Source organism: Capricornis sumatraensis, chromosome 19 (assembly GCF_032405125.1).
Source record: "Capricornis sumatraensis isolate serow.1 chromosome 19, serow.2, whole genome shotgun sequence".
NCBI classification, from domain to species: Eukaryota; Metazoa; Chordata; class Mammalia; order Artiodactyla; family Bovidae; genus Capricornis; species Capricornis sumatraensis.
The window spans coordinates 28,042,127-28,184,875 of record NC_091087.1 but is presented as its reverse complement, the minus strand read 5'-3'; the positions used below and the strand labels follow the sequence as shown (position 1 = coordinate 28,184,875).

Here is a 142,749-nt window from a genome sequence, read left to right as displayed (position 1 = left end):
AGTCCTGGAAATCACACCCGTGCTCCAGCCGACCCTGTGGTCCAGGATGGCCCTAGCAGCTGGCCTGGCAAAGGCTTCCGGATGATTTAGACTTTGGTTCCCTTCTAAGCTGAGAGCCCCTGCAGACACCCCACGGCATCAATCCCCAGCAGCTGCAGTGAACCTTTCAGAAAGGACAGCAGAGTCTAGCACGGTTCTGCACAGCCAACCCAGGCCTCCCATCTCACCCAGAGCTAAGGCGCAGGCCCCAAGGTCTACAAGTCCAGTGGGACTTCCCTGGCCCCCTCTCCCGTGCCTTCCCCTCCTCTCTCCAGTTTTTCCTCTCCACTAACTGCTCCTCCCCCACGGATCCCTGTCTCGCTCCTTCAGAGCTCTGCTCAAATGTCCTTTATCACAGAGACGTCCCTACTTCACGCAGAAAACCTGCCTCCCCACCAAACCTCTCTGTCCTCTGTCCCTGCTTTGTTTTTCCTCATAATACTTTTCACCACCTCTCAAACTTTGTTTTCCTTATTACCTGTAAGCCTTCACACACTAGATCATGAGCTCCACGAAAGTAAGACTTTTGTTTATTTTCTTCCGTGTTATTGTCCCAGTACCTATAGTGCCTGGCACAGGGCAGAGACCCAAATATTGATTCTAGGAATTAATACCTTAGAAACACCAATCTCAAAACATGATTTGAACCAAAAGATCATCAAGGAGCTGATTATGCTGAAATCACTTCTCCACTCCTCTCATCTTGGCCGAAGGCTTTTTAAAAACAGGCTAAAAGCCTAATGAAACAGAGACCATTTAGAAATATGGGTTTTCAGCCAATTAACCCAATCCAAATGGGTCTGTGAGTCAATGACAACTTGTTCTGAGGAACAGATGAAGCTATGGAGACAGAAAATACAGTTGAAAGAAGTTAATCAGACGGATGGACTTCAGATACTGCCCTGGTATCCGTGCAGGTTCAGAAGAAAACCTGAGGGCACTCCCAGCCCTCCTCCCACAGGGAAGTCTCCAGCAGACCAGACAGGAGAGGCAGGCTCCCATCCAGGGTGAGTGGGCAACATGCAGGCCCGGTGCAGGACACGACCGCCTGCTCCCCACAGAATGAGCCATCAAACGAACATACCTGAGGGGGACCCATCTCTTTCCCTGTGCCCACTTATCCCCACCTGCTTCCAAAACTCATTTGAAACCACGAACAATAAGCTCTACCAGGCTGGGAGCACAGAAGCTTTTGTCAAGGCCTCCCAGCAGCTGGGGAGAATCCCGCCGTTACTAGGTCTCGCTGAGTTCCTCGGTGCTGCTTCCTGCCTCCATCCTAGTCCTTGCTAACCTCTCTCCTCGCCACCTCTGGTCTCTCCCCACAGTCGTCCTATGTGTCTCTTTAAGACCAATCTTCCCCCAAACACCATTTTTAGTCATCCACTCTGCTCAAAAATCTACAATAGTTTCCTGTGGCCCATCACATCAGCTGTAACCCCAATGCCAGGCTTTTGAGAACCTCTGTAATCTAACCTACGCATTGACCAAGTCTCCTGACTGCATTTCAACAGCTGCTTCTTCACCTGCCTCAAAGCACCAAATCACTGCCTTCACCTTCAACAGCACCGGTTAAGAGACCAGATTGCAGAGACTGGAACAGACCACGTCTCCAACTTCCTTTCCTGCCAAAAGCATCCTCACTCTCCACACCACTCACACCCATTCCCCTACCCCAGCTTCTATTATGTTGTTTGTTTGTTATTTGGATATTTTTGGCCTTGCTACGCAGCTTGCGGGATCTTAATTCCCCAACCAGATACTGAACCTTGGCCCTCAGCAGTGAAAGCAGAGCTCTAACCACTGGCCCACCAGGGAATCTCCCCCTTCCTCCCAGCCTCTAGTCCCACTGCCCTTTCCCACTTGACTTCCACAACACACACACGCTACACACACGCATCTATGCTCCTTCATTCAATCCATAACACTGGTTGAGCACCCACTACATGCCAGGCCTTATTCTAGCCACTGTGGACACCACAGAACAAAGTCCCTGCCCACGCAATGATGACATTCCACTAGAAACAAGCAAATTCACATGTCAGGTAGTCATACAGCCTTTCTCAACAGGAGTTCAACCGAAGTCAGAAATTGGAATGACAACATTCTCAATTCTGAAGCAAGTGAGAGAGCAAGCCATGTGAATACAGCGCAGAGGTTTGAAAGAGCAAGTAGAAAGCCCTGAAGCGGCCAAGTGTTTGGTGCACGCAAAGAACCTGAACCAGAGCAGAGGCTGTGACAAGAGATGGAGATGGGAAGCAGGTACCGGAGGGCCACTGCGGGGACTGACGTTCACTTTCAGATGGAAGGCTGGGGGGACATGGGGGAGGGGAGCAACCTGCCCTGAACCGCCCCAGTGAAAGCCTTTTTCATGGCAAAAAGATCATGCCCCCCTGCCATCTATCATCAGGGATAAAATTATGAGGGACTTGTTTTCTTGAATGTTTCAAAATCTTCTAAACTGAGTATGCATGCATGCTAACTCGCTCAGTCATGTTTGAGTCTTTGCAACCCTTTGGACAGTAGCTTGCCAGGCTCCCCTGTCCATGGGATTCTCTAGGCAAGACTACTAGAATGGGAAGGAGAAGAGGGCATCAGAGGATGAGATGGATAGACGGCATCACCAATGCAATGAACATGAACTTGGGCATACTCCGGGAGACGGTGAGGGACAGGGAGGCCTGACTTGCTACAGTCCATGGGGTTGCAAACAGTCAGACACGACTGGGTGACTGAACAACAAACAACACACACACACATATCCATTCTTTTTCAGATTCTTTTCCCATATCGGCCATTACAGAATATTGCATAGAGTCTCCTCTGCTATACAGTAGGTCCCTGGGTGTGTGCGCAGTCATATCCAACTCTTTTCAACCCTATGGACTGTAGCCTGCCAGGCTCCTCTGTCCATGGGGTTTCCCAGGCGAAAATACTGGAGAGGGTTGCCATTTCCTTCTTCAGGGGATCTTCTGACCCAAGGATCAAACCCGAATGTCTTGCACTGGCAGGCAAATTCTTTACCAGCAAGCAACCGAGGAAACCCTATTTTATATATAGTAATGTGTACACATCAATCCCAATTTCCCAATTTATCCCTCCCCCGTAACCCTCTGGTAACCATACCATGTTTTTTAAATGAAGGAAAAACTATGCAGCTGCTTGCTGCATAGTCACTCAAGTCATGCCCGACTCTTTGCGACCCCATGGACTGTAGCCTGCCAGGCTCCTCTGTCCATGAGACTTCCCAGGCAAGAATACTGGTCGCCATTTTCTTCTCCAGGGGATCATCTCAACCCAGGGATGGAACTGGTGTCTCCTGTGTCTCCTGCATTTCCTGCACTGCAGGCCGATCCTTAACCTGCTGAGCCATCCATCAGCAAAGTCCTTTAAGACTGGGCCCAAATTCCACCTCCACCTCAAAGTCCCCTGAACCAGTGCGAGGCCGTGCTACACCCTACACCCAGGGCAGCAGGACCACTACGGTGCCCCAGCATTAGCAGCACATGCCCACAGCAACTGATGTTCATGGAAGTTTCTTGTGCTGCCCCCACGCCTCTCCTGTCGCCGGAACATGTCCCTTTGGACACTCTTGCCCCCAAGTGCCTGCCTGGGTCCCAGTCTCTCTCCCCATTGACTTAATCAACTCCTGGTAAATAAAGCTACTGTTTAGTGATGAACTGCCAAGAGACTGCCCTCTCTCACAGGGTGTAAATATTTTAAAAGGGGACTCTAAGGTGAAACGCAAACGTCTTCAGACTCAGGGGAATGGTGGAATGACAGGCACCAGGGCTCACTGGGGGTGTGGGTAGGTGGCTGCCTTCTAAGGGTATAGGTGCTTAGAAAAGCAATGTCAAAGGGAGACAAGTGGGGTAATGAAAAATGAGATTACATCACTGCCACCACCTCCCTCCTCCCAAACAGCCATTGAATCCATTTTGGGTACCAGGGAATGTTCCCCAGAGGTAACCCCAGCCATCTCAGAGGGATGACTGGTGTGAAAGTAACCGTCATCCTCAGAAACAAAATCCCTAAGACACGTCTGGCCTGGAAGCAAATTGTTCTCTAATTGTTTTCGGTGGGGAAACTCCTTGAGGGCGAAGTTCATCTCACATGATACTTTTATGCTCCACAGAGCATCCAGCTCTATCTAGGCTGGGCCCAGGGTGGGCCTTACAAAAGCAACTGTAGATAACTGATCAATGTTGGCCCAGAGGCAAAAAGGCTCCAAAGGATTTTAAATACAAGCAAGCATTCTAACCAAGGACAACAGTAGTATTAATCATACACCTAATATTTTTAAGGGCCTGAAGATTCATACCTTTAATGAAGTCTCAGGCAGTGAAGCAGTTTTTACAACCTCAGCCAGTTCAGTTCAGGTCTGGAGAGTCTGTCTAACAAGGCAAAAGCAGAGAGTAGCCCCTGTCCACATAGACCCGAGCCTCAGCTGGGCCAAGCCCCAGAAGAATCTGAACAGCTGCTCATTACCCACCCTGGACTCCTTTCTCCTCTAAAAAATTCATTCTACTAGTTAGCTCCTCCCAGACGGGTGCAGCCCTGGCTCCCTGAATTAAGGGACCATGCCCATCAGCGGTCCTAGCCTAATCCACTACTGAGGAGAACGTGTCTTTACTACACATCTAACAAAGGCAGCGGCCAAGGAGGGGTGGCCTGGTTCACCACTGTACCTCTTCTAGAAGAACACAGTTCTCAGCAGTTAAGAGCTTTTGCTTTAGGGCATTCAATGTCTGTCTCTAAAATTAAAAACAGATTTAGCGGTTGTTTTCTTTTTGTAAAGATGACATACAAGCTCATAGAAAACTCAAATGATAGGCAAAAATATAAAGAAAAGGGTAAAAACCACTCCAATCCCACCACTCGGCGGTAAAATCTTAGAGTAAGCTCTGCTCTGCAGAGAAGTGAACCCATTCTGAGGTAAACCTAGGGTGTTGCTCTTGCCTTCCTGGATAAGCCTGTGGATTTCATTTTTGCAGAAGACCATTAATGCGTCTCCAATATTTCTGGAGCTCATGAATGGACATAACAAAGTCATACAGACCATCCCCCCTGTCCCACATACATAGTGACTCGAGGCCAGGGGCTCATCTTTCAGCGGACATACCCCTTTTTTCACTCAGCATGGCAGCAGTCTTTCTACAGTCAATCACATAAATAGATCATGTATGCAGAGCTCCAGCACATCTCCTGGAGCATGTCAATGACGGGAAAGGGGACAGACACCATACCTCTTGATACAGCACCTTCAGAATCTGAAATGGAGAATCTGGGTAAATGTGACTCTACCCAGAGTCACCCAGCCAACAGAGGACAGCTGTTCTCTAAGCGCTGATGCATTTGAGGAATGACTCTGAGGTGACACCAAACTCAGAGGTGCTCATTAACTTTTCTTTCAGTCATAAAAAGGATCAGATGTGTCATTTCAACACACACATAAACACTTCCCACTGTCAGATAAAAACGAATGGTTGGCTGAAGTAGCACTTTTATCCCTAAAAACATTCCTCAGAATTAAAAAAAAAACTAATGGACATCCCCTCCTCCACTTCTAAAGCCTGAAGCGGGAGAACACGGGACCAGATGCCCACAGACAGAGACACACAGACTGCACGCACACTGGACCAGATGCCCACAGACGGAGACACACACAGACTGCGGGCACACTGGACCAGGTGCCCACAGACGGAGACACACACAGACTGCGGGCACACTGGACCAGATGCCCACAGAGACACACACAGACTGCGGGCACACTGGACCAGGTGCCCACAGACGGAGACACACACAGACGGCGGGCACACTGGACCAGATGCCCACAGACGGAGACACACACAGACGGCGGGCACACTGGACCAGATGCCCACAGATGGAGACACACACAGACTGTGGGTACAGGACCAGATGCCCACAGACAGAGACACACACAGACTGCGGGCACACTGGACCAGATGCCCACAGACGGAGACACACACAGACTGCGGGCACACTGGACCAGATGCCCACAGACAGACACACACAGACTGCGGGCACACTGGACCAGATGCCCACAGACGGAGACACACACAGACGGCGGGCACACTGGACCAGATGCCCACAGACAGACACACACAGACTGCGGGCACACTGGACCAGATGCCCACAGACGGAGACACACACAGACGGCGGGCACACTGGACCAGATGCCCACAGACGGAGACACACACAGACTGTGGGTACAGGACCAGATGCCCACAGACAGAGACACACACAGACGGCGGGCACACTGGACCAGATGCCCACAGACGGAGACACACACAGACTGTGGGCACACTGGACCAGATGCCCACACACAGACACACACAGACTGCGGGCACACTGGACCAGATGCCCACAGACGGAGACACACACAGACGGCGGGCACACTGGACCAGATGCCCACAGACGGAGACACACACAGACGGCGGGCACACTGGACCAGATGCCCACAGACGGAGACACACACAGACTGCACGCACACTGGACCAGATGCCCACACACAGACACACACAGACTGCGGGCACACTGGACCAGATGCCCACACACAGACACACACAGACTGCGGGCACACTGGACCAGATGCCCACACACAGACACACACAGACTGCGGGCACACTGGACCAGATGCCCACAGATAGAGACACACACACAGACTGCGGGCACACTGGACCAGATGCCCACAGAGACACACACAGACTGCGGGCATACACCACTACTCCACCTCACAAACACTGACACTTGAAACACTCTCCTATTTGTGATGCTCCTATTTTTGTAGGAAAAGAAAAAAGTTAAAACCAACTTGCACAGAAAGATAGAGCAGGGGAAAAGACCTAATAAAAACACTAAATATTAAAATGCTAACATAGATCTAGGTTATAGTGTTTATCATTTTTATTTCATCTGTATACCTATCTGTATTGCCTAAATTTTCTACATGAATAATGTCCTTTAGAGTTTTAGAAGAAAAATAATTAATCCATAATCTAGGTTGGTCTATTTGGACTTTGTTTTCCACTGTAGAAAAATACAGATTCAGAGCTCTAGGGGGTCCACCAGTCTTTCCAGTTTTACAGAAGCAGAAGTGTTAAGACGAAGTTCATACCGCATGAAGATTCCCATACAACAGGAAAGCTCATCATGAACATGCTGAGCAGAGGGCAAGAATTAGTACCTTCTTTTCTGTCCCCCATGTGCAGGCAAGATGAAAATCCTAAACCAAACTTTCCTTCAGGTACAACCCCAACCCACCCCCACCTCACCCCTGTCAAGAGTTCACAAACCTCTGCTCTCGTAGCAACTTCCAAGTACCTGTCCACAACCAACCCTTGGCCACAAAATTACCCATACCACTTGGTATCTGCATACTTTCCCCAGTAACCCAATCCTAGGGAGCCCCTTTTGCAATACTTTATTTCTTAAAAAGTTACTCCTTCTTTTCCTTAAGTTTCACAAACACAGGATCCCATTCAAATGATACAGAGTTATTCATTCTATCAATTAATAAACATTGTTAACTACACTGTATGGAGCTTTAGGGCAAGGTTACATTAACAAAAAAGGGTTAGTATCCATGGAGCCTGAGAAAAACAAGCGGAAATTGAGGAGCAAGAGTTTGTTAGTGCATCTGAGCCCTGCCCAGAAGTTGGGGCTGGGGGTGGGGAGGGCCATGACCAGCAGACAGAAACACCTGTCACTCTGCAGTCTCAGTTCTCAAGGCTGGTTAATACCCTGATTTTCTGCACCAGTCTCTTCCAAGTTCAGTTAGTCAGTCTCCCTGGATTTCAATCAGCTCCACGTGGCCCACAAAACTGAATTTCAAGGCTTCCCTGGTGGCTCAGTAGTGAAGAACCCAGCTGCCAATGCAGGAGACCACAGGTTTGATCCCTGGTCCCGGGAGAGCCCACACGCTGTGGATGTGGTGTAACTAAAGTCCATGTGCCACAACTATTGAGCCTGTGCTCTAGAGGCCAGGAGCCACAGCTACTGAGCGCGTGTGCTGCAGTTACTGAAGCCCGCACCCCGAGAGCCCAGGCTCAGCAACCAGAGAAGCCCGCACACCACAACTAGAGAGTTAGCCCCCACTCGCCATGAGAGAAGCCCGAGCAGCAACACAGACGCAGCACAGCCAGTAACTAAATAAAAATTATATTTTAAAAAACCCACCTGAGTTTCAGGTTTCTGAAACTTCAGATACTGAAGCCCTGAGAGCCCACAAATAAAGTCACCTCCCAGGATGACAACTGTATCGGCTCTCTATCAGCAGCACCCATCATGGTATGGATCTGATGTATCCAATAGTCTCTGATAGGTCCCTGTGCCTTACGGAATTAAATCCAAACCTGACCTGCCTTTCACAAGCCCAGCTTGGCTTACCAGCCTCGTCCCTGGACAAACCAAGCCTCTCACAGCTCTGTGCTTTCACGTATGACTCCCTCTACATAGAATGTCCTTTGCCCAGTCTTACATGGTGGTAACACTGTTCTTCCTCCAAATCCCAGTTCAGAAGTCACCTTGGCCCCAAAGCCTTCCCTACTTCCCCAGGCATTTAGTTCTTAAGGGTCTTAACTGTAGCTCTCTAAATACAGGGGGTTTTGAAAATTTGTTAAGTACATTGTAGCTCATTTTAATTATCTGACCTCCCCTAGATACACTGAGCTTGAGGGAAGGAACTCACATAGTATCCATAAGCCCCAGTGCAATGTCAAGACTGAAACAAGAGATCAGTGTTGAAGGACTGAGCACATGGAACACCGGCATTAAGTTATTTAAAGGAAAACAGAGTCTCACAATGTTCAAGAACTGAATTGTCCCTACAGTTAATCTCATCCAAAATGACAACAGGGCTGGGAGGCAGTGTGGATGTTTTAAATTTTTAACTAATAAAAGCAACTAACATGTTGTACTAAAAGTTAATTTAATCAGCACAACAACCCTAGGAGGTAGGTACTTTTATCTGCATTGAAGCTGAGAAAAGCTTGAGGCTTTTCCAGATAGGAAACTGAGGCACCAGAAGGGTTAAATAACTCAAAATCGTTCAGTTAGTAAGTGGCAGAAGCAAGACACAAATTCAGTAGTCTGGCTCCAGAGCCAGAGAGCTCCGGAATCAGGAAGATCTGGGTTTGAATACAGATTATGTTACAAATGTAGCTTTGGATAAGTCATCTAACTCCTCTGAGCTTGTATACCTAAAGGGGGCAGGACAACTCCTCTTAGAGTGCAGAGAAGATTAAGTTAAATATGATAATGTTTGTAAAAGTCTCTAAAATTAAAAAAAAAAAGTCTCTAAAATTGATTTTCCCACCTAACAGGCACTCCATAAATGTTAATTCATTTCTCTTTCCCTTCCTAAAAGCTAGGCAAAATAGTCTCTCTGACAGAAAAGATCCTCCTCCCCCAGACTGCTTGAGGCTTTTCCAAGCAGATCAAGTGGCAAGGCCACTCGACACGTAAAGCCTTGCCTTACCTTACCTGCTTATCTGTCCATACCAGAGTCCTTTTAAAATGTAAATATCATCATGTCACTCACTTAAAACTCTTCAAAAGCTCCTAATCACACTGGGGGTAAATCCAAACTCTGGAGGGAAAAGCATTCTGTCCCGGAGGCCCCCAGTGAACTGACACACCTCTCTATAAACTTATCTCCTCTCCAGCCACACAGGCCTCTTTCACTTCCTCCAACTTACCAAGCTCCGTGCTGCTCCACACATGGTTAACTCTCAACCCTCCTTCAGGTCTCAGCCTAAATGTCACTTCCTCAAGGGACGCCTTCCCTGAGCCCCCAACCCAAATCAAGGCCCATTATCTCTCAGCACGGTCTTCACCTTTCTCCCCTGTACTCATGGCAGTTTGAAATGATTAGTTCACCACTTCCTTCAACATTTTATTCAGAAGACAACTTCTCAGGAGCCCTTTCCAGACCACTCAAATATAAATTCAGTCTCTACCCAATAACCTGTTTCCTTTTTCTCATTAGCACTTATTAACAGCATATATTTTTATTTTATATTTTATTGTCTGCGCAACGCCCCCCCCATTAAAGCTCCACAAAGGCAGTTATTTTTGTTTTCTTCACAGCATCTAAAACAATGCCTAGCACATATTTGTTGACAAATACCTGTTGCTGAGTGATGTTTCAAGATTATTTGTTTATTATTGAGTCTATGAACTCAAGGCAAAACATGTCTTTCTGGTTTACTCCTATACTCCCAGCACCTAGTGCAGTGGCTGGCCCGTAATAAGTGCTCAGTAAACTTTTACTGAATAAATCGAAGCCATGGCCAGTGGAACAACTGGAAAGCGGTCAAAATCTGTGTGCTAGCACCTTACTTCCTCTTCTCTTTCACTGCATGCTGTACTTGGGGTGAGGCAACAGACCCCTGAAAACCCACCACGCACCTTCCAGGCCAGACATCTGTCTGTCCACGTTCTGTAACCTCAGCCACACTGTACACACCAACAGATGCACCCAACAGACCCTGCAGAACACAGAGCTGAAGGCAAGTGGGCCAGCCCTGAACCAAATACAACCTTTCCCCACTCCCCTCAAGTTCCATTCTCTGACTGCCAGTCCCGTCCTAGGCTAGTCCTGGGTGCCAGCCATGCTGGTCTGGGTGGGCCCTCGGATTTATTCCAGTCCAGGATTTTTAATGCCACCTCTGGCCTACTCAAAAAAGAAAAGTTCAAAATCCCTGAGCAGCTCCAATAATCCTAGGGTTCTCGGAAGCAGGCATAACCTAAGGTCGTCCGGACCCCCTCCCCCTCACAAGCGCTGATCCAAGGCCAGGAGGCCATCTGTCCAGCAGACGCTCCCCGTCCGCCCTCGGGTCACATTGAGCCTCTTCCCCCCCAGGTTGGCAGGAAGAGTCCCTGCAGAGAGACAATCGCCACCCTGACCAACAGGCCTGGTCACCGTCCCTGGGCCCCCCAACTCTGGAGCAGGCATACCCGTCTGCTCCCGAAGATACCTCCCCAAGGGACAAGAACTTGGGCGGAGGTGGGGGCAGGGACCGAGGGGCGCCAAAAAAGGACGATCCCCCAAGTGTCTGCCCCGTGACGGCGCCAGCTCCTCGGGCGGCCGGGATGGTCCGGCTGACAGGGCGCCCCAGCCGGGCAAAGTGGCACCGTTATCCGTGCCTGGGCGGGGGGCCGCGGGCCGACGCCAAGGACGGCCGCCCGTCTCGCGCGGGGAGGACAGACAGCAAGCGTGCCCGCCCGGCGAGGTGGCGGCGGGTCCGGACGGCGGAAGGGGCAGGCGGCCCGTCCGCCGGGGGCGGGGTGGGGTGGCGGCCGGGGCCCGCCAGGCGGCGGTCGGGGGAAGTAGCTGCCGCCTCAGGCGGCGAGCAGGGTCCGCCCGGCTGCAGGGCCGGGCCGCGGCGCGGGCGCGGGCTCGGCCCCGGCTCCGCTCTGCCCCGGCTCGGGCTGGGGCGGCCCCGGCGGCGGCCCCGGCCCACAAGCCCCGCCCGGCCCGGCCCGCGGGGGGCGCTTACCTGGCGGCGGCGGCGGCTGCAGGCCCCGGGCTCGGCCGCGCGCGTCCCCAGCGCCGGCTGTGGGAGCCACAACATGGCGACGGCGGTGGCGGGCGGGGCTGCGGCTCCGGGGGCGGAGCGGGGGCGGGAGCCTGCCTGGCGGCGGGACCTGGCTGGGGCCGCGGGCGGGGAGGGGGAGGGTGGCCGGCCGGGCGGAAGGCGACTTGGACCTGGGCACCCGCCCAGGGCGGTGCGGCTGAGGGGTAGCCCCGGCCTGGGGCCTGGCCTCTCGCCTCTCGCCTCCCGCCCCGGGCGGGCTGCTCGGCACCGACCCGACGGCGGCGACGGCAGGGGCGGCGGGCGGGGCGGGGCGGGGACGGCGTCGGGCAGGGCCGGACCCTCTGCCTCGCCTGCCCCAGCCGAGCACCCGGCGCGGTTCCGGTCCAGCGGCCGCCCCCCGCGACCTGGGTCTCTTGGTCCCCTGACGCGCCTGCCGGGCGGGGGGCCTGAGGTCGGGGCCGAGGTCCCCCACTAGAGGGTCACGATCTGCCTACGCGGTGCCTCGCCCCTGCGGACGGGAGCGCCTCTGGAGCCGGGACGGCGTCCTCTTCCTTCAAAATCCGGCTGGTAGTGGGGCCTAGGAGACTGTTAGCTGAAAGGGAGCAGAGGCGGCGTGGGCCTGCGCTTAGTAGGTGCGCCCTAAATGCTCGGTCATCGCTGCATCTGGGGACTTGCACGCCGGCCTGGAGGTGCAGGGGCGCTGTGACCTGACCGCGAGACCCGCGGCGAACGGAGTTGGCGGCCTGGCGACGGCTGCCTCCCAGGGGTAGACTGAGAAATCCTCCGAGTTACTGGGGAAGCTCTGACTGTGCGAGGTGAGAACTCGGAACAGGCGGGCAGAGGGCCAGGAAGGACCTTCCAAGAACCCGGAGGACCCGGGAACGGGCGGCGTTAAAGGTGGCAGCCAGATGGGAAGGGGAAAGCACGGAGTCGGTGTCTGGCACTGAGCACCCACTGCTAATGGAGAAATGCACTCAGAAGAACCGGGAAAGAGACGCCAATTTGCTCGAGGGGCGGAACTAACTCAGCCAAGGCCTGCTCTGGGCCAGGCTCTTCACTGAGCTGAGCACTGGGTAGGCAGTTTGCGGTGGTGGAGCAATGAAGGCAGTAAAGGGTGCTGAATCCAAAAATTTGGCAGGGGGAGGGAGGGGAGGGAGGGGGAGGGCTGGGGGAAGGGACTGGGCCTATGGCTCCACGGGTAGTAACTGTGGTTAACACTGGAAATTTCCTAATCTTGTGTTCTCCCCACACGCAAGTGTATGAAAGGTAAATACTTGAGATGATTGGTAGGTTAAATAACTTGATTGTGGTAATCATTTCCGTGTACACATATGTATATAAATCATCATATTGCATACTTTGAATATGTGTATTTATTTGTTAACTATACCTCAATAAAGCTGGAGAAAAAAATTTTTAAGGTAAAGGAGAGGTGATTTTTTTTTCTCCTTTTTTTCAATTTGAGGAAGAACTCTCAAAGGAGCTGAGAGGGGAGACTAAAAGATAAAAGATAGGATAATTAATAGTGGGTGATCTCAGAAAAGAAAAAGGAAATAGGGCTGGGGAAGAGGGAGGAAGAAATCCGAGAAGAGGCACATCTCTTCCTACTAGATTTAGACGCTACACAAAGACATAAATATTTTGAGGTGAGGAGGCATGCATGCTCAGCCCTGCATGTTTCCCTAGGTCAGCTGCCTGGATGACCCCCTGAGTCAACCATAATCCTTCGGGGGTCACTGCCCTTTAAAGTTCAAGTGCAATTGGTGCAAACCTCTATTACACTTAGAGTGGGAAACACAGCTTATGTGTCAATATTTCCAAAGATTCATGGGGGGACTTCAATTTCTCCAAATTATCACTGGCCCCAGTTTCCTGTTTCCCAAAACATAATCCACTGTGCTTTTTAAGAAAATTTGTCTCTATATCCTGCATTATTGTTGTTGCTCAGTTGCTAAGTCATGTCCAACTCTTCTGCAACCCCATGGACTGTAACCCACATGCTCCTCTGTCCATGGGATTTTCCAGGCAAGAATACTAGAGTGGGTTGCCGTTTCCTTCTCCAGGAGATCTTCTGGAACCAGGGATCAAACCTGTGTCTCCTGCATTGTCAAGTGGATTCTTTACAACTGAGCAACCAAGGAAACCTCTATACCCTGGATACCATTCCATTTATATTCCCCCAAAATACAGCACCATGAAAACAAGTAAAATGCCCAGTGTTCCATGATTGTTAAATCATAGTTCATTTGTAATAACCATTAAAATCATGTTGAATGCAATATTGTAAATCAACTATACTCCAATGCAAAAAAAATTTTTTTTTTAATCTGGTTGAACAGACTTCCCCTGCTGCCCAGTGGTTAAAACACTACCTTCCAGTGGGGTTCCATTCCTGATCCCACATGCCTTGTGTTACAGCCAGAAAAAGAAAGCGTGTTGAAGAAAAAGATTAATGTCATGGCATATACACATAATTAAAAAGCACATCATAAAATGATATGATACCAGCTTGTAATATATAAATATACATAAATGTGTATCATATGTAGATTTTTTAATGGGAGTTTTATTTTCTTCTGTGACTTCTGTATTTTCTTTTTACACTAGTACATCAATATTTACCTGAAATCAGGAAAAATTATATTTTCAAGTGCATTTTTATAAAAAGGTATTTCTTACAGATATTTATGGAATTAAAAAGAAAGGTATTAGGAATCAGGAAAGAAAGTTGGAAATGATCTTTGAAGGATAGATGGGACTTTGGCAACAAAGTGGGGCTAGTTGAGGAGGCTGACCTATGCAGAAGGAACAGTACAATCAGTGATACAAAATAAGAAACGTCAGAAAACACCAAGAGGTCAGTTTGCTTGGAGCACAGATTCACTTGGGAGAAATATAGGTGAGTCAGTCTGGAAAGGTAGGGCTTTGATCCTGCATACCAAGCTGAACCCTCTGTGATTTGATGGCTGGAAGAAGAACCCTGAGGCTTGAACTGTGCAGGTGATAAATTTTAAAGTAAATGTTCCCGTATCCTCTTCCTTAATGAGATTCTAGATCTTAGCCCTTCTTCCAGGTCAGCTGCTAAGTCATGTCTGACTCTTTGCCCCATTGCCGGCAGCATGCCAGGCTCCTGTGTCCTCTGCTGTCGCCCAGAGTTTGCTCAAATCCATGTCCATTGAGTCAATGGAGCTATCTTAAACTTCTCATCCTGTCCCACCCCCTTCTCCTTTTGGTTTAAATCTTTCCCAGCATCAGGGTCTTTTCCACTGAAAAGCCCTTCTACCCTAATGCTATTTAGGTATCTGATTGACTCAGAATGAAGAGGTAGGGACAACAATTTTTGCATTCCAGCTGTTCACAGAGTGAGAACTTGCTTCTCTGAGTGAGGCCCTTGCTTCTCTGGTTATTCATTACTGCAATTTATTCACAAGGCAGCAGTTTCAGAGAACAAATTAGCAAAGAGTAAAAATGAAAGAAATGTGCACTTTAAAACCAATGCTTAGGAAAACTTTACAGGAAAAATTGAGCCTGCGCTCAGTCATGTCCAGCTCTGCAACCCCATGAACTGTAGCCCACCAGGTGCTGTCCACGGGATTTCCAGGAAAAAAATTTTTTTACAGCTTTCTATGATTGGCTCTTTTTTTTTTAATTTTTATTTTTACTTTATTTTACTTTACAATACTGTACTGGTTTTGCCATACACTGACATGAATCCACCACGGGTGTACATCCGATCCCAAACATGAAGATTGGCTCTTTTTTTAAGATTCCATATAAAAGTGAAATCACACAGTGTTTGTGTTTCTCTGATTTATTTCACCTAATGTAATGTCTTCAAGATCCATCCATGTTTTCAAAAATGGTGTGATTTTCTTCTTTTTTATGGCTAAATAATATCCTTTGCACTCTTTTTTGACTCTAGCCCTCCATAAGAAATGTATTCTATATCTCAACCCAGAATATATATGCCCATGCACACAGACACACACACACACCTCTGAAACAAAACATTTCATGAAATATTACCATTATTTTATGCAATTTCTGATATTTTCAATTTTATATTTTTATATCTTTTTAAATACTGATCATTAATCTTCAGACCCATTATAGGGCTCCAAAATGCCTTTAAGGATATTAAGAAAAGGCTAGACTATTATTCCCTGCTATGTTTGCAGTTTTCACTTAAATATCCATACAGGCGGTGACCTTAAGTTTGCCATGTTTACCCGTCCAGAAATCAGCAGGACAGGCAACACTCTCACAGGATGTGGTGGGGGAGGGGCTAGAAGGATTGGCAGGAGCCATGTTTGGGTTTCTTTTCCCTTCTCAGTAAATATTTCCTGATACCAGTATTTCTCAGAAACCATAAATGCTTTCTCATTGTCTAGCTTCAGATACAGACTGAACTTTAAACAAGACTAGGCTACTGACAGCGGATTACTGGAGACAACTGTTTATTTGAATGAACACAATCACAAACTAAAATAAAAGGGAAAATGATAATCTCGGTTGTGACAAAACGTAGAAGCCATCTTACCCAACACTGTTGGAATGCTACAGGGACAGGAAATATCAGCCCTGAGAAGACTGGAACCCGAGAAAAGATGAAAATATTAACTTTATTACCGGTAAAGTTGAGCTGAAAAACGTCCTGGTCAATGACCTGGTTAATGACTAAAAGCTTTTTACTATCCTTTGAATTAAAATAGTCTCCCCCAAATTCCAACCTCCACTTTGCAGAGGCCTATCAGCTTTAGCCACGTATAATTAGGAAAGATTGCTCTCAAGTCCTTGTGTGTGCGCGTGTGCGCCTGCGCTCAGTCATGTCCAACTCTGCAACCCCATGAACTGTAGCCCACCAGGTGCTGTCCATGGGATTTCCCAGGCAAGAATACTGGAGCAGGTTGCCATTTCCTACTCCAGGGGATCTTCCCAACCCATCTCTAAGGGCAGGTAGATCCAAATTCACCAGTTAGGTAGATCACTCCTAGAATAACCAGCACAAATTCTCCCCTATCTGACCTCCTATGGGGAAAAATTTTTTTAAAGGAATAGGGTATACGTATTTGTCCCTGCCCAAACAAATCAATCTGGCCCAATAGTTGGTCAGTTAATAGGAAAAGTATATTAAATGACAAATACAAACCTTAACATTTCATTTTCACTTCAAACCTGTAAGAACACCCACTTGCCAATCTTTCAGTGTAAGGGCAAAGCTTTTTTTTTATTTGAGCAACAGTGGCAGTTAGAATTCTTAAGTTGTCTTTCTTACGTATTTCATAACTATGATGTATTTTCTATGCTTTCCAATTTGGTTTTTTTTTAAGTTGACTGAGAGGGACTTCCCTGGCAGTCCAGTGGTGAGGACTCCATGCTACCACTGCAGGGAGCATGGGTTCATTCCCTGATCCGGAATGCTGTTTAGCACAGCTGAAATAAAATCGAATAAAAAATAAAATTGACTGAGGATTTAAAATTTCCTCCAAAGCAATATAAATAGAGGCTCCTTCTTTAAAAAAAAAAAAATCCTTTACATTTCTGCCTCCCACGTATGGTTTGCCAGTAATTTTCATGTGGTCTTTAGCTAATATTTCCAAAGCATTCAACTGACATTTCATAGAAACAGCTCCTTCTCTTTCAGGCTTATGTCTTATCAGTTTATGTAATTTTAATTAAATCAGTTATACGCTGGCAAGTAGCTGTCATAAGCAGTTTTGGGACCAACCACAACAGACTCTTGTTAGGTATCTAACAAAACTGGTAGGAAGATGTATATATATATATACATATATACATATATTCCAGATGTAGACTCACTAGTCCAAAGCATTCAGCAGGCATGGAAAGTAGTCAATATATTTATTTGGAGGGAATGGAAAGTGTTGATTCCAGCTAGTTCATTAAATCTACTGAATGCTCATTTTACTAGTATAGCCAACTCTGGGTGCGTATGTCTTAACTGTCTCCTTCCATCATGTATACATTTTATAAATGCTTATTGATATTCAGGACAGTGCCAGGCACTATACTGGGCCCTGAAGAAGCACAGCTCACTGAAGAAGAAACTGGTATATAAACAGGATGAAAAGGCAGGGTAGAGACAGAAGAATATTAAGGGGCAAATCCCTTTACCTTCTCTCTCAGTCCCCTCAAAATCACTGTCCCTGCATTCCCATTTAGCTAAAAAAGAGCTTTAACTATCTTAGGATTGGTATGGCTATTACAGAAATCCACATAGTAATACACCTACTACACTAGTATATATATATAGGGCTTCCTCACTGGCTCAGATGTAAAGAATCTTCCTGAAATGCAGGAGACATTTTCGATCCCTGGGTCGGGAAGATCCCCTGGAGAAGGGCATGGCAACCCACTCCAGTGTTCTTGCCTGGAGCATCCCATGGAGAGAGGAGCCTGGCGGGTTACAACAGTCCAGGGGGTCCCAAAGAGTCAGACCTGACTGAAATGACTTAGCATCCATGCATGTATACACACACCTTATGTATTTTCCATTGCTAATGAGATGAATGCAATTGGCCTGTTCAGAGAAAGCTGTAGCAATGAGAATTTGTATAATCCTCTTAAAAAACAATTTGACAGTACTTCTGAAGAGTCTTAATAGAGATGTGACTCTCTTTTGACTCATCAGCACCACTCCTAGAAACTTTTCCTTAAGAAAAAGTCCTCCCTCTTTTTCACTAAGATGGCACTGAAGGCAAAGAAGGAAATCCTTGCCCCTCCCAAAGCCAAAGCCAAGACCAAGAAAGCAGTGTTGAAAGGCATCCACGACCACAAAAAAAAACAAACAAACAAACAGATGTCACCCACCTTGCCACAGCCTAAAACACTGCAGCTCAGGGGGCAGTGCAGACAGATATCCGCGGAGGAGTGCCCCTAGGGAAAACAAGCTTGACCACTGTGCCATTATCAAGTTCCCCTCACCACCAAGTTAGCCATGAAGAAGATAGAAGACAACACATTTGTGTTTATTGTGGATGTCAAGCATCACATTGAACAGGCTGTGAAGAAGCGCTACGACATTGATGTAGCCAAGGTCAACACCTTGATCAGGTCTGATGAAGAGAAGGTGTATGTTTGCCTGGCTCCTTACTGTGATACTTTGGATGTTGCCAACAGTTTGGGATCATCTAAACTGAGTCCTGGAGAAGGCAGTGGCACTCCACTCCAGTACTCTTGCTTGGAAAATCCCATGGATGGAGGAGCCTGGAAGGCTGCAGTCCATGGGGTCACTGAGGGTTGCACATGACTGAGCGACTTCACTTTCACTTTTCACTTTCATGCATTGGAGAAGGAAATAGCAACCCACTCCAGTGTTCTTGCCTGGAGAATCCCAGGGACGGCGGAGCCTGGTGGGCTGCCGTCTATGGGGTCGCACAGAGTCGGACATGACTGAAGTGACTTAGCACCAAACTGAGTCCAGCTGGCTAATTCTAAATATAAAAGTTTTCACTAAAAGAAAGAATCCTCCCCAGGGACTTCCCTGGCAGTCTGGAGGGTAAGACTTTGCCTTCCAGTGCAGGGGGTATGGGTTCAATCCCTTGTCAGGGAGTTAAGATCCCACATTATCTGCCTGGCGGCCAAAAAAACAAAACATAAAACAAACAATATTGTAACAAATTCAATAAAGACTTTAAAAGCGGTCCACCTTAAAAAAAAAAAAAGAATCCTCTCCAAAGTGAACAGCCACGTGCATAATATTTACTGTAACCTTATTTGTGATAGTGAAAGTTTGAAACATATGAATGATTAAGTAACTTATGGCTAGAAACATTGTATAACTTGACACTGAGTAAGCACCCAGTGGGGTAACAGAAAAATATTAAGTGAAAAACAGATAACAGTTTGTTCAACTACACTGAGAACCACCAACTAGATACTTTAAAAGTGTGAATTTTTGGAAATTCCCCAGTGGTTCAGTGGTTAAGACTCTGGGCTTTCACTGCTGGAGCCCTTGTTCAATCTCTGGTTGGATCCTGGTGCAGCCAAGAAAGTATAAAAATAATGAAAGGGTAAACTTTGTGAATCATATTCATTTCTTTTAAAAAGATATAACTCTCTAGTTTTACTTTTGTATCAGCCAAGATCAGCAGGAAACAGATGGCCTGCTCAGTGAGGGAAACTGAAGACAGTTAATGAAGGTACAATGTACAAAGATGTGGGCAGGGTTGAGGGAAACCAACCAAGGATAATGAAGTACCCCAGGCCAGTTATCTGCCAAGAAGCCATTATCAACCATAGGCCTGAACAGGCAAAGAGATGGAACCAGTGCCCAGTGAGAGCCACAGCTGAGAGGGAGGGCCAATGGGAACTTCTAGGAACACGGTTCTTTCTCTCTGTCTGTCTCTCTTTCACTTCCTGTGGTACCTCCCACTGGCTGAACCCAAGAGGAAGTCTAAGGGCAAAGGAGCCCAGATGACACTGTCCTTCAAGGTCAGCCTCTGGAGAAGGACGGAGAGGGGTGGATCTGGATGCAGCTTATCTAGCAGATAGGTGATCATATAACAAGGTGAGGACTGGTTAAACATATGGCCAAGGACCTTAAGGGAAACCTGGAAAATCAGGGATTGTAGAGGTAGTTAGAGAACAGTAGGATGGATAGAGGGGGCAGGAAAAATTGTTACCTCAGGCTGAGACAAGGATGAGAGCCAGAGGCAGGAACAGTTTATTGTTTGGTCAAATACTGAGCTAGAGCCTGAGCTCTGGCCTCTTATTAATAGAAGTGTGTGCATGCTCAGTAGCTTCAGTGGTGTCCAGCTCTTTGTGACCCCATGGACCATAGCCCACCATGCTCCTCTGTCCATGGGATTCTCCAGGCAAGAATACTGGAGTGGATTGCCATGCCCTCCTCCAGGGGCTCTTCCCAACCACATAGGAGATACAGAACTAGATCAGAGTGGCACATCAGAAATTCTCCACCTGTTGCTATTACCTTGTGTTTCTCCCTCCCAGTGAAACTTCATACCTTCAACAAATAATTGTTTAGTACTTAGTATGTGCCAGGAACTGTTAGGCCCTGAGGATTGAGAATAAACAAAATTAACTTAGCATCCTTGCTCTCCTGGAGTTTACATCCTGGTGGCAGGGAGAAAGACAACAGATAAATAAATATAAGTCAGGGGTGATAAGTGCCATAAAAAAAAAAAAAATGCAGGAGAGCAGGGAAATAAAATCCTGTCCATTTTACCTCTTTAAAAAAGCCCATGTGTGCACGTGTGCCAAGTTGATTCAGTCCTGTCTGCCTGTTTGCGACACTATGGACCACAGCATCAGGCTCTTCTGTCCATGGGATTCTCCAGTCAAGAATACTGGAGTGGGTTGCCATGCCCTCCTCCAGGGGATCTTCTGAGCCCAAGGATCGAACCCAGGTCTTCCGCATTGCAGGCAGATTCTTTATCTTCCGAACCACCAAGGAAGCCCCTCCACACACAGACACACAAAACAAGTCCGTACATGCCCGCAAGCTCCAGGGCTCCCCAGTGAATCAGGACTTCGATCTGCACTACAATGAGACTATCCTAATTGACCTTCCAGCCTCCGGCAAACTCCATCCATTTCTGCACTCTGCTGTGAGGATCTTTCTGATCTTATCAGTGTGCTCTGCTGAGTCATTCAGTTGTGTCTGATCTTTGCAACCCCATGGACTGTAGCCCATCAGGCTCCTCTGTCCATAGGTTTTTTTCAGGCAAGAATACGGGAGCCGGTTGCCATTTCCTTCTCCAAAGAACCTGCTCGACCCAGAGATCGAACCCTCTTCTCCTGCGTTGGCAGGCAGATTTTTTTTACCACTGAGTCACCTGAGAAGCCCCGTTCTTGTCAGTTCAGTTCAGTTCAGTTCATTTCAGTCGCTCAGTCGTGTCCAACTCTTTGCGACCCCGTGCATTGCAGCAAGCCAGGCTTCCCTATCCATCACCAACTCCTGGAGTTCACTCAGACTCACGTCCATCGAGTCAGTGATGCCATCCAGCCATCTCATCCTCGGTCGACCCCTTCTCCTCCTGCCCCCAATCCCTCCCAGCATCAGAGTCTTCCGATGAGTCAACTCTTCGCATGAGGTGGCCAAAGTACTAGAGTTTCAGCTTTAGCATCATTCCTTCCAAAGAAATCCCAGGGTGATCTCCTTCAGAATGGACTTGCCTAAAAAAAAGTACCCGTCAATGCTCTTATTTGCTTATCATGTTTTATAATGCCTAACCTCCTTCTACACTTGATCTTAGCCAAAGGCCGAGAACCTCCTTCCAATGGACCTTATCTTCTGGTTCTATCACTTGCATATACCTCTCTCGTTCTCCTTTTCCCTGATTGTCTGTAGTCTATCGACCAAGCTGTACTTCTCTCTTTTCTGTACCATTGTCTCTGCTGCTCTTTCCATTTGGAACATTCACCCAAACTCCCTGCCTCCTCCCAAGGTTGGTAATCTTCTCCTACTTATTCTTCTAAGCCCATTAATTCCCACTTTTTGGTCAAGCTTCCCTGACCTTCCCTGGTGTGAGGGAGTGACTTCTAGTTCCCACCTTTGTGTTCTGAGTACATTAGGCACCTCATCCCATATAATCCTAGTTCTTGGATCTCAAGTGTACATGGTGAGGTTAAATATGATCCATGGGTCAGGGACCCTATATTCTTTTGTTCATGTGTGACTATCTTTTGTTACTTATCCTACTTAAAAACTACAATTGACAACTTACATATACCCTCCCCCCGAATCCAGTACTTAACCTTTCTTTTTCTTTCAGTTTTATTGAGATATAACTGATAGGCAGCACTGTGTAAATTTAGGTATAGAGTTGTCTCTCAGGTTGTTGGAAGAGAATGATTGTTATGACCAACGTGTTCTCTTGAGAAAACTCTGTTAGCTTTTGCCCTGCTTCATTTTGTACTTGAAGGCCAAACTTACCTGTTATTCCAGGTATCTCTTGACTTCCTACTTTTGTATTGCCTCCCCTATGATGAAAGAGTATGTTTTTCTGGTGTTAGTTCTAGAAGGTCTTGTAGGTCTTCACAGAACTGTTCAGCTTCAACTTCTTCAGCATCAGTGGTTGGGTTATAGACTTCGATTATTGTGATGTGGAATGTTTTACCCTGGAAACAAACTGAGATCATTTTGTCATTTTTGAGATTGCACCGAAGTACTGCATTTTGGACTCTTGTTGACTATGAGGGCTACTCCATTTCTCTAAGGTATTCTTGCCCACAGTAGTAGATATAATGGTCATCTGAATTAAATTTGCTCATTCCCATCCATTTTAGTTCACTGATTCCTAAAATGTTGATGTTAACTCTTGCCATCTCCTGCTTGACACACCCAATTTAGCTTGATTCACGGACCTAACATTTCAGGTTCCTATGTAATATTGTTCTTCACAGCATTTGACTTTATTTTCACCACCAGCTGCTGCTGCTGCTGCTGCTAAGTCACTTCAGTCATGTCCGACTCTGTGCGACCCCAGAGACGGCAGCCCACCAGACTCCCCCATCCCTGGGATTCTCCAGGCAAGAACATTGGAGTGGGTTGCCATTTCCTTCTCCAATGCATGAAAGTGAAAAGTGAAAGTGAAGTCACTCAGTCGTGTCCGACTCTTAGCGACCCCATGGACTGCAGTCTTCCAGGCTCCTCCGTCCATGGGATTTTCCAGGCAAGAGTACTGGAATAGGGTGCCATTGCCTTCTCCGTTCACCACCAGACACATCCACAATTGAACATCATTTCTGCTTTGACCCAGCCTTTCATTCTTTCTGTAGCTATTTGTCTGCTCTTCCCAAGTAGCATATTGAACATCTACTGACCTGGAGGTCTCCTCTTCCAGTGTCATATCTTTTTGCTTTCTCATACTGTTCATGGGATTCTTAAGGCAAAAATACTAGAGTGGTTTGCCAGTCCCTTCTCCAGTGAACCACATTTTGTCAGAACTCTCCACCATAACCCATTCATCCTGGGTGGCCCTTCATAGCATGCCTTATAGCTTCATTGAGTTACACAAGGCTATGATCCATGTGATCATTTTGGTTAGCTTTCTGTGATTGTGGTTTTCATTTTGGAGTCTGCAGATTTATAGTTCTTGCTTCTTCTGTCTGCCCTCTGATGGATGAGGATAATAGGCTTGAGCAAGCTTCCTGATGGGAGGGACTGACTGTGGGGAAAACTGGGTCTTGCTCTGGTGGGCAGAACCATGCTCAGTAAATCTTTAAACCAATTTTCTGCTGATGGGTGGGAATGTGCTCCCTCCTTGTTAGTTGTTTGGCCTGAAGCAACCCAGTCCTGTTGTCTACAGCCTCTGTGGCAGGGCTAATGGTGACCTCGGAAAGAACTTATGCCAACGCACACCTCCCAGGACTGCTGCTGCCAGCGCCCCATCCCCGTCAGCAGGTCAGTGCCAAACCACCCCTCTGCAGGAGACCCTCAAACACTCACAGGCAGGTCTGGCTCAGTCCCTGTGGGGGTCACTGCTCCTTTACCCTGGGTTCTGGTACGCACAGGTTTTGTTTGTGCCCTCCAAGAGTCTGTTTTCCCCAGTCCTCTGGAAATTTCTGTAATCAAATCCCTATAAGTTTCTGTAAATTTAGGTGGACAGCATAAGGATTTGAATTCCATACATTATGAAATGATAACCACAATAGGATTTGTAAACACCCATCATCTCTTATATATAACTTATAAAAGAAAAAGGAAAAAAAATTGTTTTCCTTGTGCTGAAAATTCTTAAGATTTCTCCCTTAACTTTCATATATAACATACCTCAGTATGTTTTATGTTAAATTCTATGACTCATGTTATACATTGCATCCCTGCTACTGGATGTTGAAAGCTGGTAACTTTTGACCACCTTCATCCCATTCCCCCTCCCCATCCCGCTCCAAGTACCACTTCCTCTGGCAAACACAAATCTAATCTCTTTTGTTTGGAGTTTTTTTGCTTGTTTTGGGGGAGGCTTTTTGAAATATAATTGACCTACAACATTATGTTAGTTTCCTGGTGTCTGGTATGGTGATTTGATATTTCCATACATTATAGAATGATCTCTACCCCATTGCTTAATCTTGTATTTATCATATTCTTGTTCTTAAAAATAATTAATATAAAAAATAAATATTTCATTATATATATGTGTGTATATACATCAATGCTTGCACATGTGCTAAGTCACTTCAGTCATGTCCAACTCTTTTGAGACCCCCATGGACCATAGCCTGCCAGGCTCCTCTGTTCATAGGATTCTCCAGGCAAGAGTACTGGAGTGGGTTGCCATGCCCTCCTCTAGGGGATATTTCCAACCCAGGGATCAAACCCAACTGTCTTATTTCTCCTGCATTGGCAGGTGGGTTCTTTACCACAAGTGTCACCTGAGAAGTCCTGCATATATCTATCTATACATTTATTTATAGATACATACTGTACCACACAACTTTCAGGACTTTAGTTCCCTGAGCAGGGACTGAACCCATACCTTCAGCAGTGAAAGCTGTGGAGGCCTAACTACTGGACCACTATAGAATTCCCAAAAAATTATCTTTAAAAATTATCTCAGCTTTATAAAAATTTAAAGTCTTGCTTTTTAAGGGAACCCTCCTCTACTGTGTTGGTGGGAATGTAAATTGTCCTTTTCTCATTAATTTTCAGGATTTCTTTACGTGTTCTTTTAGTAATCTTTTGCATTTTTTCCTTTTGTTGGAATTCAAGCAAACAGAAGAAAATTTTTTTTTAATTTTCAAAAATTTGTATAAAAGACCCTGATGCCAGGAAAGGTTGAAGACAAAAGGGGAAGGGGATGGCAGAGGATAGTATCACCAACTCAATGGACATGAATCTGAGTAAACTCCAGGAGATAGTGAAGGACAGGGGAGCCTGGTGTGCCCCAATGCATGGAAACACAAAGGGTCAGACATGACTTAGCAACTGAACAACAACAAAAATGTATTTACATACAGACATAAGTATATACTTTTGTGTGTGAACATGTGCACATATTTCTAAAATATGTATTATTAATTATAGTTGCTTATTAAAATGATATAATTCCTTACTTAATATCCTGGGATTTCTTTTTTTTTAATTCAACTATAGTTGATTAACAACATTGTGTTAGTTTCAGGTATACAACTTCAGAGTCATTCCATTGTAGGTTATTATAAGATATTGAATATAGTTCCCTGTGCTATATGGTAAATCCTTCTTATTTATCTATTGTATATATAGCAGCGTGTCCTGGGACTTCTTTTTCACTCTTCTTGTTTTATTGCTAAGATCCATCCCAGCTCTGTTGCATGTAGCTGAGTTTATTGTGGCTGCTGTAGACTATTTCGATGTGTGAATATGCTAATATTGCTTTGTTGCTGGCAGCAAACACTCTTGGTGCTCTGTGTTCTTCCCTTTGGCCCACATCTGGTTTTAGCTAAATATGTGGTAGCCAGTTTCATGGGACCTCCCATTTACCGACAATGCCCACCACGAGTGCTAGGCCTGGGGCCTCTCCAATTTCTGCTCTACCGCCTTCTCCAAAGCCCTAAGAGCCTTCTCAGTCCTCTCCCAGGCAGAGACTGAAAGTAAAGAGCCTTAGCCCTCAACTAATGGGGGATGTGAGCCAAGGGATAAACGCCCAGGCTCCTTTCCTTCAGATGGACAATTCTGGGAGGCATTTTGCATATTTCTCAGCGGTCTCTATGGAATCACACTCCTCACATTGGCTTTTCCTGTTGCTTTACCTCAACTCTCCCCCTCTTTTTCACTCCTCTGCCAGATATCACTTCCCAAATAAATAACCTGCACCCAAGTCCTCATCCCAGTCTCTGCTTTGGGAGACCTCCAACTAACACAGCCACTTTACTGATAAGGAGCATTCAGATTGTTGCAAGTTTTTGCTATTGCCAATGTGCTACTAAGAATATTCATATAAAACCCACTGACGCACAAATGCAAGAATCTCTGTTGCGTATTTACTTACTTGGCTGTGTTGGGTCTTAGCTGGGGCATGCAGGATCTTCACTGAGTCACGTGGGAGCTTTCCTTTTGGTGCATGGACTCTCTAGTTGTGGTACGCAGGCTCAGTAGTTGTGGTGAGGGCTTAGATGCTCCACGGCACATGGAATCTTAGCTCCCTAGCCAGGAATCGAACCCACATCACCTCCATTGAGGCAGATTCTTAACCACTGGACCACAAGGGAAGTCCCACAGATTTATACAGGAGTAGAATTGTTGGGTCAAAAGCTAAGTGAACTTTCAGCTTTACAAGAAAATCCCAAACTGCTAATCAAAGTGGTTTTTACCAATTTACAGTTTCAACAACATTGTATAGGTGATCTTATTGTTCCAAATCCTCTTCAACACTTGGTTTTGTCAGATGTCTTAATTTTCATCTCTCAGATAGATATCAAATAGAATCTCACTGTGGTCTCAATTTGTACTTCTTGCTGATTAATAAGGTTGAACATGTATTTGTATATTCATATATTCATATTTTTTGGACCATAAATGTTTCCTCTTCTGAGAAATTCTTTTCAAATATTTTGCCCCTTTTTCTATTTGGTTGACTGTTCTTTCTTCATTAATTTTACTAATTCTTTTGCAGTTATGGTTATTCTCCTTTGAAACTTAGATGCTCAAAACAAAATTAACTATAATCTTCACTGAATATTACTTTTCTTGCTTACAAAATTAATGCATGCTTATTTTTAAAGAAACATATCATACAGATATATTTAACTTAGAAATTCTTCCTTACTATCAGCTCCACCCCACCTCCAAGAAGGAATAATTCCCATGACTATTTGGGGGAATTTTGTTGTCACGTCTCTCACCCAGATTAGATTGATAATTTCTTAAGGGTAAAGCTGTGTTTCTTTTTAAATTATTCTTTATTTTTATTATTTTAAAATTTTGGCTATGCTAGGTCTTCACTGTGGCCAGTGGTCATCTCTTGTTGCCCCGCGGAATGCAGGACCTTAGTTCCCTGACCAGGGACCAAACCCATGTTCCCTGCAGTAGAAGGCAGATTTTTAACCACTGGCCTGCCAGGAAAGTCCAAGGACTGTGTTGTATTCATCTTTATAGCCTCTTTCCAGGCATAGTGCCTGCTTTAGACCAGGAACACAATACATTACTGTTGAATGAATTGCTGAAAGCTGGGTTAGAACAGAAATTTTGAAGTTACAAGAGGACTTCAGTTTGGAACAGAGGATTTGTGTAAAAGTGGGAGATAGCATTCTGCTAAAATGTGTTGGGGTTTGATTACCCAAAGGCTTGGCCGTTGGGCCAGAGTGTTTGATTATCTTTGAGGCAGCCACCCGGGAAGGCATTCAAGAATTTTCAGGTGGAGGGAGGTTATTTGTTCTTTTTTTTTTTTTTTTTAAACCAGCAACAGAGAATCTAACACTGACAATCCAGTCATCTAATGACGATATACAGGATATAAGAGGGAAGAGGTTGGAGAAAATGAAACTGAAGACAAAAATGAATGAATTGGGCTTCCCTGGTGGCTCAGTGGTAAACAATCCACTTGCCAGTGCAGGAGACATGGGTTCAACCCCTGATCTGGAAAGACCCCACATGCCTCGGAACAACTAAACCCATGTGCCGCAACTACTGGACCTGTGCTCTGGAGCCCGGGAGCCGCAACTATGGAAGCCCACAAGCCCTAGAGCCCACGCTCCCAAGAGAAGCCACTGCAGTGAGAAGACCATGCACCACAGCTAGAGAGTAGCCCCGCTGTCCTAGAGAAGAGCCTGTGCAGGAGCAAAGACCTGGCACGGCCCCCAAATAAAGAGATCAATAAAATTATTTTTTAAAAAGGAAAAATGAATGAATCAAGAGGTTATTAACTTCTGGGGGAACCTAGATGCTCAAGTAAAACATGAGAACTGTGTCTCTTTCAGAAAAATAGACACAAACCCAAACCCATTTAATTTTTAAGTACCCTTTGTGGGTTGGTTATTCTAAGAGTGAGAGAGTAAGAACTTGAACCATGGGTACAGGGTGTGTTCATTCATTTAGATGTGTTTATCCATCTCCTGCTGCATGCAAGGCACCAGGCTGAGTACTGAGAACAGACACTGTCCAGTTTGTTAGCATGGCCGTCAAGAGCATAGACTCTGAGCCCAACGGTCTGACTGCAAACCCCTGCCAGATGTTTGGAACCTTGGCTAATTTACTGAAGTCATCCACACCTTACAGGTGTTTTATAGAGGCAGGGCTGCCACCAGCCTCGTGATTAAGATGGGAATCCCACAGCTGTATAAAGCACTTAGAATTCGTGGCATGCAGGAAGTCTTTAGCAGAGCCCTAGGGCCCAAACCAGAATGGAGAGCAAGAAGAGGAAGCAGAGAAAGAGCACGGGCTTGATTTCAAGAACTTTGGTTAAAATAAAGGAGGAGAGAGAAGGTTAGAGGGGGAAGTGAGGGCAAGGAAGATTTTTCTTTCTTTCTTTCTTTCTTTCTTTCTTTCTATGAAAGTGATCCTAAATGCTGACAGAGAGGATGTAATGGAGTGGGAGAGGCTGAGGGCATATAACTGATGATCTTGATCTTTCCCCCTAAGGGTACCCAGATGGCAGGAGGGGTAAATGAGGAGGGCCCTGCTTTCGATAGGAAGCCGCTTCCGCTTGTGAGCTGGGGCAGTGTGGTGCGGCTGCAGGTGCTGGCTTTGAAGTAACCACAGGCAAGTGAGAAGGAATGTCACCCATGGGGGAGAGGCAAGGGGCGGTGGTAACTGGTGGGAGGTCTGAGGAGAGAGAAAAAAACTGTGACACAACATTTAAAGATGGGATGGTCAGAAACTGGAGGAAAGAGACAAGACTGCCAGGTGCTGGGAAATGCGTCAGGATCCTGACCTGTCTGGGTGGGTAACTTCTTGTGGTGCTGGGAACCACAGGAGGAGGGAAGCACCCAAAGAAGCCGTGGTGGCGGCGGCGGCTAGTCGCTCAGTCATGTCCAACTCTTCGCAACCCCATGGACAATAGCCAACGGGATTCTCCAGGCAAGAATACTGGAGTGGGTGGCTATTCCTTTCTCCAGAGGCTCTTCCTGACCCAGGGATCGAACCCCAGTCTCCTCTTTTGCAGGTGGATTCTTTACCATCTGAGCCACAAAGAAGCAGTGGTAAGCGCCAACCAAGTGTCACGGTGGTGAAGTTGGGCAGAACGGGGGCGGATGGGGGATTTGCCAATTGACTGGTCATGACTGAAGCAGCGTCTTGAGGGTCACTACAGCGTCAGAGCAGAGAGGAGAGGGACTTCACTGTGAACCACACTTCACTGTGGTTCAGTGCTTAAGACTTTGCTTTCCAGTGCAGAGGGTGTGGGTTGAATCCCTGGTCGGGGAACTAACATCCCACATGTCTTGTGGCCAAAAAATCAAAACATAAAACAGAAGCAGTGTTGTAACACACTTAATAAAGACTTAAAAAATAGAACTATATTTGTAAGAAAAAAAAAAAGAAAGAAAAGAAAGAAAGGAAAGAATTATAATGCAGTAAAACACACGCAAGCCGAGAACTCTGACTGTGAAATGAAAGGGCAAAGTAAGACATTAACCAGTCTAAGTCTTAATAAGAAGGTAACTAACTCAGTGAAGTGTATTTTTCTTTCTAAAGGCTGGGAAAGCTATTTATATATAATTATTTAATTAATTTATTTATGATTTACTGGCCACAGCACTTGGCTTATGAGAATCTTAGTTCCCCGACAAGGGATTGAACTCTGGTCCCCTGCAGTGGGAGTGTGGGGTCCTAACCACTGGACCACCAGGGAAGTCTCTAATTATTATTATTTCTTAATAAGGCAAAGGCAACAGTCATACATGCTGGCAGGATTGGGCTCCCCAAGGTCAGCTGGGTGATGATAAAGGATGATGTGAAAATGTTAGTTGCTCAGTCATGTCCAATTCTTTGCAACTCCAAGGACTGAAGCCCACTAGGCTCTTCTATCCATGGGATTCTCCATGCAAGAATACTGGAGTGGGTTGCCATCTCCTTCTCTCGACCTGGATCAAACCTTGGTCTCCGCATTGCAGGCAGATTCTTGATCGTTTGAGCCACCAAGCATAATGTGGTCAAAAACAACTCCTCTGAGCCAGGTGTTTTCCATTAGACTATGTTATCCCCAATTTATCGAGGAGGAAACTGAGGCTTAGAGGAGTGAAATCACTTGCTGCAAATCACTGCTAATAAGAGGCAGAGTCAGGGTCACATGGCTCTAAAGCACCAATGCTAGGGACTTCCCTCGTGGTCCAGTGGCTAAGACTCCACACTCCCAATGCAGGGGGCCCGAGTTCAATCCCTGGTCAAGGAACTAGATCCCATATGCTGTAACCACCAAAAAAAAAAAAAAAAAAAAGAACAGAGAGATCCCACAGGCTGCAACAAAAATCCCACTTGCCACAGTGAAGACATGATGCAGCCAAATAAGCATATTTAAAAAAATAATAATAAACCACCAACGCTTGTCTACCCCTATACCACAGACAGGGCTTCCCTGGTAGCTCAGCTGGTAAAGAATCTGCCTGCAATGCGGGAGACCTGGGTTCTGTCCCTGGGTTGGGTAGATTCCCCGGAGGAAGGCAACCTACTCCAGTATTCTTGCCTGGAGAATCCATGGACAGAAGAGCCTGGGAGGCTACAGTTCATGGGGTCAAAAAGAGTCAGACACAATTGAGCAACTAAGCACAGCACAGCATAGTACAGACAAGCAGAAAAGTTGGCACTCCTGGGGAGGAGGAGGGTTTGTGTTTCTTCAGAATAACTCTCCTTCCAACTCACATATGTAAGCCTATGGACTTTTAAAGTTGGCATGACTGAATTTGCAGGAACATGGATGGACCTAGAGAGTGTCATAGGGAATGGAGTAAGTCATACCGAGAAGAAGAAATATCCTGTGACATCCCTTACATGTGGAAATAAAAAGAAATGATAAAAATGAACTTACAAAACAGAAAAAGACACAGACTTAGAAAATGAACTTATGGTTGCTGGGGGAAGGCACAGTTAGGGAGCTGGGGATCGACGTATACACACTGCTATATTTAAAACGAATAACCAGAAGTTCCTATTGTATAGCTCAGGGAACTCTGCTCAGTGTTATGCGGCAGCCTGAATGGGAGAGGACTTTGGGGGAGAACGGATACATGTATATGTGTGGCTGAGTCCCTTCACTGTTCGCCTGAAACTATCACAACATTGTTAATTGGCCATACCCCAATATAAAATAAAAAGTTTGAAGGACAAAAAATAAAGAAATAAAGTTGGCATGATTGAGATAGTCTCACTTTACATAGAAGAAAATTTAGGTCAGAGAACTGAGCTGACTGCTCTGTACTAAGAGAATTTCTTGGCGTGGTCAAAAAAGTTACACTGAAGACTTGGGACAATTGCGCGGCCAGTTGATCCACTGAGCCCTCTACCCAAATGGTTGCTTCATGGAAGAATTAACCTTGTCTTAATTTAACGGAGTAGAGGGGAAAACGGTTTGCACATATTGACAAGTTGTTTCTGACAATGATCAACGTGAGGCATTTTATGGTGTATTTTCTCATCTATCGGTGTTTTCTGAGAGATGACTTCAAAATATCTACCTAAAGAAAGAATAGATCTCAGTACTTCCCCGGTGGTCCAGTGGCTAAGACTCTCCCTTCCAATGCAGGGGGTGAGGGTTTCATTCCTGGTCTGGGAACTAGATCTCAAATGCCACAACTAAACAAAAACAAAAAAACAGTGATCTTGCATGACACAACTGAAAGATCCTGGGTGCCACAACTATTGTATAGCACAATACAGGAGAGCCATATAAATAAACAAAAAGAAAAAGAAAAAACAGATTTCTTTTTTTTTTGCCAAACTCCCACATGCAACAAAAACAAAGTGAACTAAAACCAAGCCTCACGCCAGAGGTAACTATGTAGTTGCAAGGTCAGGTCACAGGCTCCAGCCAGGGTGAGGGCTTTGGTGAGCAAACTGGGCACAAGGCCCCAAGGTCAGGACACAGGGCACAGAACCTGTTGCCACACCAAAGTTGCAGCCCCAGAGGTCACACCAAAGACAGTAGAGAGAAAATGTCAGGGTTCAAGGGCATTTCATAGACCAGGAAAGGACTGGAAAAGCAGATCTGAGCAAAAAAGAGGTAGCCACCTGACCTAGCTTGAGAATTGACCTCTCTGTGCACACAAATGCAATTTTAAATTATCTGGTAGCCATCTTGAGTCTTCCTGGATGGCTCAGCTGATAAAGAATCCGCCTGCAATGCAGGAGATACAGGAGATGCGGGTTCGATCCCTCGGTCTGGAAGATCCCCTTGAGAAGAGCATGGCAACCCACTCCAGTACCCTTGCCTGAAAAATCCATTGGACAAAGGAGCCTGGTGGACTACAGTCCAAAGGGTTTCAAAAAGTTGGGCATGACTGAGCCATCTTAAAAAGTGAAAAGAAATAAGTGAAATTAAAATTAATGCATTTTATTTAATTCAGTATATTAAACGTGTTATCATTTCAACTTACAACCAAGAGAACCCATAGCTTACATTTCTTTTTTTTTCATCCTGAGTCTTCCACATCTAGCACGTATTTTCTACTTGTAGTATATCTCAGTTTAGACTGACCCCATTTCAAGTGCTGCGTGGACCTTGTATCATTAGCTCTGGCTTAGAGAAAATCATACTCAGCATTATGACACTGAAGTATTTTCTCTATATATTTTCCTTTCCTTTTTTTTTTTTTTCTTTATTTCCTTGAAAACATGTTAAATTAGGTAGGGCTGAATTATGAAGGAAGTGGGTGAAAATTCATATTCTGAGACTCTCCAGTTTGAAATTTTAAATGTTTTAGGTACAGCTCTCCTGGTGGCTTCCCTGGTAGCTCAGTCAGTAAAGAATCCGCCTGCAATGAGGGAGACCTGGGTTCCATCCTTGAGTTGGAAAGATCCCCTGGAGAAGGGAACGGCTACCCACTCCAGTATTCTGGCCTAGAGAATTCCATGGACGGGGAGCCTAGCATGCTACAGTCCATGGGGTTGCCAAGAGTCGGATACGACAGAGTGACTTACACACATACAGCTCTCCGAGTCGATTTTCTTTCTATCCCTGAGAGATGGCTTTAGTGTTTGTTTGTTGTTTGCTTAGCCCCAAGGTGCACAGAATCCCTTGGGAAGCTAACAAGGCAGGGAATGCATGCAGGCACCAACTGCCAGATGTTCATTCCTTCTGTTCACTTGTTCGTTTCTTTTTGCTCTTAACAACAGTTACTAAACATCAACTGTGTGTGGGTCGGTTGTGCCGAGGGCTACTTTCACAGGCATATCCCCTAGCTTGTGAAATCTACAATTGTGCAGAAAAGCCAGGCAAACAATTAAAATATTAATAAAATGTAGTAAATGTTGTGACAGGGGAAATATGAAGGTCTGAGTGGCTGCTTTCCTCTCTCTGTCAATGGCTCGGTCGTGTCTGTCCATGAGATTCTGCAGGCATGAATGCTGGAGTGGGTTGTCATTTCTGACTCCAAGGAATCTTTAGTTAGTAGAATAATTTGAGCCATCTTGGAGAGATAAGAGAAAGCCTTTGAGGTGGAGGAGGGGATAAAGATTGCCTAAAGAACAGCTAGGAAAAGGGAGAAGAGAGGGCTGGAAAATGCTCGAGGCAGAAAGAGCAGAGGTAGGGAAGGCCTGACATCCTTTTGTGGAACTGAAAGAAGCTGGGCACAACTGGGGCCTCCAGGGTGAGAGGTAAGGCTGGTATGGTGCATTTTTCTCTGGGCAGTCTAGTTAGCAGCTGGAAGGAGTTGGAAGGCAGGATGTTGACAAATCTGGAATAGGGCAGGCCCAGCCCAGGAAGTACTCTACCCCAAAAGTATTCCTCCACCCGTTCAGTTCAACTTTCCTAGTTACAGACTCACGTGGGTTAACAATCTCTTCTTTAAAAAAGCAAGAATTTCTCCCGCAGTGACTATTCTTTTTCCGGATTATATCAAGCCTTGAAACCGTACATTTGATTCAGATAATTGGGCATGATTGAAGTTCAATGTACCAAAGGACAGATAAAAGGACATATAAAATACGGCAGTGGAACTAATGAAGGCATGTTAATTCTGCCCCGGGGAGGTCTAAGCAGGCTTCACAGAGCAGATGACACTTAAACAAGGTCTGGAAGAAGCAGGAGCTTTTCAGGCCTCCATGTGGAAGTACATCCTAACAATGATAATTATTTATTATCAAACCAGTCAATCCTAAAGGAAATCAACCCTGAATATTTATTGGAAGGACTGATTCTGAAGCTGACTTTAGTTCAGTTCAGTTCAGTTCAGTCACTCAGTTGTGTCCGACTCTTTGCGACCCCACAGACTGTAGCACGCCAGGCCTCCCTGTCCATCATCGGCTCCTGGAGCTTACTCAGACTCATGTCCATCGAGTCAGTGATGCCATCCAACCATCTCATCCTCTGTCGTCCCCTTCTCCTCCCACCTTCAATCTTTCCCAGAATCAGGGTCTTTTCTAACGAGTCAGTTCTTTGCATTAGGTGGCCAAAGTATTCGAGTTTCAGCTTCAGCATCAGTCCTGCCAATGAAGAGCAGACTCATTGGAAAAGACCCTGATGCTGGGAAAGAGTGAGAGCAGGAGAAGAAGGGGGCAACAGAGGATGAGATGGTTGGATGGCATCATCAACTCAATGGACATGGGGTTGAGCAAACTCCAGGAGATAGCGAAGAACAGGGAAGCCTGGCATGTTGCAGTCCATGGGGTCAAAAAAAGGTGGATATGACTGAGTGACAGAACAACAATTTATTTATTTGGCTGCACCGGGTCTTTGTTGCTGCACATGGGCCTTTTCTAGTTTTGACGAACAGGCTTCTCATTGCAGAGACTTTTTCCTGTTGCAGAGAGTGCAGGCTCAGTAGATGTGGCACACAGGCACCTGGGGAAATCCACTCAGGCCAGAGATGGAACTGGTGTCCCCTGCATTGCAAGGCACACTACCAACTACTGAGCCACCAGGGAAACCCCAATAAATATCATTTACTAAGTGTCAGGTAGTATTCTGGGGCTTCCCTGGTGGCTCAGATGGTAAAGAATCTGTCTGCAATTCGCGAGACCTGAGTTTGATCCCTGGGTTGGGAAGATCCCCTGGAGAGGGGCATGGCAACACATTCCAGTATTCTTGCCTGGACAGAGGAGCCTGGTGGGCTACAGTCCATCAGGTCGCAAAGAGTCAGATACTTTGAGAGACCAACACTTTCACTGTTCTGGTGATTTACATTCTTAGCTCACTTGACCTTGTGTTTGGGTTGTGCTGGGTCTTTGTTGTTGTGCTTGGACTCTCTCTGCTTGTGTCGAGCAGTCTTTTCACTGCAGCGGCTTCCCCTGTTGCGGAGCACGGGCTCTAGGTGCGTGGGCTCAATCATTACAACCTCATAGCCTTAGTTGCCCCGATGCATGTGAAATCTTTATCTTCATTAAAAAAAAAACCCTTGATACCACAATCCCTGTTTACAGATAAGGAAACTGAGGCACAAAGAAGTTAAAATAACTTGCCTATAGTCACGTAGTTTGTAAAAGGTACAGCAGTTTGGTCCAGAACTCACTTCATTAACCGCTCTATGACATCCTGGGGCAGCAAGTGCTCTCATAAGCCTGGATTGTAGGGTGAAGGATTGGCAAGGAATCAGAGATCAGGGAGGCAGTGGCCAAAGCATACTGAGTTTCAACACTCACAGTAGCCTTTAGGTTAATGTTTTTTAATGCTTGAGTGCATGTAGGAATGGTTGCTAATGATCATTTCTTTGCATGTGGTTACATTAAGCGAACACTATATTCAAATCTAAATTTACACAAACCACATTTCCAGTGGTGATTCACTGCCTCAACAGATTCCCACAGGATCCCTAAGCTACCAAGAGGAGCTAACCCCTGTCATTAGCTACAACATGCAAAAGCTCTAGAGATAATTCATCAGTGACAGAGTGGGTGGAAGCCCCAGTTAGGGGGAGGGGCTATGGTTGGCTGCGCACCCCCCCCCCCGCCCCCACTCTCCTCGCTTCACACACAGGACCTCCACGTTCACAACATGGCAGGACTTCCTTGGTGGTCCAGTGGCTGAGACTCCATGCTGCCAATGCAGGGGGCCTGGCTTTGATCCCTGGTCAGGGAACTGGATCCCACATGCTGCAACTAAGAGTTCACATGTTGCAACTAAAGACTGAAGGTCCTGCATGCCACAACTAAGACCGGTTGCAGCCAAATGAATAAATATTTTAAATGTGTGTGTATATGTATATGTATATGTATATGTATATGTATATATATGTGTGCTAAGTTACTTCAGTCATGTCTGACTCTGTGACTCTATGAACTGCAGCCCACCAAGCTCCTCTGTCTGTGGGATTTCTCAGGCAAGATACTGGGGTGGGTTGCCATGCCCTCCTCCAGGGGATCTTCCCAACTCAGGGATCGAACCCAAATCTCTTATGTCTACTTCGTTGGCACACGGGTTCTTTACCACTAGCACCACCTGGGAAGCACATTTATATATATATGATAAAAAATTAAAACAAAACAAACAACAAAAAACCCATGGCTTTCTCCTAAGAATTAAAAAGCAAACAGCAAGGCCCCTTTCTCCTTTTAGTCAAAGCACAATGGCCAAACAGGAAATTGATGCCCCCCACCCCCCACCACTTGCACACACATACCAATCCGGAAAGCCAAGCTTCCTTCTCCCAGCTGCCCCTGCAGCTGTCCAGGACTTTTTAAAGAGAGCTCTCTGAAACTCACCCAGGGAGACTTGAGTGACCTTAGTAATACTCTCTACACAGAAGACACCTTTGATTTGGGGGAGTGATACTTCTTCCTGATGCCTCATGTTATACAGAGCCACTTCATTACTATGTTTTTAAATAGTTACAATTACTTTATTATTATTAATTGTTTATTTCTTTGGCTGCACTGGGTCTTAAATGCAGCATGTGGGATTTAGCTCCCTGACCAGGGATCAAACCCCGGGGCTCCTGCATTGGAAGTGGAGAGTCTTAGCCACTGGACCACAAGGGGAGTCCCAGCAGACACTTTGAAACCATAGTTTCTGATGTCTGTAGCCACTGAGTTGGTGGGCAGAAAGTCCCATTTCTTTAGCCCCTGACCCGATCTTGGGGAGGTGGGGTGGATGGGTCCCCCCTCAGCAAACCCAGATAGATCCTTTTGGGAGGTGGCACTGGGGAAGAGCTAGACATCCAGTGTGACCTGGGCACTAGCCTACCCAATATGCCCAGGGCCACTTCCTTTCCTGTCAGGGTCACAGGGAGACCTTCTCCTTCTACCCACCACTTCCTTCATTGGGGGATGGTCAAGGAAAGGAAAACTGGGTGAGATCATAGCTTTATTTTTTTCCTTGAATAGAGTTTTCCAAAATGGCGTCACCTTTGCTTCTGCTGGTAAACACCCTTGATTTGTACAGAAGTGACTTACTGAGGTTCAGTTATATAATGACAGGCTTTCTTAGGCCTGAGCATTTGGGTATCAGCTGAATCCACTTCCTGTTTTTACTAATTATTAGCATTTATTGCCCACTTACCATTTGTCATCCATTGTGCAAACAGCATTATCAACATGTACGATCTTGTGTAATCTTTGAATGATGAAATGATTTTTATTCCCCATTTTACATGCCAGAAAAGTGAGAATAAAAATAGCTAACTAACTGGCCCAAGATCACACAGCCAGTGAGTGGATTAATTTGTGATTCAAAGTCGAGTGGATCTTGGACTTTCCTGGTGGTCCAGTGGCTAAGACTCTGTGCTCCCAATGCAGGGGGCCTGGGTTGGATCTCTGGTCAGGGAACTAAACATCACTTGCCAAAACTAAGAGTTCGAATGATCCTGCATGCCTCAACTAAGATCCAGTACAGCCAAATAAACAAACAAAACCCCCCAAAACCAAGCAAACAAAAAGTTAAATGGGCCTGACTTATACTCTATAAGATGTTTCCTTCAGGCAGGCCAGCAGGATATATGTAAAGAAAAATACCAGACGTGCCATTGTGATTAATGGGGTCCAGAAGACTTATGTGTTGGAAAGATTGGCAGTCTGGTGAGCAGAGAAAATAGCAAGTCAGAGACCCGCATTTGGAAAAGTTCATTCCTGAGGCTTTACATCTTTATGCAGTGTGGTATCACCTGTCCTAAATATCTGAATTATTTTCATGAGGTCCCAACACTGCAGGGAAGCCTCGTTAAGCCTTTCCAGATCCACCCAGTTTATATTAATCTCTCCAGGTCCTCTTCCTTCCTAACGGATTCTTTTCATCCCAATTATTTCTTACTGAGCCTCCCTTTTATTCAAAATTGTAAACTCCCAAGGAATGAAAACTGGGAGTTAGCCATCTCCCCACACCTAACCCCGTTTCTAACCTGTGCTGGACATTATGCTTCCTTTATTACAATACAAAGCTGACCTAGCTGTGGTCCAGCTTCCCTCAAGAATTTCCTTTGACTAAGGCCGTGCCTGAAAGAGTCTTTCTTCTATGAGTTTCAATAGCATGTATAGGCTAGCAGTTATATCTAGCTTGTTTCCTTTCATAATAGATACCTTTTTCTTTTTCTTCTTCTGCTGCAAATGATACTGAAAACCCTTCAAGAATGAGGGCTATATTTTCTGGGTTTTTTTTTGCCATGCCATGTGACATGTGGGATCTAGCTCCCTGATCAGGGATGGAATCTGTGCCCCATGAAATGGAAGTCCAAGAGTATTTGGCATTTTTTTTTAGCTTTTTTGTTTAATTTTATTATTTTAACTTTTTATTTTGTATTGGGATGTAGCTGATTAACAAACAATGTTGTGATAGTTTCAGGTACACAGTGAAGGGATTCAGCCATACATATACAAAAGCATGGAGTCTTAACCACTGCACCACCAGGGAAGTTCCCTATATCTTCTGCTTTTTATTTCAATAAACCCACTTTCAGCCTTGAGCACACACTGTGAATCTGAGTGAGGGTAATCCTATCCTTAAAGTCATCCTTGATCCGTCTGTCTCTGGAAGGACTGGGCCTCCATTCATTCATTTGACAACCTTTCTTATGTATTTGTTTCATCTAAGAAGTTGGGAGTAAAAACATAAGTTTTAGAGCTCTTGCCCCCAGGAAACTCAGAGTCTGGTGAGAGCAACAGATACACAATGTGCAACTACACAATATACAAATGATGCTACTGCTAAGTCACTTCAGTTGTGTCCGACTCTGTGTGACCCCATAGATGGCAGCCCACCAGGCTCCCCTGTCCCTGGGATTCTCCAGGCAAGAACACTGGAGTGGGTTGCCATTTCCTTCTCCAACGCATGAAAGTGAAAAGTGAAAGGGAAGTCGCTCAGTCGTGTCTGACTCTTCGCGACCCCATGGACCGCAGCCCACCAGGCTCCTCCGTCCATAGCATTTTCCAGGCAAGAGCACTGGAGTGGGGTGCCATCGCCTTCTCCGACACAAATGATGGTAGGAATGCAAATAGAAGTGCAGTGAAGTCTTCCCAGAGAAGGTGGTGAATGAGTTGAATCTGAAAGGCAAGGAGGAATAAAAAGTGCTGGGGTGGGCTTCCCTGGTGGTCTAGTGGTTAAAGAATCTGCTTGCCTAATGCAGGGGACACAGGTTTGATCCCTGTTCTGGGAAGATCCCACATGTCCCCAGAGCTACTAAATCCATGCGCCACAACCACTGAACCCCCGGTCTAGAGCCCATGCTCCTCAACAAGAGAAGGCACCGCAATGAGAAGCCCTCTTATGGCAACTAGAGAGTAACCGCAAATCAATGCAACTAGAGAAGACCCAGCACAGCCAAAAAAAAAAAAGCTTCAAAAAAAAGTGCTGGGGTGAGATGGAGGAGGCCTCTCTTTTTAGGCAGAGGAGGCAACTTATGTAAAAGTGAGAGCATGTGGCATTCAGGGAACTAAGGTCTCAAATGCAAGGGGAGGGAGAGGGAGGCAGGGGCCAGATCACAAAGCGTCTTTTGTAGCATGCTAAGGAATTTGACATATCCTGTGAGTCAGGAGGATCTACTGAAAGATTTTATGTAAGAAAGTAACATCACCAAGTTAATGGCTTGGATAAATCACTCTGGCTGCTGTGCGGAGGGTAGATTGGAGTAAGGCAAGACCTGGAGCAAGACTGCAGGTCAGAAGACAGATTAGGGCTTCACTGCAATAATCATCAGGATAAGTGAAAGTACCATGAACCAAGGCAGTGACAGTGGGAATGAACAGTGGTCAAAGAGAGAGATTAAGAATGTAGGGGACTTCTCTGGTGGTCCAGGGGCTAAGACTCCAAGCTCCCATTGCAGGGGGCTCTGGTTCTAACCTCAGTCAGGGAACTAGATCTCACATGCCACAACTAAGACCCAGCGCAGCCAAATAAATGAATTTCAGTGCAAAACCCAGGAAAATCAGGATAAGTTGGTTATCCTAGTCTAGATTCATTCTTTTCTCTCTTGGATCATTCACTCTGATAGTTAGCTGCCATGTTGCAAGCTGCCCTAAAGAGAGGTCCACATGGCAAGAAACTGAAGACCTACGGGAAACAGCCAAGTAGGAACTGAGGGTTCAATCCAACGGCCCAGGAATAACCAAGACCTACCAACAATTACCTGAGTGAGCATGGAGCAGGCCCTCCCTCAGCTAAGCCTTCAGATGAGACAGCAGCCCCTCTGGATAGTTTGACTGTAACTTTCGGAGGGACTTTGAACCTAAACCACTAGTAGGTGAGGGTGGTCCCAAATTTCTGACCCACAAAACAGAGATAATATTTCTTGTTTTAAGTTGCTAGGTTTGGGGGTAATTTGTTATACACAAATAGATAACTAATTCATCAGATCAATGAAAATGAGGGGAAAAGGGTGTGATAGGTTTCCAGGACCTACCATAGTAGGATAACTTTCTCTAGCAGCCCTAGGCAACTCCAGACAATGTGTTTGTCTGCTTTATATGCCATGGATATTATGCAATGTCCAACAGTATCTGTTTCTCTCAACAATATCTTTTGATAAAGGAATTTTGCCAAAATCTTATTTAGTTTTCTTACTGAGCTATTAATCATTAACACTGTGACTGACTTTAAAAGCTTTTTGGCAAAAATGTGACCTGTCACTGTTTTGGCTATAAAAAGCACAGCTTCAAAGCATAGCTTTATAGTTTTGATCTTTAGCGAGAGATTTTATCAAAGTTATATTAGACAGTATTATTTTGTGGGTTTTTCTTCCTCTAGAAAAAATTTTTTTGGTTATCAGATTGGCCATTAAAAAAAAGGGACTAAAATCTCATAGACTTAGTTGACACTGTTTTGACCAAATCCCATAAGCTATGGAATGAAACACATGTGATGCACTGGGAACCAGGGGCAAATAGACAACCAGTTTATCTAATTTATTTTTTAAGCATTTTCATTAGAGTATAAAAAAAATGTAAAAATTAGAGTATAGTTAATTTACAATATTATGTTTGTTTTAGGTGTACAGCAAAGTGAACCCATTATACATATACAACATACCTATATCTACTCTTTTTTAGATTCTTTTCCCATATAAGTCATTAGAATATTAAGCAGAGTTCCCTGTGCTCTACAGTAGGTCCTTATTAGTCATCTGTTTTATATATAGTGGTGTGTACATGGCAATCCACATCTCCCAATTTATCCCTCCTGCTTTCTTTTCCCTGTTTGTTTTCTACTGCCAGTTTAATAAAACATACTTCTTAGAGGCTTATCATATGTCTATTAGCACCATTCTTTTTCAGCTGCTCATCATAATTCATTACACTTTTGGGTTACCCAGTTCCAGTGCAGTCAGATTCACCCAGTATATATATTTGCACTGGATTCCTGGGCAATATTTCATTTACAACTTTTTTTCTGAGTTTGAACATATTCAGCATCCTGATTTAATTAACTTTCAACTAACTGACTTGAATTAATGATCCATTTTTGTTAGTTGAAAATAAAATGTAATACAGTGAAATTTCAAATTTAACACATAAATTAAACACTTATCATGAAACAATACATTAGAGTAACTGCATCCTACCAACTGAACATAAGCTGAGACAAACTATAACCTAAAGAGTGAAATGACTATTGAGATGTAACATGATTTCTCAGAAAACCATAATTAGTCTGACATTTAAAGTTTATGAAGTAGGGTACTTCCCCAGTGGTCCAGTGGCCAAGATTCCATGCTCCCCATGCAGGGGGCCCAGGTGTGACCCTGGTCAGGGAATTAGATCCCACATGCTATGGGACAAATAATCCCCTATATTACAACTACTGAGCCCTGGTACCCTCGAGCCCATGCTCCAAAACTAGAGTAGCCCCTGCTGGCTGCAACTACACAAAGCCTGTGCCCAGCGACGAAGACACAGTGTAACCAAAAATACATTAAGTAAATAAATTTTTTTAAAAAATCTATGGAGAAAGTTAGGTACTGTTAAGAAGGCTGGGGAGAGATGAATGGACAAGAAAAGGTCCTTGCCTTCACGGAGCTTATGTCTATTTTCCTCCACAGGCCTTCCTAATTTTGAGAAATCAGGGATTCATATTTTGACTCAATAAGTGTGGTTTATCTTTGCACAATAGTTGGAGATACCCAACACACACACATATTTTAAATTCATCAAATATTTGTTGGGTGCCCAATGTTTGTCAGGTTGTGCATTCGCCACTGGAAATTTAACAATGAACAAGAAGTCAATGGTTCTTTTTTCTTTTTTGTAACAGCTTTATTGTGATATAATTCACATATAATACAGCTCACCAATTTGAATTATACAATTCAGTGAGGAGCTACTCCACATTCAAGGTCAGGAGGGGTGGCTGTGAGGAGATACCCCTCGTCCAAGGTAAGGGACAGTGGCTGCGCTTTGCTGGAGCAGCCGTGAAGAGATACCCCATGTCCAAGGTAAGAGAAACCCAAGTAAGACGGTAGATGTTGCAAGAGAGCATCAGAGGGCAGAGACTGAAACCATACTCACAGAAAACTAGCCAATCTGACCACATGGACCACAGCCTTGTCTAACTCAGTGAAACGAAGCCATGGTGTGTGGGGCCCCCCAAGACAGGCGGGTCACGGTGGAGAGGTCTGACAGAATGTGGTCCACTGGAGAAGGGAATGGCAAACCACTTCAGTATTCTTGCCTTGAGAACCCCATGAACAGTATGAAAAGGCAAAATGATAGGATACTAAAAGAGGAACTCCCCGGATCAGTAGGCACCCAATATGCTACTGGAGATCAGTGGAGAAATAACTCCAGAAAGAATGAAGGGATGGAGCCAAAGCAAAAACAATACCCAGTTGTGGATGTGACTGGTGATAGAAGCAAGGTCTGATGCTGTAAAGAGCAATACTGCATAGGAAGCTGGAATGTCACGTCCATGAACCAGGGCAAATTGGAAGTGGTCAAACAGGAGATGGCAAGAGTGAACGTTGACATTCTAGGAATCAGTGAACTAAAATAGACTGGAATGGGTGAATTTAACTCAGATGACCATTATATCTACTACTGTGGGCAGGAATCCCTTAGAAGAAACGGAGTAGCCATCATGGTCAACAAAAAAGTCTGAAATGCAGTACTTGGATGCTATCTCAAAAACAACAAAAATGATCTCTGTTCGTTTCCAAGGCAAACCATTCAATATCAGGGTAATCCATGCCTATGTCCCAACCAGTAACTTCTTCAGCTAAAGAAGCTGAAGTTGAATGGTTCTATGAAGACCTACAAGATCTTTTAGAACTAACACAAAAAAGCTGTCCTTTTCATTATAGGGAACTGGAATGCAAAAGTAGGAAGTCAAGAAACACCTGGAGTAAGAGGCAAATTTGGCCTTGGAGCACAGAATGAAGCAGGGCAAAGGCTAATAGAGTTTTGCCAAGAGAACGCACTGGTCATAGCAAACACCCTCTTCCAACAACACAAGAGAAGACTCTACACGTGGACATTACCAGATGGTCAACACCGAAATCAGACTGATTATATTCTTTGCAGCCAAAGATGGAAAAGCACTATATGGTCAGCAAAAACGAGACAGGGAGCTGACTGTGGCTCAGATCACGAACTCCTTATTGCCAAATTCAGACTTAAATTGAAGAAGGTAGGGAAAACCACTAGACCATTCAGGTATGACCTAAATCAAATCCCTTAATGATTATACAGTGGAAGTGAGAAATAGATTTAAGGGACTAGATCTGATAGACAGAGTGCCTGATGAACTATGGATGGAGGTTTGTGACACTGTACAGGAGACAGGAATCAAGACCATCCCCATGGAAAACAAATGCAAAAAAAAAAAAAAAATGGCTGTCTGAGGAGGCCTTAGCTGTGAAAAGAAGAGAAGCGAAAAGCAAAGGAGAAAAGGAAAGATATAAGCATCTGAATGCAGAGTTCCAAAGAATAGCAAGGAGAGATAAGAAAGCCTTCTTCAGCAATCAATGCAAAGAAATAGAGGAAAACAACAGAATGGGAAAGAATAGAGATCTCTTCAAGAAAATTAGAGATACCAAGGGAACATTTCATGTAACAATGGGCTCGATAAAGGACAGAAATGGTATGAACCTAACAGGAGCAGAAGATATTAAGAGGTGGCAAGAATACACAGAAGAACTGTGCAAAAAAGATCTTCACGACCCAGATAATCATGATGATGTGATCACTAATCTAGAGCCAGACATCCTGGAATGTGAAGTCAAGTGGGCCTTAGAAAGCATCACTACGAACAAAGCTAGTGGAGGTGATGGAATTCCAGTTGAGCTATTTCAAATCCTGAAAGATGATGCTGTGGAAGTGCTGCACTCAATATGCCAGCAAATTTGGAAAACTCAGCAGTGGCCACAGGACTGGAACAGGTCAGTTTTCATTCCAATCCCAAAGAAAGGTAATGCCAAACAATGATTAAACTACCGCACAATTGCACTCATCTCACATGCTAGTAATGTTTAAAATTCTCCAAGCCAGGCTTCAGCAGTATGTGAACCATGAACTTCCTGATGTTCAAGCAGGTTTTAGAAAAGGCAGAAGAACCAGAGATCAAATTGCCAACATCCACTGGATCATTGAAAAAGCAAGAGAGTTCCAGAAAAACATCTATTCTGCTTTACTGACTATGCCAAAGCCTTTGACTGTGGTGATCACAACAAACTGTGGAAAATTCTGAAAGAGGTGCGAATACCAGACCACCTGACCTGCCTCTTGAGAAACCTATAGGCAGGTTAGGAAGCAACGGTTAGAACTGGACATGGAACAACAGACTGGTTCCAAATAGGAAAAGGAGTACGGCAAGGCTGTATATTGTCACCCTGCTTACTTAACTTATATGAAGAGTACATCATGAGAAACGCTGGACTGGAAGAAGCACAAGCTGGAATCAAGATTGCCAGGAGAAATATCAATAACCTCACATATGCAGATGACACCACCCTTATGGCAGAAAGTGAAGAGGAACTAAAAAGCCTCTTGATGAAAGTGAAAGTGGAGAGTGGAAAAGTTGGCTTAAAGCTCAACATTCAGAAAACGAAGTTCATGGCATCTGGTCCCATCACTTCATGGGAAATAGATGGGGAAACAGTGGAAACAGTGTCAGACTTTATTTTGGGGGTGGCTCCACAATCACTGTAGATGGTGACTGCAGCCATGAAATGAAAAAACGCTTATTCCTTGGAAGGAAAGTTATGACCAACCTAGATAGCATATTCAAAAGCAGAGACATTACTTTGCCGACTAAGGTCCATCTAGTCAAGGCTATGGTTTTTCCAGTAGTCATGTATGGATGTGAGAGTTGGACTGTGAAGAAAGCTGAGCGCCGAAGAGTTGATGCTTTTGAACTGTGGTGTTGGAGAAGACTCTTGAGAGCCCCTTGGACTGTAAGGAGATCCAACCAGTCTATTCCTAAGCAGATTAGTCCTGGGTGTTCATTGGACAGTCTGATGCTAAAACTGAAACTCCAATACTTTGGCCACCTCATGCAAAGAGTTGACTCATTGGAAAAGACTCTGATGCTGGGAGGGATTGGGGGCAGGAGAAGGGGACGACAGAGGGTGAGATGGCTGGATGGCATCACCGACTGGATGGACACGAGTTTGAGTGAACTTCGGGAGTTGGTGATGGACAGGGAGGCCTGGCTGCTGTGATTCATGGGGTTGCAAAGAGTCGGACACGACTGAGCAACTGAACTGAACTGAACTGGAGAGTTGTATAAGTATCTCCACAATCAATTTTAGAACATTTTCAACACCACGCCCTAAAAAGAAACCCCATACCCACTAGCATCACCTCCCACTTTACCTAACCCTCCCAGCCCTCTGCAGCCACTGCTTTCTGTCTCTATGGATTTGGCTATTCTTGACATTTTACATAAAATTCATGGTCTTTTGTGATTGGCTTCTTTCATTAAGAAGCAATGTTTTAAGAATCTAATTTTTTAAGGGTTCATCTGTGTCACAATATTTCTTTATGTTTCTAAATAATATTCAATGGTATGGATATACCACATTTTGTTCATTCCTTCATCAGTTGATGAATCCCTCCGTAATCCATCAGGTACTGGTCTGACTCTTTGGGACCCCGTAGACTGTAGCCCGCCAGGGTCCTCTGTCCATGGGATTCTCTACGCAACACTGGAGTGGGTAGCCATTCCTTTCTCCAGGGGATCTTCCTAACCCAGGCATCAAACCCAGGTCTCCTGCATTGCAGGGAGATTCTTTACCATCTGAGCCACCAAGGAAGCCCCAGGGTTTGGCAGTTTTCTCCTCTTGTCTCCCTTTGACCTCTGGGTTTGGTAGTTTTCTAATGCTATCAGATTTTCTCTACAACTAACAGCTTCTTAAACTCCGGAAAGCTTCAGGCAGTGCTCTGAAAGTCACAGCCTCCGCCCTAACCCAACAGCACTTATGGAAATACCTCAGTCGTCAGTTTCCCGGAGCTCAGGACAAGTCCAGCGCCACACCCAGACTCGCGGCCCGGGCTTGAACTGAGGCGGGCCACTCAGGGACTGTTTCTGCCCGCAGAGACACGGTTCCCTATTGGCCAGCCGTGCGCTAGGTCCCGCCTTCCGGAGGTTGCAGGGCGGTCTCCTGTCTACTAACCCTGAGCGGCCGCCTCAGTGTGGGGCCACGAGGATGAGCGCGGGAAGTGGGCTTCAGTCGCTCTCAGCAGATGAGCTCCAGGAGGTACGAGAGTCTCCTTCAGCGAGGTCAGGCTAGGAGGCTGGACTAGTATGGTCGGGAGTCCCTTTGTCCCCTCATCGCGCCTAGGGGGCGGGGCCGCGCCGGTTCCACCCCGGAAGCGGAAGTGCGGGGACCGCGGGGTCCTGTCCAGTGTGCGCCTGGCTCGTACGTAAGCCGTTCCTCCCACCGGTCACATCGTGCCCTCTCTTCTTCCCGTGTCCCCTCGCCGGCCCCGCCATGCTGTCTCTAGATTTTTTGGACGATGTGCGGCGGATGAACAAGCGGCAGGTGAGGTTGGCCGCCCACCGTCCCCCTTGTACCTTCCACTGTTGCCCCGCGGACCTCTGGGCCCCTGTGAGAGGGCCTGAGCGGGTCTGACGCCTGGACTCTTCCATCTCTTTGTGGATTCTGTGTCCAGAGATAGCTTTATCCACTCGCTGTTTTAGCCCTTAACTGAGACCGGGCCTTCTCCGGGCGGAGCGGGAAGCCTGATAGTCATGTTCCATTGCCCATAATGAGGCAGGGAAGCAAGTGCAAACCGTAGGGCTCTTTGTAAGTGGGAGTTGGGGTTGCTTATTGTGTTAGACTGGGTAAGGCGGCAAACTTCAATCGCAGTGACTTCCGTTGGATTCTGGCAACTGGGTTTAGCAGTGCACTGCTTCTCTGGCTTCTGGGATGCTCGGGGAGACGATTATAGGCCCCACAAAAGCCATTCTATTTTGAGCCCGTTCGTTGTACAGCTGGGCCCCAGCGGTCTATACTGACTTCCTGGAACCACCTTCGAGTTCAGAGTTGAAACAGTTACTCTGCTTGCCCTCGAGTCCACTTTAGCAAGGTGTACCTCAGAAGATCAGTGGCACAGGGATCTTGAATCTTACATTTCCTGATTTTTGTCCTTAAACCTTACTCCGTTCTGAACTTAGAGATCATATTCCGGATAGTACTGTTGCAGTTATTTGTTGTTGCTGTTGTTTAGTCGTTTCTGTCATGTCCGACTCTTGCAACCCCATGGACAGTAGCCCGCCAGTCACCTCTGTCCATGGAGTTTCCTAGGCAAGAATACTGGAGTGGGTTGCCATTTCCTTCTCCAGGGTATCTTCCTGGATCAGAGATGGAACCCGTGTCTCCTGCATTGGCAGGCAGATTCTTTACCAGTGAGACACCTGGGAAGCCCTGTAATTATTTAGTCATTGGAAAAAGTTGCTTCTTTTTGTCTTCGGGGTCAGTAGTGTCTGAAGAGCCTAGTTTTGCTTGCCTCGGACCTTTTTACAGTATTTTGCTGTTAAGAAGGATCCTGATGTCACTATTAAAGGTATTTCTCTTGGGTGTCTATTTTGCAGTTTATAATTACCATTTAGGGAAGAAAATATGCACCCTCCCCTTACTCCCCTTCATACTCAGCTAGCTCAGTGTTACCTCCTCTCAGACGTGTTTCCTGCTTCCTCCAGTCATAATTGATCTTTCCTTTTCAAATTGCACGACGTTTATGTCTTTATAACATTTAAAATTTTCACTTGTGTTTTTTCATCCATATCTGAATTTCTAGGTGCCACAGACATTTCTCTGGAGAAATTCTTATTTGGGGCCTCTATTGTTCCCTGTGCTAGGTTCAGTGAGAAAAATGCAAAGATAAATAAGACAGACCCTGACCTTCAAGGAGCATCAATATGTAGAAAATGACTTAAGGCAGAACAGTAACTATTTTGAGCTCTTGCTATATGTGGAGTGCATTAGATACCTGTGAGGTAGGTCATTTTATGCCGATTATACAGGTGAAGAAAATGAGCAGCCTACCAGAGATTGTTAGGAGGAGATGGGAAGGATTGGATTGCATGGGGATGGGGTGAAGAAAAGTTAGAAATGAGGTTTTACCTGCACATAGTATCTGAGCAAAAAATTGATGGTGATTATAGGTACTGAGGGGTTTCCCTGGTGGCTCAGCAGTAAAGAATCTGCCTGCAATGCAGGAGACTAGGGTTCAGTCCCTGGGTTGGGAAGATCCCCTGGAGGAGGGCATGCCTACCCACTCCAGTATTCTCGCTTGGAAAATCCCATGGGCAGAGAAGCCTGATGAGCTACACAGAAGCCTGATGAGCTACACAGTCCATAGGGTTGCAAAGAGCTGAACTCCACTCAAGTGACTGAGTATGCATGCATGCATACGTACCGAGAGCTTACTAGATGAAAAGAGGGAAACTAGAAGTTTCATCAAATGTTTGATTAATTTGAGTTGTAATTATTTTTTAATAGAGGAATACTTTAATATAGTAAACTCCATCCATTTAAAGTGTATCAGTTGAGGGAATCCCCCGACAGTCCAGTGTTAGGACTCGGCATTATCAATGCTGATGGCCCAGGATCCATCCCTGGTCTGGAACTAAGATTTTAGACACTGCCTGGCAAGGCCAAAAAAAAAAAAGTATCAGTTGATAAGTTTCTACAGTTACATACATACATTACAGTCAAGATACAGAACATTTCTATCACCCACGAGATCCTTTGTAGTTCATCTCTCTAACACTTGGAAACCACTGATTTGCTTTTTGTCAGTATCAGTGTGTTTTATAGAAGTGGAACCAGAGTATGTATTCTTTTGAGCTTTGAGTTTTAATTGATTTTTAACTTGTGTGTGCCAAATCGCTTCAGTCATGTCCAACTCTCTTCATCTCTGTGAACTGTAGCCCTCCAGGCCCCGCTGTTTGTTTACTGTATGTAATTTTTTTTTCTGTCTGCTTCACAATTTTCAGAATTAAAGTGTTTCACTACCTTCATGGCATCCAATAAGCTGTTGCCAGATTCTCTCCTGTCCTCAAACTTCAGTAGATCCTATCATAAGTTAAAGCCCCAGGCCCCTTAGAATGGCATCTGCAATAAGTCCTAGTCGTTTTACAGTATGCTCTTTCTCTCTCTCTCTCGTAAACTGGGGTTTAATTTTCCTGCCCATTTCATTTCACTGTGTGTATGAACATGGTTCTGTTCATACTTTGTGTACTTAACTGTCTTGAGAACTCCCCTTGTATTATTTCTGAGTCTGTATACTGCCCTAGACTATTCAGTTAGTTCAGTCACTCAGTCATGTCCGACTCTTTGCAACCCCATGAATCGCAGCATGCCAGGCCTCCCTGTCCATCACCAACTCCTAGAGTCTACCCAAACCCATGTCCATCGAGTCGGTAATGCCATCCAGCCATCTCATCCTCTGTCGTCCCCTTCTCCTCCTGCCCCAAATCCTTCCAGCAGTAGGGTCTTTTCCAATGAGTCAACTCTTCGCATGAGGTGGCCGAAGTGTTGGAGTTTCAGCTTCAATATCAGTCCTTCCAGTGAACACTCGGGACTGATCTCCTTTAGAATGGACTGGTTGGATCTTCTTGCAGTCCAGGAACTCTCAAGAGTCTTCTCCAGCACCACAGTTCAAAAGCATCAATTCTTCGGTGCTCAGCTTTCTTTATAGTCCAACTCTCACATCCATACATGATCACTGGAAAAACCATAGCCTTGACTAGACGGACCTTTGTTGGCAAAATAATGTCTTTGCTTTTAAATATGCTATCCAGGTTGGTCATAACTTTGCTTCCAAGGAGTAAGGATCACCTAGAATATTAGGTGATCTCTAGAGCCCTTTTAACTGTTATATACTATTTTATTTGTCTTCTCCCCTTTACATTGTGGCTCTTTTACTGTAATATCAGAGCACAGCTTTTCTCAGGCTTTCCTTAATCCACAAAGCCCTGATTTGTAGTTTGCCCATTTCTGTGGTGTAAATACTTCCAACATGGCCAATTTCATGCTACGGACATGACATCACTGAATGTTGAATTAGGAAGAAACGTAGTAGGATGCAAGTATAATTTCCACTTTACAAATATAATTTAAAAAATAATCACAAGAACGTAGATAATAGTAAAATGTAATAAAGTAATTAGAAACTGATGAATTTAGATTATTTGTTAACTTTGTTTTTAAAGTAATTATACTAATTTTTATAACACTGTGTTTAACAGTTAGCTTGCAAGATTCCACAGAATTTAGCAAGTTGGTTCCATCACTCCTTTGGTTGTAGGTTAATTTCTTGATGCCCATTGAGATAGCCTTTGTGCACAGAAAAGCCTGTTTAGAATTCTTGTATTAAAAAAAAACCCTCAATTTATAACGGCTAGAATTTAAAAACTAAATCTTTTAGAGTCGGTTTTCAAATCTTAGCCCATTGAAAGTCTAGCAACTTTTTTTTTTTGGCACACCACAAGGCCCGTGGGATCTTAGTTTCCCAACCAGGTATTGAACCTGGGCACTTGGCAGTGAAATCACAGGGCCCTGACCACTGGGGACCCAGGGACTAGGTCTAGCAAATTTTAAGAATCACTTTTAAGGGCCTTTGAATATTTAGGCTAATTTGTAAACAGACATCTTAAAAACATTAAATTTGATTTATAAATTTAAAGAATTTCCTTTTTAAGAAGGTCGACTATTCAACAAACATCAGTGCATACTTACGTAATTTTTATAAACATGAAGCTTAAGTTCTCTCACATGTTTCAGCATTTGAATATAATATATAAATAGTAAGCTTTCTGATTAAAAAATAAATCTATAACAATTGTACATTTTGAATTAAAATTGCAAACTTGACCTACTTTAATAGGTCAGATTCTCTTTAAATGTTACAAAAACTTAAGATTCCAAATAGGGTATTAACACTACATAATTTCCTTTAAGCATTTCTGTTCTTAATTGTAAATTTTCCTGGAGTGAAAAGATGATTATTTGCTAAATAAGTATGTTATGCCAAATAATTGTTATATTACTTTTATCTGTAATTATCTATTTGCTGAGAATTTTTTGTTTTTGCTTTTTGCTGAAAATTCTTAGTGACCAGAAGACTTCGGCCAGCCTGATTGGATCCGTGTTTGAGCCCTGATGGACTAGTCTGACTGTCACAGAATTTCCTCTTAGTGTCTCCTTAGGTCTTTTCCTTTACTTGATTGAACTTGGCATTTCTTTGGATTTTAATTATCTGTATGTTTTCCTACCAAAATCTGAAGACTTTAAGACTTGGCACAATCCTTTCTTTTGTTGTCTTTCTTTTTTAAAAAATAATATTTTGGCCGTGCCCGTGAAGCATGTGGGATCTTTGACCAGGAGTTGAACCCCTGCCCCCTGTAGTGGGAGGGCAGAGTCTTAACCACAGGACCACAAGGGAAGTCCCTCTTTCTATATCTATCTTTTAGGATCACTTAACTCTTAATGGCTACTGTAGTGATTTCTGATTGAATTCCAGATATTTTTGGTAACTTTTTCTTTTTAATAAATTGGCCCTCTAGTGAAGCACACAGAAGCCTAGATTTTTCTTAGACTTGGACCTAATATGAGCAAGTGTACTGCAAATAGGACGTATATACAACCCCGAGGACAGATCCATTAACTTTTTTGATTATTGAAAGCTAATCTGGTCTTGTTTAGGATCGGGAAAATCTTTATCACTAGCAGAGTGTTAAATACAGAGAGTTGTCAACTGGTAAAAGATGCTCAACCACTAAAATGGATAAAAGAGGACTCTTAAGGGGTTCAAAAATAGTGTGTGCAGAAACCAGTAATTATGCCTTTTAGGATAAGGGAGTCAACAAAGAACTAGCAGAATACCTCCCTCCAAGACTTCTTTGGAGAGGGTGTGGCTGCCACAGGGACATGCAGTGACATTTGCCGGAGCAGTGAGCTGGAACTGGTCCATAGAAGCGGCCTACTGAGAGGCTGAGAAATTTGCCAGTGCGTGTGGGCAGGAGCCAGTCTGTGATGGTCTCTGAGGTGAGCACTTGCAGACCTCCTGTACTCAGATCTACTGGCTACCTGGTGAAATACAAACACTCCATGGGAAGAGAAGCCCTTCCCACTCTCTGTCGTCTTGCAGAGGCCCTGCAGTGCCTTTGTTAAGAAAAATGTACATCCTTGAGGCTGTGGGAAAAGGTGCCCTTGTTTACAGGGCTCAGCCTAGTAACACAGAAGGATGGATTTGGCACGGAAAGACAATAAATTTATAATGCCTACTCTTCCACTGTTCTTTCAGGCCAGCCACTTAAGATGATGGAGGACACATAAGACCAGTGAAATTCATGACTGTGTGCCCATGTGACTGTTGTGCTTTAATTACCTGTAAAATAAGTTTCTGGATCAGAAGCAGTGTTGTATGGAATATCACGATGAGTCATAAGGCATTCTGTAAGGTCATGGGTGGTGGTTTTGATGGAAATACTGAAGACAAGGAAGACAGACCTGTGGCTGTGGTGGTTTAATTGCTAAGTTGTGTCCAACTCTTTGTGACCCCATGAACTGTAGCCCATGAAGCTCTTCTGTCCATGGGGTTTCCCAAGCAAGAATACTGGAGTGGGTTGCCATTTCCTTCCTCAGGGGATCTTCCTGACCTGGAGATCAAACCCAGGTCTCCTGCAATGCAGGGAGATTCTTTACTGCTGAGCCACTAGGGAAGCCCTCTGTATCCAGTCTATCCTAGAAAGAAAAAAGTACTGCCCCTTCTATGATGGAAGTGATCCAGTATCAGGAATGGTGGCATTATTGGTCTTTTGCAGTTGGCAGTCTAGGCACTCATCATTGGCTAGAACCAAATTGGTCTTGGTGAGTGGAAGTCCACATTGCTAACCTTCATCTTGGCTGCTATAGCCACTTGACCATGAGTCCATTGGTTAAGGGACATGGGTGGCTAGGGAAAGAGGCTGACTGACACTGTGATATACTGCATTACAAGTTAAATTATGGTTTGAATCTAGAGAATCAATCACTTCAGTAAGAAGAAAGGAGAGGACAGCAAGAGCCAAGCCAGATTGTGGAAGGCCCTCTGTACTTAGGGGTTCGGAATTTATCCTATAGGTGATAAGAGAAGATTTTGAGAGGTGGTAAGAGAAGATTTTGAGCAGACAGCTCAGTAATTTTATTTTCACTTTATGAACAATAATTATATATTGATGGATGAATTAGAAAGATGTACTAGAGATAGAACTGTTGGATTGCTTCAGTAGTCTGGATAAGTGGAGATGAGATGTGAAGTAAGGCAGTAGTCATAGAAATCAAGTCAGTGGGTTGGATGTGAGAGATGTTGGGAAGGTAAAATTTAGAGGACTTACATGGATGGTGGGACTAACCACTAAGCTAGAGTATATGGAGGGAGGTAGAGGAAAAGGCGGAGAAGGCAATGGCACCCCACTCCAGTACTCTTGCCTGGAAAGTCCCATGGACGGAGGAGCCTGGTGGGCTGCAGTCCATGGGGTCGCTTGGAGTCGGGCACGACTGAGCCACTTTACTTTCACTTTTCACTTTCCTGCATTGGAGAAGGAAATGGCAACCCACTCCAGTGTTCTTGCCTGGAGAATCCCAGGGACAGGGGAGCCTGGTAGGCTGCCGTCTCTGGGGTCGCACAGAGTCGGACATGACTGAAGCAACTTAGCAGCAGCAGCAGAGGAAAAGCTCTGTACGTGTTGAATTTAAAGTGTCTATGTAACACCTAGGTGATTTTCAGTAAATAACTGGATATACTTACCAATCGGATAGAATTGGTCTGGTCTGGAGAAGAGATTTGGGTGATATATGCTGATATGTGATGATTGAATCTATGAATAGACAAGACTGCAGAGTGGGAAGAGAAGAGGGCAAAGGTTGGACTCCTAGAACACTTGTATTTAATGGGATGTCAGAGAAGAGGTCAGGTTCTGAGGTTGGGGACACAGAAACCAAGGGATCAGGGAGTGAGAAAAAGTTAATCAAGTGCCAAGTGTCCCAGAAAAACAAGGTAGTTAAAATAAGATCATGGACTCCCTCCTCCTGGTTTTTAATGAATAGTTTAAATAGTTAATGTATTTACATTGTTCTCCCCCACCCCCACAAAAAGTGAAAGTCACTTTTTCCTATAGTCTTGCCAGCATTGTGTTTTCAGACTTTTAGATTTTTTTTCATTCTAATAAATGAAAAGTGGTATATCAGGACAGCTTACTTGCATTTTGCTCATTATGAGTTGGTTGAGCATATTTTCATGTGATTTTGGAGTTTATATTTCATTTTCCGTGAGCTAGCAGTTCATAACACTTGCCTATTTTCCTTTTGGATCATTGTTATTGATTCCTAGGATCTCTTTATAGGATGATCAGTCTTTCGTTTTATATATACATCATAAATATTTTCTCCCAGTTTGTCATTTGTCTTTTGATTTAGCTTATAGTATAATTTGCCATGCATAGTTTGGTGATTTGCTCTTTATATTGTTTTTTTTTTTTTTGAAATAAAACATTTTTAATCTGAAAGTACAGTATCTTGAAAAGCACAGTAGGACAGGACAACAGGGGCTGGCATCAAGTGAACAGGCAAGAGTTACTGACTAGAGAGGAGGGGGAGGTGGGAGATGGTAGAGCTGAAGGGGCATCAGCAACAGGAGACAGGGCAAGCTGCGATTTCATACCTGCAGTTAATGGTACAGGTTCTGGTTCCTTGCTGGATTCAATTCTGTCTACCTTCTTGAAAGAACAATCCAGTAATGTCTGAGTGGTGGCTCTTTTTTTCTCATCATAGACGCCACAGTAGCACTGGATTACATTCTGAATGGCTGCTGCAGCCTTCATGTTCCATCCTACATTCGGGTCCTGTGCCTCAAAATCTAACAGTGCCTCATCAAACAGAGCTAACTTACGTGATTAGGGGAAAACACATGCTTACGTCTTCGAACGTTCACAACTTGAAGGTTCATATATAGAGATTTACAGTAGAATGAACTGAGTGAAGTCGCTCAGTCATGTCCAGCTCTTTGGGACCCCAGGGACTGTAGCCTACCAGGCTCCTCTGTCCATGGGATTTTCCAGGCAATAGTACTGGAGTGGATTGCCATTTCCTTCTCCATCTTTATATTGTTTTGGGTAGTCAGATTTACCATTTTTTCTTCATGGCTCCTGGATTTCAGGTCAATTTTAAAAATTTCCCTTACTCCAGGGCTTTTGTACTTTTTTTTTTTTTGGTGTGGACCATTTTTAAAATCTTTATTGAATTTTTTGCAGTATTGCTGTTTTATTTTTTGGCCACAAGACATACAGGATCTTAGCTCCCCGAACAGGGATCGAACCCGTACCCACTGTGTTGGAAGGTGGTTAACCACTGTGTTAACCCCTTGTATTAACTACTGGACCTTCAGGGAAGTCCTGGCCTTTCCTACTTTGCTTTCTTCTGTTACTTTTGTAAATATGTGCCTTAGAAAAAAAAACAACACTTTATTGGCATATAATGTATAAAATTCACCCATTTTAAGTGTATAGTTCATGGGTTTTAGTAAATTTATAGGGTTGTGCACCTATCACCACAATCCATTTTTAGGATATTTTCATCATCCCAAAAGATCCTTTGTGTCCTTTTAGTCGATGCCTGTTTCCACTCCCAGCCCCAGATATCCACTAATCTACTTTGAATCTCTATGATTTACCTTTACTAGATATTTTATTATTTTATTTAATTTTTTATGAACAATTGGCTTTTAGTAAATCAAAGCAGACATTTTATATAATGGAATCCTGTAAAATTCAACAAAATCCTTTTGTAGCTGGTTGTTTTCATGTCACATAATTTTGTAAAATTGTGGTGAAATACACTTAACAAAATTTTCTGTCCTAACCATTTTTTACTTTATTTATTTTTTTAAATTGAAATGTAGTCGATTAACAATGTTGTATTCGTTGCAGGTGTATAGCAAAAAGATTCAGTTACACGTATATATATATCTTCTTTTTCAGAGTCAAATTGGTTTGTTTTTCTTTACTATTTTTCTGTTTTCTATTTCACTTATTTATACTCCTAATTTTAGTATTTCTTTGCTGTGAGTTACTTTGGATTTCATTTGAGTTTTCCTAGTGTTTTAAGTTGGAAGCTTAATTTGGGAAATCTACAAATATTTGAAAATTAAACAGTGTATTTCTAAATAACTCATGGGTCAAAGGAGAATCACAGGGAAATTACAAAATATTTTGAACTGAATATAAACCAAAACACAACTTATAATTTGAGACCTTTCTGTTTTTCTTAACATAGGATTTACTGCTATAAAATTCCCTCTACATACAATCAGTGCATCCCACAGATTTTGAAATGTTGTATTTTTATTCTCTTTTGATTTCTTCTACCATGGGTGATTTTAGAAGTATCTTATTTGATTTCTAAACATTTGGGGCAGTTTTTCAGGTATCTTTCTGTTACTGATTTCTACTTTTATGCCATTGTGATTGGAGAATATTCTTTGCATAATTCAAATTCCTTTCTATTTATTGAGACTTGTTTTGTGGTCTTGAATGTGGTCTGTCTTTCTGAACGGTCTGTGTGTATTTAAAAGGAATGCGTATCTGCTCTTGTTGGACAGAAGGTTCTGTAAATATCAGTTAGGTCAAATTGGTTGGTAGTGTTGTTCAAATCTTTTCTATGCTTATTGATTTTTTTTATCTTCTTGCTGTATCAGTTATTGAGAGGGGATATTGACATTTTGGACTATAACTGTGAGTTTGTCTATTTCTTTTCCATTATGTTTTATCACAAGATATTGAATATAGTTCCCTGTGCTATACATTAGGACCTGGTTGTTTATCCATTCTGAATGTAATGGTTTGCATCTACCAAACCCCAACTTCCGGTCCATCCCTCCCTCTCCCTCTGCCTCTTGGGGGAGAGTGTGTTCTTTATGTCTGAGTCAGTTTGTGTTTTAAATAGGCTCATTTGTGGCACATTTTAGATTCCACATATAAGTGGTATCATTTGATATTTGTCTTTCTCTTTCTGACTTACTTCACTTGGTATGATAATCTCTAGCTGCATCTTGAAATAGTTTTTTATTACTATGACTTTAGTTTCACTAAACTTTTCTTTTGTGATGTCTAATCTGCTGTTATTCCATTTTGTGTGGTTATCAGGCAAGATTGGGCACATGCAAGGTGGTATGCCCATAGCCAGCCTGTGTGGTTTTAATTTCAGACATTTTCTATTTCATCTCTAGAGGTTTGAGTTGGGTCTTGGATATAGTTTCCATCATCCAGGTTTCTAATGTGCTCAGTCTTTCCCCTACCATCTTCTTTGTTTTTAATTCTGGCTGAGCCACACAGCTTGTGGGATCTTAGTTCCCCAACCAGGGATTGAACCTGGGCTGCAGCAATGAAAGTGCTGAGTCCTAACCATTGGACCACCAGGGAATTCCCGATTCAAGAACTTTTTAAAACGGCTTTGTTAGGCAAGTCCACAGCAGCCTTTAGTCCAAGGTTAATTTTTCACCACAACTAAACAGTAACTTTTGAGTATGCTATCCAAAGCCCACGTGTTATGAACATTTCTACTCTGGCCAGTGGAAACAAATTATTCCTGCCCCATATGAACTTTCAGAATTGTTCCATTGCTCCTTTTAGATGGTTCTTTAGATGAGTCACTTCCCTCAGATGCATGTGCTAATCCTTGCTGCTCATCACTCAGCTGAAGACTTGAGAAGAGAGGCTGCATAGATCTTTGTATAGTTCTCATTTCTGCAATGCCTCACAGTCAAAGCTGCCTTCCTCTCCCCAGACTCCCAGTTCCTTGTCATCAAGTCAGGAGCCTTGTAGGCTCTGGCTACATTTCCATTTTGCCCCGTGGCCTGGAAACCATCCAGTCTGCAAGTTGGGGCAATTATAGGGCTCATCTTGTTTCTCCTTTCATAGTCCTATGCTACCTGGACACAGTCACATGTCCAGTGTCTGAAAATCTTTGTTCATAAATTTTATCTAGTGTTTTAATTATTTTACGCAGCAAGGTAAATTTGATCCCTTTTTCTCCAGCTTGGCCTGAATAACATGTTTGTTTGTTTGTTTTTTAACTTTTTAATTTTGTATTGGGGTATAGGTGATTAACAAACAATGTCGTGATAGTTTCAAGTGGATGGCAAAGGGACTCAGCCATAAATATGCATGTATCCATTCTCCCCTAAGCTCCCCTCCTATCCAGGCTGCCCCATAACATTAAGTAGAGTAAATAGCACATTTTTGAGATTTATCTACGTTGTGTATTTCAATAATTTATTCATTTCTATTCCTGAGTAGTTTTCCGTCATTTGGAAATAATGTTGTAATTTTATTTATTCACCTGTCGATGGACATTTGGGTTTGTTTTTTTTTTTTCCAATTTGAGCTATTATGAATGAAACTACTATACAAGTGTTGATGTGGATATGTTTACATTTGTCAGGTTTTAAAGAAATTTAATGGATTTTTTTAAAATGAAAGTCGTCTTTGTCGTTTAGACAAATCAGGAATTTTTGTTATTGTTGTTATCATTTAAGACCCTCACTGGGACTATCAGTAACTTTGCATATTGGACCGTAAGAAGTGTCCATTCTGCATACGCTTCAGTTTTTCAGTGCCATAAGTTTTACTTGTAGCTGCTCTCAGTGTATCTGCTTCTAACACCTAGTTTCTAACTGCTACTTCTATGAATTAGAAACCAGGGGAATTGTGATTATGAATTAATAAGTCTCTTAAGTTTGAGGTCTTAGAGTAAGTGGCCTCTAAAGCCAGCTGCTCTTCTCTGGCTCTCAGACGGGTTTTTGCTTCCATGGCCATGCTTGTCTCCCCTTGAGAGTACTAGAAGTCTGACTCCTATGAAAATACTCTATCTGTTGAACCTCAAGTATCTCTTCTGAGAACAGGAAATATAATGCTGTGTAACTAATAAGTGCAAGTGTCTAACTTCCAGATTTGTTGCTGTTTAGTCACTAAGTCGTTTCTGGGTCTTTTGCAACCCCATGGACTGTACCCCCTAGGCTCCTTTGTCCATGAGATTTCCCAGGCAAGAATACTAGAGGGGGTTGCGATTCCTTTCTCTAAGGGGTCTTCCTGACTCAGGACTTGAACCTGCATATCCTGCATTGACAGGTGGATTCTTTACCACTGAGCCACCAGGGAAGCCCCAGCTTCCATATTAGAACTTGTTAAATGATAAAATTTAAACTTACTATCAGCTTTATTTTGCTGAATTTTCTGTTGTAGGTTTTTCTCAAATTCTTGTTATTTATTACTTACTGTGTATTTTAAATTATGTAGATTATTCTAGTCATAGAACTTTTGGGGGAAGTCTCTACACACTACTTCCTAAAACTGCAAAAGAAAAATAGCATACATAAATCCTTATGCCATAGCTACCAAGAGATGTTACATAGAGCTTTGACTGGTTTTTAATAACATTCTTTACCTTTGAACACTGAAGAACGTAATGTTCCAGCCATTTCTTAGAAAAAATAATGGGGCTATTCAGTTCTGTGATTGTTACCCTGCATATGTCACATGCCCTGTTAATAATAGCCTGCTGTGGCCAAATGGTATGAGAGGATTAGGTAGCTGCCATCTTACTTCTGTCAGTTCCCAAAATACTGCTTTCTCTACATTCATTCTGTACATTCATTAGCATTCAGATACAGTGGGAAGAAAGCAGGGGCTTTCGAGTAAAGATTTTTGTCATGGAAAAGGGGCGAAGAGAGTGAAAAATACGGTACTTTCAAACTTTTGCTCAGGTAGGATATTTGTTTTCGCAGATGGTGTGCTTCTGTCTAGGCTTTGACAGTCACACACTGACTCAGAGGTGTACAAGCAGGCATCTTTTAAGGACCATTTATAGTTGTACATAGTGAGAGACTCAGCCTCTTTCTCTACTGTTGAGGTTGCTCTCGATGATTGGATACATGTCACAACAATGATTGTGTAGTGAAAATAGGATTACATGTCTGAGGAAAAAGAGAAGAGTAATTATAGTGACCTCCTTGCAGGGACAGAGAAAATCAAGATTTTTTAAATCTTTCATTTTTCTTTTAAAGAACAGCTACTTTAGGGACTTCTGTCATAGCCTAGTGGTTAAGAATCTGCCCTCAGTGGCAGGGGGCACAGGGTCCATCCCTGGGTGGGGAACTAAGATCCCACACGCTACAGGGTGCAGCCAAAAAAAAAAAAAAAACCCAACCAGTTATCTTATTAGCTATCCCACACCTGTTCTGACAATGCTGCATCTGTGCCCTTCTGAAAACAGAAAGCTTTTCCTCAGCAAAACAGATTTGAACTGACTGACATGTAGCTATTTTTAGCTTTATTTATTTCAGTATGTTTTTTATGTTTTGCTGCAGAAATATTAATAGGCTTGATTATAGGATATTGCCTGCTCGGAGTGTTATGTACTATATGGTATGTTCGGGTATTACCTTTTCAAAATCTGGCCAATTCTGAATTATGAAGCCTTTCTGACCCCCAAGGGTTTTAAATAAGGAATCATGAAACTATGTTTTGTAGTTTTTATAGAATCCCACAGCCCTTCCTTCAGTGACTCTGGATTGGGGCCCTTAATCTTTTGCCCTAACCAGTAGTGTATATAGGTGACTTTCTTAGCATGGGAGGTTTGGAAAATAGAGCTTCTAGCTGAATTCCTAACTACCGATCCACAAGCTGACCACAGTCACTTCTTAAAAGCTAGTTTGTCTATCCTTAGCCTCTTTGACTCTACTTCCTTAAATCTGTCTTTGGAATAAAAAGACTATTTTTTGTCTTTTCAAAAAATAATGTAAAACAAGAGGTTTGGCTTTGACAAAGTCATTTCCTCTCTCTGAGACTAAGTTTCCTCCCCTATAAAATGAGGGTTCAGGTTAAATGTCATTGAATAGCCTGTAATTATCAAGGGCTATGTATTGCAGAAAAGTAAGTCCTAGAGGAGTTTCGAAGCACAGGTACATTGCTGTTGGCTGGTATGTGCTGTGAATGTGATGGAATTTAAGCTGAATGGTTGTGAAGCCCAAATGAACTAATTTATGTGAAAAGTTCTGAAAATGATGTTGTCATATGAATGTAATGTGTTTTAGCAAACAAAGCAGAGCAGGATTCTTTGGGTGGGTTGAGGGGCTATACTGGGATGTGCTGATGGGGAAATTATTACACAGTTTGAAAGGCAGTCTCTGGGACTTCCCTGGGGTTCAGTGGCTAAGTCTCTGCGCTCCCAGTATAGGGGACCTGGGTTCAATCCCTGGTCAAGGAACTAGGGATCGCACATGCCACAACTAAGACCCAGTGCAGCCAAAAAAATAAATAAAAATTTAAAAGAAGTCTCTGAACTTCAGGTGCCCTAATAGTACTACTTGAAACTTTAAGACTGATACTACTCTCAGTTGCTTTCCTCGGTCGGGCTAACTGTGGATCTGATGTCTTCTCTTGTTCTTACAGCTCTATTATCAAGTCCTAAATTTTGGAATGATTGTCTCCTCAGCACTAATGATCTGGAAGGGGTTAATGGTCATAACTGGAAGCGAAAGTCCGATTGTAGTGGTGCTCAGGTAACAAATTTTTCTTTTCAAGGCATGGGGTTGCATGGCATAACTTGGGAGAGAAACTGAGATGTTGAATAACAGATATATCAGTCCTTTAGACATTACTGTTTCCCAGAAGAGGGCCTGGAAGAAAATTTGTTTTTCTTTCTCAGTTGTGAGAAATTCTCAACTTTGTCAGGAGCTTTCCATTCAGATCCCAAAGGGCTCATGACTTTTCCATGAAATGTTTACCATATGAGCTTTATTTTTGGCACATTTGTTAAGAAAATGTTTCAGTATAGTTTATTTTCCCGAAATCCTTCTGTCTTCTTATGTTTTTTTACTTTAGTCTATCAGGGCTGATGGTGGTTTAGTCGCTCAGTCGTGTCCGACTCTTTGTGACCCCATGGACTGTAGCCTGCCAGGCTCCTCTGTCCACGGGATTTTCCAGGCAAGAATACTGGAGTGAGTTGCCATTTTCTTCTCCAATCAAGGCTGATACTTAGTTGTTAATTTACAAGATCATATATCATCTTCATAAATTAAGACTTCTTCTGCAGCATGTTCTCAGTGTCAGTACAGAAGCCTCACTAATTATTTCCATGTTTCATGCTGACCTTTAAATATCACTTCTAAATAGACTTCAGGAATTTTGAATATATTAATGCCATCTCTTAAAGTGACAAATAGTACTGATTTTTCCTTCCCTATCCTTGTACTCATATGCTTAATAATTTTAAAAACTTAATTTAGTAACTCATTTTTGGAGAATTAACACTTGGTTATTTAATTGAATCATTATAATTTAGTCTTATTTGAATCTTAATTATGTATACTGTCTCAGGTATTTTCTGGGGATAATAGAGTATAAATATAAAATGGATTGAATCATTAACATTACCTAGAGTCTAGATAATAGTACATTAGTCTTAACAAGAAGAATTTGACTCTGTCTTACTAGGCTATACTTCCAGCAGTAAATGGTTAGAAGCACTGGGTCTCCAGTGTCTTCCTCCTCCCTTACTAATACTCATATGCACACCCTCGGTCTGTCTTTATTACTAATCAAATGCAGTTGTGATTTTAAAGATCCAGTGAAATGTCTGGATTTTATTATCTGGGAAAGAACTTAATGTATTGTTCTAGGAGTATGGAGACTTGGGTCTTTAGCTCTTTCATTGTCTTTCGTACAACCTTGGGCAAGTCTCTTACAGACTGAATCATAGCTTTCTCATCTATAAAATGAAGGCTAGACTGAGATGTTCCAGGTCTAAAATTGTGTGGCCCTAAGTTCCTGGACAGTTTTGAATTCAGTGAGTGTTTAAACACTAATGGAAGGAGAAGCTCCACTAATTGTCACTGTGGGGAAAAGCTGTAGAGGGAAGGCCCAGGGAGGCTTCTTTTGGAGATTCTTCTGGGATTATTTCAGACTGAGTATCATTCAGTGGAGTTGCTTAAGGACAGTCTAATTACCTTTAAACTGGAATGATGGAGTGAATAGGGGATTGTACTAAACACCTGCTCCACACTTGGGTGGTCCTGAAAATATCAGCTGGGATTTTAAAGGGATGTTTGGATAAGTTTTTGGTAGCTAGGTTATTCATATATTAAGCTTTTCTGATTGTCAACATGGAATAAAAAAAAATAAAAAGAGACCAGGTCAAGAGAGCATCTGGTCAAGACTGGTGGGAGTAGTCATTAGAGAATAGGTAACTTACGTGGTTTTATGAAACTTCAAGGAATATAATTTTTACCTAGATCCAAGTGTACCTCCAAGGACTCAGGCCATCTGAAAATCCACTTTTAGGACTTCAGTGAAACTATTGGGAATAAAGACAGATACTTATTATTTATTTTATTTACTGAAGTTTCAGGGAACATTCAAAACTGATTTTTTTCCCCCTTTGTGACACTGAAGTCAGTTTTATTTTTATTTATACATAATTATGTTTATGCTGCATGGCCTTCAAGATCTTAGTTCCCTGACGGAGGACTGAGCCTAGGCCCCTACCGTGGGAGAGTCCTGACCATGGACCTCCAGGAAATTCCCCAGTTTAATTTATATAAATTATATATGACCTCTTACAAAGTTGATTGATGATGTATTATATTTAAATGTATAGTTTGATCAGATAATAAATAGTAAGTCTACTAATTATTTAATTTTTTAAAAGTTTCTTTAATAATCCTTTTCACCACATGCTTTTTATCTGTTTTGAATTGCCATCTATATCTGGATTCTTAAACCTTTTTTTTTCCTCATCCAACTTTATCCCCTGAATCTCCACTCTTGTTTTCATCCTACGCTAACATCTCTACCTAGATGTTGACCAGGCACTTGAAGCTCCACCAATAAAAGTGAAATTCATCTTCTTTTCCCCCAAACCTGTTCTTCTTCCTCCTAGTTCTGTGACTGTCACGACCCACCGTCTGCTCAGTTGCCAGTGTTGAAAACCCAGGAGTCATTCTTGTTCCCCCTTCTGTTGTAATCCAATTGACCATCACATTTGTTGCTTTCCCTCCCTCTATTCTGCCCTTTTAGAGCTGTCCTCCCTGCTGTTGTTCTGTTTCAGGCCCTCATCATTTCCTGCTTGGGCTATTATAATGACCTTTAAAAAAAATGCTTTTATAATAAAAATTTAAAAACACTTAATATATTTTCATTATATGAAATTTTGAAAACAAAAAATCTAGATGAAACTAAGTCACCTATAGTTCTGGGATATAATCACTATTAACATTTTAGTCTCTTTTTCAAAATGTATATTATTTCTTACATAATTGAGGTAACTCTACATGCATTCTTTTTTCAGTCTTTTCCCCTTATCATTTTCCAGTGTGCATGTTTTAATAACACTTAATAATTGCCTAGTATTCAGTTGTAGATAATACCCTAGACAAGAGGTCTCCCAATTTAGCTTCTCATCTTTTGCATCTATTCATGAATCCGATAAATATTTGAATGTCTTCTGTAAACTCTGTAGCTTCTGAAGTGATTTTTTTTTTAAGTGCAAATGTGATCATGATAACTCCCTGCTTAAAGTTCTAGAGTATCTCAGAGGCAATTTAGCACAGTGAGAGTAGACTCCCTTGGTTTAATTCCCTCTTTTATAATTTCTTTTTTTTACTAATAACTCTAGGCCAGTCTAAGCCTCAGTCTCCTTATCTATAAAGTTAGGATAATTATAGTACCTACATCGTAGTTTGAAATAAAGAAACACCACTTAGAATTAGCACTTTGCATATAAGTGCTCGATAAAGCTGAGTCATTGAACCAGACAACTCAACTTTTATCTGTTTTATTTGTATAATTTTCAAGCAAGATTTTATTTGAACCAAGGATGTCACTGATTTTTTTTAAAAAATCAACCAAAATAAAAACTTGAAAATTTCATGTCTAGAATACCTTTTATAATGTTTTCACCAAACACGTGTTTCATCTTTTGTCTGAATACTTTCCTAGAAAGGGAATTGATTGCCCCATGAGGAAGCTTAACAGAAGTTTTAAGAATAAACATTGTGCTGAAAAATCCATATTTCTAGTGAGCCCCCAAATTTGCTCGTGTTTGAATCACCTGGGATCTTTACAGAATATCGGTTTGATGCCTACTTCTCATCCTCAGACATTCTGATTTAAGTGGTTTGAGACATGACCTGGGCATGGGGATTATTGAGTTTCTCAGATGATTCTTATGTACAACAGAGTTTGGGAGCCACTGCTATACTCCCTTATATATACAGAGGACCAGAGTCTTCAAACAGAAGTGTTTGAACCTTGTCATTGGTCTTGTGTTGAATTTTATTCCTTGTCTATCCATTTTTTCCTTATTAAACTTATTGAAAATTAAAGTTTGAGTTTCTGAAATACTGATGCACTATTTCATTATAGAAAGAAAAGTTTCATCAAGTAGTGCAAATATCTTAGGACCGTTGAAGGACTTGGTATAAGGTAGAACAGGTGAAAGGTAAGAAGACACTCTAGAAGTTTGTAACCACTAAGTACCATGAAATTGAATTTCTTTGCTCGTTTTTGAAATTCTTAGGCAAAAATCTCTGCTTTTGTCCTTGGTTTTCTTTCTTGTTTCTTTTTTTAAAATAAATCAGTTGATAGCACAAGCCTTATCTCTGTAGCTGACTGTCCTTGACTTGATGAGCTGTTTTTCCTTCTTGTTGGATTGAAACCATAAGGTCATCTTGCTCTGTATCTTTATAAATGGCAGAAGAAGATGATCTGGTTCTCATTTGAATATTTGAATATCTTTAGTGTTTTCAGATGGAGAATAAGGGCAGGGATTATAAAGTTCATTCTTTTATATTCTGTTTTGAAATTTTAAAAGGTTAAGGAATTAGTAACATTGCCCTTTTCAAAATTTAAGCTCTTTTGAATAGTAATGGTTGAAATGAAACTAGTTAACTAAAGGAAACCTTTAGTATAACTAATTAGTATAAAGAAACCTTTTTTGGGGGACAGTACACATGTATGTTGATACATTTGTTAAGGTATTAAGTATATTACAAAGGTGATAACTTTTGTTGAATATCTAACTTTGAAAATAAATTTAATCTCAGACACTCTTTTGTTGTTATATTCTGTTTTCCCTCCCAGTGGCAGCATGGAACCTGCATTTCATAGAGGAGATCTTCTCTTTCTAACAAATCGAGTTGAAGATCCCATACGAGTGGGAGAAATTGTTGTTTTTAGGATAGAAGGAAGAGAGATTCCTATAGTTCACCGAGTCTTGAAGATTCATGAAAAGTATGTGCAAACTATATCTTCTCTATTTTAAAATATGTTTATGTTTTAGCTTTTGCAGTATTTCATTTTGATAGCCCAAAGATTTAAGAAAGGGTGGGGAACTCCTAGGTCCTTCTTCCAGTCCATTTTTATGAGCTTCTTTTGGTGACATTTGGAAAACTAAATACTTATTAACTCATCTGTTTCCCTGAGGGCTTTTCTGAAGATTTTTCTTGGATCTCTTCTACTTCCCAGCCAGATCAGTGACCCTGTATATCATCCCAGAAAAAACAACACATAAAGATTGATCCCAAACAAGGATCTTTTTATATAATGGATGAGGTAGCCCTAATCTTTCAAAAGTAAACCTCTAAGGCAATCTCACAGACATTTTAAGAATAAATTTGTCAACTTTTTCAAAATTCCAAAGAAAACTTTTGAAATCTGAAATTATTTATTCTTGTAAATGTAGACTTGGATTTTAGAATTGAAAAGAACATGCGTAAGATCTTTGGAATTCACGGGAGGTGGAGGAGGGGTGTAACAATGAACAAAAGCTGTCGTGTCTCAGGTCTCAGTTTCCCTGTCTGTGACAGAAAGAAGTTCAAGAAGGTGAGCTCTGGGTTCTTAGCCTGTGCTCTCTGTGCAACGGCATATTCTCTCCCGTCCCTTCCAAATCTATACACTCCTGGTTAGAAGGGAAGGCAGGGAGAAGTGGAGGAGAAGGCAGTGTCCTGGGGAACACATTAGAGGGAGGCAAGGCAGTGGGAGGGATGTAGGTTCCTGAGTATGAGGAAGCCCTAAGTAAATCCTGCCTCATTCTTAAACCCTCTCAAGTAGTTGATATTCTCCACTTATAATAGAGGGAACCGTCGTCCCCTGTTGCTTTTTGAAGATCATTGTAAACATTTTAGCTTAGAAGAGTTCTTTCTTCATTGATGAAATAAAGATCTGACCGTTCTTCTTTTTCTATACCTCAGTATATTGAGAGATTATAATTTTTTTTTAATTTTTATTTTACTTTTCAATACTGTATTGGTTTTGCCATACATTGACATGAATCCACCACGGGTGTACATGAGTTCCCAAACATGAACCCCCCTCCCACCTCCCACCCCATATCATCTCTCTGGATCATCCCCATGCACCAGCCCCAAGCATCCTGCATCCTGCATCAAATATAGACTGGCGATTCGTTTCTTACATGATAGTATACATGTTTCAATGCCATTCTCCCAAATCATCCCACCCTCTCCCTCTCCCTCAGAGTCCAAAAGTCCACTCTACACATCTGTGTCTTTTGCTGTCTCGCATACAGGGTTATCATTACCATCTTTCTAAAGAGAGATTATAATATTTTGAAAATATTTTTATTTATTTGGATACCCTGGGCCTTAGTTGCAGCACATGGGATCTAGTTCCCTAACCAGGGATGGAATCCAGACCCCCTGCATTGGGAACACGGAATCTTAGCCCCTGGACCACCAGGGAAGTCCCAAGATTATAATTTTTAAATGGCATTCTATTGGTGACTAGGAAGGAATTACTTAGTTTTTTTTTTGTTTAAGAATCATGAAGCTTTATTCAGTACAGGTAGTGTTTTCCAAATTCTCAGAGTATTTGTGTTTTTTGTTCTCAGCACTGCCTTTTGTGAACAGATCAGGACCAACTTTCCCCCAGATTTATCAGAGAAAATCAGACCCTGCTTTGGGTGGAGCAGAAGTTGTACCTTTTTATATGTGATCCTTTGAAATGGAGTTTTTTATTTTAAAAAAGTTATCTTGGGTGGGAGGTTCAAGAGGGAGGGGGCATACGTATACCTATGGCTGATTCATGTTGATATATGGCAGAAACCAACACAAGGTTATAAAGCAGTTATCCTCCAATTAAACAGAAATAAATTTTTTTAAAAAAGAACTAAGGGCATAAAGCATGTGGAAACCCTTCTTGATTAAGCAACTGAAGACAAAATCCTGAGGAAACAAAGAGCTTAGAAATGCAAAAGTCATACGAAGATTAGGGATTATCATGGAATCTATAAAGGCTGCATTAAACATTGTGGAAACATTTCAGAATTAAAGTTGAGAATTAAAAAAAAACACACCAGAGATGTGCATGCAGGTAAGGTTGTACGTACTGTCATTTCAACTCAATTCAGTCGCTCAGTCCTGTCTGACTCTTTGTGACTCAATGGACTGCAGTACGCCAGGCTTCCCTGTCTATCACCAACTCCTGGAGTTTGCTCAAACTCATGTCCATCGAGTCAGTGATGCCATCCAAACACTTCTGTTGACCCCTTCTCCTGCCTTCAATCTTTCCCAGCATCAGGGCCTTTTCTAATGAGTCAGTTCTTTGCATCAGGTGGCCAAAGTATTGGAGTTTCAGCTTCAACATCAGTCCTTCCAATGAATATTCAGGACTGATTTCCTTTAGGATTGGCTGGTTGGATCTTCTTGCAGTCCAGGGGACTCTCAAGAGTCTTCTTCAACACTATAGTTCAAAAGCATCATTCTTCGGCATTCAGGTTTCTTTGTAGTCCAACTCACATCCATACATGACTACTAGGAAAGCCATCGCTTTGACTAGTCAGACCTTTGTTGGCAAAGTAATGTCTCTGCGTTTTAATATGCTGTGTAGGTTGGTCATAGCTTTTCTTCCAAGGAGGAAGCGTCTCTTAATTTCATGGCTGCAGTCACCATCTGCAGTGATTTCGAAGCCCCCCAAAATAAAGTCTCTCATTGTTTCTACTGTTTCCCATCTGTTTGCCATGAAGTGATGGGATGGGATGCCATGATCTTAGTTTTCTGAATGTTGAGTTTTAAGCCAACTTTTTCAGTCTCCTCTTTCATTTTCATTAAGAGGCTCTTTAGTTCTTCTTCACTTTCTGCCATAAGGGTGGTATCATCAGTGTACCTGAGGTTATTGCTATTTCTCCTAGCAATCTTGATTTCCAGCTTGTGCCTCATCTAGCCTGGCATTTCTCATGATGTACTCTGCATATAAGTTAAATAAGCAGGGTGACAATATACAGTCTTAACATACTTCTTTCCCAATTTGGAACCAGTCTGTTGTTCCATGTCCAGTTCTAACTGTTGCTTCTTGAGCTGCATACAGATTTCTCAGAAGGCAGGTCAGGTGGTCTGGTATTCCCATCTCTTTCAGAATTTTCCACAATTTGTGACCCACACAGTCAAAGGCTTTGGTGTTGTCAATAAAGCAGAAGTAGATGTTTTTCTGAACTCTTGCTTTTTCGATGATCCAATAGATGTTGGCAATTTGATCTTTGCTTCCTCTGCCTTTTTTAAATCCATCTTGAACATCTGGAAATTCATGGTTCACGTATTGTTGAAGCCTGGCTTGGAGAATTTTGAGCATTACTTTGCTAGCGTATGAGATGAGTGCAATTGTGCGGTAGTTTGAACATTCTTTGGCCTTGCCTTTTTTGGGGATTGGAATGAAAGCTGTGGCAATATGTACTGTGGCAAACAGCAAAAAACATCTTCCTTAAATCCTTCTCTTTCCCTCAGCTGTTTCTTGTCTTCTATTTTCTTCCAAAATGGATGCATTAGGAAAGAGGAGTGAATGAAGTTGGTTTTTTAATTTAAAAGGTGAAAGTGAAGTCGCTCAGTGGTGTCTGACTTTTTGCAACCTCGTGGACTGTAGCACCAGGCTTCTCCGTCCATGGGATTCTCCAGGCAGGAATACTGGAGTGGGTTACCATTTCCTTCTCCAGGGGATCTTCCCCACCCAGGAATCTTCTCGACCTGGGTCTCCCGCATTGGAGGCAGATGCTTTAACCTCTGAGCCAGCAGGGAAGCCTGGTGAAAGGTAGCTATTAAATGTTATCAGTTGACTGAATTCTCTTGGATAGCTCTTTTATTAGCCTGTGAGCAATTCTTAATACATTTTCCCTACTTATAAACTCTTTATCTTATTTTATAGCCTACTCTAATATGTATTTAGTAAGTTCAGCCTGTAGGTAGTACTATAATTTGATGATATTGAATACTGGCACATGATAAAGAGTTTAGAAGAATTTGCCATGGGGGTGACTTAGTCCTTACTTTGTATTTTCATGATGGTCTCGTGCAACTCACTATCCCCTCCCCCACACACACACCTGTTTTCTTTTACCCTCCAGGATTTTTCAAACATTCTTTCACTTACTGAGTTGTCAGATACAGGTTATTTTTCTCTGTATATATTTGCATTTTTTCTAATTGGAATCTCATTTTTAATGATACTGTTTGCACTTGAATGTTTTTAGTGTCTGCAACACCTCCAATTTAGTTCAATCTGCTGATGGTTTAGTGTCTAGTGAGCCAGTTTCTCCTTTAGAATCTAAGTAGGTATTAGTCTGTAGGAGCTGAAGCTATTTTTCTTCTTTCTAGTCAAACTGTTAACTCAGACTCATTTGAGTTAGTTTTAAGATAGCCTTTGTTAACTGTAAATTTCAATTAATTTTAAGATTACTAGAAGCCACATGGTTCTTTAGTATCATTATTATTATTTAATTTATTTCATTTGTGTGTATATGTGCTTAGTTGCTCAGTCATGTCCGACTCTTTGCGACACCATGGACTGCAGCCTGCCAAGCTCCTCTGTCCTTGGGGATCCTCCAGGCAAGGATACTAGAGTGGATCGCCATGCCCTTCTCCAGGGGATCTTCCCAACCAAGGAATCGAACCCAAGTCTCCCGCATTGCAGGCGGATTCTTTACCATCTGAGCCACCAGGGAAGCCTGGTTCTTTAGTAATATTAAACTAATAATTGTCTAAAAAGTAAGGTGATGTTTATATAGACCCTGGCTTGTAAAAGTAGTATATATTTGTTGGAGAAAAAAACTTAAAACCCCATAGATAGCTGCTGTTCACACCTTGGTCTATCATTTTAGACCTTGCTTAGTATTTTTCAATTTTTCTTTTAATATGAGGATTTCTAACATTCGCAAAAGTAGACAAAACAGTATAATGAACTTCCATGTACCAATCACCTGGTTCCAATAAGCTACAGTTAGCAGCAGTTCAGGCAGTTCTGTTGCTCAGTCATGTCCGACTCTTCGCGACCCCATGGACTGCAGCACACCAGGCCTCCCTGTCCATCACCAACTCCCGGAGCCTACTCAAACTCATGTGCATCGTGTCAGTGATGCCATCCAAACATCTCATCCTCTGTCATCCCCTTCTCCTGCCTTCAATCTTTCCCAGCATCAGGGTCTTTTCCAGTGAGTTGGTTCTCTGCATCAGGTGGCCAAAGTATTGGAGTTTCAGCCTCAGCATCAGTCCTTCCAATGAATAGTCAAGACTGATTTCCTTTAGGATGGACTGGTTGGATCTTCTTGCAGTCGAGGGGACTCTCAGGAGTCTTCTCCAACACTACAGTTCAAAAGCATCAATTCTTCAGTGCTCAGCTTTCTTTATAGTCCAACTCTCACATCCATACATGACTACTGGAAAAACCGTAGCCTTGACTAGATGGACCTTTGTCGGCAAAGTAATGTCTCTGCTTTTTAATATGGTGTGTAGGTTGGTCATAGCTTTTCTTCCAAGGAGCAAGTGTCTTTTAATTTCATGGCTGCAGTCACCATCTGCAGTGGATTTTGGAGCCCAAAGAAATAAAGTCTCTCACTGTTTCCGCTGTTTTCCCATCTATTTGCCATGAAGTATGGGATGGGATGCCATGACCTTAGTTTTCTGATTGTTGAGTTTTAAGCCAACTTTTCACTCTCCTCTTTTACTTCCATCAAGAGGCTCCTTAGTTCTTCTTCGCTTTCTGCCATAAGGGTGGTGTCATCTGCTTATCTGAGGTTATTGATATGTCTCCCGGCAAGCTTGATTCCAGATAGTTAACATGCTTACACCTAAAAAAATGAATAAATGTTTCTTTGTATTATTAAGTTTCCAGTCTTTGTTCATATTTCCAATTGTGTCTTAACTGTTTTCAGCAGTTTCTTTGAAACCAGATTTAAAGGACGTCCTCAGTTGCATTTGGTTAATATAGCTTTATGTCTTTTATTTAATCTGTAAATTCCTTCTCCAACTTTCTTTGTTTCTTGCGATTTATTAGTTAAAGAAACTGGGTCATTCTGCATTTTCCCATTGTCTTCATTTTGCAGATTATATCCTGTAGGATAGTTTAATGTTTTCCTTTGCTGTTGGTATTTCCAGAAAGTTGGTGGTTTGTGTTTATTTTATTATAAAAATAAAAATATAAAAAATTATTCTGTACATGCTATTTTGTAATATTTTTTCACAATAAAATTTGTATGCTCTAATGTCATTAAATTTGTTCTTCTATATCATTATCCTTAATGCTTGTATGGATTTCAACTCCTGTTAGCGTTTTAGCTTGTTTTCAGTTTTTTCCTGTTATAAACAACACAGCTGTGAACATCTTTTGGCTAAATAATTATTTTGATATTGGGAATGAAGATAAAATACCACAGTTCCATAGGAATTTTCAGTTATCATGAGCAAATTTTGTACTTTCAAATGGCATGAAGGTATTTGATGGCTTGGGTTTCCCTTACTCTTTTAAGGCAAAATGGACATATCAAGTTTTTAACCAAAGGAGATAATAATGCGGTTGATGATCGAGGCCTCTATAAACAAGGACAACATTGGTTAGAGAAAAAAGATGTCGTGGGAAGAGCAAGGGGGTAAGTAGAGAGGGGAGATTTATGACACATTGGCTATCTCATTTGTATTGGCTGATCATACACAATTGAATATAATGGTTTGGTCCTGTTTTGGTCAAATCATCTTGTGTCTTTTGAAAACGTACGCTTCTTAAAACACATTTGTAACTTCTACTGCTCCAGAGGGGAGAATGTGGACTGCTGAAAAAGAACAGAATATTAGTGGTGAGGATGAATTAGAGTGACAGTTTTAAAAATTCATTTGTTTAATTCATTTATGAAATGTTTTTGTGCACCTCCCATGTACTCTGATGTCTATTCTGTGCTAGGCTCTAGGGATCCAGAGTGATATTAATCCTCCTTCTTAAAACTCGCGTTGTGTCAGTATTTACTGAGTCAGCAACTCAGAGTGCTCACCTAGATTTATTTCATCATGATAATGTATTCCACACTGTTTTATTTCTGGTTGTGAAATTACTGGGGTCAAATGAAATTTTAAAGGTTTATTAAGCCTGTTTATTTCAGATTTTATCAGGAGAACAGATGAGTGGAGGACAGGAATTGTAAGTTATTGGTATGAGGAAGTATGGGATTATTGCTACCTTCATGTTATTAATAGTATTAACAATAACTCACATTTACTAGGGCTTACTATGTGCCAGAGACTCATCCTAAGTGCTTTCTTGACACGAATTACCTCATTTTAACCTCAGAACAACCCTAATATTTCCATTCTACAGATGAGGAAACAGACATGTGAGGTTGCTTATCTAAGATCACACTGATACTAAAAGTGGCTGGCTGGCTCCAGAACCCACTGTTTTAACCATCGCCCCCAGATTACTGGTATGACTCTTGAGATGGGCCGCACTTGTCCTCACTATTTAGATGCCGGGGGTGCTCTGCTCCACTGTCAGGACATCTACTTCTTCTAACCTAGAACAGATGCGGTGGATTCAGTGGTCCCATGAGCCAACAGTGGAACTGATGAACCGTGTTCCCGTAGAGAAATAATTTCAAGTTGTTAAGTAGAAGTAACAGTGTAAGAGATGTTCCGTTTGGGGCTAAAGACAATGGGTCAGAAAGAGCACCGATATGTTTTGTCTTCAGCAGAGCTGGATTTTGTGTACGCCTCAAGTTCAAGGGAACTTGATTTCCTAGGATGGAGCCAAACATACTTTTGTGATTCAAATTAGATACATCAGGGCTTCGGAGAAGGCGTAGTCCCCATTTCTTTCTGTTCCCAAGGTGCTGGTTATATCAACTTCTTTGAGTCTTTTTGCTTTTCCTTTAATTGCAAATGTACAGATTCTTATAGAAACACAAGGAAATAACAGACATCAAAAAGCAAAGTCCCTTTTCTCCTTTTCACCCCCTCCATAAATATTTAATTTTTTGGTTCATGTTCTTTTAATCTTTATGTATAAAGATGCAAATCTTAATATGTAAGTGTGTATACAGACATAAACACAGTTTATGTATGGGGAAAGAATGGTCACGCTGCTTTTAACCTCTTTTTTATCCCCCAGTATTGCTAGTGTCTACAGATCAAAAGACTTATTTCCATATCATCATTTTCATATCATCAAAGTCATATGCTACTCCACCGTGTGGAAAGACCATGTTTTTATTTAGCCAACCTCCTATTTGTCAAATGCCTTCAGTTGTTTTCTGTGTTAAAATTGTGAGCAATGTTAACGAGGAATATTCCTCTTACGTGTCTCAGTGGCTCTGCCCTTGCTTTTTTCACAGTACATTTTTAGAAGTGGAGTAACCTGGTGAAACATGAGTGTATATTAAGGCTCTGGCTGTTTATCCTCCTACTGGTATGACAGAGTGTCCCTTATCTAGATCTTGAGTCTCAGGTGTTCATGCTGCTCTGTCTGCTCACTCTCACTTTTTTCACTTTGGGATGAAAAAAATGAATCATCCCATGAAAAGGTGGAGAAACCAGGCTTTCTTTTTCTCAAGTAGCTTGTCATTCTGAAGAATTTTTCTTTTTTTAATCCCTAACTGTATACCGTGTCATATCTAAAATCCCGATATTGAAAGTTACAGACCTTTTTCTTGCTTTTAATTAAAAAAATGTTACAGTCTGGAACTCTCTGAATTAAGTAACCTTCCATGAAGGGTAAGCACCTGGCACGTGAGTAGCAGGAGCACAGCCTCAAGTGTACAAATTCACTTTCTGTTGATCCTGTCACCACTTAACCCTGACACATAATGGGGCACATTGCCTCCTTTTGTGGAAATTGTGTTTATAAAACGCTAAACTACATTTCAGAGTCAGACCGTACCCAACCTTGGAACTTTTTTTTTTTTCTCAAACAGCTGCACACTGAAGCCTAAGGCACTAAATAAAAACAAGTTTAGAACATTTTTTATTGAGCTATAAATCACATATATTGGGATATAAAATTTATCATTTTAAAGTGTACAGTACAGTGGGTCTTATTATATTCAGAAAGTTGTAAAACCATCACCACTATTTAATTCCAGAACATTTCCACACCCCAAAAAGAAAACTAGGTATTCATTTGCAGTCACTCCTTGTCCCCTTTTCCTCGCAGCCCCTGGCAGCCACTCATTTACTTTCTGTCTCTATGGAGTGCCTGTTCTGGACATGCTGTATAAACAGGATCTTACAATATATGTTTGTTTGTTTTTAAATATGTGGTCTTTTATGTCTGGCTTCTTTTACCTAGCGTAACGTTTTCAAGGTTCATTCATGTTGTAGCATGTAATAAAACAATTTTAGAAAGTGAAACTAATACTGAACCTACTAAGAATAGGGGTGATTCTTTCTAACTTCAGGTAATTGGAAAACACAAGAGAGGCTGTTAGTTTCAGAAGGGTAGAAAGCAACAGAAAAGGAGAAAGCCCAGCAGAAGATCAGGAAATAGAAAAATACTGACAATGATAAAGAGAATAAAAATAAAGGAAGGAACAGAGTAAGTGAGCTCTCTGTTGACCGAAATCAGGTTTATAGAGGAGGCTTTCAAAATGTACTTTTTACTTAACTTGAAACAGATCATTCCGGGATGGAAACAGTGATCCTTCTTAAGTCAGCTACTAGGGTCCAGACTTCCCAGGCATAGACCTCTCTTGACATTTGACAGATTATTTTCACCCAAAACATCAGCACATGGTTCTTCTTTTTCCTTCTGAGGCTCCTTTCATAGCAGCACCTTTGATACCGAGAACTCCCGGGACTGTGTATTTACCCATACTCTGCCTTCTAGATGTTAACTTGCCACACTGGCTGGTGTTGAAGTTGGCTTTGTGAGTGGCATTTTTTTTTTAACTTATTTTAAACGTTCGCTTATTATCAACTCTGCTTCAGCAGAGTTTATCTGAGTTCAGTAGGAAAAAAGTGCAAATGATTTGAATTTAAGATGACTGATGATAGCAGCTCTTGTCTGTCCATGGAGGGACGAAATTTTCATTTGACTTTGGACTGCCTGTCATATTCTGGCAACCTTATATTTTGCTTCTGTTACTTTTAAAGATCAGGTTGCTTCTATTTCACTTATGATAAGCAAGGTAAAACCACCTTTAGGGGAAAAAAATATTTCCACCGATAACCTATAAGCAGACTGTGTAATCACTGGTTCTTTGAGCATAGATTTCATTGTATGGAGGTGACAGTGAAAGTCTCTACCCATGAGAATGGCTGCTGATTGCTCATCAGGCCAGAATTAGCAGTCTGATAATTGTTTTCATGGACTGGAAACTCTTCCTTATATGAAATGTTATAAATGAGACAAAAGAAATAGAGTTGTTGCATTAAAAAGAAAAAATGTGTATTAAAAATATAGAAAACCTTTATCTACCCTCCTAGAGCTTTAGCAAGTCAATTCTGTAGTGACTGTTCAGTTCTTAGAGGTGCCAGGGGTCAAAACTAAAGCATGGGCCCTAAAGAAGAAGTTATTGTCACTACACACCTGTTCCATGCATCTCACTGGCTAAAGCTGTGCTTCTTGTTCTTAAATGTGCAGAACTGTCATTTGGGCCTAACCTTCTGGACTCAGTACACTGACTCAGTAAACCTGGGAAGACAGAGCGTCATAACAAGCTGTCCAAGTGATTCTCACACAGAAGTGTAGGTTTTAAGAAGCATCAGCTTACAGGAATGGGCGTTTGGGGAGGAGGAGAGATGTGTCTGGATAGTGCTGCCAGGAGGGAGAAGGGTAGGATGGGGTGGGGACAGGAAACAGAAAGTAAGAGGAGCTCTCATAAGGAAGCAAAATGCAGCCCAGACAAAGCTGCTGTTTCCCAAGACTGCCTGAGCCTTTGATGGTGGAGGTGTCACATAGGAGGTCATCTCTGTTTGTGCACCTTTGGTGTGTGCAGCAGTTGTGAGTGCCCTGAATGAAAATACCTGAGATACTTTGAAGGAGGCAAAGATCAGCCTCCCTTCTCTAGGACAAGCTCTGGGACGGTATCCCCAGTCCACTCTGGAATCCAACAGGAGCAGAGGAAGAAAAAGAAGTTGTACATTTCTAACAGCTGTTTCCTCCCACATCTTTCTCGCCCCTAAATTTTTATGTTGAAGAGTCTTTTGTTTTGAGGGGAGAATTAAAGTCCTGGGAGGAGATGAGATTCCCCAGGGAAAGAGAAAAGACGAGGCCAGGACATCCCAACCTTCAGTCTGGCAGTCTTTGCTGGAAGCCTGCTGTGTACAGTGTATATCATGTTTGGCCTTGAAGATACAGTGGGGAGCAGATTAGCACTGTTTTTGCCCCTGGAGAGCTTAGCATCTAGTAGGGAAGACAGATAACTGCCCAGCTAGTTAGGCAACTAATTCTGTGATTAAACTCATAATGAAGATTTCTGAGAAAATATATGAGGTGCTATGAGATTATTTAATACGCGGTTTTTACCTAGTTTGAGGGCATAAACTTTAGGGATGACAGGAAAGCAAGAACTAGTGAAAAATTAAAAAACAGGTGTTGCAGCCGAGGGAGGTGGCGGTGGAGGAGGAGACTGGTGTGTTAACGGAAGCCAAGGAGAAAGGTTTCATGGGCAGGATTCTGGTCATCAAAAGTCAAACGCTGCAGAGACGAAAAGGAAGACAGGTGCTGAGATGGGTCTTCTGCAGACAGTGAAAGTGAAAGTTGCTCAGTCATGTCCTACTCTTTGCAACCCCATGGACTGTACAGTCCATGGAATTCTCCAGGCCAAAATACCGGAGTGAGTAGTCGTATTCTTTCCCTTCTCCAGGGGATCTTCCCAACCCAGGGATCAAACCCAGGTCTCCCGCATTGCAGGCAGATTCTTTACCAACTGAGCTACCGGGGTTTAGACTATTCCAAAAGAAGTTTCAGGATTAAGAGAGCCCAGGCCAGATTACACATGGTTATAAAAGGAGAGAGTGGTGAAATCTTAAGTACTATAATAGAGCTGTTACACTCACTTTGGGGACACTTACCATGAAGTACCTTGTAAAGTTCTGGCTGTGTTTGCCTGGTCTCCCCAGCTAGACTGACAGCTTTCCCAAGGTTATAACAACAAGCCCAGCCTCTGACACTGAATAAGCACGTGGCATTAGGGTCACCAGCTAGAGGTCAGAAACCTCAGATCTGGTACTGGTTCTACCATGTACCCCGGGCATGGGGTACTGTTTCCTCATCTATAAAATGGTGATATTGCTAACTTCCCTATCACATGGGCTGTTGAAAGAGTCTAATAGAACAGTGTATACATACAAGTGGACTTTGTCAGCTGAAAGTCAGTATTCAGTGGAAGATAGAACTGAGAATGTTCCATAAATGATAATAGCTACTTAGAAAGTTCTGTGATGCTCAATCTCTTGTGTGTTTGTTTGTTTAGATTTGTTCCTTATATTGGGATTGTGACGATCCTCATGAATGACTATCCTAAATTTAAGGTAAGATCTGATACTTTGCGTTTCATGAGTTTTGGAAACTATTAAATGGATTACAGTTAAAAGATGAAAGGCCAGTTGGATGATTTAGTGACTTACCATGGTCCCAAACTCCAGTTAGTGAACTGAGGCTTTGTGAGCTTCCCCAAGCTTCTCTGACTTGTGCTTCTGTGTTTGTTTTCTAGTACGCTGTGCTCTTTTTGCTGGGTTTATTTGTGCTGGTCCATCGTGAGTAAGAAGTCTGCCTTGCTGTCCTGGAAGATGCTGTACTCTCTGTTCCTGAATGTTGGGAGTAGCTGCCGATCTGCGGTTGGTGGAGTGGAGAGCACATCGGCGCTTCCTGGCTGCGCTGGTTTGCATTCGTTTATGTTTCCATGCGAGTGCGTGTGGGCGGGTGTGCGCACCACCGCGTGCACTCGAGGGGACTTTCCGTCACAGATTTTCACATGTTGTCACTGTCACACTTCGCATTTTTGTACATCAGTGAATTTTTTATATTAAAAGGTTGAGCCAAAGCCCCCAGTGTTTGTATTTTGAAGCCAAGCTTCACTTCTAAAGTGCCTACAGAATTCTGTAAATGAAAATACAGCTCTGCCCGAGTTTGAAACTGCCATCCGTCCTTCTAATGGGAATGGCATATACTGAGGTGGTCGTAGTCTTTAACTTTTCAAAATTTTAAATAAAAGACTTTGCATATCGAAACCCCTTATCCCTGACTTGTGTTTGTCGGGAAAGCATTTGAAATTTGCTTTCCTGTGCTGGTTCTTAGCGCCCCTTGGGGAGGTAAAGGCTTTGTTGGGAACAGTTTTTCAGCCAAGAAGTTTGTCCTGATGCTGACAATTGGTTTTTGTCTGCTTGTTTTTGTTTTTGTGAAGCCGAAGTAGGATCTCTTAGTCATAAAATTGACTCTTCACGAAGGTGTGGCTCAGATGTGTATTAGCCCAGCTGGTTGCTGAGAGGTTCAGTGACTCTCACTTTCCTGTAGACTTATAACCTTTTCTGTACTTGAGACGTTCTCAGCCCTTTCTACAGGGTGGCAGTGAGTTTTAGCATCTGGGGGAGGCATGAGGAAGGTGCTGGAGGGCAAGCGTGCTACTTGTTTTCTTTAGACTCTTAATTTGCCTGAATCTGTTCTCCTAAGTGCCTGGCTTTGCTTTTCTCTAATGCAGACTTAACAGAAGGCAAGGTTTAAAGTGAAAAAGGCAAAACCCAGCTGTATTTTTTTTTTTTAATACTGAGACAGTAAAGGAAATAGGGAGTATGTGGTAACTGATGTGTTTTAAGCACAAAAGATTTAATCCTTTCTGTTCTCTCTGTATTAGTGTGAAATCTCAATACTTTGCAAAATAGTAGGCTAAATGAATGGTTTTTGTGATTTGTTCAACTGAGGTGGAAATCAGCCCATGCTTTAATTCTAATGGAATGAGAACAGGGAGATTAATCTTCTGTCATCCTAAATCAGCCATCCTAAATCCATTCTCTAGGCTTTAGCCTTCAAACTTTGCATACAGACTCTTAAAGATAGCAACAGAGTATGAAACTTGGCAAATTACTGCTAACAGAGCTTCTTTGAACCTGTCTTTGAGGATTACATAGTATTTCTATTTTCTCATGAGCCAAGGAGAGTGCTGAAATGTCCCCCCACCTCCACGTGTGGTAGAAAATTGCTGCTTACTCCATTCTTCCTAAAGATGGTGGGGTTAACTGGTGAGCCAGTAGTAACTGGCTGTTTTTGTACCAGCCTTTCTGAGACTTCTCTGGGGAGAAGTGATGTGTTCTGCTGGCAAAGGTTGGGATCTCAAAGTTCTTTGTGATCCTAGCTCGCCAGAGTGTAAACATGCGTGTACTTGTATCCTCTGTGATCCAGGTTCCTCCTCCTTTTACACTTACTGGGAGGGAAGTGTTTATATTTTCCTCACTTGCTTATTTTCATACCCAGTCTTATAAAATTACTGTTTCTCCTCTTTTACTGGATGCCATAGTTTGAAGCAACAGCTAAATTTCTCTGAAAAGCAATCAGATCATTTGAAAATACTGAACTCACTCTAGTAGCCAAAAATTAAAAAAACAAAACAAAACACATTATTTGTGGAACGAGGGACCGTGTTCCCAGGTTTTATATTTTAGTGGTAAAACATAAGACTTAAAACTGGGAGATTTTATTAGTAAATATAATGTGGTTTTTTGGTCACACCACAAGGAATGTGGGATCCTAGTTCCTTGAACAGGGATCACACCCATGCCCCACGCATTGAAAGTGTAGTCTTAACCACTGGTCCGCCAGGGAAATCTCAGTAGATGTATTTTTAAAAGCTCTTTGGAGATGTAAGAACTGCCAGAGGTGCTTGATTCATTATTTTCAGGGAAGTATAAGCTCTTTGAGATTTTACAGGGCTAGTGGGAAGGTAGGTGGATTTAACCATTGTGAGTGAAGAGAGTCGAAGAGGAGCTGAGAAAGCCCCAGCTGGGAGCGTGATGCTGGGCTTGTCTGCTGGCCGCGCTCACCCACTCTCAGCAGTATCCACGCGCGGGCTCCAGGCGCCTGGCCAGAGCTCCAGTCCTGTTTCTCTCTGCTCCCACAGACTCTTCCAGCCGATTGTCCTGTCTAAACCGAAGCTAATGGCAGTTCGTGCAAGCTTCCCCTTCACATTTCAACCTTTCTTCAAAGGCATATGTGCCTGGATTCATCATTTTCTCATCATATTTCATCATCTAAAAGCCGACATTTACCCGAGCCATCCATTCTCACTGCCATGCCTTGACTCCAGAAACATAACTCATGACTGTTGCTTGCGTGACTTTATGTCCAGTTTTCCTATAACGTGCTGGTCTGTGCCCGTTTTAGATAATTTCCACCTGTGAGTTCATTTTCGTACCCCTTTTACCTTTAGGAAGCGTCTCTTTTTAGACCGCAGATTTTGTGTTTACTCTCGTATTCCCTGCGTGTGAAGTTCAGACTTTGAATTGTGCTGACATGAAGCAACCTTGTGCTGTCCCGCCGTGTTTTCACTTATTTCATACTCTCATTTCTGCTTATCCGAGTCTCACTTTTTTCACAGCGTAATTATCCTTCTCTGTCATTCAGTGTTTTGCAGCCTTATACTATTTGTGTATCCTGGTGGCTGTGGACTCAAGTTCCCCTGTCAGATTGTAAGTTCCTCCAGTGCCAGAGCCCCGTTTTACAGACACTGCGCTCTGTCTTCCCAATAGCATCCGGCAGCATATACTAAGTGTTCCGTATAATCACGCACTGGAACCAAAAGCAGTAACTAAGGGTAGCATCACTGTTGCGCTGTTATTCTGGATCGGAGCATATGAATCATGAAAGTGACTTGTATTTGCCTGATATTTAGTGAGTACATTGTCTTGGTCTTGCCAAATTTAAATCTAAAAACTTTATCTCCCAACGGTTCTATTAAAAACGGCATGTTCCCTTTCTAGAATATTTTATGTTAATCCTGTTTTCTTCCTTTTGTTTGCGTGTTCTTGGTCTCTTCCTGTGTTCTCTTTCTCAGTGGGAGAAATATTGGTTTTTGTCAGTTTTCTTAGGGAGTCACAGGCTTCTCAAAGCACCTAGGCTTGGAATAAAGGCTCTGTTATCCCTGAATGTATTTCTTGGTCATTTGCATAAGGATGTTACCAAATGCTAATAACCCCTCAGGTGTGGGAGCTCCCCCTGGTTCTGAAGGTACCTTTCTTACGACATTTTTCACTCTGTTGAGCTTCAGAAATTGTAGCTGGCTGAATGGATTGTCCACCTTCCTCAGGATGCTCCTCAGGTTGTTGTTCAGTTGCTCAGTTGTGTCCTACTCTTTACAACCCCATGGACTGCAGCACGCCAGGCTTCCCTGTCCTTCACAATCTCCCAGAGTTTGCTCAGACTCAAGTCCATTGAGTCAGTGATGCCATCCAACCATCTCATTATCTCTTATCCCCTTCTCCTCCTGCCTTCAATCTTTCCCAGCATCAGAATCTTTTCCAGTGAGTTGGCCCTTCACATCAATTGGCCAGAGTATTGGAGCTTCAGCTTCAGTATCAGTCCTTCCAGTGAATATTCAAGACTGATTTCCTTTAGGATTGACTGGTTTGATCTCCTTGCAGTCCAAGGGACTCTCAGGAGTCTTCTCCAGCACCACAGTTAGAAAGCATCAATTCTTCAGCGCTTAGCCTTCTTTATGGTCCAGCTCTCATATCCATACATGACTGCTGGAAAAACCATAGCTTTGACTATACAGACCTTTGTCAGCTCCTCAGGCTGTTCCCTGGCCAGGCATGTCTCTGTCTCTATTCTCCCTTATTATAACCTCAAGTAATACCAGAGAAGTTTCAGAAATAAAGCAACAAATTTAACCCTTCACTCGTAATTATGGTGAATCTGGATATAGAAAGAATTCTGTGTAACCAAAAAGTGTTAGGAACTAGAATATGCTGAGGTTATCAGAAACAGCAAGGATATTGCCTTCTAGGTCCTGTAGCATCCCAGGCCCGCAGGGTTTTTCTGACCTCAGCTCTTAGCAGACCCCAGGTTCTCATAGCCTTGACATTGGTCTTACTGTATAGACATCCAGTCTTTGTTTATGCTGGGTTGCCCTGCCTGGAGTGCCTGCTCACTTCTCTACTTACTAAAAGCTTTCTCATTCAGGAGACATTTATTGAGCCAGCTTTGCGGCCAGGCTCTGGGGAGACAAAGATGAGTGAGGCAAGGTCCCTCCTCTGCCAGGAACTCAGTGCCTTAATTGGGGCAATGTGTAAACAGATCTTCCCACATAGGATCGTAAGTGCAACCTTAAGAGATGCACAGGCTGCTCACAGAGGTGTGTCTCTAGTTCGCCAAGCTCTCGGGTACACAGTGCTTCCTTCTCGGTGCTGTCTCCTCAGTACTTTGTGCGCTGTCCTCAGAGTGGTTTGTCCTGTGTATGTCCAGCTCTCCAGCTAGCTCCTTGAAGGCATGAAAACAACGCCAGCCTGTAATTCATTCTTGGATATCCCCTAGTCCCTGTCACAGTGTTTTTCACATTTTAGGTTTATTTATACCCTCTTGTGTTCCAGAAAGGATCTGGAGCAAAGTGGCTCATAAAGATACTTCCAGTACTGTGTGATATGATATAAAACAGTTGAAGAATTTGGGATTGAAATAAGCATGAGAGGAGAAAAGGATAAAATGGGAGGTGAGGTTAGTACCTACAAGACATGTCAGAAGAGCCTGTTGTCTGCTGGAGGAGATCCATCGCTTTGGTTCTCAGCTTCTTAGCGGCTAATGTGAAGAGGGAAAGAATCATTTCTATGGTTCATGGAATGGATATAAAGTGGGAATTTTTTTTAAAACTTGTAATGACACTCAGAGATCTAGAAACTTCTTTTCTGAGACCTCACTGCAAGGACACTGTGTAGCATTATGCAGTAATCTCAATATTAATTAGCCTAATAATTTTCATAGAGCTGTTCCTGAGAATGTTCAGATACAGTTTGGCCCCTTCTGCAGAAAGCCACCTCGCAAAAAATCAGCTACCCATCTAATCAGCCAGAATCTTCCTTCAGTTAGTTTTCCTGTAAAGCAGTTTTCCTTAATCTTTAAAAACTCATGGTCTTTTTTTTTTTTGATCACATCATGTGGCATGCAGGATCTTCCTGATCAGGGATTGAACCCGTACCCCCTGCACTGGAAGGAAGTGCAGAGTTTTAAACACTAGACCGCCAGGGAAGTCTATAAACTCATGGTCTTTTTTAAGAAAACAAAAATTTCATACCTCTTCTCCATTCTGATAAACCTTTTTTCGGGTCTGTTATATCCAGCCTCTTAATCCTTACCAGTCAAGAACATGTTATCTTGCTTCTTAAGTTTCTATTATAAAAACAGTAGTTACTCATCTCTCATATACAGTTACATTCAATGCAACTTTCAAATTATAGATCCTTGTTCTGTTAATTTTAGGAGTTTCTGGAATGCCACCTACTCTCCATCAAGAATCATTTCTGTAAAACCCTTATTTTAACTGGCCAGTTTATTTAGGTTGCTAAGCTGGTTCTAACCCAGGTCTTCTGCACTGCAGGCAGATTCTTTACCAGTTGAGCCAAATTTGGAACCCTTTCAAGCTGGTTTCCAGCTTTAATTCAAGGAATCTAGTTAAAATAATTTGCACTCGGGACTTTGGGTAGGCAAGTAAGGAAATTTGCTCGCATGATGCTTTGATGAGAGTTGTCAACTTGACAACTTATTTGAGCAAGAAGAGAGAATGCCATGTAGAACATGTTTCTTGGAATTGGTCAAAAGTTGAGGTAGGTACACTAGCATTTGTTTATCAAACAAGTCACGATGTGATAGGCATTTTGCGGACTGTTGTGTCAATACCATGGCCTCACCCGCTACCCAGGGAGACTTTTTCCCCTGTAATGGGCTTCAGATGTAAGGCAGGCTTTGCTTTTCCTAGGATCCAGCTACTAATAGTGCGTACTCCAAATTCTCCAGTGCTCGGCCAAGTGCTCTTGAATTTATAGCAGATTTTTTTTTTTCTCCTTTAGTCCTCAAAATAAACTCCATTTTACAAAAGAGAGAGACTGGAGGTGAAGAGATTTGCCCAGGATCTCCAGACCTGTGGGTAGCAGAGCCAGAACTTGAATTCTGATTATGTTAACCAGGCCACAATGTCATAACCCAGTTATTCTACCTTTATAAGCTCTTATGAGATTCATTTATCTGGAATAAACCCCACAATCACAAAGCCCTTGGGTGTTCTTTCATAGAAGCCCTAGGTTGTTCTTCCATGGATTTCCTCAGTAAATCTCCTAGAAATAGTGAGATTCTCAGGTAAACTACCAAGTATTCAAACCTCTTTGGAGTTAAAAGAGTATTTATTTCCATTACTGAAATGCCCTCTGAAGTACCTATTACACCCAAATCATCTTATGAACGTGGGGCCTGGGGCTTCTCACTTGGTTAGGGTTGTTGTAACTTTCCTGAGCATCTGTGCTATTTAGCTGAGCAGCAGCTGCTTAGGTTTCTCAGCCATTCTTGGCATCCTCATCACTTTCTCATTAGAGATATCTTTTCTATTTTGTTTTTGAATATTGTCTTAAAAAATTTTTGTATTTTGGCAATTTCAGTTCCTGAAATAGTTCCTTAATAATGGTTAAAATTTGATATTCTAGCTAGTTCCTATGTGTTTTCCTCTGACTTTGTGAAATTGTATCAAATATCCCTGACACCTTTTCTTCCTCTCTTAAAGATTATGCATTTCTCCTGATTCTACAGCCCCTTAGCCATTCTGAACCTAAAGAGCAGGACCTGAGATGTCCCAAGATGTTTCTCTTTCTCTCCACAACCTACGCATATGGGATCTGTGCTCAGAGATTTGCCAGGAGAATGATTTTACACCATCTTATTCGGAGCATCTCTGTTTGTCACCCTTCCTTTTTCTCTAGGCTCATTTATGTCTCATTTAAATTTCTGCTTTTTATTTTCTCTTTTGTCCTCTACCTTTCATGTGTTTGAAGTCCACACTCAGGTTTTCTCTGTTTGTTTAGCTTCTTTGCACCTAACTTGTGTTTACTTGAGTTAACTCATCTATAAAATGGACATAGTACTAGCCTTTACTGCGTCAAAGTAGTGTTGGTGATCAAAGGAGTGTGCATGTAAGTGCTTTGGAAAACAATAACAAAAAAAGATTTGGCTGTGAAAAGATGTTATTTGTAATTGATTCTAATTTAATGAAACGTAGCAATCAATAATATATATGTTCTTTAAGCAATCTTTATTAAAAGCATGATGCAGTTTAAATATTTGGTTGGTGTTGGTTATCAGAGGATTTGCCATATGTCTTTCACCCCTTACTCACCTTTTGGGTGTCCTTTGAATCTTCTCTGCATTGTCTGAAATCTCAGAGGGTCAGCGTGAGCTCTGAAGAGCTTCCCCTGGCAGTTCCATGAGTCACTGTCCATGTGATTCAGTCTGTCTTCCCCCAGGGAGAGGGGACTTAGGAACAGGCAGTGTGCAGTTGAGGTCCTCACTTTAAACTCAGCCCACCACTACTGCCCGAGGGATCTGACGTGGAAGCGCTGTCTTGGGCAAGTCCCCTCTCTGCTGTGCCTAACTGCGCATTCCTGGGACAGTGGTTTATAGCTGGCTGTGGAGCTGCTGCCCTGCTTCTTTCTCCAGGGTCCTTGGAGGCCCCTCTTCCTGTGCTCACCTGACAGATGAAATAATCCCCAGGGGCATCTGGGATCATTCTCGCAGGTGTGGTTGGAGCTGTGAACACAGGCTGTGTCAGAGGAGGTTTGTCTAACTATAAGTGAACCTGTCAGAGCAGAACCCAGGTGCCAGGGTCACCTGCAGAAGAGAGGTGAAACTCTCAGTCAGTCAGTGCCCGCTTCCTCGCCCCCTTGAGAAATCCACACCAACCTGCTCTTTAACAGGATGGCACAGCGGGCGTGGGCATGGCTCAGAGAAGGCAGCATCAGTTCCTGATGACTCTGGGGGCCTGAAGGAGTGCTCTGAACAGACCTGAAGTCTGATTCCAGCGTGACATCTGGGCAAGTTTCCAGTCCGAGCCTGCTTGCAGCTATAACATGAGGAGAGAGAAGCCTGCCAAATAAGATTCCTTCAAGCCTCTGAGTGAGGCAGCACTCAGTGCCGCCTCCTAACTTCTGTGACCGAGGACTAGAGAAGACAGGAGGGGTGTGTGATGCAAGTGGGGCGGGGCGGGGGGGGGGAGTGAAAAGGGATGATTATAACGGGAAGGTGATACGAGCTATATCTGTACACTATGGCTGAAGCAGTGACAAGAATACGGAGAGGTGTAAATGCCAGGGTGGGAGATGAGAAGCAGGGAGAGTGGGAAGAAAGCCTGGGCCTGAAACGGAGTGTCCTTGTCCTGCCTGTCATGCGTTCTGGGAGCTCAGCATGACAATCAGCTTCTTGTACACACTTTCCCTTCCAAGATGGTGATCCACAGAGCCTTGCTGAGCTAGATATGGCAAGAGTAATAATAGCAGGTACCGTTATTGAGCCAGTCTGGGGAGTAGGTTCTCTCACAGCCACACTGTGCAGTGTTTCTGAGAAGAGTCCAGAGCCCAGGGGTTGGTTGGTAACCTGCGCCTCCGTCATTAACTGCTTTTGTACTCTGTCTCTCCAAGGAGATGGTCAGCTATGGTGGAAGCAGATTGTTGTCTTTTGTCTCCCCTCCTGTCCTTAGCATGGTGCTCTGAATGTTGGTGTTTGGTAAACATTTAAGCAAAAATAAATGTATTATTCTGGAGCACAGCCTCTTCTGTTCATTAAGTGTTGCCACTGACCTAAATGTTCTTTCCAAGACAAGCATGGACGGCTCCTTGAGAGTGCTGACTTTGAGAGTCCTGTAGGACTGCTGCCTCCTGCCACAAAATAATTGGGCTAAAAAGATGTAAAATTATTAAAAATAGGGCAGTGGGGTTATTCCCACTTGACAGTTGAAGGTGAGGGTCAAAGAGATCACACAGCTTGTATATGGACTCCGGGTCCAGTGCTCCTTTCACTCCCCTGACTCAAAGATCTGCCTCCTGGCCGACTGAGAGGCCAGGCTCTCACCATTTGAGGTGGGTTGAGGAGGGCTCCCCTTCCATCCTTCTGCGCTGCCATCCGGAGCATGTGCTGTGATTTCTGCTTGACCTGGTGAGTGCTGGCCGGGAGCGAGGGCATAAAGATAGCTGGGTGAGCAGGTCAGATGCTCCAAGAGGGAGGGGCCGACTGGCAAGCTCCTCTGGTGCCCGGCACTTTGCTGGGCACAGTTAACGCCTATGTTACCCGGGAAGGGGGCATCCTCGCCCCCTTTTTCTACCCTGAAGCCGTCCTTCGGCCGACAGCTGTTGGGAGTGGCGAGGAGGGCCAGGGGAGCCGGCTTTTCCCCCATCCTCAGCTTGAAGTTGGTGGGCTTGGGCCGGGACACCCCGAGGAAGCCATGCCCACGTCGGGGCAGGAGGGCGGGCGTGGGAGGGGTCGAGGGGGTCCCCGGCCCTGGCCCCAGCCGACTTTGGAGTCCGAGAGGGCGGGGCCGGGGCGGCAGCGAGCGCGCTGGGGGCGGGCTCCTCGGGGCGGGCTCCGCCCCCAGCGGCGCGGGTTTAAAAGGAGGGAAGGCACGCGCCGGGGACTGGAGTCGGCGCCAAGTGCACCTGAACCGAGGCGTCGCCCGTGCCCAGCCATGACCCTGCGGGCGGGGGGTGCTCGGCTGCTCGGCGGCCTCCTGCTCTTTGCTCTGCTCGCGGCCGGCGCCGCCCCGCTCGGCTGGGATCTCCCGGAGCCCCGCAGCCGGGCCAGCAAGATCCGAGTGCACCCGCGGGGCAACCTCTGGGCCACCGGTGAGTCTTCCGGGTTCTGGCGAGCGCTCCCCGCCCCTCCCACCTTCCTTCTCTGGCCTCTCCTCTACAGGGACACTAGTGTCCAGGCTAGTGGGGACCCTGGAACTCATCTAGTAAGATGGGGGAACTGGAGACCCAGACCCAGTGACTTGGTTTAAATCTTTCACTCAGCCGGTTTAAAGCAGAGCTGAGGCTGGACCCTAGAGCTACCTGCCAGCCTGTTCCTCTTCCCTTAGACAAGACTGCACTGAATCTTCCGACCTCTAGTGTGTCTTCTCTCTGCACCTCTACCTTACAGACACCTCCTGTCCTCACTTCTTTCTCTGCTGTTTCCCCTCTCTCTCCTAAGCAGACAGCACAACTGGCAGAGTTTCTTCCTGGCCCTTGGGGCCTCCCACCGCCCCTTCCAGCTGTGCCATCCCCTCCACCCACCTCTACCTGCTCCGGAAAAGCTGAGGTGCAGGTTTTGCCACCACTGGGGGTTCTTTGTGGTTTCTGGTGACCAGGAGGAGAGAGACTCTGTGTATATCTTCCTGCAAGGAGAACTGAGAAGCGGGAGAGATGGGGACTTGCCCACTGGGATAGCATCCTTGCTCCCTGACTTCCCTGTGCCTTGGCACTTCCTTTCTAGGTCACTTCATGGGCAAGAAGAGCTTGGAGCCCCCCAGCCCATCCCTACTGGGGACAGCTCCCCACACCTCCCTGAGGGACCAGACACCACAGCTGAGTCATCATCTGCTCAGGGTCCTCCTGCAAAAGCAAGCTCTGGGCATGAGCCTCAGTGTCCCAGCACCTCACACCCAGGTGAGCCAGGAGAACTCAGCCAGGGCTCCCCCTGGATCCCGCATTGGGCATAGGGTGTGAGTGCCCAGCCAGGGCAGGAGAGGCCCAGGAAAGCCAGGGATTCTAGGCTGTCCCTGTGATCCAGAGCTAAGTGGGAGGATTCCAAAAAAAGGGAGCTGACCTTCTCAGCAAACCCGAAGGGACAAAAAAAGTAGGGGAAGACGTTCCTCCTCACCCACTGCCCAGTCTAAAGGCGCAGCCTGGACTTATCCAGCTTCTTCCAGCAGGACCTTCCCACCCCACCCTCACCCTCTGGTCTATGCAGACTTGCCCCTCCCGTGCTGTCCACCTTTGCTGTGCCCTGTATGTGCTTATTGGGACCCTGGTGCCCACAGAAAGGATGAAGAGAGTGAGTCAGCAGCCAGGGCCAAGTCTGGACCTCGTTCACTTTGACCAGTGCTCTTCCCAGTTTCTTATCTGCCTCAGTGACCACTGGTAGGGTTTCTCAGCCCCAGCCCTCCTGCTCTTCTGGGCGGGACAGTCCTACATTGTGGGGGCTGTTCTGTGCATTGTAGGAAGCTTAGCAGCCTCCCTCTCTGCTCACAGTTATGACAACCAACAATGCTCCCAGACACTGCCCGAGGTCCCCTCTGGAGGGGTCATGGGAGGGAGCCAAAATTACCCTTGGTTGTAAACCACTGACCTATGGGGTTTGGGCTAGGGGGGCTTCCAGGTGGCGCTGGTGGTAAAGAACCTGCCTGCCAGTGCCAGAGATGGAAGAGATGTAGGTTCGAAGGTCCCAGAGGAGGGCATGGCAACCCACTCCAGTGTTCTTGCCTGGAGAATCCCATGGACAGAGGAGCCTGGCGGGGTCCATGGGGTCCCAGAGAGTCAGATACAACCGACGTGATTGAGCACACACAGAGGGTTCAAGGCCCCAGAGCTGGAGCCAAGCCAGCCTTTGTCTCCAGCCTGGCGGAGGGGCAGCTCATCCATTCTCTGCTCCTGGCACCTCCCCATCCCACAGACCTTCCCTGGTACTTTGTTGCTCTGTGAAGAAGGTATAATAAGGTATAGTAGAATGTGGACTCTGGTGACAGCATGCTGGGCTCATAATCCAGCTACTTGGTAGCTGTGGGACCTTAGAAATGTCATGTAGCCTCTCTAAGCCTCATCTTCCTCAACCCTAAAATGGGAATAATAGTGTCCCACTTCCCTTAAATGAGACCATTTATGTCACATGCTGAGCGTGACGCCTAATGCATAGAAAACATTTAGTAAACAGAAGCTGTTACCAGTCTGTCAGCTCCCTGGCTGTGCCGGTGGCTGGCTTAACCGTGTGTCTCCCACTGTGCCTAGCATATACTGTGTACATTTTGAAAGAAGGGAGGGACATTCCCTAAAGAAAGTTCATCCCCAGTCCCAGTCAACCTTGACCCTCCTGATGCACAGAACCACCAGCCTGGTACTCCTCTGACAGTCCAGTGGTTGAGACTCTGCTTCCCCTGCATGGGACACGAGTTTGATCCCTGGCTGGGAAGCTAAGACCTCACATGCTGCACGGCCCCTAAAGACCTCAGGTGTAAGGGCTACGTACTGAGGCTGGCTGGGTCTGAAGGAAGATGATGGCCCCTCTGGGTCCACTGATCTTGAAGGCCTGAAACATGAAGACCAACTCGAGAATCTCAGAGGCAGCAGTACCTAGAGCCCTGGGGGGTGGGACTTCAGAAGTGAGGTCTATGGTGGAGCTGGAGGTTGGGGAGTCAGAACACTGTCTGGCCCAGGGTCAGGCCTGGTGCTCTGACTTTATTTCTAGGATCTCCATTGACTGTCATGACCACTCTGTGAGGTTGAGGAAACCACTGCCCTGACCCCTCCCAGGCCCTTCAGGGAGAAAGGTACTGGGTGGGGTGGGGAGGCTGCCCCTGCCGACCTCTGTGGGCGCCCTGCACTTAGGAATGGCAGGATGCCCCTATCATTTGTCCCACCCCCGCCCAGGGCCAATTCCTCTGTGTGTTCCCCTTCAGCACAGGAGGCTGCTGGTGCAAACGCTGCAGAAGTGATGCTATTAATCAGGAAGACACGACGACATGGCTGAGATTGTGCCTACCCAGGGAAGGTGCTGTATGGGACCCATCTGGATGTAAATCATGGGCTCACATCTCTGTCACTCATTACCGTGATTTCCGGTTGGGCTGTCAGGAATATTGCCGGTGCAGATGCAGATGCTGTCCCTGCCGTATTTCTTGCTTCCCTGTTGAAGTTGTGAATAAAACCCTGCTCTTTACGTAGACTGTCTGGTCCTCTCCTTCTACCTGTGCTGGAGGGGATGGGAGGGAAAGGAGACTGGAAGACCCAGTGTTCACTGAGATGGGGCTGGCCCCAAAGAGCCCAGAACACTCCGCGGCACCAGCCTGGAATTGATTCTGGGCTTCTGCTCATCCACTCATTCGCAAGCAGGTACTCACTCAGTGCCTGCTGGGATGCCAGGTCCTCTTCCAGCCGCTTTTCTACTCTCGCCGCTGCCACCTACTGGCAGAGGCAAGTCTCTCCTGTTTCCCACCTGTAAAAGGGAACTGCGTACACTACACGGGAGGGCTTTGCTTACCTGATTTTATCTACTCGCCATGGTTTGAGGGGAGTGCCCAGCGCTAACAAAGGAGAGAGCTGAGCTGGGATCCAGACCCCAGTGTCCCCTTACTCTCTTCTCTGGCCTTGTGGGACTGACTGTTAGCAAATAAACCTACAGGACACTCTGTTATAGTCGAATTTCAGATAAACAATGAATAATATTTTCGTATAAAAAGATATCCTAAATATTGCGTGGACATAACTTTTTTTTTTTTTTTTGGCTGCGCTATGGCACGCGGGATCTTAGATCCCAGACCAGGGATCAAACCCTTGCCCCTGCATTGGAAGCACGAAGTCAACCACTGCACTGCCAAGAAGTCCTTGCATGGACATACTTAAGTGAAAAAACTACTCGCTGTTTTACATACTATTCGAATTTAACAGGGAGGATTTTATCTGGCCTTTTCCTCTGATCTGCAAATACACGTTCATAAAACCAGCGTGTATTTGATCCCTCAGGCCCCGTCTGGAATTGACATCCTGGGAATCCCTGACTTGACGTCATTTTTCCAGGAGAGTTTATCCGGAGAACCTCAGACCGAGCCTGGCAAAGGGACAGCAGGTCTGCGCCTGCGCTAGGGCATCTCTGGGCCCCGCCCCCATGTCAAAGCAGGCCGCGCCCACTCCTCGCGAGAAGGCCGCTCCTGCCCAGGAAGAGTCAGAGACGGAAATAGAATACCGGAAGCGACTGTTGCCATGGAGCCCGCGGAAGACTGGCTGGTGGAGTCCTTGCGCTTGTAAATCGTGTGGGCTTGGGACGTGGAATCTGGGCCAGGGAACTGGCCTGGGGGCCGACGGGCGCGGGGTGGAGCATGCGGGGAATCCCGGTGTGGGGCGGGACCTATACGGAGGGCTCCGTCTGGGCCTTGGCTCCCGCTTCTGGGAAATGGCACTTTTCTGTGTGTGCAAGTTGTGTGAAGTACTGGTAGGAGCCGTGCTTGTGGGGGATAATAATAGCATAGTTTTTGTTTTATAGTGTTAGTTGCTCAGTTGTGTCCAACTCTGTACGACCCCATGGACTGTAGCCGGCCAGCCTCCTCTGTCCATGGGCTTAGCCAGGCAAGAATACTGGAGTGGGTTGCCATTTCCTTCTCCAGGGCATCTTCCCAACCCAGGGATCCAACCCAGGTCTCCTGCATTGTAGTCAGATTCTTTACCACCTGAGCCACCCGGGAAGCAAGTGACCATTTATTTTGCACCAGCCTCTGAGTTAAACCTTAAACAAAGATTGTCTCGATTCCGCACACCAACCTTGTGAAGTCAGGGTACTCTGGGAGTTCCATTTTACACATGAGAACGAGGCTCAGGGAAATTGTGACTGGCCTGGTTCCAGTCACACAGAGGGTAAAATATGTAACAAGATTTGATCCCAGTTCTGCTTGATTCCAAAACTTGGGCCCCCAACCACCGAACCATGCTAACATCTCATCTTGAGCAGTCGTAAAAGGGCCATGCATCAGTGTGTGACATCGTGTCTCTGTCATCCAGGTACCAAGATTTCCATGCATTCGACCTCTCGGGAGCCACTCGAGTGCTTGAATGGATTGGTGACAAAGGTGAGATGCCCTTCGTGACCCTGAAGGAGATGGAATCCCACTCCTGAAGCTGGGACTCAAGGAGCTCAGCCTAGAAGGACCCAACCATTTCTGAGAGCTTAAGGACCTCTTGGTCACTTACAGCAATTTCTTGTTCTGTCAGCATTATATTTCTGTCTAGCTCTCGTCCAGTCCCCCAGTGGCATACCAGTGGCAAAGGGGTTTATTTTTGCTTTGGGAGATATGGCAGAGTGTCTAGACCCAGCCACGGTTCACAATCTTTCTCGCAGTTTGTCCCAGCATATTCTGCTTCTTTTTCCAGGAATCTTGGTTGCTGGCTATGAAAGCCTGAAAAAAAATGAGATTCTTCATCTCATACTGCCTCTCAGACTTTCTGTAAAAGAAAACCAGGTAACTTGAAATATATGTGCTGAATGTATGTGTCTGCTTCTACTCATTTATTAAACCTTTATGGAGCTCCTCTTGTCTACTAAATATTTTCCCGGGTACTAGAGAGAGAGAAACTGTAAGCACTGGGCCTGCCCTATAGTCTAATAAAGACAGACAGATATGCAGAGAGGTAAGTGCTACAGAAAGTCCTGTGATTTACAGAGGGCTCCTAGAGCAAGAAGTCAATTATACTTCATCAAAAATAGATTTAGGGGGAATTCCCTGGTGGTCCAGTTACAACTCTGTGCTTCCACTTCAGGGGGCCTGGGTTCAAACCCTTGTAGGGGTAACGAAGATCCTGTAGGTGTGAAAAAAAAGAAACAGATTTAGGGAGGTATTAGAGTATGGAGGGTGGTTAAAACCTTAGAATGATTAAGATCAGCTCAGATGAATGTGTAGTGTGTAAAGAGTAAGAAGAGATGATGGCTAAAGACAGAACCTCAGGGAGCACATTTGAAGAATGGGAATAGAAAGCTGAACCCACAAGGAATACTGAGAATGAATAGTGTTCAGAGTAGAAGGCATCTCAGAAACGGCCAGCAATCCAGAAGCCAGGAGAAAAGAATGTGTGATGAAAAAAGCTGATGGTTGCCTAATGTCACTATGAAATCATTCAGACTCATGGGCTAGATCAGTTCAGCCTTTGCTGCCCTCGAGTAGATTTCTTCCTGGTGCTCTCGTTCTCCCTCGTCTCCACCCCTCAGGAGCCAGGACCACACCAAAATCAAGCCTTGATAAGAGACCTGATTTACCTCTCACCTCACCCCTGGCTTTTCCTCTTTTCTCTCTCTTTTTTTAAAAAATATTTGTTTATTTGGCCACGTTGGGTCTTAGCTGTGGCACTTGGGATCTTTGTTGCGTTATGTGGAAATCGTGTGGCATGTGGGATCTTAGTTCCCCGACCAGGGATCAAACCCACATCCCCTGCATTTCAAGTCAGATTCTTAACCACTGGACCACCAGGCAAGTCCCTCCTCTTTTCTCTTGTGGCTGCCTCCTTTTCCCCTCCTCTGGTTCCTCACATGGAGAGCATGGACTTTGGTTAGACAGACTTGGGTTCAAATGTGTAACATAACCCTTGTGTGACCTTAGAAAAGTTGCTTAAGCTCCCTGTACCCTAGCTCTGTCATTTTAGAATAGGGATAATTATAGTGTCCACGTCACAGGGTAGTTCTAAGAATTCAACGTGATAAAGCACTAAATAAGGTGGCTGGCACAGTGAATACTGGATGATTGACTGGTTGTATTTTTACTGCTGGAGGAACCCACCTAACTTCTGGTGGGAGGTGCCAGGAGGAACGGGGCTATGTTTGTCCACTGATACATTCCAGTTATTTCTCTGATACGCTGTTAAACCTCTGTGACTCCCCTAAGCAGGCTTGGAATATAATGCTTTCGGCATGGAGAAAGGTTAGAAGAAAGGCTTCGGATGTGCAGGAAAGAAAGCCATCTCTGTAGGCAGCTGAGACCAACATTTATTATACAAGTAACAGTGCCCAGAGGCCCTGCTCAAGAAGCATCATTACCACCTGAGCGGCTTCCAGGGTTTCCTGCCAGGCTGGGATATGGCTCCTCACCTGGAGCTCCTCTGAAACACTCCTTTGGAGAGCAGCCCTCTCTGATTGGCCACCTATTTGTATTTTAGGGCTTATTCCCTGAAAGAGATTTCAAGGTACAGCATGGAGGATTTTCAGACAGGTCTGTCTTTGATCTGAAGCACGTGCCAGACACCAGGTAAGGTCAGCTCTGTCTGTGACCTAGATCTTCCATTCCAGATGGAGTGGCTGCAAATGGCAGGGTGATCCTGCCTCTTTATCACCACCCCTCCCCCTCTGCCCTCTGCACAGGGGCACATGGACAGGCTGTGGGCACACACAGATCTGGAATACAGAGACACCAGCGCTCAGTGGTGTCTTGGTCCCTACAAACCCTCTGACTACTGTAACCCACAGATCAGTGGTGTTGCTCCAGGGCATAAAGCAGAAGGGATGCTGTTAGTTTCTCAGAGAGCCGATGGTGGGTGGTTGGGGCTAACAGCTTGGTTGGCAGAGGCCGAAAGCCCGTGGGTGAGGGTTCTGTGTTCAGGCTCCCTGCTGGGTCCTCTTGGACACATCATGCCAAGTGGCAGCCAGGGCTCAGTCCCACGGCTGTCCCTGGAGGGGATCAAGTCTGCCCTTCATCTGTTAAATGAGGGTGACTGGTCTTGATGACCCTCCTTGCTGTAAGCTCTCCCAGTCTGGGGAGTGTGGGATCCCACGCTGAGTGCACTGGAGAGGAAGAGGCTGGGGGTATGTGGGTGAGCTCCCCACTGTCTGTACTGAGGTTCCCTGTCCATCCTAAATAGGTTGCTGGTGACCAGTGGCCCTCCCGGGTGTTACCTGCAGGTGTGGCAGCTCGCAGAGGACAGTGGTGAGTGACTGAATAGGTGGGGGATGAGGTTGTAGGAAAGCCTGTTTCTCCCACACCGTCAGTCCCTAATCTGAGCCGGTTAAGAGGTAGACTCAGAGCCGACTGGGAATTAAATGGAGAATCTATAGACACTTCCCTGGTGATCTCAGACTCCATGCTTCCACCACAGGGGACACAGGTTCGATCCCTGGTCAAGGAGCTAAGATCCCGTGTGCCTTGTGGCACCCAAAATTTATTTTTAAATGCAGTATCTACTTTAACAGAGCAGAGATGAGTTAGCAGCCAGAGCAGTGCACACAAGCCGCTCATGGAGCTTCCTGTAGCTTGATTCAGGAATGGAGCTCACCAGCCCAGTCAGAGGCAGGGCGCCTGGTGAGCGCAGGCCTCTCCTGTGGGCAGGGGCAGCACGAGGGCAGCAGGGAGGTTGCCTCTCTCTCCAGCCATGCCGCTCTCAGGGAAGGGAGACAGTGAGCAAGAGGCTGGGCTGACCTACAGGAGACGGAGAGGCGCGGGAAGCATTTGTACTGTTCCTCTGGGAGTGGAGGGGGCTCCCTTGGTGCATCCCTTCCAGCAGCGGGTTTGCGGTTCCCATCAGGCAGGCACCAGCCCCTTCCATCCCTCCTTGGGTGGAAGCATTGTAGGCCAGCATGGACTCGGGCCCAGAGGCACAGGCAGCCTCCCTGGGAACTGCCCCTTGGCTCGTGTGGTCTCTGCCTGTGGTTCCCACACTGCCTCTCTTGGGTGCTTCCCAGAAGCTGGCTGTTTGCTCCTCCCCCAGCTCCACTGCTGCAGGAAGGCAGTTCTGGTCGTCATTTGGGTTTTGAGGTCTCTGACCCTGTGGGCTTTCCTTTGTCATTTCTTCCTTGTCAGTTGTCTGATGCTGTAGCTTCCAGGTGTCTGAATATACTTATTTATAATTATGATTATTTTTTCATAATGTTATTGGAATTCCCCCATTTTAAGTATACAATTCAGTGAATTTTTTTTTTTTTTAGTAAATTTAACAAGTTGTGCAACTACCGCTATAAGTCAGTTTTAGAGCATTTTTATGTCCTCAGTAAGATCTGTCATGCCAATTACTAGTAATCCCCTTGCCCACACCCTGCTGTCTGTCTCTGTGACAGATTTGCCTTTTCTGGATGTTTCGTATCAGTGGACTCACAGCACGTGGTCTCTCGTGGCTGGCTTCTTTCACGGAGCATGATCATAGTACTTTTGTGGTCTACCATGTCGTACAGTGTCGTAACATGTATCAGCAGCCTGTTCCTTTTTAAGGCTGAACAGTGTTCCTTCGTATGGATGTACCACGTTTGTCTATCCGTTCACCAGTTGCTGGGTCTGATTTCTGGCTATTAGGAATAACGCTGCTGAGATCATTCATGTACAGGTGTGTGGACCACGTTTTCCTATGTCTTGGATAGATATTAGGAGTGAAATTGCTGGGTCATGTGGTGAATTTATGTTGGGTTTTTTAGGGAACTCCCAAACTCTTCCAGAATGGCTTCATCATTTACATTCCCACTAGCAGTGTATGAGGGTTCCTGTTGCTCCATGGTCTGCACCAACATTTGCTATTATTTGCCTTTTTTTATTAAAGCCATCGTAATGGATGTGAAATTATATATCACGTGGCTTTGTCTGCAGTTTCTTGATAACTAGTAGTGTTGAGCGTCTTTTTAATGTGCTTACTAGCCATTCATGTATCTTCTATGGTAAAATACCTATTCAAATCTTCATGAGAGTGTTTTGTTATCCACTCCCCTCCAGCAGGCTGAGATAATATGCTGTCACAGGCCCTTTGATATTCTAATTCCACTGTACATTTTAATAGATACTTGTTCAAATTAATCAGGATCTGTAAGATGTAACAGTAATATTAATAAGTATATATTATATTCTAGTCACTGTACTGATTACTTTCCATGTGTGAACTCATTAAATTCTCATGAGTCTGAGCCACGTCACAAAGATGGTAACAGAACCAAGACTTAACTCTAGTCTGATTTCAGAGTCTGCTTATAATCATGCCTGGTGGTAACTACTAATTGTTGTTTAGTGGCGCAGTCGTGTCTGACCCTTTGTGACCCAACAGACTGGAGCCCAGCAGGCTCCTCTGTCCATGGGATTCTCCAGGCAAGAATACTGCAGGGGGCTGCCATTTCCTTCTCCAGGGGATCTCTCTGACCCAGGGATCAAACCCATGTTTCCCACATTAGCAGGCGGATTCTTTACCACTGAGCCACCAGGGAAACCTGCCCATTTTTTTTGGTTGGCTATTTTGTCTTTTTTGAGTTGTGAATGTTCTTTGTACATTCTGGCTACAAGTTGTTTATCAGATGTATGTTTTGCTAATATTTTCTCCTTGTCTTTCATTTTCTTAATAGGGTCCCCTGAAGCATAAAATTTTAAATTTTAATGAGGTCCATTTTATTATTTCTCTTAAGAATGGTGCTTTTGCTGTCATAACTATCTTACCCATAGATTTCCCCCATGTTTTTTTCCCCCAAGCGTTTTATTGCTTTAGCTCCAACACTTAAATCTCTTAAGAGTTAACTGGTGTGTGGTGTGACTGAAGAGTCTAAGCTCATCTCTCTGCCTGTGAACGTCAGGTTTTCCCAGCACCATGGGTCAAGAAGCCTGACCTTTCTCCACTGATCTGCTTTGGTGCGTTTGTTGAAAATCAGTCGACCGTGAATGTAAGGATTTATTTCTGGACCCTCCATTCTGTTCCCGTGATCACTGTGTCTGTCCTTACACCAGTGACTGATAGTTGTTTTTTATGTTTCTCTGAAACTAGGCAGTGTGGGGCAGCAGTGGTTTAAAACTGGGGTGGGGGGCACCTTTGGAGCTGCCTCCTGTCCTGACACTGCCTGGGGTACCAGGTGCCGCAGAGAACCTGCAGCCCCAGGCCCCAGGGAGCTCGGCCCAAGGAGACGTGCCCTGACACTCTCATATGCCAGTTGGAAATCAGATAATTATCTTCCCCTGGATATTAGTGCAGAATATTCCATAATCTGGGCAAGTCTGGCCAGCTGTTTTTGTAGATACCTAAAAGTATATTTTCCAAGGTCCAGGTTTTGACCCACAGCTTTGGTGTCTCAGAAACCTGATTTTGTGAGCACACCCAGAGCAAATCTAATCTGTTGGTACTGCTGGATGTAGTGACCAGACTTGGAGAAACACTGTATAAACCAGAATGCCCTTTTATTAGTTTATAATGAAAAAGTAAGTATCCCCAAAGATGAAGTATTCCAGATCCTTAGTCTTTTCCTATAGAAGACCTAACCTAATCTCAGGCTGTGTGGTAAACACAAGCATAGCAAGAATTAGCACTCCCCCCATCCATGGGATTCTCCAGGCAAGAATACTGGAGTGGGTTGCCATTTCCTTCTCCAGGGGATCTTCCTGACCCATGGATCAAACCCAGGCCTCCCGCATTGCAGGCAGACGCGTTACCGTCTGAGCCACCAGGGAAGCCACCAGGGAAGCCACCAGGAAAAAGAGTTCTCCAAGTTCTCTCCCTATACAGAGCATAGACCTCGTGAAGGCACAGCTCCCCAGGCCTAGGTGCTGACCAGGGCCCTGGAGGTAGGGTCTGTGGCTTCTCCTCTCAGCTCGGGGGCTGAGGAATCTGCTGAGGATGTCTTTAGATGAAGACATGTCTAACGGTGTCAGCCACCTGTCTCCTGAGGCCTCCACTGAAGTTAAAACCTTCAGTCTGAGCGGCTCTTCCCGCCCCTCCCCCCACAGGTTGCCCGGATTTCTGTGCTTTGGTGGCTCAACAGCGCCCTCTCATGGCCACGACTTTCCATTCAATCCGGTAATACAATCCGGTAATTTCAATCCGCTCAGTATCTCAGGTCTGGAGCCATTCTGACCCCTGAAGGAGGTTGCTTACAGCTGCTGTGACCTGTTCTGCTGGTTTAATCTTCAGACACAACCTTCTTGCTTTCTTCTTTTCAAATGATCTTTATTTATTTACTTTTGACTGCACTGGGTCTTAGTTGTGGCATGCGCGATCTGTGTTGCAGTGCCCGGGCTCAGTATTTTCGGTGCACGGGTTGGTTGTCCTGCAGCAAGTGAGATCTTAGTTCCTTGCCCAGGGATTGAACCCACATCCCCTGCATTAGAAGGCAGAGTCTTAACCGCTGGACTCCCAGGGAAGTCTCTACTTTCTTTTATTGCCCAGTTCTTGGAGGTGCCTCACAGTATCTTTTGTTTTGACTTCATAGTAATTTTTCCTTTCAGTTGGTTTGGTGAGGGTGGTGTGCTTTCGTAGAGGGGGTATTTTTCCCCGAGAGAGGGGAGGAGGAGGAGGAGGAGGAGGAACCTGCATTTCTTTCCTGTTGTTAACTGTGGAGTGACTGTCCAGTCAGCAGCTCCAAAGCTTTTGTTTTCCATTGCATCTTTGAAATCGGCCTTTGATGGCTTTCCCTCAGCTGCTTCTTTCCCTGCCGTCAGGGGACAGATCCCACCTGAGAACCCCTGGCTCTGAGCAGGTCCTGGGGGATCCCTGCCAGGCTCCCTGGAGTCTGTGGAAGGGGAAGAGGGAGCCATCTAAGTGAGGCCCGGGAGAGTCAGGCCGGCTGGGCTGTTTGAATCTCGCCTCACTGGCGCCCCTAGAGACACTCTGGGCCTGAGGCTCAGCTGTTGTGTCTGCTTCGAGCCCCACCCCCCCCGCAGCCGAAGGGCACCGAGAGCCTGTGACTTGGGGAGCAGGGCTCAGGGGGCCTCTGCAGGCAGCTGGGCCTGGCCACGCCCTGTGTGTGTGTGTGTGTGTGTGTGTGTGTGTGTCTGTGTGTGTGTCTGTGTGTCTGTGGCCGGCCTGTGACTTGGGGAGCAGGGCTCAGGGGGCCTCTGCAGGCAGCCGGGCCTGGCCATGCCCTCTGTGACGTGTGTGTGTCTGTGTGTCTGTGTGTCTGTGTGTCTGTGTCTGTGTCTGGCCATCCCTTCTTCATCTAGAGTGTAAAAATACAGATCTCCGTTTTCTTCAGAGAACCTGGAAACCAAACAGTGACCCCTCTCTAGGAGCAAGAAAATAGAAAATGGAAAATGGGTGTCTCCCTTTAAGTAACAATAGCGTGTACAGCAAACTGCTTGTTCTGAACTGTTACGCATGGGAGGTGGCAGAGGATGGGAACCTGCCTGCTGTCCAAGCAGGCTGAGGTGAACAGAGCTCGAGTCTGATTTAGCCTGAGGTCAAGTGCGTCGATGTTCAGTGTGAAAAAGACGTGGACTTTCTTGCCCTGTTTACATTTGAAGACATCTGTGTTGTACCCTTCACCTGTTAGGCTTCAGTAAACAGCTTGAGGTCACGGGACATGTTTTTGAAGAAATAATGTTACTTCGTGAACTCTTCCTGTTATAAATGACAGTGCCGGTGTGTTCTTTTCTCTTCCTTTATTTGTTCTCCACAAAACTATAAAAAGCCAGAGCTGCTTGGCGGGTTTGGATGTGGCTGCTGTCATTCATTATCTCCGGTTTGGGAAATAGTCCATAAGACAAATCATGGAGAAGTGGCAGTGCCCCTGACAGCTCCAGAGTCGGAAACACAGCGCAGGGTTATTGCGTCTCCACATCTTCCCTCACCGACAGTGAGCTCCTTCTCTCCCCTGACCTTCTGCCTGGCCCTTCCCGTGCGATGTTGCAGACCTGCCTTAACATTCTGGACTTGAGCCTCTCCCACTTCCCACCAGATGTCATCAGAGCTGTCAGCACCATTGACGTGCACAAGAGCGAGGAGCCTCTTTGGCCCAGGGTGGCCGTTTTCCCATCGGTGGCACCCGGCATCCTCCACGGCACGAGGCTCAGCAGCCTGAAGGTGGTGGATCCGGACTCACAGAAGACCACGTACACCTCAGGTACCACAGTCCTTTCCAGCTCCTCCCCCCGCAGCCCTGCTCAGCCACACTGGAATCCAAATTCAGCCTTGCGTGCCCGCTGCTGCGGAAGCGAGGTGAATGAGAGGCGAGGCCTGGCCTCAGGGGCTCCTGTTTTGGGTGTGGGGAGGTGGTCCTGAGAGCAGCACCCAGCCAGCCGAGTGCACCTGCGAGACGAGGGCACCAGGGACGCGGCTCACTCAGCCTGGGGCTGCTGGGGAGCTTCGCCGAGGAAAGGACTGGCCACCCGTTGGCCGGGCCCGCCAGCCCCATCTGACTGCAGCAGCTTTTCTCACTCGCCCCGTTCTCCAGGTGTCAGTGATGACGATGTGCTAAGTAGCCTGCAGGTCCTGGACACGGACACCTTCGCCTTCTGCTGCTCCTCAGGCCGCCTGGGGCTGGTCGACACCCGCCAGAAGTGGGCCCCGTCAGAGAACCTCAACCCCGGCCCTGGGTCCGCTGGAAGGTGGTGGTGTGCAGAAGCTGGGGGCCGGGGCCCTGGGCCCAGCATTGCCCGCCTCGGCTCAGACGGGCAGCTCTGTCTTCTCGACCCCCGGGATCTCTGCCAGCCTGTGAGCTCAGTCCAGTGCCCCGTGTCCATGCCCAGCCCTGAGCCAGAGCTGCTACGAGTGACTTGGGCCCCCAGCCTGGACAACTGCTTGGCCATTTCAGGTACTGCTGAGAGGACTTTGTCACTTCATCTCTCTCCCAGGGGACTCTTAGGTGCTCGGGAGGGAGCCCACAGCCCCATAATAAATGTGGCCCCGGAAGGTACAGTTGTCACAGAAAAGCTCCTAGTTCTCCAGGTTCGTGAGGGATGGCCCTTCCTCATCCTGGCTACCAAACTTCATATGTGGGTAGCGGGCCTTTCCTGTCCCAGCAGGAATTCGGTTCTGAGGTTGGTCCAGAAGCCTGCAGGTGGGACGGCACCAGAACAGCCATGGGCTGAACCAGGGAGAGGTGACAGGATCTCGGGTGCCTCTCAGGCTACTCACTTTTAGAATCACAGCAAGCCAGGGAGGGCAGCAGACTCCTGGGTCTGACCTGGCAGCATCTAGCTGAATGAGGGTGTGCCATGAGGTATCTTAAAGCCCACGGAAGAATCCTCTGAGCGGGGAGAGGCTGACAATAGTTGAGAGAGCAGGAGAGGCTCATTGATAACAACCGGCTCCAGAAAGGGCAGGAGACATGAGCCAGGCTGGGGTAATTCTCTCTGTAGGTGTCTCTGGGGTGTTTCTCTCTCTCTAGGCATCTCTGTTTCCCCCATCAGGTAGGAGACAAGGCCATGTGCTGGGAGGGACCCACATGTGGAGAGATTAGAATTGGGGGTTAGCAGAAAAGGTTTGAAAAGTCTCTTCACCCTCAGTTTCTTGGGGAAAATAATAGTACCTATTTCATGGGAACTTCCCTGGTAGTCCAGTGGCTAAGATTCCTTGCTCCCAATGTGGGCCTGGCTTTGATCCCTGGTCAAGGAACTGCATCCCACATGCTACAACTAAATACATAAACTTAAAAAAACCAAAATACTACCTACTTCATATAGTCATGAGGGGTAAAAGAGAGAATGCAGGGTTAGCCTTGGACCTGGCCCATGATGGACAGACTACACATGCTCATGAGCACGTGCTTTGTGACGCCATCAGCCGCTGTCGACGTGGCTGACCACATGTCACGTGCCCTTCGGGTGGTCTTTAAGTACCTCGTTACTGTCTGATTCCTCACCCTCCAGCCTGTTTGGTTCCACAGAGCAAATAATAAAAACAGTTTCAGAGATACAGTGTCAACACTCTCTTCTCTTGTTTCTCCTCAGGGTTCGATGGGACAGTCCAGGTCTATGATGTCACGTCTTGGGCTGGAGTGGGGCAACAAGTAGAACCTCTCTTCACTCACAGAGGTCACATCTTCCTAGACGACAGTGGGATGGACCCTGCCCCGCTGGTCACCACCCACACCTGGCACCCCTACAAACCAAGGACTGTGTTATCGGCAGCCAGTGACGCCTCTCTGCATGTGTGGGACTGGGTGGACCCCTGTGCCTCTCGCTGACACCAGCATCTTTCAGCCCAGGCCCTGGGAAGCTGCTGCGGAGCAAGGACACAGATTCAGGCGACCGCAGACGGCCCTGCTACCAGCTGAGTGGCTGAGAGCAAGTTAACCAGCCTGTCAGCCCGCCCCAGTTTCTTTATTTGTAAAATGAGGCTGGTAATAACTACCTGGCAGGGCTGTTGGGAAACTTAGAAGTAATACATTTTAAAATAACTGCTAGGATGCATGGCACAATAAATATTTGGTAACTGCTCTTAGCTCTGGGAGCCCCGTTTCTCCTGAGTGCAGAATGGCAGTGTTTTACCCTGTCCGTATTCACAGTATGGAGAGTCTGAAGAGCTAATAACTGTAAACAGGTTTTGTGAAGTCTTTTACAGAACTGAAATGTATTGTGGTGTTGTGTTAGTTGCTCAGTTGTGTCTCTTTGTGACCCCATGGACTGTAGCCTCCAGGCTCCTCTATCCATGGAATTCTCCAGACAAGATACTGGAGTGGGTAGCCATGCCCTCCTCCAGGGCATCTTCCCTGATGCAGGGATTTAACCCGGGTTGCCTGCATTGCAGGCAGATTCTTTACTGTCTGAGCCATCAGGGAATAGTGGCAAATAAACATAAAAAATGTCAACCCCAGTAGCAATGAAGGAAATAGCAATTTAAAAGAAGATTAAAAAAAATAATACAACGGACCAAAATAACAGGAAACTTTGTATTTCAGTATAAATGCCATTCTTCCACCTAATGCGGTCATCAGACCCCTGCCTGTATGTTCAGTTCAGTCGCTCAGCTGTGTCTGACTCTTTGCAACCCCACAGACTGCAGCATGCCAGGCTTCCCTGTCCCTCACCAACTCCTCAGACTACTCATACTCATGTCCCTCAAGTCTGGATGTATGTGGTAAAATCAAGAACTGGGCAGCCAAGATTACAGACCCAGACAGGGGTGCTGCATTTGTGACTCACACTCGAAAGTCAAGGACCTGGTTTTTCTGAATCGATGAAGAAACCCTTGAGGAAAGTTCTCCACAAAAGAATGTACTGTTTTCTCAAGTTTTATGCAGTAGTTGAATTTCTGGGACATTCAGGTATATTGATGCTAATCTTTCCTTGATGCAAAACTTTCCTTGTGTGTGTGTATAGAAAGTTAGGTTCTCAGCACACGTAATTGTAAAAAGGCTTTCCCCTACATCAGAGATTCTCAAATCTTAACATGCATCAGAATCACCTGGTTAAGACAGACTGCTGGGCTCTGTTCCCAGAGTTTCTGATCAGTAGGAGTGTTATCCAGGCTTCCCAGGTGGTGCTAGTGGTAAAGAACCTGCCTGGCAATGCAGGAGACACAGGTTCGATCCTTGGGTCAGGAAGCTCCCCTGGAGGAGGTCATGGCAACCCACTCCAGTGTTCTTGCCTGGAGAACACCATGGACAGAGGAGCCTGTTGGGCTACAGTCCATGGGGTCACAAAGAATCAGACATGACTGAGCGACTTAGCCTTCACACTCAGGAGTGTTAGCCAGGGTGTAGTCAGAGAAGCAGACCAGTAGGAGTTACTTCCACAGTACTTGTGGGAGCTGGGCCCACGGTCTCTGTAAGGCTGCTGTCTTTCCATTTATCCGCTGCTGGAGCCTGGGGCCCACAGGGCAGACAAGAAGAGGAGGGCAAGGACCAGCTGGAACCTGTCAGTTCTCGTTGTGGTCACCTGGAGAAGCAGGTACACTCTAGCACTGAGCTAACACACCCCTGGCCCAGGGTTGGGAGAAGCTTAAGAGGATCTTGGGAAGATGGAGTCGCTGCAGGTAGCTAACCAGCCATGTGTGTGAGTCACACCGCTGCACCTGTCCCATCTCCTGAGCGTGGAGCCAGGATACCTGCGGCTTCCCTTCTACCCACCACGTCTCGCTCAGAAAAATCTTCAGTGGCCTACTCTACCTGGAAACACAGGGGTGAACTCTGGGGCATGTGGTTCTGCCCAGACAAGTCACCACATTAAAAAGTCAACTTGGGCTTCCCTGGTGGTCCAGTGGTTAAGAATCCTTGTAATGACACTGATTTGATCCCTGATGCAGGAGAATTCCACATGCCACAAGGCAATGAGTTTGTGCTCTGCAACAAGAGAAGCCGCTGCAATGAGAAGCCTGCACACTGCTGCCGGAGAGTAGCCTTCATCCAGCAGTGAAGACCCAGCACAGCCAAACCAGCATAGCCAGAAAGAGAAAGGAACCTCAAGTTTGAGGGTGGGCTTGAGAATTTGCAGTTCATTTAAGCTCCCAGGTGATGCTCAGGGTGCACATCTGTGGACCCGCCTGAGGAGCACCGCCCTCCACGCATGCCCAGCAGTACTTTTGTACAGGACGGCCTCAGCAATCACACCGCATCTACCTGACCCCGCATCCTCACCACACACTGGGTGTGCCCCCGATTTTTATGACAGCTGCAAATCCCCACCTCCAGTTTCCTAAATCGCTTCTTTAAGAGCTAACACATTCCAAGGGAAGGAAGTCCTGGGGTTCTCTCAGTAATTATAGGAAGGTACCCCAGAGAAGCCCTTAAAGGACCCAAAGGAAATCAGCGATTCGCACATCAGCACAGGACCCAATCCAGTTCAACCTCGGGCGTCAGGAGAGGAGCCTCAGCAGTGTGGGGTATCCCAGGCAGAGGGAGCAGCAGAAAGACAGAAGTGGGAGAAGGTGCAGCCCCGGCCTGGGGCGCAAAGGAAGTTGGAAATACAACTGGGGACCTGGGCTGCCGCTGATCCGCAGTGGCCCCATGCACCGTGCCGAGTTGAGCAGGGAGTCCCCCAAGGGCTCAGGTGGCCGTGGGATAAATGGGTGAGGGCCTCCTCCAGGCAGGAAGAGCAGGGGCATGTGATTCGATGCTCACACCCAGGGCAGCCCATCTTTACGGTTCATTTGTTCTCCTGGGTTCATTTTGGTGTAACCAGTCAATAAGTGGATCAGATTTTCTCTGCCCAGTGTCACTCTTAGACTTGGGTAAAATGGATGCCATGAATTAAGCCAGACACAAAAGGAGAGATATAAGATTCCACTTACATGGGGAACCTAAAACAGACCAATTCATAGACACAGAAAACAGAATGGTGACCGCCAGGGGTGGGGCGGGGGAAGGCGGGAATGGGGAGTTACTGTTTAACGGGTAGAATTTCAGATTGGGATGATAAAGTTTTGGAGTTGGGTAGTGGTGATGGTTGCACTTAATGCTCCTGAATTGTACACTTAAAAATGGTTAAAGCGGGGGAAGTTTAGAATTCATCCGCGCGCTCTCTTTCTCTCTCTCTCGTTCCCCCTGCTCCCGCTTGTGTCCACGTTCTACGCTGCCATGCCCTGCTCTCAAGAGGCAAAAGTCGTCTCCCCTAGCAAGCGGGCCCGGGCCACGGAGGCGGGAGATATGCGTCTCCGCTTTGCCTGGCTCTCAGAGCACGCCACAGCCCCCACCAAGGGGTCCGCTCGCGCCGCGGGCTACGGCCTATACAGTGCCTATGATTACACAGTACCACCGATGGAGAAAGTGCTTGTGAAAACTGACATTCAGATAGCCCTTCCTTCTGGGTGCTATGGAAGAGTGGCTCCTCGTTCTGGCTTGGCAGCAAAACACTTCATAGATGTAGGAGCTGGTGTCATAGATGAAGATTATAGAGGGAATGTTGGTGTTGTCCTGTTTAATTTTGGCAAAGAGAAGTTTGAAGTCAAAAAGGGTGATCAAATTGCACAGCTCATTTGTGAACGGATATTTTACTCAGAAATAGAGGAAGTTCAAATTTTAGATGACACTGAAAGGGGTTCAGGAGGCTTTGGTTCCACTGGAAATAATTAAAACTTATGCCGAGAACAGGAAATGAGAACGTACTTTTTTCTTGAAAATAAAGACTTTGCTTCAAAAAAAAAAAAAATGGTTAAAGCGGTAAATACTATGTTATGTATATGTGTCCGTGCATGCTAAGTTGCTTCAGTTGTGTCTGACTCTCTTTCAAACCTTATGGACTGTAGCCTGCCAGGCTCCTCTGTCCATGGGATTCTCCAGGCAAGAATACTGGCGTGGGTAGCCATACCCTTCTCTAGGGGATCTTCCTGACCCAGAGATCAAACCTGTGTCCCTTAAGTCCCCTGCACTGGCAGGCAGTTTCTTTACCACTAGCGCCAGATGTTAAAGAAATATCATGAGGGCAAGATATAGATACAGAAAGAAGGAAGTGACTATTACTTTTAAGACAAACTATCAATCTTAGTGTCAAGGAAAACAGTGCTATTAATACCTCAGCTGCGGCCTGCCTTAAGGAAGGAGGTTTGGGTAATATTTTGCAGGCTGATTACATTTTTTAAATATTTATGTTTATTTATTTTTTTGGCTATGCCAGATCCTAGTTGCAGCATGCTAACTCTTAGTTGCAGCTGGTGGGATCTAGTTCTCTGACCAGGGATTGAACACGGGCTCCTTGCATTAGGAACACAGAGACTTAGCCACTGGACCACCAGAGAAGTCCCTATTCTTCAGTTTTGACAGCACATGGGAATCATCTGAATTGGTCTAGGGACATGTACCTGTTTTGAGAATTAGTCCACAATAGTTTAACCCTACCTTGTGCCTTTCCTACCAACCAGGCCTAAAATCGGTACCCACAACTTACCTACTGGGACCAGTGATGTCTCACTCATGTAAGGAGCAGTGTCACGGGCTTTGCTGTGGAGTTTTACAAAACCTGCCAACCAAGGTGCTTCTTCCTTTTGCAGGTGCCTGTTGAGGATCCCACAGATTCCTGTGCTCAGCTTCAGTTTATATGCCACACCCTCCCAGGGAAAGGAGCTGTACACTTTTATCCCACTTCCTGTAATCAGAGAGGTTTCACACCCACCCACAGAAGGGTCCCTTCTCCCTCCCTCCCTCCACTGCTGCTGCTTACCGCTTGCTCTTGTGGGAGGCTCCCAGTTCTACTTCAGGGCTGCGATTCATTTGGTCTTCTGGTCTGGTTGTGACATCATCACCATGACCTGGAACAGATACATGGATTCTATGCTTGCTTCAGATGGATGTTTAGGGAACCCAGTACTGATCCTGAGGATTCCTTCTCTGAATCCCTGTTCAAGGACTGGAGGAGGTAAAAATTCTGTAGGCACTAAAAATCATCCCAAGACATAAAGAAGCAAAGAGGCAGGAGGGCTTCCCTGATGGTCCAGTGGTTAAGAATTCACGTCAATGAAGGGAACATGAGTTTGATCCCTGGTCTGGGAGGATTCCATACGTCACATAGAAACTAAGCATGTGTGCCAAAATTACGGAGCCAGCACTCTAGAGCCCAAGAGCCGCAACTACCGAGCCCCTGGGCCCAGAGCCCATGCTCTGCAAAAAGAGGAAGACTGCACATAGCAACGAAGACCCAGTGCAAACAAAAATAAATGAATTTTTTAAAAATATTTTTTAAAAAAAGGCAGAGGGGGAGCTCAGTCTTATGTAGATCACTGCAGAGGCAGTGAGGAGGGTGGTGTGGAAGACACCAGAGAGAGAATATCTGGAACCCAGGCCCACTGCAGTCTGTCCACTCAGCTTTCCTGGGGCTGCTTCTGCTCACTTCTAGGCAAAACTGACAGCATAGAGACGGCCAGCAGCAAAAAAAAGCCATTTTGCAACAGGAACCAAAGGTTCAATGAAGTTAGTAAAGCCCGGTGAAGCCCCTTGCTTCAGGCTGGCTCCTGCTGAGTGAGAGCTATTCTCCAAAGAGAAAATAGCTTATGCATGCTCCTCCTGCATCAGAGAGGCACTCACTCTATTTTAAGCAATTTTCTTATTTAACGGCAGGGACCGACACTCAAGAGTACCCAATATTGTGCATTCTCTGAAGAGTCAGTCTGAAAGGGACTTCCCCGGTGGTCCAGTGCTAAGATGCCATGTTCCCAATGCAGGAGACCTGGGGTTCAATCCTTGGTTGGGGAACTAGATCCTACATGCCTCAACTAAGAGTCTGCATGCCACAACTAAGACCCACCACAGCCAAGTTAATTAATTTAAAAATGTTTATGGGAAAAGAAGAGTCAGTCTGAAAATGGAAGGGAAGCTGTAGCTACCAGTCCCAGGGAATGAGCAAATTCCACATTGATACCAAGAGAAAAGTTTATGCATCATCCATATACTGCTGACAACCCAAGGTGGCTTTCTCACATTCCTCTACTTTAACTACTCAGAACTAAGTTCCCATATCTCACCTGCAGCTGCTGTCTTCCAGGTTCTCCTTGCAAATCTTCCACCAAGGCCACTGCCTCCTGTCCACTCTGTGGATGCTTCTGTCTAACCCAGACCTGGATCTCCTGGGGAAGATCAGCCAGGAATGGTTCCAGGACTAGCGACTCTAGGAACTGCTCTTTCGTCTGTCTCTCTGGTCTCAATCACTGATGACCAAGCTTCCAGAGTTGGATGAGGGACTCCTGGAGTCCAGCTGCTTCTCAATAGCAAAAATGCCAAAAGCACTGGCAGGAGATCTCTGGTCCAGGGGCGTTCCCTAGGAGGAAAATTTCCTGCTCCCTGTGGGAATCTTCTTCCAGCTTCATTATTCGAAGTCCTTCCTGTACTTGAGTGTGGATTTGTTTGTCCACAGCTACAGCCATTGTTCAGATCAGAGAGAAACCCTGCAGCTGTGCTCTGAACTTCAAACCGCTTCCTTCACTTCCCTGAGAAGCCACCTTCAGATAGGAATTGAAGTAGAACTTGAAATTCTAGAACCAGAGACATATATTACAGAGTGAACTCTAGTGAAAACCACAAGGTTAGCCCAGTAAGACTGAGGTGATGAAAATAGTCGTCCTGTTCCTCCCCACATCCCCACCCTGCCTGTGCCATGTCCTGATGCCCCGTGCAGTCTGCCCCTCTGTCACTGGCTTCCCTTCTGGGGAGGCAGCTCCAGAAGTTTGACAGGAGGGGTCAAGGGCTGGTGATCTGGTTAGAAAGTAGGGGAGTGTGAAGCTGTTTTTGCAAAGCAACTTACTTTACACCAAGAAAATGCCAGTTATCCACACTGAAGAATGAGGATGGGCGGATGGCGAAAATAGGAACGAAAAACTGCCCACCCTCCCAAGCCACTGGTCTTCAAAGTGTTGCCAAGTACGTGCGGTCAGAGAGCCAGGCGGGCACCCAAGGTGGCAGCACCTTGGAGAGCAGCGCCTGACTGGAGCCCGCTCTAAGCTTCGGAGGTTCGATGGTTCCAGCCCTCAGCTGTCCTTCCCACCGGCTGGGTTCTCAGATTGGGGCGTGGGGCTCTCTGGGGATTCCTCGGTCCCGGCATCATAACTCTCCCAAACAAGGAGAATTACCCTGGTTATTAAGGTTACAAGGTGTGAGAGCAAGGATAATGTGATCAGACTCAAAGGATGTTACAGTTGGAAGGAAAGTTGAGATACTCAGGCTTCCACTCCCTCAAAGCTCCCAGTCGTGGCTCAGAGACCCCCAGGACCTTGCCGGAGGACACAAAGTTGGCCGGAGATGGGCAGTCTGGGGACGGCGGACGGGGTGTCTGACCCGCAAGAGCGTGACTTTCACCGGAAGGCTACTCTGCTCCGCGGGCGACCTTCTCTGGAAGCTCTATGGGGTAAACGCAGGCCCTGCGGACGGAGCTGCCTCGTCGGCTACGGAACTAGAGTCGTCCCCGCCGGGCCTGGTGGACAGCGAGAAGGAGGGCGCCGCCAGCATGAGGGGCGCATCCTCCCCCGCGGTCCGGACCGAACGGTCGGACACACCGGGTCTTCGCCTGGTCACGCCCAGCCCATGTGGAGAGCCCAGACCTGAGGTGAGAACCGCTCCCGTCCGCCGAAGCCCTGTGACTACCACCGGGGGCCTGACTCCGCGGCACCTTTTCTGTGGCCACACAGTCCCTACACGACACTCCCACCCCGAGAAAGGACCGCAAGATACCACATTTCGGACAGCGACTAAACGCCGGAAGCGGAAATGCAAGCTTCCGAAGGACTCGGGCTGGCTGAACTACATTTCCCATAGGCCTCCGCAGCGTCTGCCGACTGACAGCAGCATTAACCAATAATCTTTCGGAGTGGCTTGGGCGCCGTTTATCGATGCGAATCATCGATGAGGGGTGGGACTTTCCTACACGGAGATTCGGGGTTGCTGAGCCACAGCTGTAGTCCACGCAAATTGGGAGGTTGCGGTCCTGCGTCGTTTCTCCCACCCCCTTGGGAATTTGGGGAGGTGGCGGCTTCTTGTCTTACTCCGCCTTGGGGGGTTACTGAAACAGAGGGACCTTGGCAAAGCATTTCCCTTACAGCTGAAAGCGGGTGTTTATCCCTATCTAATCCTATTATACAGGTGAATAAACCCTGGCAACTTGGACCCAGTTCTCAGGGTGGCGCTGAGACCCCAGTTCAGATGTTTTGCCATTTAAACAAAGTGCTTTTCTGGCTGCCCACTGTAGTAATGCTTCACCACTATCCTCCCCTTTGCCCCCCTCTCCCCATGGTCCTCATTTCCCCAGTGCACAGTCCTGGGTGATTCAAGATGACTATCATTTAGCTTATTCATTTAACAGTCCATTGTAGAGTATATCCTTTGGGCCAAGAAAAACACTTCCTCCTCTTGAGTGCAAACTGGCAGAGGGTGCATTTTCTAAAGTGGAATGGTGAACAACCCAAGGAACTCCAAAGCAGTAAGATTAAGTGCTAAATGGAGTAGCTTTCAAAGTAAATGACTGGAAGGAAGTACTAGAGAGCAGCTGGGAGAGCCCAGGAGGAAAGAAGGTGCACCCTCAGGGAAGAGGGTGGGGAAACTATACTTTATAGCTTTGCTATTTCTGGCTGCTCCACATGGCATGTGGGATCTTAGTTCCCTGACCAGGGATCGAACTGGTGCCCTCTGCACTGGAAGCATAGAGTCTTAACCACTGAGCCACCAGGGAAGTCCCTCTCAGCATATTTTATCTGATTTTGTTTGGACAACAAATTTTGTGTAGTAGGTCTCACTCCCTTTAACACATACAGGGTCTTAAATTCAATGGAAGGTGCGTGAAGATATGATTTCCCCCCGGGGAGGGGCAGCCTGTGGTGGGGTACAGGACAAGAGGGGCTCTATCTGTAGAGTCCTAAATCCAGCTGCAAGTCTGGCTCATGGAGATTTCTTCTAGCCTCTTGGATCTTAGGAACAAGAGTTCCAAGAGGGCTAATGTGGAAAACTCAGCCCAGCGCTTTCAGGGTGCACACAGCTAGCTTTCCAACCAGCCCAGCCTAGAAGTTCCACGGAGCTGCCTCAGGGACCAGCAAAGAGGGGAAAAGACCCAGCCCAGGAGAGAGCTTTGGTTCCCACCATGCAGTTATCAGAGCATCTCTGCTTTTATCTGTTCTTTTTTTTTTAAATAACCTTAAAAATCAATTGAATTTTGGTTGTGCTGGGTCTTCGTAGCAGCACTCGGCATTGTGCAGCACTCTCTAGTTGCTGCACAAGGCTTCTCGTCCCGGCAGCTAGGCGTGCGGGCCTCTAGTTGTGGCTTGTGGGCTTAGTTGCCCAAAGGCCGTGGCTCCCTGGCTCCCCACTAGGCTCTGAAATCTTCTATCTCAAAATCTGAGCATCCTTTCCATCCCCGGCCTTGCAGGATGGCCCCCGCAAAGAAGGGCGGCGAGAAGAAGGGCCGGTCCGCCATCAACGAGGTGGTCACAAGAGAATACACCATCAACATTCACAAGCGCATCCATGGAGTGGGTTTCAAGAAGCGTGCCCCTAGGGCACTCAAAGAAATCCGGAAGTTTGCCATGAAGGAGATGGGAACCCCGGATGTGCGCATAGACACCAGGCTCAACAAAGCCGTCTGGGCCAAAGGGATCAGGAATGTCCCATACCGGATCCGTGTGCGGTTGTCCAGAAAACGTAATGAAGACTCGCCAAACAAGCTCTATACTTTGGTTACCTACGTGCCCGTCACCACTTTCAAAAATCTACAGACAGTCAATGTGGATGAGAACTAATTGCTGATGGTCGAATAAAATTATTGAACTGCCAAAAAAAAAAAAAAATCTGAGCATCATCCATGCAATCCTACTTCCACTTCCTCTATGGCCTTGTGCTATGTTATCAAGAGAGTGAGAGAAAGCAAAGACTTTAATATCTACCAAGAGATTTGAAATAGCTTCACAAGGTCAAGCAACAGGGAGGTTATAATGGCCTACATTTGAAAAAAAAGAAAATCCAGGTCTGTCTTTGAGAGACTGTGGGAGGGGGCAAGCCCAGCACACGGGGCCCCCTGCCCAACTCTCTGGTTATGAGACAGACCTCCCATCAGGGATAGAGGGTTGAGGAGGGTGAACCCCAGTGATGGGCAAGAAAGGGTCGGTTACAGCAGTGGATCATCTTGATTCGGGGGGAGAAGACTGGAATGAGTAGCCACTATGCCGATGTTAATGTGTCCTTGTTCTTTCCATTTGTTCCTTAGGGATTTCTTTTGGCTTTAATAATGCAGTGGGGGGACTTCTCTGGTGGTCCAGTGGTTAAGACTCTGTGCTTACAAGGCAGGGGCTCTGGTTCAATCCCTGGTTGGGGAACTAAGATCCCACCTGCCATGTGGCATGGCAAAAAAAACTTTTTTTTTTTTTTAATGCAGTGGGGTTATTTGACTTCAGGAGTAGAGTGGTTAAGCGACAGGTACTGGGCAAGTTCGGAGAAGGCAATGGCACCCCACTCCAGTACTCTTGCCTGGAAAATCCCATGGATGGAGGAGCCTGGTAGGCTACAGTCCATGGGGTCGCCAAGAGTCGGACACGACTGAGCGACTTCACTTTCACTTTTCACCTTCATGCATTGGAGAAGGAAATGGTAACCCACTCCAGTGTTCTTGCCTGGAGAATCCCAGGGATGGGGGAGCCTGGTGGGCTGCCGTCTATGGGGTCACACAGAGTCAGACAAGACTGAAGCGACTTAGTAGCAGCAGCAGCGGCAGCAGCAGCTGGGCAAGTTAGAAACTGAACCTCTCCTCTGGGCCTCCAGGTCCTCCTCTGTAAACTGGGGATAACTGACTACCTCACAGGGTGGTTGTCAGGACTCAGACCTGCATGTAGAGCTGATTAGCATGCTGCCTGTGCAGAGTAACCTTGCCACAGACGCTGCAACTCTCAGCTTTACGGGTTACTGCAAACCAGAAATGCAACTCACAGGGAAGGAGAAGTCCATGGAAAACAAGAGGAAGTCTCATGATGACCTCCCTCAAGTTGTAAAATCTCTAATAATAGAGTGAGGGTGTGTGGTTAGTGGCACAAGTGTGCCCAGAGCCGGATCAGTCCTGCTCTCGACACTCCATGGGCGCTTGTATTCCCAAATGGCTAAGAATTCTGTAGGGCCTGGTTCCCGAATGGCTCTAAGGGATTGGAAGGAGGAAGTCTTGGGTGACTCCCAGGTTTCCGGGTTGGGTGAGACCTAGTGGATGGCGGTGCTACTCACGAAAAAGAAATTCACCTGTCACCAGCACGCTGGTCACAGGAGATCAAGGGAGGCAGGTGGGGGAGTGAATTCTGGACTCGCGAGTCTGAGGCTCTAGGAACACTAGAGGGAAGTTGCAGGAAGGAGCCAGTAGAGAGGGAGGGACTAGAAATCGAGGGAGAAAACCACAGAAGAGCAAGGTCCTGAGCTCTGCAGGGAGGTGGAGGCGAGCGGCAGGTGGACGACCGAAAGTGCATCTCCAGGCTGAGTCCTGAGGCGTGGAAGTGGCAAGGTTCAGAAGGGTTTGCTGGTTTGGGGGCGGGACACTGAGGGAGGCCATACCAGGCAGGCTCAAGGTTCTCAGAGGTGAGGAGAGGCCTGGGGGCTGGCATGGGCCAGAGGGTACAGGGTGGTCGTTGTGGGGCCACTCTGAGGGCAAAGCAAATAAACCATTTATTGTAGGTTTTTAATCATCCCACGGCTGTCCTCATGAACTTAGAAACAAACTGGTAACAAAAAACTTGGTCCCTAAATATATGTACCTTGAAGGGGAGACGGTCTGTTAGAGACTTGTCTGGCAGAGGGAGATCTGCCCAGGATGTGGGGGCTTCTCGATGTTTTTTAGGGCAACAAACTGTATCCTTCCATCCAACACACCTGCCACACAGACCCCTCTCTGCCTCTGCAGACCCCCTCTAGCTGCAAGCAGGACAGGAAGCCAGGGGCTCTCAACCTTTCTAGAAAACCACCATCTGTCATTTTCCCAACCTGGTTCCTGCCTGATTGATTCTGCAATTCTAGCTAATCTTGTTTGCTTTTTATTCCCAGGATATTTTGTGTCTCTACCAGGTAGGGAGAAATAAAGAAGGAAATTTACTTAGAAATGTTTAAAAAGCTTAGTATCAATTGTTTTCTCAAGGTGAGACTTGAAGAGAGCCACCATCTTCTACAACCCAAATTCCAGGGCGTCACCGAGGAAACCCTCCTGGTCCCCCTCCCTTACAGGCAGGGCAGATCTTGTCTCTTCCCAGACAGACGGGAATCTTTCCCCGTCAGGCGGCATGACGATGCGCAGCAGAACTGCTTGTTCACGGCCTCTCCCCAGCACCCAGCACGGCGACGGTATACACGCCCTCGGTACATGTTTTCTCAGTAAGTGAAGGAACGGAGCCAGCGATGGGTATCTCACAGCCTAGTGGTTTGGTGTAACAGCTGCTGCTGCCTAAAGCTTCCTGTGTCTAACTTAGTCGATTCCGAATGGCCACCTGGCACAGGAACCAAAGCTGGGGCTCCAGGCGTCGGTTGACAGGCCAGATGCAGCGCTGGCAAAGGGCAAGTGGAGAGGTGTGCGCGCTGGTCGAACACATGGCACCAGGTTTGCCTTAAAGCTGCGCTCTTTGAAGCAAGTGACCCTTTTCCCTCTAAAAGTCTTGGACCAGTTCTGGTCTGAGGCAGGACGTGAGCGGGTGGGTGGGGTGGGGAACTGAGATGTGGGTTTTCTAACACTCAAGCTTGGGTTTTTAACACATGTGAAAAGACAAGATTTGGGCAAAGAATGGGACTTGACTTTATTAGGCGATTTGGAGCAGCCACCCTGTAAAAACCAAGGTGCATTCTGAGTGCAGACCCCATGCGTAGGAGAGAAAAACCTGTTTTTACCATCCTCTTCCCTCCTAACAAACCCCTTCACCTATCATCCTGTCTTGACTGTTTCATGGCCGAGAACAAAGCCCTGGGAGCATCTCAAGATTAAGGGAGACACCTCTTGATTCAAGCCCAGATCTCTCCAGGCAACAGACGATGAGGCCTCAAAATCAACGCCGCCTTAAAAAGAATGCTCTCTGTACACAAACGCTACCAGATGGAATTCTAGATCTGCATACATAAGACAGAAATGACAAGTGCACAGGGTGATGATTACAGGGCCACGGATCTGGTGGGTAAAGATGCAAGGCCACAGACAGAAATACCATCCGCCAGGGGAAGGCAGCTGGGGGCTCTGATGACACCTCACACTCAAAAACTGAAACCCTGCAAGAGTAAGTGTGCCCCTCAACCCCACAGCCGACTTACCCCAGGACAGTGAGCAGAGACAAAAGTAAACACATCACTTCTCCGTTATGCGTTCCCTGGGAGCCCTGGGCAACCTATCAATGGAAAGGTTCCCGGCTAGACTTCCTCGTGTTTCCGTGTTCCTGATACTTTCTAGGAAAGGACTTTACCTTCAGGCGGATGACTCAGAACAGGAGAAGCCCTCCGCCTTGACCCGAAATCCAAACCCAGGACCCAGAGGCAGGAAGAGCCGGTTCTGCCAAGGCAGGGGGCCTGGGATGCTCGCAGCTCGGGTGAAGGGACCTCAGCCCAGCAGTGGCAGCAGAAGGACCAGGTCTGGGGCCTCTCTCTGAAATGAGGGCCACGCTGGCTTCCGTTGCACATGCATGGAGAACTATCCCCCCTGTTCTATCAAAGGGGAAACTGAGGCACAGAGGTTCAGGAGAGACGGAGCCAACAGAGTCGAGAAGTGTCACAGGAAAACGACCGAACTTCCCGAGCTTCCCTTGCTATGCGCGGTTCTTGGCCTCTGACTCTGACTGCTAATGTGACGGGATCCTAGGAGTGAGGGTGAGCAGGGGTTAAGATCCTGGCAACAAGCCTTCATGAGGAACAGCTCCTCTAAAGACACATCCCTGCGTGGGGGCAGGGTGGCTGGTCCCTCTCCCGGGCCCCCTGTCCCTCATGCTCCCTTCCTCTCTGCCCTTTCAGTAGAGCTTCTCCTTCAGGTGAGTTCGCTGATGCGTGATGAAGTTGGAGCTGTTGCTGAAGCCCTTGCCGCACTCGGGGCACTTGTAGGGCTTCTCACCCGTGTGGATCCGCTGGTGGATGATGAGCACCGAATTCCAGCTGAAGCCCTTGCCGCACTCGGGACAGCGGTAGGGCTTGTCCCCCAGGTGGGCCCTCTGGTGCATGACCAGGATGGAGCCCCGGCTGAAGCTCTTGCCGCACATGAGGCACTTGTAGGGCTTCTCGCCCGTGTGGGTCCGCTGGTGCACCACCAGCTGGGAGCGCTGGCTGAAGCCCTTCCCGCACTCCCCGCACTTGTAGGGCTTCTCGCCCGTGTGGATCCGCTGGTGCTTCAGGAGGTTGGAGCTCCAGCTGAAGCTCTCCCCGCACGTCCGGCACTCGTAGGGCTTCTCGCCCGTGTGCGTGCCCTGGTGGGCGATGAGGCTGGAGCTCTGGCTGAAGCTTTTGCCGCACTCCCCACACTTGTAGGGCTTCTCCACCAGGTGGGTCCGGCGGTGCGTGGCCAGGTTGGAGCTGCGGCTGAAGCTCTTGCCGCACTCGCCGCACTGGTAGGGCTTCTCGCCCGTGTGGGTCCTCCGGTGGGTGATGAGGGCTGAGCTCTGGCTGAACCTCTGGCCGCAGTCGGGACACTTGTAGGGCTTCTCGCCCGTGTGGATCCGCTGGTGCCTGATGAGGTTGGAGTTGTAGCTGAAGCTCTCGCCGCACTCCTTGCACTCGTAGGGCTTCTCGCCTGTGTGGATTCCCTGGTGCGTGTTCAGGCTGGACCGGTTGCCGAAGCTCTTGCCACACTGGGGGCACGAGTAGGGCTTCTCGCCCGTGTGGGTCCGCTGGTGCGCGATGAGGTTGGGGCTCCGGCTGAAGCTCTTGCCGCACTCGGCGCACCGGAAGGGCTTCTCGCCCGTATGGATCCGCTGGTGGGTGATGAGGTTGGCGCTGCGGCTGAAGCTTTTGCCGCAGTCCCGGCACTTGTAGGGCTTCTCCCCGGTGTGCGTGGTCTGGTGCCTGCTGAAGTTGGAGCCGTCGCTGAAGCTCTTGCCGCACTCGTCGCATTTGTAGTATTTCTCGCCCGTGTGGGTCCGCTCGTGGGTGATGAGGTGGGACTTTCGGCTGAAGGTTTTCCCACACTGGGGACACTCGTAGGGCTTCTCGCCCAGGTAGGTGCCCTGGAGGCCGATGAGCTGGCCAGCTTCCCTGCCCAGGGCGGGCACCACCCCGCGGTCCTTCCTGGGGGTGTTTCTCCGGGGCCCCTGGGGGTTGCAGTCTCTCTCCACGTCACTTTCCCAGTCGGACTGAGGGATGCCTTCCCCTTCCTGCACGTCTGAGAACATCTCGTGGGACTCGACGTCCTCGAATATGTCCTGGTTAGAGCTCTCCCCATTTTCACTCTGGATCTCAAAATCTGAAACAATGAGGAAAAATGTGCAATTTGTACTTAATTTCCTGTAATGATGAGAAAAGAAAACCAAAGGGGAGCGGCTTCCCTGGTGGCTCAGCGGTGAAGAAATCCCCTGCCAATGCAGGAGACACAGGTTCAATCCCAGATCCAGGAAGACGCTACAACTATTGAGCCTGTGCTCCAGAGCCCCAAGGGCTGCAACTGCAGAAGCTCTCAAGCTCTGGAGCCTGAGCTCCGCAACAAGAGAAGCCACTGCAGTGAGAAGCCCACACGCCACAACCAGAGAGCAGCCCCCACGAGCAGCAACTAGAGAAAAAGCCTGCACAGCAATGAAGACCCAACACAGCCAAAAATAAACACACAAATAAAACACACTACTTACTAGAAGAATTCTGTAATCAGTTTCAAAGGAAGTCAGTGCTCAAAGAGGCAGAGAATTCTTCTAAACACGATTCAATTTTTTGTTTTTTTCTTTTGACATGGGACTATTTTTTAAGTCTTTATTGAATGTGTTACAATATTGCTTCTGCTGTATATTTTGGCCTTTTGCCCTTAAGGCATGTGGAATATTTCAGTTCCTAGACCAGGAATCAAACCCGCACTCCACTCACTGGAAGCCGAAGTCCTAACCACTGGGCCACCAGGGAAGTCCCACTATTCCATTTCTGATGGTCTCACAGGCTACAGAATAGCATTTCGATTTAATGGGTATTTCCCTGGTAATCTGTAAAGCTGAACATCTTTTCTTATGGATATAATTCGTTTTTATTCATTTCTAAATTGCCAGGTCATATCTTTTACCTGTTATTCCACTGGGTTGACTTGGCACAGGAGGGCCTAGAGGAGCCATCCCACGTTGAAGGTCAGGAAGGGTGGCAGTGAGGAGATACCCCTCATCCAAGGTAAGGAGCAGCAGCTGCGCTTTGCTGGAGCAGCCGTGAAGAGACACCCCACACCCAAGGTAAAAGAAACCCAAGTAAGATGGTAGGTGTTGCAAGAGGGCATCAGAGGGCAGACACACTGAAACCATACTCAAGACCAGGAGCTGACTGTGGCTCAGATCATGAACTCCTTATTACCAAATTCAGACTCCAATTGAAGAAAGTAGGGAAAACTGCTAGACCATTCAGGTATGACCTAAATCAAATCCCTTATGATTATACAGTGGAAGTGAGAAATAGATTTAAGGGCCTAGATCTGATAGATAGAGTGCCTGATGGACTATGGAATGAGGTTCGTGACACTGTACAGGAGACAGGGATCAAGACCATCCCCATGGAAAAGAAATGAAAAAAAACAAAATGGCTGTCTGGGGAGGCCTTAAAAATAGCTGTGAAAAGAAGAGAAGTGAAAAGCAAAGGAGAAAAGGAAAGATATAAGCATCTGAATGCAGAGTTCCAAAGAATAGCAAGAAGAGATAAGAAAGCCTTCTTCGGCGATCAATGCAAAGAAATAGAGGAAAACAACAGAATGGGAAAGACTAGAGATCTCTTCAAGAAAATTAGAGATACCAAGGGGACATTTCATGCAAAGATGGGCTCGATAAAGGACAGAAATGGTATGGACCTAACAGAAGCAGAAGATATTAAGAAAAAAGATCTTCACAACCCAGATAATCACGATGGTATGATCACTCATCTAGAGCCAGACATCCTGGAATGTGAAGTCAAGTGGGCCTTAGGAAGCATCACTATGAACAAAGCTAGTGGAGGTGATGGCATTCCAGTTGAGCTATTTCAAATCCTGAAAGATGACGCTGTGAAAGTGCTGCACTCAATTTGCCAGCACATTTGGAAAACTCAGCAGTGGCCACAGGACTGGAGAAGGTCAGTTTTCATTCCAATCCCAAAGAAAGGCAATGCCAAAGAATGCTCAAACTACCACACAATTGCACTCATCTCACATGCTAGTAAAGTAATGCTCAAAATTCTCCAATCCAGGCTTCAGCAATACGTGAACCGTGAACTTCCTGATGTTCAAGCTGGTTTTAGAAAAGGCAGAGGAACCAGAGATCAAATTGCCAACATCCGCTGGATCATCGAAAAAGCAAGAGAGTTCCAGAAAAACATCTATTTCTGCTTTATTGACTATGCCAAAGCCTTTGACTGTGTGGATCACAATAAACTGTGGAAAATTCTGAAGGAGATGGGAATACCAGACTACCTGACTTGCCTCTTGAGAAATCTGTTTGCAGGCCAGGAAGCAACAGTTAGAACTGGACACGGAACAACAGACTGGTTCCAAATAGGAAAAGGAGTGTATCAAGGCTGTATATTGTCACCCTGCTTATTTAACTTCTATGTAGAGTACATCATGAGAAACGCTGGGCTGGAAGAAACATAAGCTGGAATCAAGACTGCCAGGAGAAATATTAATAACCTCAGATATGCAGATGACACCACCCTTATGGCAGAAAGTGAAGAGGAACTAAAAAAGCCTCTTGATGAAAGTGAAAGAGGAGAGTGAAAAAGTTGGCTTAAAGCTCAACATTCAGAAAACTAAGATCATGGCATCTGGTCCCATCACTTCATGGGAAATAGATGGGGAAACAGTGGAAACAGTGTCAGAGTTTATTTTTTGGGGCTCCAAAATCACTGCAGATGGTGACTGCAGCCATGAAATTAAAAGACTGCTTACTCCTTGGAAGAAAAGTTATGACCAACCTAGATAGCATATTCAAAAGCAGAGACATTACTTTGCCGACTAAGGTCCATCTAGTCAAGGCTATGGTTTTTCCAGCGGTCATGTATGGATGTGAGAGTTGGACTGTGAAGAAGGCTGAGTGCCGAAGAATTGATGCTTTTGAACTGTGGTGTTGGAGAAGACTCTTGAGAGTCCCTTGGACTGTAAGGAGATCCAACCAGTCCATTCTGAAGGAGATCAATCCTGGGATTTCTTTGGAAGGAATGATGCTAAAGCTGAAACTCCAGTACTTTGGCTACCTCATGTGAAGAGTTGACTCATTGGAAAAGACTCTGATGCTGGGAGGGATTGGGGGCAGGAGGAGAAGGGGACGACAGAGGATGAGATGGCTGGATGGCATCACCAACTCGATGGACACAGGTTTGAGTGAACTGCAGGAGTTGGTGATGGACAGGGAGGCCTGGTGTGCTGCGATTCATGGGGTCACAAAGAGTAGGACATGACTGAGCGTCTGAACTGAACTGAACTGAGATGCTCTTATAGAGCAAGATTTCGACTCTTATCTGCTACACTGCAGGCTTTGTGGCAAATATTTCCTCCCAGTCTCTGCATTGGCTTTGAACTTTCTTCACAGTATCTTTTTAATATAAAGGACTTTTGTTTCCACGAGTACAATCTAGCTTTGATGACTTGTTTTAAGATTAAGAAGTCCTACCCCACTGCAAGATTCCAAAAATACTCTCCTATAGGTGACTTCAGATGGTTTACAGTATAGATCTATAACTCACCTGAATTTACTTCTGTGTAACTTGTGAAGCAGGGCTCTATTTCTGTGTAAGTTACGAAGCAGAGATCCACTTCTAGTTTTTTCAAAAGGGTCGGACCACTGTCCAAATACTACTGAATTGCCAAAGGACCCTTATTGGTTAGCAGACAATTACAACACATCCTAAACCAATGGTTCTTGCATTTTCCTACCCTGAGCCAGGCTCTAGGCTCACATGGAATTCAGAGGGCCACGTGTGTCCCCCTGCCCAGCCAGACGCCTCTGCTTTCTCTCCCATACTAGAAAGCGTATCAGAATAGAGTAAGTGTGGAGAAATTTCCTGTCAATATGGGGATAAGCATGCATGTGCTGTAAGTGAACAATGAGATCACTGGTCACAGACATCAGTGCTTTAGTGTGTTAGGCTCACAATTCTTGTAAGGTCCCTCCTGCCTGATTGTGACATACCCCTGGATCTCAATACCACAGTCAGAGCCACTGGTTTGAAATGCAGAAGTGGGTCTCTAATTCTCATACAGCTGATGCCCCAGTGGGATTCTCCCCATCAGGGTGCTGCCTTGGCGAGCCTGGTGGGAACCCAATAGCACCTAAGTGGCTTGGACCATTGTTCCCCCTGAACTCTGACTGCTTGAAAGACGAAGTGCTGGTAAAAACAGCAAGGAGCTGTTATCAGTTTAAATGAATGACTGCCAAATAGTTTAGTAATAACGTTACATCTCAAGAGTTCTGTGTGGTATACATTTCAAATATTTAAGTGAATTAAAAGTGATGTTGTTCTGAACCTGAGAATTGTGGCTTTAAGAAGACATATACCTTCATAACCCTACACTGCTCTCTACTCTTCTTATTGACAAGAGAGTGTATGGGCTCCCTACTGGATCAGTGGTAAAAAGTCCACCAACCAATGCAGGGGACATGGGTTCAATCCCTGGCCGGGGAAAATTCCACGTGCTGTGGGGCAACTAAGCTCGTGTACCGCAACTACCGAGCGCATGCTCTAGAGCCTGGGAGCCACAACTACTGAGCCCACATGCCTCAAGCCCGTGCTCTGCAACAGGAGAAGCCACTGCGACAGGAGGCCCTCGAACCGCAACTAGAGGAAGCCCGCACAGCAGCAGGGACCCAGCACAGCCCTAAATAAATAGAACTATAAAAATGTATTTAACAACAGCATAAAAGATGATAATATCCATTGAGTTTGCTAAATATAAACAAAGAATTAATACAGAGCTTCCAAGAGTGAAAACCTAAGAGCAGGTGCTCTCGGGGCTTCCCAGTGGCCACCAGGGAAACTTCCAACGCAGGGGGCCCGGGTTCGATCCCTGGTCAGGGTACTAGATCCCACATGCCACAACTCAAGAGTTTTCATGCAACTAAAGATCCCGTGTGCTGCAACCAAAACTGGGTACAGTCAAATAAACACCTAAAAAAAAAAAAAAAAAAAAGGCATAGGTCCTCTCTCGCTGTACTAAGCTGCCTGGCCTGACTTGCCTCCCAGCCTGAGAATTCTCCCAGTCTTACCCAGTCTCCCTTTTGAGATTTTGAAGTGTTCTGCTAACTTTGGGCTTGACCCCCCCATTATGTTTTAAAACACAGTTTAGCTTGGCTTTCTCAAGAGAAAGGCAGATAAGCCGGGAATGATGAAGCTATCCATCTGCCTCCTTCATTGACCCAGCAGTTGTTTCTCCACACAGGAAAGATTCATTTTTCTCACTCCGACAATAATGAGTCTCCACTATGTGTAGGGCACTGTACTGCATACTGTTTTTTTTTAAATGGAAAAGACAGGTTCCTCGACTTTGGGGATTTTATAAGCGCCTAGAAAAAATAAGATGAGGACCAATACAAACAGAAAACAAGAGACTTCTCTGATGGTTCAGTGGTTAAGACTTCACCCTCCAATGCAGGGGGTGTGGGTTCCATCCCCGGTCAAGATCCCACCTGCCCTGCAGCCAAAAATTCAAAACATAAAACAGAAATAATATTGTAACAAGTTCCATAAAGACTTTAAAAATGGTCCACATCAAAGAAAAAAAAATCTTAAAACAATACATGATACAAAGCCAAAAGAGGAGAATCTGAATGTTCCAGGGGCAATGACTTCAAGCAGAGGTGACAGAGAGGCTCTTAGGTGGCGGATCTAGGGACGGGGAAGAGAGGCCGGAAGTAAGCATGGCTTTATGGAGCAGGTAGGTGTCCAGAGGTGTGTACTCAGAGGATGACCATCACACAGGGATGGAACAAGGCCATTCCAAGTCACGATTCAGCAGCACAGGTGAAAGCTACAAGCACAGGCTATGTTCAAGGAACAGCATGATCTGAATGCAGTGCGGGGATCAGGGGAGGACCAGCCAGGGGCCACCTAGGCCAGGCCACACAGGGCCACGAGTGCGAGCAAAACAAAGAGGTCGTGCTTGATCTGGAGGCCCCGGGGGACTAGAGAGGGTGTGGAAGCAGAAGGGCCCCACCACTCAGGCAGGACTGCAGCAGCTGCCACGCAGGCGGCAGAGGCTGAAGGCACATTCCCTCTGGGGGCCCCTGCCAGTCTGGTGAAATAGCGAGAGCCTGAATGAGGGCTGGGAATGGAGTTCAGGGCAACCCACTCCAGTAGTCTTGCCTGGAGAATTCCATGGACAGAGGTGTCTGGAGGGCTACAGTCCAGGGGGCCGAAGAGTCGGACACAACAGAGCAACTGAACATGCGTGCATAGGGATCAAAAATGTCCTTGGGAAACGCAAAGAGAGATGAGCTTCACCTCTTAAACTACTAATATAAGGGACTTCCCTCGTGGCCCAGTAATTAAGAATCTGCCTTGCAACACGGGGAACTCAGATTCAAGCCGTGGTTGGGGACCCAGGATCCCACATGCAGGGGGGCAATTAAGCTGGAGAGCCATAACTACTGAGTCAAGTGCTCTGGAGCCCACGTACCACAACTAGGAAGTCTGTGCACCACAAGGAAGATCCCGTGCGCTGCAACTAAGACCCAGTGCAGCCAAGTTAATGAATTAGTTAAAAGAAAGAAAACATCCGTTTGTGAGCCAGGTGGCAGGTTCTCACCAGATCTGATGGCACTTGGATCTTGAACTTAAGAGCCTCCAGAACTGTGGGAAATAAATTTCAAAACTATTAACACAGGTCCAGTCTCAACTGAAACGACAAGATACTTGATCTGGGAACACCCAGAGGTGCCTGCTAGTCAAATATTAAACATGGTCTAACCAGGTCTTAAAAACATGCTGGGTAAAACATGTGACCAAAGGTCCCAGGCTGGACAAACAGACTAGAGGTCAAGTGGTCTTATCCTGAGGACGTGCTTGACAAGGGATGGAGATCACTGCAGAGGTTCCTCTGAGCAACCACCAGGCAGGTCAGGAACACATGTTGAAGAAATGAAAACCAATGAAAATGACCTCAAAGGCAGAAATCAGAGCACTGACAAGCTGCTCAGTCTGGACATTCTCCATCTGGGACGTCCCGTGAAAGATGAAACAAAGCCCCTCCAACAAGCCAGGTGGGGAAGGCGGTCACCGTGGGGGCCAGTCATTGCGTCAGAGATGCCTGGTGAGACGTGACCCCCTGCTCTGTGACTCCAACTGCACAACAGCCCAGGGGCTTCTCCTCAGCCCTCTGGCTTCTCGTTATCGTCTGACTCAAGAGCCTGACATTCATCACAGACTTGTTACATCCGTCAGAAAAGTAAACAAGGTTTTTAAAAAGGATGAGAGGCTTTTGCTTTTTTTAAACAGGAAGAGTAAAATTAAAAGTTATTTTTCAGGGTCAAAGACCATCTGGGACTTTGCTTCAAATAAAACCTGGGGTAGGGACTTCCCTGGTGGTCCACTGGCTAAGACTCCACAGCTTCCCAATGAAGGGGGCCCAGGTTCTGTCCCTGGTCATGGAACTAGATCTCGTTCACCCCAAGTAAGAGTCTGCAAGCCACATCTAAGAGCCAGTGCACCCAAATAAATGAATAAATAAAAATAAATATTAAAAAAAAACCCTCTGAGATCCCCCCAAACACATGCGGAAGCAAACAGACTGGAGTTTGAATCCTGGTTTGAATCTTCTTCTTCTCAAAGAAGAGCTTGACTTTGCTGAATGTCCATGTCCCCTCATCTGTTAAATGATGGTCCCACACACTTCACGGGATTATTAGTGAGATGGAGGTGTAAGGTCTCAGTGCAGGCCTAGGCTCACAGTGGAACCTCCATGACCATCCTCTTCTCCAAAGTACAGCTTTATTCACACCTCCCAAGTCTCTGGGCATTGTTACAACTCCACCCCTAAACCATCTTCCCTTCCCAGTCTTCTGAATCCTCTAGACTAGATGCCACTGAATTAGTCACCTTTGTCTTAAAAAAAGTTTTTTTGGCTCATGTCTCACAGCATGAAGGAGAAGGAAATGGCAACTCACTCCAGTATTCTTGCCTGGAGAATTCTATGGACAGAGGAGCCTGGTGGGCTCCAGTCCATGGGGTCGCAAAGAGTCAGACACGACTGAGCGACTATCACTCACGGCATGTAAGATCTAGTTCCCTGACCAAGGACTGAACCTGTGGCCCCTGCATTTAAAGCAAAGAGACTCAAACAATGGACTACCAGGGAAGTCCCTAGTCACTTAGTGACTCTACAGATGAGTCACCTACAGTCCTCATCTGTAGCCCCTCTTTCCAATACCCTACCAAGAACTAGGACTTTGCATCTCATTTGTGATGAAATGATTAAGAACATGAGCCATGTCCTCAGACCCCTGAGCTGGCATTCTTGTTCAGCCTTATACTGGGGGCATGATCTTAATGGAGTCACTTATCTTCCCCGGTGATGATAATCCTGCTGATCTCTCAAGGTGGTGAAATCTATGTGAGTTTTGCATATAAGATGCTAGGCACACTGCTTGGCCCACAAGAGGATCCATCAGTGCTGGCTGGTGTTACCATGAGTTCTTCCTCACATGGCCCATCTCCTCCCCTTCCCTTGCTGTCCCCACCCCATCACTGCACACCTAGCGTCCAGGCGGCTTCCCAGCTGCTCTCTCACCTCTAGCATAAAACCTGAACCCTGTCATTGAGCTCAGCTTCCTCCCTTGCCCCTGGGGCCCTGGTTAAAACCTGCTGAGGCCAAAGCCTCACCCACCCTTCCCCCAAATCCTACTTCCCACCACTTTCTAAAAACACACTTTCCACTCCAATCCACCAGTCTTCCTTAGTCAGTCACCGGAATGGTCACCCGAATGATCTCACGGGTCCACTCTTCCAGGCCTCTGCTTAGCACAGCTCCTGGAATGCCACACCCTCCCTCCCCCCACACCTTTCCAAACCCCCCACCAGCTCAACCCCTGCTCAGGGGTCACGTCATTCACAAAGCCTTCACTGACCTTACCTCTCCTCTCCCCTCCAACCCTTTTCCCTGAAACCCTGCAGTTCTCATCAGCACAAAGGTAGCCACCGTTTCCCTCGGGTCCTGAAACAGTCCTTGGGTTACAGGTGGCAGTTGTTGTTCAGTTGCTAAGTCATGTCTGACTCTTGTGACACCATGGACTGTACCCCACCGGGCTCTTCTGCCCATGGGATTTCCTAGGCAAGAATACTGGAGTGGGTTGCCACTTCCTTCTTCAGGAGATCTTCCCGACCCAGGGATCATGTCTCCTGCACTGGCAGGCAGATTTTTTACCACTGAGCACCCGGGAAGCCCAGGGGCACAGGCAGATCTGGTAATCAAGGCACCCCAGATTACAGCTGAAGACGGGCATGCGTGGGTCCCACAGTGCAATAATAAAACCAAAGACAAATATATTAAGCTGCAAAGAGCTCCAGTTTGGAATTACTCTTTTAAGAGCCCAAGATGACTTTATACCAGAGACTAAGTCCCTAGTTACTAGCTGGCTTACTCGTCATTTATCATGATTTCACAAAAAATAATCACTTAAAAAAAACAGGATTTGGTTTATCTAATTGCTAGAACTGAAAATATCTGGACGTGTACTGCACAACAGGGTGAAAGTGCCAAGAGCTGGTTTATGGGATCTTCAGTCCCTTTCCTCCTTACCTCCATCAGCTTCCCAACCATCCCAACTACAACACAAACAACAACTGCGCTACCTAACTGCAGCTCCAACGGTAGTCCTGTGCTTCCCCAGTGGCTCAGTGGCAAAGAATCCACCTGCCAATGCAGGGGATATGGGTTTGATCCCTGATCGGGAACATTCTGCACGCTACAGAACAACTAAGCCCATGTGCCGCAACTACCAAAGCTCTTGTGCCCTAGAGCCCAGGCTCCGCAACAAGAGACGCCACCGCAATGAGAAGCCGGTGCACCACAACCAGAGAAACGCCCCCGCTTGCTGCAACTACAGACAAGCCTGAGCAGCAACAGGGACCCAGCACAGCCAAGTAGGAAAAAAAAATAGTTCTCTAAGCCCTAAAAACTACTCTTATTACTTAAAAGAGTGATTTCTTATGCTGAAATTCTGGAACTGTCACTGCATACAACCAGGGCATTTGGGGTGACAGCGTGCCAATCACCTGCACACAGACTGGAGGGATGGGCTGACGGGGACTCAGTTCCTGGGTGCCGCCTTTTCCTCCTCTGCAAACACCACACCCCTTCCACCCTCTCCCTATGAGGCTCTCCCTCTCACCACTGTCCCGAAGGGTCTGGGTCAAGTCCTCCACCAGGGCCACCGCCTCCTCGCCACTCTCGGGCCGATGCTCCTGCAGCCAGGCCTGAATTTCTCGGGGCAGCACGGTCAGCATTTGCTCCTTGGTGTGCATCTCTGGCCTCAGCCAGCGCCGGCAGAGCTCTCTAAGGCGGCCGAGTGCACCCTGCGGCCCTCCGGCCACGTCCTCGTGGGGGCTGCCCTTGCCAGCACCCTGGGGAAAGGGCTCAGACTCAGGGCCATCTTCCTGCAGCACAGCTTCCTGTACCCAGGAGTCATCCTCCAGGATCACTGTGGCCACCTCCTCCTCCTGGTTGTCTTCCTCCCGAGGGAGGCGGACTACAGGGCTCCGCGGAGCGGTTACTCTCGGCCCCTCTGAGGCCATCATCCACGTCCTTGGGTTGGAATCACTCAGGCTTCTGATCTTGACCTTCGGTCTTCTCCAGGCAGGCTCCCTGAGAAGACAGCACCCTTCTCCAGTTTCAACAAGTGGTCTGGCTAAGAATGAGAGAGAGAACTAGGATCAATAACTAAAAGGTCCTTAAACAATTTAACTCACAACAGCCCAGGTCAGGCCACCAAGTGATTCTTACATCCACAAATCAGGAGAAGTTTCCTGTCCCTCTTAAAGGAAAAATGGCTTATTCCTGAAAGCATCTCTGTGGCAAGAGAAGAATCACAAGCACAAAATACAGTGTTTTTCTTCCCAAAAGACCAAAGCATGAGTATGAGAAATTCAAAGCCCTCGAAAGAACCCAGGACAGAGCTATCCTGCTCTAAGTCAGTTCAGGTTTGCTGCAGAGTCAGTGACCTTGACCTAACATACAACTCAGTCACAGCCTCACAGACTAAATAAACAGATAAGAACACCCATCCTACTAATCTGAAAGGAACGTCTTAAGAATTTACAAAGGATCAGATGTCAAGGCACCCTGAGCCTCAGTGAAAGGAAGGAAATATCTCAACTGCATTATTATATTTTAAAACATGATGTTTTAAAATGTTCATATTCTTAGATCCAGCCATGGCCCCTCAGGAATTTATTTTTTAAAATAACCATCTTTGCTAAATTTACTAAATATTTGCAAGGACACACAACCATTTCTAATTACAAAAAAAACTGACACCTTAAAATCCAGCAGCAGGAGAATGGTTAATTATGGCACATCCATACAGTAAAATGTACTAAAAACTACACTGATGATGTAATAATGGCTACGTTTGGGGGGGTGGGGGTGGAGTGGGGGTAGGGGGATGTTACTGAGAAGGGGCCCAGAGGAGCTGGAAATGTTTTATGTCTTGATTTGGCAATGGTTGCATAAGAGCATACATATGAAATTTAAGATTGTGTGCTCTGATGTATGTATTTTTAAATATTAAAAAATTATGCTGACAATAATTATTAATCACTAATGATTTAAGATAATCCTCATAATATGAAAACTAATGAATAAAAACAAAACCAGCAAGATAAAAAAACCACAGACACGGTATGACCCCATTTCCTTTTTAAAATGAACACATACACAAGGAAAAAAAAAAAAAAACCTGGATAGAAATTCTACAAAATGTTGAGAGCAGTTATTTAAAACAAAGACTAAAAGGCAATGAAGTGTTTTTAAAAATCATCACTACAGCATAAAGACTCAGAAACACTCCCGGGAAAACTTTTTAAAAAGAAGAAAAAAGAAAAGCCAGTGGAAACACTAAAGCTCTCAAACTGTATTCACCAAATGGCTAGAAGAAACAGTTATATCACAATTCTTAACTTGGGGGGGGGGGGCGGCAGGAAAACCGTTCCCAGACAATTTAAGCGTTGTCCCACTTGGGGCCAGACACGCCCCCTCAGCAGCTCAGTTTCCCCATTTTTAAAATGAGCTGCGCGGGATGTCGTCCACTGTGCCTTTCAGTCTAAAGCCTGTGCCCCTGGCAGGATGTACAAGGAGCTCGCCGCTAGAGAGAAGAGTTCAGGTCGGCTCCCTGAGCGCGACCGGGCGTCTAAGCTCGGACAGCCCGGAGTCCGCAGGACACGAACACGGCCCCCGACGCCCCTCCCCCAGCAGGGCTGCCCGCCCTGGCTCCAGGCCCGTTATCCCCTGGCCTCGGGCTGCTCCCCCGGCCAGCGCGGCTCCGGCTCTCTGTCTCCGGGCTCACCTCTCCAGAGACCGGATGCCGCTTCCTCAGTCGCTCCACGCGCTAAAGCGCCACCGGGCACGGTCCGGCCGCTCCGGAGTCGCAGCGGCTCAAGCCCGAGGGGCACCGAGAACAATGGACGGGCGAGGCCCGCCCCCCCGCCGCGCTCATTGGCCACCGAGAACGGTCCCTGGAAACTCTGCTTTCCCATTGGCGAATACGGACCCAGCCTGGCGGCGGGAGGGAGGCTGGGCCGAAGGCATTGTGGGAGATGTAGTCCTCACGAGCCGACTGCGACCTCGGGCCAGGGAGCAGAGTTTGGGGATTTGATAACCTGCGCAGGGTGCATGGAACCGAAGCGGGAAAATCCACCGACCGGCAGTCAGGGCCCCAGACCTGTGACCTGGGACAGATCACTCCACTTCTTTAAGTCCTCCAAATAGTGGTCTATAAAAAGGGAAAGTTGGATGGAAGCTCTCTTTCAGCTGTAAACTGTGTGGCAGATAATTTTGTTAGGCCCTTCGACAGCCGAAAGCGGCCCCTGAATAGGAAAAGAATCTGCACAGAGAAGTCCCTTCCGGCCCAGCCCGGCGCCCCTCCCACAGCCGGCCCCCCGGCTCGCACCTGGCTTCTGGACACCCTTTTGTTTACGCACGTGGTGTTCCTGGGTCAGGAGGAGAGCTTTGTCCCGCCTCTTCTGCCGCGGACCTCCCATTCTTTCCTCCGTTTCCTCCTGTACGGAACCTGCCTCATCATACCGCCCTAGGCGGAGTCACCGCCCCCAGCACACCTGCTCCATGTCTCCTTGTTATTAATAGTTATCCCAGCCTTGCTTATTATCAATCTCGGCACTGGGGGGCTGAGAGTGACAGATTGGCCTCTCTTGTGGGGTTTCAGTGGCTGGCACTGTCCACTAAAAAATTAGCCGCAACGTGAAAGTAGAGAATGTTTTGTTCAGTTGGGAATGTTCAGGACTCCAAGCCCGGGAGACAATAACTCAGCCCTAAGAAATAGCTCCCAGGAGGCGGGAGAGGGAGTCAGGCTATATACAAGTTTGTAAGGAAAGGAGCAGGTAGTTTGCACAACAAAGATTATTGTTCAGTAAGAAAAACCAGATATTAAGTTAAGGAATTTAGTGCTCTTCTATGTATGGGAAGGTGCAAGAGTTTGGGATTATTGAAGTCATTTTTTTCATATGCATCTCAGCTATCTGGGGCCAGCATCCTGCATTTTCCCTTAGGGCTCACCAGTTGACATTGGAGGGCTGGCTGCTGTCCATGGGGTCAAGAGCTGGACACGACAGAGCAACTAAGCACAGCACAGTCACTGATGACTGTGACTTCCTTAAGTTCCTCACGTAGGGAGTGGTGCTGCTTATTGGCATAGCTCAGAAATTCACATCTGGAGAGAGAAAATCGCAGATAGCTATGACACTTCTTGCCCACCTATATGGCAAGAAATGTTTCACTTCACAGTGCTTTTAAAGAAATGCCTGTCATATCAGTGTATGACAGCAGGTGGATAACTGCCTGGAAATTCAAGGGGGAAATACAAGGCCGGAGAGAAAGACACTCCTAACATTATTGACTAGGTGATTTTTGCAGAAACTAACACTGATTTGTTATGTTAGTGAATATTGAACTGTCTCTGATCAATAACGTTTGGGTAACAAAAGTGGTATTAATATGTCTGGTCAATAATTAATGGTCTGTGATAGAACAATGGTATATTTTTGTACAAGGCAATTATTGGGAGTATGCATAATCAAATGGCTACATTTGTTTTTTTATTTAAATTTCATTTTCATGAAAATTTAATTTTCATTTCATGAGTGTTTGAGAAATGTTTCTTGATTATTGGTAATTTTAATCTCATTTTCTATGAACTGATTTTTCATATCTTCTTCCCATTTTTAAAGTTGAATTTACTTGTAAAAGCTCTTTGGGCTTCCCAAGTGGATCTAGTGTTAAAGAAGCCGCCTTTCAATGCAGGAGAGATAAGAGACTCTGATCCCTGGATGGAAAAAGCTCTTAGCTTATTAAGAAAATGATTCCTTTGTCACAGAAGTCTCTGCTGTTTTTCTCATTACGCGGTTCGATTGTTGCTGTTTTGTTTTTTATTTAGAAATTTGACATGTTTATGCTGTCAAGTTTGTCAGTCTTGTCTTTTTATAGCTTCTGAGTTTTATGTCACTCTTGGAAAGCTGTCTGCACCACTCCAAAGATTATTTGAATTTCATTCATTTTTCACTAATTAACCTCTTTAAGTATAAAGATGCAAAGAGAGGTTCAGTTATTGAATGCTCTGTCCCTGGTACAGTAGCATCTTAAGTTATTAGTCCAAAGTGACCACATACAAACAGCATCACTCCAGGCTGGCCTGAGAAATCTGCCCTAAGTGCCTGCAGGCATAATTCCCAGTCACCACCTCTACAGTGGTCAGAATTCTTAAACAGCAAGATCTCCAAAATGACTGAAGATGATAATTCTGGACTTGATATTGTATTAACAAAGCTTGTATCTCCACTTTTTCATCTCCACAAGGAGTGGAAATTTACAACAAAAGGGAAGATATTTGTTTGGTTGAGGCAGGGGTTTGGGGAGGTGGGATACAGCTGAAACTTCCCAGTAGTCTAAGGGTTCATTTCCCTCTGCTTCTCTCCCAAGACAACCCATGAGGTCAAGAAACTGGCACTGTCTTGTCACAGGAGAATCTAGGACCATCTCTGTGCCATGCCTGATTCTTTGAGAAGTTGGTCCTGGCCAGTGTGAACTTACCCCACATTTAGATGGAGAGCAAGTCACATTTAAGTCCAGTTTGGGGTGTAATGGTCCTGGTACCCACGCTAGTGCCCTAATACCAGCCCGGACAGTGAGAAAGCCCAGAACAAGTCCAGTACAGTGAGCAGGGTTGCTTCTCCCAGTGATTCCTTTTCTCCATCCTCCAAACCACAGGGATGCCAGAGGCTCAGTTCTACTAGTGAGTGCTCTTGGTTAGAAGCTTCAAAGGATGACTCTTGGCTAACTTAAAAGGGACTTATTGAAAGAATATAAGGGAACTTACAGAGTAAATGGGAACTGAAGTATCAGGCTTGAAAATAGTCAGGAACCAAGAAAAGGGAGTCAAGTCCCCCAAACCACAGCAACAATCTCTTAGCAAAAACAACCCAGGCTGCCCACTCCATGAGCTCTGGTGATGCTCTAGCCATATCTGTTTACCTGCCTTCCTCTCAAGGTTCCAAGACCAGGAAAAGAGTATTTGGTTGTTTGAGTCTGAAGCACATGGCTGGGACTTCCCTCATGGTCCAGTGGCTAAAATTCTCCTCTCCTAGTGCAGGGGGCCCAGGTTCAGTCCCTGGTTAGGGAACTAGATATCTCACAAGCTGCAACTAAGAGTTCTCATGCCACAATTAAAGATCCTGAATGCCGCAACTAAGACCTGGCACAGCCAAATTAAAAAATAATAATGATAAATAAATCACATGGCCACTCCAGATATCCACCAGAGGAGAGGTGATTGGCTCTAGATTTCCTTACTAATACACCCCACAAAGGTGAGTTATCCAGTCTGGAGATTGAAGGCTTCTAGGACAGGAAGAAACTACACGTCACCACTTGTCTTTAGATGTTGAGCAAGAAGGAAACTCACCCCGAGCAATGCTCAGCCTAAGGCCTAGGGAGAGCTCCCAGCTCATCTCAAGTGGATGGAGGTGATAGAGATGGGGTGGGCAGATCCTGCTTTCTATAACACTTAGTGACAATCAGAGCCAGTGACACCTGAGCAGGTGAGCTCCAGGCATTGAGGCAGAGGGGCCTGTGGGCCTTGAGGGTCCAGGAAGCAACTCCTCCTACTCAAGACTCCCAGCATTACTTACTCCAACCTACTTCCTTGATGACAGAGTAAGAAGGGAGACTGCTCTGGTCATGCAGAAGGCATGTCACATTTCTGCTAGCTATGCCACAGAATCCTGCCAAGTGTGCCTGGGAAAAGATAATTTAAACATTTTTTGATGTGAACCATTTTTAGAATCTTTATTGAATTTGTTACAGTATTGCTTCTGTTTTAAGTTTTTTTGGCCTCAAGGCATGAGGACTCTAAGGTCCCTGACCACAGATTGAACCCATATTCCCTGCATTGGAAGGTGAAGTCGTCTCTCCTGGACCACCAAGGAAGTCCCAGGAAAAGATAATTTAAAGGGACAGTGTTGTAGGATGCTGCAAGACTGGCCTATAGAGAAGGAAAGGCCGAAAGAGGGGATCGATGTAGGAATGCCCAGACAGGAAGAGAAACTAGCAAATGGAATCAGGGAAACATTTATTTTATAGACAGAAGGGTTAAATCCAGTTCAAGGAAGTGTCACTGAAAAGTTGTGAAATTAAGTATCACTTGACACTTATTCATGTAAAAAGAGCTAGAGCAGGATTTAAACAAATTTTTTTAGAGTGAAATTTTTTTTTAATCCTCCAAGACCAGTATATTTTCCTGTTTTTTGTTTTGTTTTGTTTTGTTTTTAAATGAATGGTTTGCATTTAGTGTGGCAGAAGGAGGCACTTTGCTCTGGACCTTGAGTTGCCTCTCCGGGAATGTTGGCTTTTCTCTTTTTCAGCTGTTCTGTGCCGGCCTGGGCTTCTCTAGCCCCTTCATGCCAAGGAGAAAAATGGATTTACAGCCTCTGGCCAGTTCCCATGCCCTGTGCTGAACTGCTCTATTCAAGGACATTTCTGGGAAGACACAAGGGTGCTCTGGGCTGGACTGAATGACTCGGGAGGCGGCCTGGGTGTGGGGTGTTGCTTGCCAAGACACAGAGGCACGAGTGGTGGTGGAGGTGGCTTGAGGGGTGTTTTAGAGGAGATCTGGCTCCAGAATCCTCAGTGTCCTCCAAGATTTTACAGGCAAAGACTAATTACCAAAACAGGATGAAAAAAAGGAAAAAAATCAAATACATACACTTTCATGCACAGGGAAACACACCCAGACACCCCACACACTACACACACTAGTGTATCCCTAGCCTGCTTAGTTCATAAGAAGAAAATTTTCACCAGAATAGTTATGTGACCATTGAAAAAAGAAAAAAAAGAATTTTGGGGGGAGACATTTAGTAAAAGCTTCCAAGACACTTGGCAGGCAAAAGAAATGTCAGAGCCTGACTGCCTTGTCAGAGCCTGGCTGCCCCTGAGATCTGTTGCTGTTTATACGTCCAGCTCTTACATCCCCATAGACTGTATCCCACCAGGCTCCTCTGTCCTTGGGGATTCTCCTGGCAAGAACACTGGAGTGGGTAGCAGTTCCCTTCTCCAGGGGATCTTCCCCACCCAGGGATTGAACCCATGTCTCCTGCGTTTCAGGCAGATTCTTTACCATCTGAGCCACAAGCGGAGTCCTTGCCCCTGAGATACTCGTTTACAAAATTATTGAAGCCAATGACTATGTTATTTACTGAGTCACATGGCCTGGGAGGTAGAGACTTCCGAAAGGAATGGTTTGGTGCCATAAACTTTCTGATAATGGGGTTTTACTATTGCATGTTTGATATGCTTTATGCATATACACACACGTATGCAAGCAACTTGAATTTTCTAAATTTTAAAACTAAGCCACTCAGAAATCAGGAAGAAAAATAAATTTGAAAACACAAAAACATCTACAAACCATTATAGTCCATAAATGAATTCAGAAAGAAATGACAAAATGGGGGAGGTATTTGTAACAAACCGAGGGTTAATTTCTAATGTACTATGAATTTATGTAGATGCGTATGAAAAGAACCAAGAACTCAATAGGAAAATGGATAAAAGATAAGAATAAGCAGCTCACAGAGAGAGACAGGGGGAGTGGGGCAGGGAGTGAGTGCTCAACCCCACTTTTTAAAAATTTATAATAGTTATAAAATATTATATTTCAAAAATTATAAAAATTTGTAATAATTTTTAAACGCAAATCAAAACAAATATAGACACCATTTTTTCACCTATTATTTGTTGTTGTTCAGTCGCTCAGTTGTGTCTGACTCTTTTCGACCCCATGGGCTACAGCACACCTGGCTACCCTGTCCTTCACCATCTCCTGGAGCTTGCTCAAACTCATGTCCGTTGAGTCAGTGATGTCATCCAACCATCTCATTCTCTACATCATCCCCTTCCCCTCCTGCTTTCAACCTTTGGCAATTTAAACAATTTTTTTTCTTGTGATAAGAACTTTTTTTTTTTTGCCATATCTTGCAGCATCCTAGTTACCCAACCAGGGATCAGACTTGTGCCCCCTGCCCCCAGTCTTAACCACTGGCCCTCCAGGGAAGTCTCAGCAAAAAAATTTTAAGTGTGATAATACACAGTATGTTGACAATGAGGAAGATAATTCACCCTCCTACTGTTGATGGTAGCTCAGATGCCTACAATGTGGAAGACCCAGGTTCGATCCCTGGGTTGGGAAGATCCCCTGGAGAAGGAAATGACAACCCAGTCCAGTACTCTTGCCTGGAAAATCCCATGGACTGAGGAGCCTGTTAGGCTTCAGTCCATGGGGTTGCAAAGAGTCAGACACGACTGAGCAACTTCACTTCACTTCACTGTTGATGCAGTCATTTTTAGAAGGAGAACCAGAAATTCTGTTGCTAGGAGTATATTATATAAATATAATAATAAAAATATGTCAAAATAGGTATAAGAATGTTTATTACTGAAGTATTTATAGCAAAAAAAATGAAATAATTTAAATGTTTATAGATAGAGGCCTCCCCTGGAGGAGGGCATGGCAACCCACTCCAGTATTCTTGCCTGGAGAAGTCCATAGATAGAAGAGCCTGATGGGCTACAGTCCATAGGGTTGCAAAGAGTCAGATATGACTGAAGCGACTTAGCAGGGCACACACAGAGGCCTAGATAAATAGTGTTTGGAGTATCTTTCCTTGGAATTCTGTTGCCTTGTAAAAAAATGAGGTTGATCTCTACATGGTAATGTAGAAAGACCTCCAGGTGGTGTAAGATGCTGTGCACATAGTATGATACATTTTGTGAAAAAAAATGTAAAGAAACATTTACTGTATATGCTGAGAGATACCTAACACATTTTTCTTGTTGCATACACAAGGAAGTGTGAACAGTGATAAACTCTGTCAAGAGGTACTAGAAAACAGGAGGGAGATTTTTTACTTTTAATTTCATAGTTTCCTAAATTATATGACACTTTACCACGTGCATACATTTACTTATTTTTTCAATAATAATAATGTTGACGAATTTTGTGTTATTTCCTCTTAAAACTTTTTGTATTAAAATAGACGTACTGGGACTTCACTGGTGGTCTGGTGGGCTGCCGTCTGTGGGGTCACACAGAGTCGGACACGACTGACGTGACTTAGCAGCAGCAGCAGCAGCAGCCAGTGGTTAAGACTCCGCCTTCTAATGCAGGGGTGCAGGTTCAATCCCTGGGCCGGAAACTAAGACCCCACATGCCACATGGCCAAAAGATATAAAAAAATAAAAGAGTGTTGATGAGGATGTGGGGCAAAGTAGCACAGTTACTTTGGACGATAGTTGGGTAGTTTCTTATAAAACAACATCTTTGCTTTACAATGCTGTTAGTTTCTGCAGCACAACAAAGTGAATCAGTTATGCGTATACATATATCCCTCTTTTTTGGATTTCTTTCCCATTTAGGTCACCACAGAGCACTGAGTCGAGTTCCCGGTGCTGCACAGCAGGCTCTCATTAGCCATCTGTTTCGTACATAGCCGCGTATACATGCCAATCCGTCTCCCACTTCATCCCACCCCCCTTGGTAGCTGTAAGGGTTTTTGTCTACATCTGTGACTCTATTTCTGCTTTGCAAATGAATTCATCTGAACCATTTTCTAGGTTCCACATATGAGCAATATTATACGGTACTTGCTTCTCACTTTCTGACTGACTTCACTCTGTATGACAACATCTAGGTCCATCCACTGGACCTTCCTTTTAATCTTGCTATGAACTTAAAACCATTCAAAGGAATTCCCTGGCAGTCCAGTAGTTAGGACTCTGGGCTTTCACGTCCGAGGTCTTGGGTTCAATCTCTGGTTGGGAAACTATGACCCCACAAACTGCACAACAATGCAAAAAAGAAAACACAAAAACAAGACAAATGCAAAACTATTCTAAAAAATTGCCTTCAAAAATAACAATAACTAGAAATTGAAAAATCACAGTCGTTATACCATGTACACCATTTATGAGAAAAATAAATATTTCGTCAGAACAAAACAGCAAACTGATATATACTTACTGTTGAAATTTTGGAACATACAGAAACTTTAAAAAGATAATAAAAAATGTGTACAATCTCAACCCAAATATAAGCTGTTACTATTTTAGTGGATTTTCTTTCATTCTTTTTTTTTTATGCACATGAATGTGGACAGTCTGGATGTCTTTAAACATTTTCCAAGGCAAATGAAACTAAAACTAACTCTAGCCTCGAAACTCTAATATTTTGGCCACTTGGTGCGAAGAGCTGACTCATTGGAAAAGCCCCTGATGCTGGGAAAGA

At 45.4% G+C, this 142,749-nt stretch overlaps 6 protein-coding genes and 1 non-coding gene across 8 annotated transcripts; 5 read left to right on the top strand and 2 right to left on the bottom strand.

The window, feature by feature from the left end:
* Positions 1 to 47,940: 47,940 nt before the first annotated feature.
* Positions 47,941 to 80,721, top strand: SEC11A (SEC11 homolog A, signal peptidase complex subunit). Its single transcript, XM_068991059.1, has 6 exons — positions 47,941 to 48,050; positions 63,002 to 63,111; positions 67,691 to 67,840; positions 74,358 to 74,477; positions 80,289 to 80,346; positions 80,529 to 80,721. Exons 1-6 carry the CDS (start codon positions 48,000 to 48,002, stop codon positions 80,577 to 80,579), a joined length of 540 nt encoding a protein of 179 aa, XP_068847160.1. The 5' UTR covers positions 47,941 to 47,999; the 3' UTR covers positions 80,580 to 80,721.
* Positions 58,901 to 58,972, bottom strand: TRNAE-UUC (transfer RNA glutamic acid (anticodon UUC)). The gene has a single exon. It is a non-coding gene; the product is annotated as a tRNA-Glu (tRNA).
* Positions 80,722 to 90,512: 9,791 nt separating the features above from the next.
* On the top strand, positions 90,513 to 93,550 carry NMB (neuromedin B). Its single transcript, XM_068991604.1, has 3 exons — positions 90,513 to 90,669; positions 91,301 to 91,473; positions 93,485 to 93,550. The coding sequence occupies exons 1-3, from the start codon at positions 90,513 to 90,515 to the stop codon at positions 93,548 to 93,550; spliced, it is 396 nt and encodes a 131-aa protein (XP_068847705.1).
* A 1,229-nt stretch (positions 93,551 to 94,779) lies between these two features.
* On the top strand, positions 94,780 to 106,539 carry WDR73 (WD repeat domain 73). The gene is made up of 8 exons (XM_068991418.1): positions 94,780 to 94,820; positions 95,572 to 95,639; positions 95,941 to 96,029; positions 97,714 to 97,802; positions 98,413 to 98,477; positions 104,174 to 104,338; positions 104,669 to 105,028; positions 106,167 to 106,539. Exons 1-8 carry the CDS (start codon positions 94,780 to 94,782, stop codon positions 106,400 to 106,402), a joined length of 1,113 nt encoding a protein of 370 aa, XP_068847519.1. The 3' UTR covers positions 106,403 to 106,539.
* A 3,129-nt stretch (positions 106,540 to 109,668) lies between these two features.
* Positions 109,669 to 110,233, top strand: LOC138095392 (deoxyuridine 5'-triphosphate nucleotidohydrolase, mitochondrial-like). The gene has a single exon (XM_068991446.1). The coding sequence runs from the start codon at positions 109,733 to 109,735 to the stop codon at positions 110,225 to 110,227; it is 495 nt and encodes a 164-aa protein (XP_068847547.1). The 5' UTR covers positions 109,669 to 109,732; the 3' UTR covers positions 110,228 to 110,233.
* Positions 110,234 to 115,992: 5,759 nt separating this feature from the next.
* LOC138095360 (large ribosomal subunit protein eL31-like) lies at positions 115,993 to 116,361 on the top strand. Its single transcript, XM_068991413.1, has one exon. The coding sequence runs from the start codon at positions 115,993 to 115,995 to the stop codon at positions 116,359 to 116,361; it is 369 nt and encodes a 122-aa protein (XP_068847514.1).
* A 4,203-nt stretch (positions 116,362 to 120,564) lies between these two features.
* ZSCAN2 (zinc finger and SCAN domain containing 2) lies at positions 120,565 to 132,478 on the bottom strand. Of its 2 annotated transcripts, none has more exons than XM_068991056.1 (2): positions 132,073 to 132,478; positions 120,565 to 122,006 (listed from the first exon to the last, which is right to left on the bottom strand). In XM_068991056.1, the coding sequence occupies exons 1-2, from the start codon at positions 132,476 to 132,478 to the stop codon at positions 120,565 to 120,567; spliced, it is 1,848 nt and encodes a 615-aa protein (XP_068847157.1). The 2 variants fall into 2 exon arrangements, with proteins under 2 accessions (XP_068847157.1, XP_068847158.1); XM_068991057.1 differs by having other exon boundaries at positions 132,076 to 132,478.
* Positions 132,479 to 142,749: the final 10,271 nt, after the last annotated feature.

Coding starts and splice junctions, on each gene's coding strand:
- LOC138095392 (XM_068991446.1), top strand. CDS start 109,733: ATGCCCTGCTCTCAAGAGGCAAAAGTCGTCTCCCCTAGCAAGCGGGCC.
- WDR73 (XM_068991418.1), top strand. CDS start 94,780: ATGGAGCCCGCGGAAGACTGGCTGGTGGAGTCCTTGCGCTT. Junction 95,640..95,940: donor TGAATGGATTGGTGACAAAG/GTGAGATGCCCT, acceptor TTCTTTTTCCAG/GAATCTTGGTTGCTGGCTAT. Junction 97,803..98,412: donor AAGCACGTGCCAGACACCAG/GTAAGGTCAGCT, acceptor CATCCTAAATAG/GTTGCTGGTGACCAGTGGCC.
- NMB (XM_068991604.1), top strand. CDS start 90,513: ATGACCCTGCGGGCGGGGGGTGCTCGGCTGCTCGGCGGCCTCCTGCTC. Junction 90,670..91,300: donor GGGCAACCTCTGGGCCACCG/GTGAGTCTTCCG, acceptor CTTCCTTTCTAG/GTCACTTCATGGGCAAGAAG. Junction 91,474..93,484: donor TCCCAGCACCTCACACCCAG/GTGAGCCAGGAG, acceptor CCTTCAGCACAG/GAGGCTGCTGGTGCAAACGC.
- SEC11A (XM_068991059.1), top strand. CDS start 48,000: ATGCTGTCTCTAGATTTTTTGGACGATGTGCGGCGGATGAACAAGCGG. Junction 63,112..67,690: donor CCGATTGTAGTGGTGCTCAG/GTAACAAATTTT, acceptor TTTCCCTCCCAG/TGGCAGCATGGAACCTGCAT. Junction 74,478..80,288: donor GTCGTGGGAAGAGCAAGGGG/GTAAGTAGAGAG, acceptor TTGTTTGTTTAG/ATTTGTTCCTTATATTGGGA.
- ZSCAN2 (XM_068991056.1), bottom strand. CDS start 132,478: ATGATGGCCTCAGAGGGGCCGAGAGTAACCGCTCCGCGGAGCCCTGTA. Junction 122,007..132,072: donor CCAGACCCTTCGGGACAGTG/GTGAGAGGGAGA, acceptor TCATTGTTTCAG/ATTTTGAGATCCAGAGTGAA.
- LOC138095360 (XM_068991413.1), top strand. CDS start 115,993: ATGGCCCCCGCAAAGAAGGGCGGCGAGAAGAAGGGCCGGTCCGCCATC.